Here is a 144,179-nt window from a genome sequence, read left to right as displayed (position 1 = left end):
CTAATTCTGGGCTCCCCCACCCCAGGGAAAAGACCTTGTCCATCTCCATCCATGAGGACTGGATCAACACTGATGTTTTTTACAAACCCATCAACTCCCACTGCTACCTGGATTACACCTCTTCCCACCCCACCTCCTGCAAAAATGCTATCCTGTATTCCCAAATCCTCCACCTCCACTGCATCTGCTCACAGGAAGACCAGTTCCACCACAGAACACACCAGTTGGCCTCTTTCTTTAAAGGCCGAAATTTCCCTTCCCATCCATGTCCCACACCTCTGCCCTCAAACCCCACCCCTCCAACTGCAACAAGGACAGAACCCTTCTGGTCCTCACCTTCCACCCCACCTACCTCCGTATAAACCGCATTATCCGCCGATATTTCCGCCATCTACAAACAGACCCCACCACCAGGGATATATTTCCCTCCCACCCCTATCCACGTTCCACAAAGACCGTTTCCCTCTGTGACTACCTGGTCAGGTCCATGCCCCCCTACGACTCACACTCCCCTCCCAGCACCTTCCCCTGCCACTGCAGGAATTGTAAAATCTGCGCCCACACCACCTCCCTTACCTCCATCCAAGGTCCCAAAGGAGCCTTCCACATCAGTCAAGGTTTCACCTGCACTTCCACACATGTCATTTATTGTATCTTTTGCTCCTGATGCAGTTTCCTCTAATTGGGGAGACTGGACACCTTCTCACAGAGCGCTTTAGAGAAATTCCCTGGGATATCTGCACCAATCAACCCCACCGCCCATGGCTGAACATTTCAACTCCCCCTCCCACTCTGCCGAGGACATGCAGGTCCTGGGCCTCCTCCATTGCCACTTCCTCACCACCTGACGCCTGGAGGAAGAATGCCTCATCTTCTATCTTGGAACACTTCAACACCAGGGCATCAACGTGGACTTCATCAGTTTCCTCATTTCCCCCTCCCCCTCACCTTACCCCACTTCCAACCTTCCAGTTCAGCACCATCCTCATGACCTGTCCCATGTGTCCATCTTCCTTCCCACCAATCTGCTCCACCCTCCCGTCTGACCTATCATCTTTATCCCCATCTCCATCTACCTATTACACTCTTAGCTACCTTCTCCCAGCCCCACCTCCACTACCAGCCTCATTCCTGATGAAGGGCTCCGGCCCGAAACGTAGATATTCCTGCTCCTCGGATGCTGCCTGACTTGCTGTGCTTTTCTAGCACCACAATCTCAACTCTGATCTCCAGCATCCGCAGATCTCACTGTCTCCATTGTCTCCTTGTCCATTTACCCTATCTATGCCCCTCATGATTTTATAAACCTCGAAGAGGTCACCCCTCAGCCTCCGACGCTCTACGTAATACAGTCCTATCCCATTCAATCTCTCCCTATAGCTCAAATCCTCCAACCCTGGCAACATCCTTGTAAATCTTTTCTGAACCCTTTCACGTTTCACAATGTCCTTCTGATTTGGGGGAGATCAGAATTGCACGCAGTATTCTAAAAGTGGCCTAACCAACGTCCTGTACAGCCGCAACATGACCTCCCAACTCCTGTACACAATACTCTGACCAATAAAGGAAAGCAGACCAAATGCCTTCTTCACTATCCTATCTACCTGCGACTCTACCTTCAAGGAGCTATGAACCTGCACTTCCTTTTGGGAAGGAATATGCCATCCTTACCTGGTCTGGACTATGTGAGACCAGACCCACAGCAACGTGGTTGACTCTTAACTGCCCTCTGGGGTAACTAGAGATGGGAAATGAATGCTGGTCCAACCAGCAACACCTTCAACCTGCAAATGGATAAAGAGAAAAGAAATGCTTATGTGGCTCAGTCATCCATCCAAACACTATTATCTTCCCATCGTAGTATTGATTTATACCTTCAGTGAATCCAGACTGCTTGCCTCCTGTTGTGGCCAAGAGTGCATTTCTTGTGATGATCATTTGTAGTGAAGAGGTTTCCTTACAGCTGTGTTCCGTCTGCTTTGTATTGGTTTCCTGCTGTGACTTGAAGTGCAGGACCTGCATTTCCCATCCCATTAACTAATCTAAATTAAAACCTTGTGTGCACATGAACAATCTGCCTCCCCACTTGACTTCTTAAGGCCAGAATTTATGTCAACATTTTGCACACATTATCAACTCCGACAATTATATTGATTGTTTTCTTCTGTGGAAACGCAGCCCTATGATGTTGCAGTTTGCAAACCCCCACCCCCACCACCATCCCCACTCTTCCCACATTCCTATAAATTGTTTAAAAGTTTTCAGAACACGAAAATGTAGGCCATTCAGCCCCCGAAGCCTGCTCTGATATCCAATACCATCATGGCTGGTCATCAATGCTTGATCTCTGCATGACCAACATAGCCCTTTAAGTCATTTGCCAATTTCTGTATGCCATTACACATACTCAATGACTGAGTATAACAGAGTATAATGTCATGCATAATTCTATTAAAAAGTAGTGACTTTCAGGATTTGGATAGGAAGCTGGTAGAATGGTTTAGATCAACAGTTGGAATGAGACAAGGATGTGGCCAGGGCTGGAAACAGAAATGAATGGTGCGCTGTAAATTGATTCTGACTTGGCAAAAATGGATGCTTTTAAAAACTACTTTTTTCTTTCTTCAGTAATAAATTTCTAATGTCCAAAAGAACAATTTAATAAAAGAGAGACCTATTAGAAAAGAACATTCCATTTACCAATTCCGTTGTCTTTGGTGTCTTTTAACATTTTCAACATTTTAAAGTTTATGCGCACCTACAAATTCCTGAGCAAAGACTTGGTCTTTGTCCAGAACTGCAGCTTTGACTTGAATATACTTGATCTGGGCCGCGGTCTTCATGACCAAAGCTGGAAGCAATACCTCAGGTCTGGTCTTGAAAGTAACTTCAAAGGAAACATTATTCCATTGCACCCAAGCAGTCAATTCAAATAAATGCAAAACATACAGCTCAAAGGGTTGAATTCATCCCAATTTTAATGAAATTCTCAATCTGTCACTTAGTAATTGATTTATTACCGTCACGTGTACTGAAGTACAGTGAAAAGTCATGTCTTAAGTGCTTTACAGGCAAATCATACTGTACAAGTGCATCAGGGTAACAAGAACAGAGGGCTGGATACAAATGTTACAGTTGCTGAGAAGGTGCAGAAAGGGATCTTTAAAAACACTAATTGACACTAGTTTGCAATAAAATTTTAGCTTCAAATAGAATTAGTACTGCTACATTCAGAAAATTCAGTTTGTAGGATAAAGATTAAGATTTATGGAAAAGGAATTGGAGGGCAGCTCCAGAGCTGATCTGATGTCCATCTACTTTTGGTCCAGGGTATAGTCATCAACAAAAATAAAGCACTGCAGATGCTGGAAATCTGAAACAAAAACTGAAGCTACTAGAGAAACTCAGCAGGTCTGGCAGCAGCCGTGGAGAGAGAAATGTTTTGGATCCAGTGACCCTTCCTGTTGGTGTTACAACCCAATTAGATGGAATCAATGGTCGTTGAGTGAGAAACTGATGCTGAAGACTTGGAAAAAGAGCACTTTAGACTTTGTAAGGGAGTAAAATAATTCATTTTCCAAAATCAAATCAAGGTCAGTCCTTCACTCTCTAACATTGAATGAATAGTCAAGAAACTCCTTAGCTTTCTAAAAACCAATTTCCCAATTTGTAACAAAAGCAAAAAGTGCTGGAGAAACTCAGCAGGTTTGGCAGCATCTGTGGAGAGAAACAGAGTTAACATTGAGTCTAGTATGACTCTTCATCAAAACTCTTTTGAAGAACTCTTTCAGCCCTGAAGAACAGTCATTTCAGAAATTGTTTCTCTCTCCACAGATGCTGACAGGCCTGCTGAGTTTCTTCAGCACTTTTGGTTTTTATTTCCGATCTCCAACATCTGCAGTATTTTTCTTTCATTAGCAGTTTGTACACCCGATTCAGTGAATAAGATGGAAGGGGCTGACAATGAGCTTTCCCCTACTTTTGCATTTGAATCTTTTGGTTCATACAGGACAAAGGTTCTTGTGGCACCGTGATAGTGTCCAACCCTCTAAGCCAGGAGGACCTGAGTGCAAATCTCACCTGCTTCAGAGGTGTGTCATGACATCTCTGGGCAGATTGATTTAAAACCTCTAGAAGAGTTGCTTTGTTCATCGCTACAACCACCACAGGGAAAACTAGGGCATGTCTCTTTGGAGTTTCTACCCACATTGTAAAGCTGCCAACCAACCCACTAAGAAAATAATAATTTTTGAAATCAAGGAGTACATTGTAAGTTGCAGACAGCATCTTAATCCGACAACAATCCACTCTTTCTCACAGTCATTAATGTCTGCCAGAGACACTGCCCACTTCAGAGACCAAGCAGCCCCGAAAGATACCATTGAAAACAAAAGCGAAAGAATAAACAAAATCAGAGAAGTGAATGAAAAACAGGTGGCATAGAAAGTGGACACAAACAAATTGATTAACCGTTTTGATGCTGGTAGCACCACCTGCCAGGGAGAGCTGTCATGCAAAGCCACTCTTACCCATCGTATGCCAGCCTCACAATCTGATGGAGCTCATCTGCAAGTGCTCTGTGTTGTCCGTCATCCAGCTCTGCCCAGGGCGACCCCTCCTTTCGCTGCCCTCCACTTTGCCCTGGAGGTGAAACCTCCGCGGTTTCTCAGCTCTGATCGAATGGCTGAATTACTGACAGTCACTTTTTCAGAAGAGTTCCTTTGGCATTTACGATACCAAGAGCCTCTTCACTTGTCTTATGGCCCTTAAATGCAGGTTTTTTTTAGCGTACGTCCTTGAATCCATGTTCCAAAGCACTCGGCTTTCTTCCACAGAGCTTCACTTTTTGATCTGGATTCTGAGGCAGACAGGAAAGTGGATAAAATGTGACATGGAGGGGTGGTTTTTTTCTCATTATAGCTTGAGTCATCTTGCTGCTAACACAGAGTTACTTCTGGCTGCCCCTATCCTCCTCCTAACTCCTGCGTCCCATCTGCAATCTCCCGTTAGCCTTTTTCCTGAAGAGACAAGCTACCTACTTGGTGTCTGTGTGACACCACCTGCTTCAATCTTCACTCACGCCTCATCTCATATATTCCTTCTAACTTCCATGGTCATGTCTTTCTGCTGTTCATATTCAATTCCTTATTGAAGCTTTTACTTTATCCACCGTTCTTTCTGAGGCCACTTCTGATTCTGTAAGTCATGCTGTGTCGTCAGTGTGATGTAAGATTGGGTTGCTCTTGCCTTTAATTGTTACCATTGGACCAACAGCCAATTTTCTGAATGTTTGCATACAGGCAGAACAGTTCTGGCTAATATTTAGTCACTAAAACATATCAAAGGAGATCAGCAGAGGGTCATGCGGCATGGAGAATGTTCATCCTCAAATAATTCTTCTCTCCCCAAAGGTTCAGTTCTGAGGATTGGAGGTTGAGTATTTTGCATATCAGAATCATAAACAGATTAGCAGAATTCTGTTCTCATTAGAGACAGAGCAAATATTCTGAGACATTAACGCGTCTTGCCCTGATGGATCAAAGAGTTAAATATCCTGAGACTAGCAGGATGATATGGTGCCACTAAAGTTAACTTTCTCATTTTAGGATGTGCTTTAGCCTTTACCTGAACATTTAAACTTTCAGAATGATATTTGAGCATTGAGTACAGGAGTTGGGAGGTCGTGTTGCGGCTGTACGGGACATTGGTTAGGCCACTTTTGGAATATTGCATGCAATTCTGGTCTTCCTCCTATCAGAAGGATGTTGTGAAACTTGAAAAGGTTCAGAAAAGATTTACAAGGATGTTGCCAGGGTTGGAGGGTTTGAGCTACAGGGAGAGGCTGAACAGGCTGGGGCTGCTTTCTCTGAGGCGTCGGAGACTGAGGTGTGACCTTATAGAATTTATAAAATCATGACAAGATAAATAGAAAACTTCTTTCTCCTGGGATTGGGGAGCGCAGAACTAGAAGGCATAGGTTTAGGGTGAGAGAGGAAAGATTTAAAAGGGATCTAAGGGACAACTTATTTCATTTAGAGGATGGGGCATGAAAGAATGAGCTGCCAGAGGAAGTGGTGGAGTCTGGCACAATTACAGCATTTAAAAGGCATCTGGATGGGTGTATGACTAGGAGGGTTTAGAGGGATGTGGGCCAAGTGCTGGCAAATGGGACTAGATTAGGTTAAAGTATCTGGTCAGCATGGACGAGTTGGACTGAAAGATCTGTTTCCGTGCTGTACATCTCTGACTCTGTCACTTGGGTTTAAGAAACATAAAATAAGTTTAGTCTGATTATTTTTATCCTTCATCATCTTAATCTAAAGTTATAAAAGTTCAAAATCCTGGATTTACTCAGCATCAAAGATGAATCGACCAGAAATGCTAACTAGTTTTCCTTCTCCACAAGTTCTGCAGTTTCTCTGCAGTCCAGCTACCTTTTCTGCTTTTATTTCAGATTTCCATTTTCTGTAATACTTTGCGTTTGTACATCATGGTGAAATCTTGTTCAGAACACTAGAGATGGCACATAAAATGAAAAAAAATTGCGCTCATCTATTTGAAGGAGTGGCTGTTCACACTTACCTTCCGATGATAAATACTGACACTGTGAAGATTTTTAAAAATTGAAAACAATTCTACATCAAAGATTTCTTTCTCTTTACCTATATATTTCCAGTTCTTTTTTCACTTTTAAACGGGTTGTAGGTTTCTTTCTCATTCTTTCTTTCAATATATTTCTGAGAGTTTACTCCTCCAACACATGCTCCTGTGCACAAGCGAAAACAACCTTTACTTTACACACACTTTCCAAAAACCTGAACTGCAGAGATTACTCTTTAAAGGTATTGTGAAAGGTACACTGTGCAAGAGTAATAGAAAAGCACCATATCCATTGGTGATTACTCGGTTTGTTTTTGAAGTAGATTCACTGAGCTGCTACATTCAGTCCAATTTATTGGAATCACAACTTAGAAAACACTTTTTTTAAAAGATTAGATTACTTACAGTGTGGAAACAAGTCCACACTGACCCGCCGAAGCACAATCCACCCAGACCCATTTCCCTAGCACTACAGGCAATTTAGCATGGCCAATTCACTTATCCTGCATATTCTTGGATTGTGGGAGGAAACCAGAGCACCCGGAGGAAACCCACACAGACACGGGGAGAACGTGCAAACTCCACACAGACAGTTGCCTGAGGAGGGAATTGAACCTGGGTCTCTGGCACTGTGAGGCAGCAGTGCTAACCACTGTGCCACCGTGCCACCCACTTGCAAGAATGAAGCTGTTGATGCAGCGATTACTTGAGATGCAGTAAAGGCATCAGTGGGAACACATAAACCTTCAATCAAATCACCAAATCACAACCCTTCACTACCCGAGCTGGCCAAATCTGTGGGTCCTGTCTTAGACTTAATCAGACGTCTCAGAACTGATCAAACTGGAGTGGAGACTTATTTTCCTTGAGTGTCTGTGTGGAAATGATCCTCAACAGAGAGAGAGAGACAGAAAAAAATGTAGTGGTTTTGTTTCCAGCTGTGGCAAGTACCTAGAATTGAGTTTTCTTTCAAAAATAAATCTCCATCTCTGCTGGGTCATCAAGTCACTTTACAAACATTTATTGAAAACTAAATACTCGTCTGGGGGAATACCGAGAACAAACTCAATTCTTTGTGGCTATTGGAGCCTGCCTGTGTTTCCTCTGATTAAATTGAGGGGATGTGGAATCTCCAACTGCAGCATTTTGTTCCTCTCTCTGAAATCTTTGCATACATTACAAAACAATATTTCTCTTTCTTCCAGTCTGTCGAGAGGGTAGAATTTGCATCTGAAAAGTTGATATTGTTGCCAGTGCTGTACCAATGTTATTCTGCAAATTGACCTGGAGACACCAGCTTTGGAATTTACAGAATTAAAAATTACAACACCAGGTTATAACCAAGAGATTTATTTGGAAGCACTAGCTTTTGGAGCACTGCTCTTTCATCAGGTGATTGTGAAGAATAAGATTGTAAGACACATAATTTATAGCAAAAATTTACAGTGTGGATGTAACTGAAATTATATATTGAAAAATAACCCGGATTGTTTGTTAAGTCTCTCATCTTTTAAAATGACCATGTTGGTTTCAGTTCCTTCATATGCAAATTGCAAAATCTTTTTTAAAAATTACATTCTCAAGTGCACTTTAACAATTGGTGTCATATCGGCCCAGATAAGATATTGAAGGTGTTAACTCCCTGTGAGGCTGTCTGTGCCTTTCACAGACACTCATAACCACCCTCCCCCCACCCCACCAAACACACACACACACACACACAGACACACACACACACACACACACACACGTGCACGCATACACATATATGTTTGTGGGGTGAATTTGTACTTGCAGAATTAAATTTTACTTTGCTCTAAAACTGCATGAATCCATGTAAGATTCTTTTTTAGATAAGAATCAGTCTGACCATGATGGCACAGACAGCCTCATTGGGAGCTAACAGCTTCAGTACCTTGCCTGGGCTGACATGACAGCAATTGTTAAAGTTTGTAGATGCCAGTGTTGGACTGGGGTGTACAAAGTTAAAAATCGCACAACACCAGGCTATAGTCCAACAGGTTTAATTGGAAGCACTAGCTTTCGGAGTGACGGTCCTTCATCAGGTGGTTGTAAGACTTCCAATTAAACCTGTTGGACTATAACCTGGTGCTGTAATTTTTAATTCTATAAATTATCATTCTCTCCTGGCAAATGTGTGACTGAATCTTGTTGAATTCCTTTTCTAAGTGAGGAAATATTTTTGTGCCCAGAGTGACTCTTCCGCTCTCCGCTGTGAGCCAGTGAAGGATGACAATATTATGTGGCGTAGTCAGAGGAGCACGTTGCCAATCTATGGACCAAAACACGGTAACATCCTCAGTTACAGGGAGTAACACAGAAACATAGGAAATAAGAGAATGAGGAGGCCATTCAGCCCTTCCAATATGATCATGGCTGATGTTCAACTCAATCCCCTGTTCCTGCTTCCTCCTCATACTTTTTCCAGTTTCCTCTGGGTGCCCCAGTTTCCTCCCACAGCCCAAAACTGTGCAGGTTAGGTGGGATTGACCGTGATAAATTGCCCACAGTGCCCAGGGATGTGTAGGTTAGGTGGATTAGCCATGGGGAATGTAGAGTTACAGAGATAGGTTAGGGGGTAAGTCTGGGTGGGATGCTCTTCAGACAGTCGGTGTAGATTTGTTGGGCTGAATGGCCTGTTTCCACACTGTAGGGATTCTATGATTCCATTCTTTGATACCTTTTCTCCTCTGAAGTACATCTAACTCCTTGTTGAAACATTCAATATTTTGGCCTCAACCATTTTTTGTGGCAGAGAATTCCACAGGAACCTGAGTGAAGACATTCCTCCCTGTCCTCCCAGTTCTAAATGGCCGACCCTGTATCCTTAAACTATCCGCCCTGGTTCCAGACTCCCCTATCATCAGGGATGTCCTTCCTACATTTACTCTGTCTGTTCCTGTTAGAATTTTATAGGTTTCTAGAAGATCCCCTCCTCGTTCTTCTGAACGACAGGAAATACAGTCCTAACTGATCCAGTTTCTCTTTCCATCAGCCCTGTCATCACCAGAGGAGTGTTATTGCCTTCGAATCAGAGGTTCGTGGTCCAAGACTCACTCCAGGGTTTTGGAGAATGAAAAGAGAAATGAGGCTGGCATTGTAATACAGCACTGAAAGAAAATGGCTCTGTCAGAGCTCCAGACCAGGGGTCTCTGGGCCGGAGCCCCATGTCTCCTCTCGTAGGGAAGGCCTGTTGAATTCAGAGCCATGCAGACACTGAACTGACCACCAGAGGGCCTTCTCCTGGGGCCGAGGGTCACAGAGGTACATGTCCCACCATTACTGAGAACCAGCAGAATGCTGGGAATTACCCTTGGGACCCCCACCCCTGCCCCCCCCCCCCCCCCCCCCCCCACCTCAGCAGTGGTGAGGTAAGATGAAGGCTTGACATAGGCACTATCTGGCAACAAGGGCCTCATCTGATTGTGGGGCTGGTGGGCCATCCATTGGTGTTGGGGGTGGTGTTCTCATTACAGACGTAGCCATCTGCCACCCTCCCACCTGACTAAATGACCTCTCACCCTCCCCCAAACCCCGCTAAGAGGAGAGTATAGGATCTCACTAATTGCCTTTTGGATGGGACATTAAAGTGGGGGCCTGTGTGCCCTTCCAGATGCATGTAAAGATCCCATTACATTGCTTTAATACATTGGAGGGGAGTTCTTCCCACTGTGCTGACCAATCAGGTCACAAAAGACTCAATATAAATGCATATATCGACGAGGGTGAGAGAAAAAAAGAGTGTGGACAGACAAAAAGAGAGAGAGAAAAAAAATGGAGAGAAACAGAGGAGAGATAAAGAGAAGAGAGAAAAGCTGAGGAGAGAGAGAAGGCAAGATGGAGAGAGGTAAATCAGGAGAGAAAGAGCAGAAAGGAAAGAGAGGAAAAAGTGAAAAAAGAGAAGAGAGAGACAGTAGGAGAGCTTTTTTCTGTGCGGAGTTCTGATTACAGTCTAGGCATTGTGAAAGGCTACAATCACTTGAGCAACCGCAGTTGAAGGGGATTTCAGAAGAAAAATAACATTCAGAGTTCCTGATTACAATCCAGTTATCCCCTCTACAATAAAAATATATCACACAACAGATTCAGACTGCATCACAATGCCTTCTGCCATCGATCTCACCAAGGATCTCACCAGTGACACTGGCTCCAGTGAGAGGCACCAGAAAACATCGAGATCCTTCAGGAACTGCAGCCTAGGAAGCTGCCAGCATCTGCTGTGAGCAGAGTGCCCTGAGTTCAACCATCAAATGTCACACAAAAGTAACCTCTTCTCTCCTCATTTTACATTTCACAAGATCTACAAAGGACCACGATTAACAATTTGCTAAAAGAACAGCTGATGCTTCACAAAGCAAAATATTGCAGCTGGTGGAAATCTGAAATCAAATCTGAAAGTGCTGGGGAGAGAAACAGTTAACTTTTTTAGTCCAGTATGGCTTCTTCAGAACTCAATGTTACCTCTGTTTCTCTCTCCAACAGGGATGCTGCCAAGACTTGCTGAGTTTCTCCAGCACTTCCTGTGTTTGTTTATGGGGCTTTGCAATGGCTACGGTTGTAATGGCAATATATCAACAGAAAGTTGAGTGGATATATTAACAAAGTTTAAGAGGCATTTAGACAGACACATGAACAGACGGGGAATAGAGGCACATAGACCACGTGCAGGCAGATGGGGTTAGTTGAGAATGGCATCTTGGTTAGCATAGACACTGGGTCGAAGACCCTGTTCGTGTGCTGTACTCATCTAGTACTCCTGCTAATCAAGGTACACATAGGTTAAACCATTCACAATGATGCTCAACATCAGTTCAAACTGAGTAGAGTGTGGTGCTGGAAAAGCACAGCAGGTCAGGCAACATCCGAGGAGCAGGAAAATCGATGTTTCAGGCAAAAGCCCTTCCTCAGGAAATCCTTCATCAGGGCTTTTGCCCGCAACATTGATTCTCCTGTTCCTCGGATGCTGCCAGACCTGCTGTGCTTTTCCAGCGCCACACTCTCCGACTCTGATCTCCAGCATCTGCAGTCCTCATTTTCTTCACCAGTTCAAACTGAGCTGAGAGACAGTCAGTCAGCAGTATCTGCCAGAGGTTAATTACCCTTGTGTAATGTATCAGCGTTGCAGATAAGCTCATGTGATTCCTTTAAAAACTGTTTATAGACAGACTTCAGCAGCAGTTGCCAATTAAAATGTCTGAGAACAACCAACAACAGCATTCTTACTGACTACATTGTCCTGTTTGTACAGTGAACATGTCAAGCACCAAGAAGGCTCATTCATCTCAAATACTCAGCGTAGCTGGAACCAAATCCTGTTTGGGTGTCTGGACTTGACACTGTAATTTTTTTTGTTCTAAGAAAGTTTTCAAATTTTAAAACAGACAGACATTCCAGAGAAAGTATGTTAGGAAGAGAAAGACAGTTACAACTTTATTAGTTTACCACATATGGTGAAACGGGAACTAAACTACTGACACAACAGGATTAATTTGGGATTTTGCTGCATAATGAATGCTTGAGACATTACGTTGCTTTGTTCACAAGCAATGAACCAGTTGGATTTTAATTCTGACTGCAGCTTCCTTTTCACAGGTAGCTACTCCTCTTCCCTCCCTGACATCACAACCTTCCCAGCATTAACTTGCTGGGTCAAACTTCACTGACGGGGATAGATTGGAGACATCGGAACAACTCTCCTCAGAGAACAAGCCAGAAACGAGATCTCAGTGAGGTCTTCAAAATCCTGAGACAAAAATTGAAATTGCTGGAAAAGCTCAGCAGGTCTGGCAGTGTGAAGACACCCTTCCTCAGAACTTGACCTGGAACATTAACTCTGATTTCTCTACACAAACCTGCTGAGTTTTTCCAGCAATTTTGATTTTTGTCTCTGATTTACAGCATCCGCAGTTCCCTCAGATTTCACTTGTGAGTGGCACGGTGGCACAGTGGTTAGCACCCGCTACCTCACAGCGCCAGAGACCCGGGTTCAATTCCCAACTCAGACGACTGACTGTGTGGAGTTTGCACATTCTCCCCGAGTCTGCGTGGGTTTCCTCTGGGTGCTCCAGTTTCCTCCCACGGTCCAAAGATGTGCGGGTTAGGTGAATTGGCCATGCTAAATTGCCCGTAGTGTTAGGTAAGGGGTAAATGTAGGGGTATGGATGGGTTGTGCTTCGGCGGGTCGGTGTGGACTTGTTGGGCCGAAGGGCCTGTTTCCACACTGTAAGTAATCTAATCTAAAAGATATGAGCGGGTTGGACAGAGCAGATGGAATCATAGAATCTCTACAGTGTGGAAGCAGGCCATTCAGCCCATTGAACCCCCATTGACGCTCCGAACAGCAACTGACCCAGACCATCTGCCCTAGCCTATAGCTAATCCACCTTACCTGCCCACGATGTGGAGGTGCTGGTGTTGGACTTGGGTGGACAAAGTCAGAAGTCACCAAACTCCAGGTTATAGTCTAACAGATGAAGTGACAAAGGAGCAGCGCTCCAAAAGCTTGTGATTTCAAATAAACCTGTTGGATTATAAGCTGGTGTCATGTACTGCTGATTTCATCTTTGAACTGTAGGAAGAGACCAGATCAAACCCGCGCAGACACGGGGAGAATGTGCAAACTTCCACTCAGACAGTCACCCAAGGCTGGAATCGAACGCAGGCCCCTGGCGCTGTGAGGCAGCAGTGCTAACCACCAAGCTACCATGCCACCCTGTTAGAATCTGTTCCCACCTGTCAAACGATGAAGGACAAGAGGGTATGAATTTATCTTGATCTGCAAAACAAGCAAGAGTGAAGTGAAACAAAAGCCTCTTCACTCAGCGAGTAGTTAAGGTAGTTAAGGTTAAGGTAGTTAAGGTAATGCACTGGCTGGAAATGAGGTGAAGGGCTGTTCAACGGAAGCATTCAAGAGGGGCATTGGATGATTAATTGGACAAAAATGGCAGGCAGTGGTATGGGGAATAGGCAGGGGATTGACAGTAGGTGATGGTGCTCATTTATCAAGCTGATACAGGCATGACAGGCTGAATGGCCTCCTTTTGCACTCTGGGCAATCAGGGACGGGCAATCGTTAGCAGACAGCGTCCTCATCTGTGAATGAATGTGAAAAGGCACTGTGGAGATCCTGTGGTAAGCACTTTGAGCTAAATGAATCAAACTCCAAACAAAGGCTTGCGTTGATCATCCAGCTGTTTGTAGTGGCTACAATAGTGACCGTTGTTTCACTCAGACTGGGGAGATGTTTTGCAGAATCAAGCCAGATTTAAAAAAAAACAAGCCTCAAAATCCAATTTAAGTTGCTGATTTCAGTGTCTACTTTAAAAGGTTCACCAAAAGTTCCACCAGATACAGTAGTTGGTAATGTAGGGAGAGGCTGAACAGGCTGGGGCTGTTTTCCCTGGAGCGTCAGAGGCTGAGGGGGTGACCTTATAGAGGTTTAAAAAATCATGAGGAATATGAATAGGATAAATAGACAAAGTCTTTTCCCCTGGGGTGGGGGAGTCCAGAACTAGAGGGCATAGATTTAGGGTGAGAGAGGAAAGATATAAAAGAGGCAACTTTTTCACATAGAGGGTGGGGCGTGTATGGAATGAGCTGCCAGGGGAAGTGGTGGAGGCTGGTATAATTGCAACGTTTAAAAGGCATCTGTATGGGTATATGAATAGGAAGGGTTTAGAGGGATATGGGCCAAGTGCTGGCAAATGGGATTAGATTAGGTTAGGGTATCTGGTTGGCATGGACGAGTTGGACTGAAGGGTCTGTTTCCATGCGGTACATCTCTATGATTGTATGACATTTAAAACCGAACATTGATTTCAGTTTAAAAACCAAAAGTACTGTGGATTCTGTAAATCAGGGACATAAACAGAAATTGCTGGAAAAGCTCAGCAGGTCTGGCAGTATCTGTAACAGAAATCAAAGTTACCGCTTCAGGTCAGGTGACCCTTCCTCAGAACCATTCCCATTTTTCCAGCAATCTCTGATTGAGTTCAGTTTTGCAACTGCAGTTAACACCAAAATAAAACAGCAAAGTCATCTCTGTCCTGTTTGACAAATAACCACTGAACAGTCATTTGCTCCAGATAGTTTCATCCTTCCAGCATGAAAATAACATGACCTTTACATGAAACTAAATTCAGGCAGTGTTTCCAAAATATAAAGAAAACAGGTCAGATTTCATCCACCATACAGATCTAATATGGAGCTTGGAAAGACATTCACAGCAGCTTGACTATATAAACAAGGGCATATACCCCATCAGCTCGAAACCTACCGACTAGCATTCATTATACACTTCAGAATTTTCCACATGCTTATTTCATCTCTTGTTGTAAATCCAAGGTCACAGCACCAGTAAAGCTAAAGGGCTGAGCAGATCCAGGAATAATAGCCAAATGACATGCAACTTCACCCTTAAACAATTAATAATGTATCTGAAGAATTGCATAAACATCAACCTATTGGGTAGAGAACGAATTACAAAGCAGATCAGCTGTGATTCCTCTCAAACTTACAAGATGAGAACTTACATTTTCAGCCTTAAGATTATCCTAAAGATGCACTTAGTCACAGAATCATGCAGTAGGGAAATAGGCTTTTTGATTCAACCTATCCATGCTGTCCAGATATCCTAAATTAATCTAGTCCCATATGCCGGCACCTGGCCCATATCCCTCTAAACCCTTCCTATTCATCTACCCATCCAGATGCCTTTTAAATGCAGTAATTGTACCAGCCTCCACCACTTCCTCTGGCAGCTCATTCCATACACACACCACCTTCTGTGTGAAAAAGTTGCCCCTTTCAGCTTAAACCTATGCCCTCTAGCTTTGGACTCAAAAAAGACCCTGGTTATTCAATCTATCCATGCCCATCATGATTTTATAAAACTCTATAAGGTCACCCCCCCATCCTCCAATCTATTCAGCCTCTCCCTATTGCTCAAACCCTCCAACCCTAGCAACAGCCTTGTAAATCGTTTCTGCATCCTTTCAAGTTTAACAACATCCTTCCTGTAGCAGAGCACAAAGTAAATCACTTACTTCAAAATAAAGTGGGAGCACAATTTAACTGTGATCCAGACAGCCACCTACAACCAATAGAGAATTATCCAAAAACCAACAACCTACATTTGTATAGCACATTGCATAAAGTATCTCGAGGCATATGGCAGGAGTGTTATCAAACACTGAGCCATACAGGGCAATATTAACACAGATAATCAAAGACTGAAGCGCCAAAGGGATAAACCTTAAGGGAACAAAATGAAGACAACAGACTGAGTGGTTTTGGGAGGGAATTTCCAAATGTAGGGCCTCAGCTAGACCAATGGGAGAGCAATTCGAATGGAGGGATGCTTCAAAATCCAGAATTGAACATAATCACATTTTCAAAATGTAAAGAGGAATTTATTCTTTAAAAGGACATCCAAGTTCTGTTCTCATAGAATCAGCACAAAAGGCATTCATTCTCTGGGGTGGGGAGTCTAAAACTATGACCTTTGCAGAGCCATTAAGACAGCCAAGGAACAATACTGAGCCAAACTAGAGACCCAGACAGACACCCGGCAATTATGGCAAGGACTGAATGACATCACAGGTTCTAAAAAGAGATAGTGCAAGATAGCAGACGATGACACATCTCTCCCAGATCAGCTCTACACCTTCTCTGCTCGCTTTGAGCAGAATTTCGGCGGAGAGGTAACACCTAGTCCAACTGGTCCTGACGAACCTATCCCAACAATCACTGCATCAGAGATCAGGTCAGTTTTCCTTCGCGTGAATCCAAGGAAAGTGATGGGACTAGATGGAGTACCAGGCCGTGCACTCAGAGCATGTGCAGATCAACTGACAGAGGTCTTCTCAGATATCTTCAACCTCTCCCTGTAGCAGGCCACTGACCCTGCCTGTTTCAAGAGGGCCAACATCATCCCTGTGCCTAACAAGGTTCATGCAGCATGTCTCAATTACTACCGCCCAGTGACCCTAACCTCGGTGGTCATGAAGTGCTTTGAAAGGCTGGTCACGGCATTAATCAACTCCACCCTCCCCACTACTCCTGACCCACTCCAATTTGCCTATCGAACCAACAGATCCATGTCAAATGCCAGATCACTTGTCCTTCACTCCTCCCTGGAACATCATGACACCAAGAACAGCTATGTTAGAATCCTACTCATTGCCTACAGTTCAGCTTTCAACATATTATCCTCTCAAGACTGATTACTAAACTTAGTGATCTCGGACTAAGCCCTACTCTCTACAACTGGATCCTCAGTTTCCTGACCCACAGGCCACAATCAGTGAAGGATTGGGGACAATATTTCATCCTCACTAACACTCAACACTGGAGCCCCCCAGGGGTGCGTACTCCACCCCCTACTGTACTCCCTGTATACCCATGACTGCGTCGCCAAATACCAGACTAATGCCATTTACAAGTTCGCTGATGACACCACCATCGTCGGTTGAATCTCAGATGGCAACGAAACAAACTACAGATGCGAAGTGGAAGACCTGGAAAAAATGGTGCACTGAGAACAACCACGCTCTCAATGCTGGCAAAACCAAGGAATTCATTATTAACTTTCCGCAGGATGCTACTCATGTCCCCCTACACATTAACAGCACACAGGTGGAACGAGTGGAGAGTGTCAAGCTCCTGGGAGTGGTCATCCACAACAAGCTTTCCTGGACTCTTCATGTGGACGCACTGGATACAAAGGCCTAATAATGTCTCTTCTTCCTCAGACAGCTGAGGAAATTGGGCACGACAGCAAATAGCCTCGCCAATTCTTATAGGTGCGCCATCGAGAACATTCTGTCTGGATGTATCACTAAAAGGCAACTGTACCATTCAAGACTAGAGACGGCTACAGAGAGTGATGAACTCAGCCTGGACAATCACAAAGAACAACCTCCCATCTATAGAATCCATCTACCATTCCTGCTGTCAAGGAAAGGCCGCCAGCATTCTCAAAGATCCATCCCACCCTGGCAATGCTTTTTTACAGTAAAAAATGAGGTCTGCAGATGCTGGAGATCACAACTGCAAATGTGTTGCTGGTCAAAGCACAGCAGGCCAGGCAGCATCTCAGGAATAGAGAATTCCTGATGAAGGGCTTATGCTCGAAACGTCAAATTCTCTATTCCTGAGATGCTGCCTGGCCTGCTGTGCTTTGACCAGCAACACATTTGCAGCAATGCTTTTTTACAACCTCGGCCATCGGGGAGAAGGTACAGAAGCCTGAACACACACACCAGCCAGTTTTGCAACAGTTTCTACCCTACTGTTGTTAGAATACTGAATGGACTCAAACTCTGAATATTCACCTGTACCTGTGTTTTTGTTGTTGCTGCCGTTTACCTATTATTTACTATCTATGCTACTTAACTCTGTGATCTGCCTGTATTGATCACAAGACAAAGCTTTTCACTGTGCCTCGGTACACATAACAATAAATTCATTTCAATTCAATTCATTCAGCTCTTTTTGGTCGTACCAGCTCTTTGGGAACTCTATCCAATCAGTTCCACTCTCCTGCTCTTTTCCTGTGACCCTGTGCTTGCTTTATTTTGGAAAGTTTCCACATAAAACAACTGACAGGTTTTGAGCAGATGGGTAGATTTCATAAAGGATAAGTTACACTCTGTTAACACAGCTCCATTCTGTTTGTTATATCTGCCAATTATACATTAGGTAGACAGAAGCAATTGTTCTTTAGCCTCCACTATCTCTAAAAATCTCCCTCACCACAGTCTCAGACGGTTCACAAAGTTGGCTGTCCCTGAAGTGAATTCTGAGCCAACTCCTCTCCAATAAGACTGCCTACCCACCTCAACAGTATTACTCATTTCCAGCCCTGTCCTCATCCACCTGCTGTCAAACTCATCGTCCATACTTTCACTACCTCAAGACTGATCGACTGAAATCCCAACACTCTTCTGTCTCACATCTGACTTAGAGTCATAGAGATGTACAGCACGGAAACAGACCCTTCGGTCCAACCTGTCCATGCCGACCAGATATCCTAACCCAGTCTAGTCCCACCTGCCACCACCCGGCCCATATTCCTCTAAACCCTTCCTATTCATATACCCATCCAGGTGCCTTTTAAATGCTACAATTGTACCAGCCTCCACCACATCCTCTGGCATCTCATTCCATACACATAGCCCTTAGGTCTCTTTTATATCTTTCTCCTCTCACCCGAAACCTATGCCTTCTAGTTCTGGACTCCTCGACCCCAGGGAAAAGACTTTGCCTATTTATCCTATCCATGCCCCTCATGATTTTATAAACTTCTATAAGATCACCCCCCAGCCTCTGATACTCCAGGGAAAACAGCCCCAGCCTGTTCAGCCTCTCTTTATAGCTCAAATCTTCCAACCCTGGCAACGGCCTTGTAAATCTTTTCTGAACCCTTTCAAGTTTCACAACATCTTTCTGATAGGAAGGAGATGGGAATTGCACGCAATATTCCAACAGTGGCCTAACCAATGTCCTGGGTAAAAGCAATGACTGCAGATACTAGAAGCCAGACTCTAGATTAGAGTGGTGCTGGAAAAGCACAGCAGTTCAGGTAGCATCCCAGGAGCGGGAAAATCGACGTTTCGGGCAAAAGCCCTTCATCTCTATTCCTGATGAAGGACTTTTGCCCGAACCGTTGATTTTCCTGCTCCTCGGATGCTGTCTGAACTGCTGTGCTTTTCTAACCAATGACCTGTATAGCCGCAACATGACCTCTGACTTCTACCATCCATTAAATGGAATTAATCAAGAACATTTTGCTGCCCTTATTCTAACTTTATGTACTCATTATCTGCACTCACTGGTCCACTGTTTCAAATTTAAAATTCTCACCCTCACATCTTAACTCTTCCCAAACTCTTTAAACTCCTCAAGCTCGACAACAATCCAAGAATTCTATCAGTATTACTCACTTGTGTATCGCCGCTCCCCCAGTTGGAAGCCAGGTCCTGAGATGTCCAGTGTTTTTTTATTATTCACACGTGTGATGTGTATGTCACTGGCTGGTCCAGCATTTATTGCCAGCTCCTGGTTGTCATTGAGAAGGTAGGGGTGAGTTACCCTTTTGAACCACTGCAGTTCCTGTGCTGTGGATAGACCTGCAATATTATTCGGGAGGGGATTCCAGGATTTAGACCCAGGAACACTGAAAGAACTGTGATATATTTCCAAATCAGGGTGATGAGCGACTTGAGGGAAACTTGCAGTGTTCCCATGTATCTGCTGCTCTTGTCCTTCTGCATGCAAGTGCTCGTGGGTTTGAAAGGTGCTGACTTAGGATTTTTGGCAACTTTCTACTGTGCATCTTGTAGATAGTACAATCTGCTATTATTGAACATCAGTGATGGAGGGAGTGGGTATTTGTGGATGTGGTGCCAATCAAGTGGATGCTTTTTCTCTGAGTGTCAAAACTGCACCCATCCAGATTAGTGGGGAGTATTCCATTACACTCCTGACTTGTGCCTGAAAGCTGTGGACAGGCTTTGGGGATTCAGGAGGTGAATTGCTCACTACAGTATTCCTAGCCTCTGACCTGCTCTTATAGCCACTATATTTATGGACCAAGTCCAGTTGTTTCTGGTTCATGGTAATCCCCAGGATGTTGATAGTGGAGGATTTGGTGATTGTCAAGGGTGGTGGTTAGATTGTCTCTTATTAGAAATAGTCATTAGCTTGACATGGTGTTACTTGCTAATTTTCAGCCCAAGCCTGGATACTGCCCAGATCTTGTTGCATCTGACTTGCTTCAGGATCTGAGGAGTCATGAATTTTAATGAATGTTATGCAATCATTGCCAATCTGACCTTATAATGGTGGGAAGGTCAGTGATGAAACGGCTGAAGATGGTTAGGTCTGGGATACTACTGTGAGGAAAAGGCTCATGGGATACCATGGTGGTGTCCCTATCTCTGCACCTAGAGACCCAGGTTCAAGTCCTACCTGCTCCAGGTTTGTAATAACATCTCTGAAATGGATGTTCAAAAATATTTACACTGAGAAACCACTGCAGAGATATCCAAGAGCTGAGATGACTGACTTCCAATAATCCAAACCATCTTCTATGTGGCAGGCCTCGATTCCCATTGATTCCAGCCTTGCTGGGGCTCCTTGATGTTGCATTTGGTCAAACATGGCCTGGATGTCCATGTTTGGAAGTCAACTCTTTTGTCTATGTTTGAACCAATGCTGTCATGAGGTCAGGAGCTGGGTTGCTCTGGTGGAACCCAAACAGAGTGTCAGTGAGTAGGCTATTGCTAAGCAGGTGCTGCTTGATAGCACTATTTATGATCAATTCCATTACCATCCCAATGATTGAGATTAGATTAATGGGGTGATATTGGCCAGTTGGATTTGTTCTTTATTTTCCCCCCTGTACAGGACAAACCTAGGCAATTTTCTACATTGTTGGGAAGATGCCAGAGTTGTAACTGTACTGGAACAAGATTACTTACAGTGTGGAAACAGGCCCTTCGGCCCAACAAAGCCCACACCAACCTGCCGAAGCGCAACCCACCCATACCCCTAGCACTACGGGCAATTTATCATGGTCAATTCACCTGATCCGCACATCTTTGGACTGTGGGAGGAAACGGAGCACCCGGAAGAAACCCACGCAGACACGGGGAGAACGTACAAACTCCACACAGTCGCCTGAGGCGGGAATTGAACCCATGTCTCTGGCGCTGTGAGGCAGCAGTGCTAACCACTGTGCCACCGTCAGCAAAGTCCTCAGTACTGTTGCTAGAATGTTGTCAGGGCCCATAGCCTTTGCAGTATTGAATGCCTTCAGTCATTCCATGTGAATAGATCATTCACTTGGCACTTCTGGCTGAAGATTGGTGTGAATGCTCCAGCCTTATCTTTTAGATAGATGGGCTGGGTTCTTCCATCAGCGAGCATAGGGATAGTTATGGAGCCTCCTTCATGGAGTTATTTGATAGCCCACCATCATTCATGATTGGATGTGACAGCACCACAGGGCTTAGCCCTGACCAACTGACTGTGGGTGAACCTAGCTCTATTCTGTTTGGCATGTAGTCTGTTCTGGTGTTCTACCAGGTTGACACCTCCTTTTTGGATGTGTCTGGTGCTGCTCCTGGCATACCCGCGTGCACTCTCCATCAAACCAGAGTTGATCCCTGGCTTGATGGCAATGATTAAGTGGGGGATATGCTCGGCCATGAGGTTTACAGATTACGCTGGAGTACAATTTTTTTTAGATTAGACTTACAGTGTGGAAACAGGCCCTTCGGCCCAACAAGTCCACACCGACCCGCCGAAGCGCAACCCACCCATACCCCTACATTTACCCCTTACCTAACACTATGGGCAATTTAGCATTCTGCTGCTGCTGGCCCACAGCACCTTATGGATGCTCAGTTGAGTTGTGAAATCTGTTCAGAGTCAGTCCCATTTAGCACGGTGATCATGTCATATAACGTGATAGAGAATACTCTCAATACAACTGGAGTCTTTCCTCTCCATGAGCACTGTATGGTAATCACTCTTACCAATACAGTCAGGGGCAGATATATTGGCAGGCCACAGCTTGGTATGGAAGAGGTCACATATGTTCTCTTGCTGAAAAATGTGTTGCTGGAAAAGCGCAGCAGGTCAGGCAGCATCCAAGGAGCAGGAGAATCGACATGTCAGGCATAAGCCCTTCTTCAGGAATGAGGAGAGTGTGGCAAGCAGGCTAAGATAAAAGGTAGGGAGGAGGGACTTGGGAGATGGGTGTTGGGAATGCAATAGGTGGAAGGAGGTTAAGGTGAGGGTGATAGGGCAGAGAGGTCAGGAAGAAGATTGAAGATCAAGAAGACAGTGCTGAGTCCGAGGGTTGGGACTGAGATAAGGTAGGGGGAGGGGAAATGAGAAAGCTGGAGAAATCTGCATTCATCCCTTGTGGTTGGAGAGTTACTAGGTGGAAAATGAGGCACTCTTCCTCTAGGCGTCATGTTGCCATGGTCTGGCAATGGAGGAGGCCAAGGACCTGCATGTCCTTGGCGGAGTGGGAGGGGGAATTAAAGTGTTCAGGCACGAGGTGGTTGGGTTGGTTGGTGCGGGTGTCCCAGAGGTGTTCTCTAAAACGTACTGCAAGTAGACGGCCTGTCCCCCTACTGTAGACGAGGCCACATTGGATGCAGTAAATGATGTGTGTGGAAGTGCAGGTGAATTTGTGATGGATATGGAAGGATCCCTTGGGGCCTTGGAGGGAAGTAAGAGGGGGGGGAGGTGTGGGCGCAAGTTTTGCATTTCTTGCGGTTGCAAGGGAAGGTGCCGGGAGTGGAGATTGGGTTGGTGGGGGGGGGGGTGGATCTGACGAGGGAGTCGCAGAAGGAGTGACCTTTCCAAAACGCTGATGGGGAGGGGAGGGGAGGGAAATATATCCTTGGTGGTGGGGTCTGTTTGGTTGAAGATTCTCGCCCACCCTCTGACGACCCCTTTTCCTGCCTCCAACACACCCCATCCACTTGGACACCCTGTGCTGGCCTCTTACCTGACCTCTATCTCTTCATAGGCAGCTGCCGCTGCAACATTAACTGCCTTAACCTGTACACTCCTCTCACCCACTCCAACCTCTCATCCTTGCAATGTGCAGCCCTCCACTCCAACCCAACCTCACTATCAAACCGGCAGACAAGGGAAGCGCGGTGGTAGTTTGGCGCACCGATCTTTACACTGCTGAGGCTAAACACCAACTTGCGGACACCTCCAACTACTGCCCCTTTGATCATGACCCCACCACCAAACCATCTCCCAGACCATCCATAACCTCAGGGGATCTCCCATCCACTACCTCCAACCTCACAGTCCCACAACCCCGCACTGCCTGTTTCTACCTCCTGCCCAAAGTCCACAAACCTGACTGCCCCAGCCGACCCATTGTCTCAGCCTGCTCCTGTCCCACCGAACTCATCTCTGCATACCTCGACACGGTCCTGTCCCCCTTAGTCCAAGAACTCCCCATGTACGTTCGGGACACCACCCACGCCCTCCACCTCCTCCATGATTTTCGCTTCCCTGGCACCCAACACCTTATCTTCACCATGGACATCCAGTCCCTGTATACCTCATTCCCCATCACGAAGGCCTCAAAGCTCTCTGCTCCTTCCTTTCCCGCCGACCCAACTAGTATCCTTCCGCTGACACCCTCCTTCGACTGATTGAACTGGTCCTCACTCTGAACAACATCTTTTTCCAATCCTCCCACTTCCTCCAAATCAAAAAAGAGTAGCCATGGGCACCCACATGGGCCCCAGCTATGCCTGCCTCTTCATCAGATATGTGGAACAGTCCGTCTTCCACAGCTACACTGACTCCATTCCCCTTTTCCTCCGCTACATCGATGACTGTAACAGCGCTACCTCGTGCTCCCACGAGGAGGTTGAACAATTCACCTACTTTACTAACACCTTCCACCCAGACCTCAGATTTACCTGGACCGTCTCAGACTCCTTCCTCCCCTCCCTAGACCTCTCCATTTCTATCTCAGGCACGGACATTTACTATAAACCGACCGACTCCCGCAGCTACCTAGACTACACCTCCTCCCACCCTGCCCCCTGTAAAAACGCCATCCCATATTCCCAATTCCTTCGCCTCCGCCGCATCTGCTCCCAGGAGGACCAATTCCAATACCGAACAACCCAGATGGCCTCCTTCTTCAAAGACCGCAATTTCTTCTCAGACATGGTCGATGATGCTCTCCACCGCATCTCCTCCACTTCCCGCTCCTCCGCCCTTGAACCCCGCCCCTCCAATCGCCACCAGGACAGCACCCCACTGGTCCTCACCTACCACCCCACCAACCTCCACATACATCGTATCATCCTTCATCATTTCCGCCACCTCCAAACAGACCTCACCACCAAAGATATATTTCCCTCCCCTATCAGCGTTCTGGAAAGACCACTCCGTCCGCGACTCGTCAGGTCCACACCCCCCCACCAACCCAATCTCCACTCCTGGCACCTTCCCCTGCAACCGCAAGAAATGCAAAACTTGTGCCCACACCTCCCCCCTCACTTCCCTGCAATGCCCCAAGGGACCCTTCCATATCCATTACAAATTCACCTGCACCTCCACACACATCATTTACTGCATCCGCTGCACCCAATGTGGCCTAATCTACAGTGGGGAGACAGGCCACCTATTTGCAGAACATTTCAGAGAACACCTCTGGGACACCCGCACCAACCAATCCAACCACCCCGTGGCTGAACACTTTAACTCCCCCTCCCACTCCGCCAAGGATATGCAACTCCTTGGCTGCCTCCATCGCCAGACCATGGCGACAGGACGCCTGGAGGAAGAGCGCCTCATCTTCCGCCTAGGAACCCTCCAACCACAAGGGATAAATGCAGATTTCTCCAGCTTCCTCATTTCCCCTCCCCTCCACCTTATCTCAGTCCCAATCCTCAGACTCAGCACTGCCTTCTTGACCTGCAATCTTCTTCCCCACCTCTCCGCCCCCACCCCCTCTCCTTAACCTCCTTCCACCTATCGCATTCCTAACACCCGTCTCCCAAGTCCCTCCTCCCTACCTTTTAACTTAGCCTGCTTGGCACACCTTCCTCATTCCTGAAGAAGGGCTTATACCTGAAACGTCAATGCTCCTGCTCCTTGGATGCCGCCTGACCTGCTGCGCTTTTCCAGCAACACATTTTTCAACTCTGATCTGCAGTCCTCACTTTCTCCATGTATGTTCCCTTGTTGGTTCCCTTGTCACAGATCAGTTTAGCAGGTTTGGTCTTTAGGACCTGACCAGTTTAATCATGAGTGCTACTACCAAGTCACTCTTGGTGGAAGACTTTAAAAATATGCAGAGTACACTTTGTCACCTTGCTACCTTCAGCATTTCCTTGAAGTGCTATTCAAGATGGAGGAGCACAGAGTTACCAGCCAAGGCTAGATACTATGTGGTAATCAGACTTTATGGTACCTGGAGTCAGTATTGAGGACTCATACCGCACCTTCCTCATGCCAACATGCCATGGTGCTGCAAGTTCTGCTGCTGTGACATGACATTGCCAGGGATGGTAATGGCAGTGTCTGGGACATTGCTTGTAAGGTAGGACTCCAGGAGTCTGACTGTGTCAGCTTGCTGCAGGACTGGTCGGGGAGACAGCTCTCCCAACAGATACCGACCCCTCGGCCTCAAGGCACTTTATAAATCTTCCTCCATGATCAAACACTTATCTGTTTGAGTATCTCCCTCTTTGGCTTTGTGTCAACTTATTTTGTTTAATATTGCATTCTTGCGATGTACTTTGTACCAATGTTCAGGGCAACACACACAATTGGTGGTTTAAGGCGTTTGATAAAATAAATATATCCAGTGACAGTGGGTCAAGTCATTGGGTACTCAAAATAGCTTGTGAAACTTAAATTTACAGTTCAATTGTGTCACCTCCAACAGAGCCACTGCTAAACACTAACCCAGCACAAGTTAATTTCCAAATTGAACATTCAAAAAAATTATTCAATTCCAGCAAATTGAATGGCAAAGCGAAGTGTCGTGTATACTATCTTAAATCAGCACTGGCATCGATTACAACAGCACGGAGGTTATGTTGGAGTTGTCCAAAAATAAAACAAACAGCTTACTTTAGGCTTCACTGGCCTCCTGTGTGTAATCTGGTCACCACAGCACACGAAGGAGGTGACTACACCGGAGGGGACACAGAGGAGTTGTACCAGAACATTGCCAAGATTAGTTAAGGAGAGAGGCTGGAGAGGATCAGGCTGTTTTCTTTGGAACAGTACTCAGAGGAAGGGGGTGGGGGAAGAGAGGGCAGGCCCTCAGTGATCGGATTGTGGGGCATTGACAGGGTGGATAAGAAACAACCGCTCTCCTTTCTTCAGTAACAACGAGGGAGCATATTTTGAAGCTGAAAAAGCACGAGGTTCAGAGGGAATTAGAGAAAGCATTTTTTCACTCAGAGAGCGGTGGGAATCTGGAATATACTGTGTCTCGAAAGGCAGTATATTCAATCTTTCTACAGAACAGTTACATAGGCAAGCTCTTGACCCATTGCCTTGAATGTTATGACAGTTCAAGTGCTGGAAAGTGGGATTAATGTAGACATGTCAGCACAGATTCAACTCAGTGAAGGGGCCTCTGTTGTATGGCTCTGTTAAATCAACTGGTTAGGATAGCTATATGCACACAATACAAATGCTGTCCGGGCATTCAGAAGACACCAAGTCCTGCAATTAACTCACCTTACTCTTCAACATCAGGTTTGATAAATTGGAAACTTTTCACACAAGGGATTTTGTGTGCGTACATAAATAGTAACATTTGAATAAACCAAGTCGCGCTTGTATTTTGAATGTAATCCTGGCACCCTTACAAGCAGAGTAAGGGTAGCCTTTAGCATAAGGTACATCGCAGGAGGTGAAACTACAGCAGATGAAGACCAACCATCTCAGATTTCTGCTGAATTCTCCTTTTAACCTCCATGTGTGTTAGAACTGGCCTGATCATGATATCACCTGAAGACGATGAAGTCTGTCAACAATATGGAAGATGTTTGACTGGGGTTTTGCTGGGTGACCGAGGAAATGCTGATAAACGTCTCCCCAGCCAGAGTCCTGGGCCATGTGCAAACCAGTACATTTTCAGAGGTAGAAGAATTACTAAAGGGACAATAGCAACTTAGAAAATGATCCTTTGGTGAATGCTGAACTCGAGCACAATTTTCCATATGAGGGAGCCATCTCCCGACCGATGTTCTGGTCATATTGCTTAATGGAAAATTAAGAATAGGGGCTAGTTTCCCCCCCAGGGGAGATAGCCATTCACAATCTTAATATTTGCATTGGCTTTGTCTCTCCAATATCTGAAGAGACATCAAACTAAGAACGGCTGGAAACTGCCCGAAATTCAGATGGTAGAAAAAACTTCCTGCAAAGGAAGCTCTTAATCTATTCTAACCATCAGGGCTAATGTTAACAGTTAGTCATCAAAATGCTGCTCACCATCACAGACAAAACATTAGAGTTCTGTCCCAAGGTCATTCATTAAAAACTCATTACACCATTGATCTGAATTGAGGAATGGAAGAGCTGATCTCCATGAGGCAAGACAAGGGAGGCTGCTCTCAAGATCAAGGCATTAGGAACCCCAACAAAACTGAACAGAAATTGTTGGGGAAAACTCTGCTAGTTGGAGGCATTTTTGGCTCAAAAAAGGATGATGATTGTAGTTGTAGGTTAATCATCTCCACAAAAGGACAGTCCAGGAGCTCTTCAGAGTAATGTCCTTTGCTGAAATATCTTCAAATGCTTCTATGATCTTTCTCACAAACTATCCCCCCCCAACCAGAAGAGTCCTGCTGAGATGTTTGCTGATGATTGCACACTCTCCAGTACCCCACACGACCTCTCAAACACTAGCGCAGTCAGTCAATGTTTGCATGCAGTAAGAACTGGACAAAATTTTTGGCTTGGACTAATAACTGGCTATGAATATCCACACTCCACAGTAACCATTTCAAAAAAAAGAGGAACTAAAAAAACTCTCTCCTCTTGGTCTTCACTAACATTGCCAACAATCAAATCCTCCACCACCATGTTGATTAACCACTGACCAAAACCTTAAACTGGACTAGCCATGTAAATGTGGAGACAAGAATTGGGAATTTTATGACAAAATTTCCATCTTCTGACTTTCCAAAGCACATTCCTTGCAGATGGTGCACACGTCAGGAGTGTGACAGAATATTCTCCATTTACCCAATAGAGCACTGCTCAAAACACCAGGTCAAAAAGGAGAAAACTGCTCACCATCCCATGAACCAGCGTAAACATTTCCTTCATGCCTTTTCTTCACTCACCCCATCCATCAGCACCTCAAGGTAGAAGCTGCTACCATTTTTGCACTGCAGCAACTCACCAAGACTCCTTCAACAGCTCCTTCCAAATCTGTGCCCTCTACTACCTGGAAGATTGAAGAGGAAGTCGTCTGGAAAGATTGATGTGCCATTACCCCTCCAAACTACATCATCCTAAGTCAGAATTACATCACTGCTCTCCACTACCAGAGTCAAAATTGTGGAAGCCCCAGCCAAACGGTGGCATGTGCACCAGATCAAGGTGACTGCTCACTATCACGGGCCCATGGCTAATCAGAACGGACACTAATTGCTGGCCAAGTCAGCAATGCTCACTCTCCAGGATTGAAGAACCAAAAGAAAGCCAGTCCAGCTTCCCGGTCAGGGAAATAAATGGAATGTCTCTGGGATATCGTGGAAGAGTATACGCACAGTGTGTATGGTGGCAGAACAATAAAAATAAAGACGTGTTAGCAATGTTGGATATTTAACCATCAGACCAATTATTCATAGGGTACCAATTTTAGGAGTGAGAAAGGTGGTCTTACAACAGGTTTATTACCAGAAACCCACCAGCTACAACACCCTCTTCCCCCATTTACTCAGTGCAGTTATGATCCTGCCAATTAAAACTGGAGAACAGACTCACTTTTTACTTTAAAAGAAAAGCAAGCACCTTTAAAAAGCAATCTACCAGACATTTATAAAGAGTACCACAAAATTTATTTCACTTAGTAGACTTTATTAGGCTGTTGTATACAATATCTACAGCATAGTGGATAAAGAGTTAATGGACTGTGATGATAGAATATTCTAGAAGACAGTGAATAGATTTGGATTCTTCAGACTAGTTTTAAGCAACTTCTCTTTTCGAAAACAGACGATGAGCATCTTGATGATGGAAATCAAGAACAGATGCATTCCTTCAGTTTGTGTATGTTGCAAAGAGAACTTTGGAAAGGCAGCCACAGAATGTTGTAATAAATTAAAACAAACTTTATAACAACTAAATTGGTGTAAACCAACTTCCCCTCCCACCTCCTATTACAAACAGGATATCCCAGGAGTTAGAAAAGGATTGCAATCATTGAGCACTCCCAAGTAACAGCAGGATTCTCTTATTGGGCAATTACCAGGGTTTAAGGAGCAATACGTTCAATTGGTATAAAGTTGTTTTTCTTTTCCCCATTGTTTGAGGAGATTCCCTTTCAGATTTAAATCAAAGAGCTCCAAGTTCACCCAGCAATTACTGCTGCAGCCAATGTTCTGAAACTCTTGGCTTCGTGGCCTAAGACACAGCTCCTTTCAAAAAAACCTTCATTCGAAGAGGAAACAAGAGAAGGAGAACTCCTCACAAAAGCATCTGATGGCAGCTTCTTTCGTGCACAGGAGGAGAAGAAGATTTCTGATGGAAGATGACCGTCCTTCAAGTTCCCTGGAACAGATGAGTCAAATAATGAAAGACCTTCACTGAGGCCTTCCCCTTTTGACTGTTTACAATTAAAACAAAAAGGGTGAAGTTAACATGTACAAGTAACATTTGGTGCAAGTTGAAACAGTTTATATGGAATTCTAACAAGGAATCGGAGCATGAAAATTGAATACATAACACATCCAAATCAAGACACGCCAGACCCTAACTATTCAATAATGGAGCTTTAAACCAACAAAAACAAACAGGACTAAAGTCAAACCTGTCACAGTACATAAGGTGTGTTCTCACATTGACGAATATCAGGCTGGTCAGCTTCTTTGATCTTGACATGCTGAGTGTTAACTGTAGACATCACTTGAAGTCTTCAGTTCAAAATTTGCCCTTTAAAAGCAATCCCTACCTAGGGCTGTAGACCTCCGAAAAGCATTAGAAAGTTAAAAGACTTAAGGCTTTATAAAAAGGGATCCCTCAGGAGCTTTCAATAAACATATTCTTTACACAGATCATCCAAACAGGATAAGTTTTAAATCACCTTAGTTTTCTCAAATTAATACCCCAGAGTTTAGCAGATTAGAAAAAGGTATCTCTACAGACTTACATCAGTAGTGCCTTTACAGGAAATTTAGGTATTTGGAAGATAGCAAGTGAGCAACCATGTGCACTAGTCAACAGACTAGACTGTTATGGGTATAGAAAAAGGCACAGCAAGTACAGGACAACTAGCAGGGAAAGTTGCACACTTTGACAGTGTTCTGTTAATACTCTATTGCACACATCTGTCAGAGTCCAACTAAAATTATCACAACCAGGAAAAGTAAACAAAACCCAAACTGAAAAGTTACATTTTATTTCAAGATAGCTTTAAAACAACCATTCCATTCACATATTGCACATTGAAACCAATAGATGCTGCATCACATTAGGACATGCTAGGTGAAGTCCTCAAAACTAAGTTACTTATACAGTTACTTTTGAAGTCATGATAGGAGTTTTCTACCAGACCTGCTAGTAAGAGTCTGTATTCCTTTACCAAAAACAAAAAAAAAGTGTTTGGCTTGAGAGAGACAGCCATCCTTTCATTCACAATGAAGGCATCGTTGTGCATTTTAGTCACCGAAGAGAGAGCACAAGTCAATTAAAAAACCTCAATGAGACTGGACCAACAAAAGTGAAGGTGAGGTTATTTTTAAAAACAAGTTTGGTTTAGTTTTCTACTAGAAAAAAAACCATGGAGGCAAGAAAGTCATCGTTGATAACGAAACTCCTTTGGATCTTTCCAGGGCTGAACTGGAAATCACATTAGATCTTCAAAATATTCCCAGTACTCAAATCACGATGCAAATTTTATCAATCCCTGCTTTCCTCCATTCCTGATCTTGTTTCCCACCTAAGGCCATCATAGCAGCTATTAAAGATTATATTGCATGCTCAGCACTATTTGCAAATGGAAGTAGCAAGATGTTGCAAAAATAAAAATAGGGAACAGGAGGGAAAAAAAAATGGAATTTCTAAAAAAAAAGAAAATTGCCTTTGAAATCAAACAAGCAAGTTCCCAAATCAGAGGAGTTAGATATGTATTTTGATTGCAGAAAGGATTAATGGAAATATCTGTATTGATGTACACTTAAAATATTCACATCCCCAATATGTAAGAACTCCATACTGTAAAAAATAAATCGAATGTTTGTGGAGCTGCTGAGCTTTGGGGAAAAATGATCAGAGTTTGAAAATAATGCCCACCACACAGTGGATGAAGGTTAAGCTGAAATAACTGCCCGTGTACAGTGTCTGTTAGGGTTCAAGTCCATTGTTTCGTCCATCACTGGTACAGAAGGTAATTCTTCAGGGAGGCTGGTAGTGGTAGCGAGTGGATTTCATGTAAGCGATCCTTGCCTAAAGCAACCCGTACTGAACGCCGACAGAGATCCATCAATGGCAGTGGTTCAGCTGAAAAGGAAAAGTCAAGAAACATCAGCTGTTTGTAAACAGTAAAGATCATAAAATTCTAAAAGGAAGTCTTAACAAGGAAAGGCAGGAACATCTGAAAACAGATGTTCAAAACAAAGATCCCAAAGTTGAACCCTCTCACCTAACAGTAGTGTATTTTCAAATTTCTCACCAATCACTCAATGCTGATATAGAACCAATCCATTAAAACATCAAATTTCAGCAACCTTTCAAACAAAGTATTGATTGCAGAACACTTTAAAGTGTATTTCAGTCAAAAATACAAAAAAATTGAATGACCATATGAAATATGAATGCAAGTGATTTAACCAGTTTCTTCACTCGACCAGCTTTCACAGTCAACCATAGAGCTGCACTGACACAATATTTGTATACAATAGCTTAGCTCATGGGATTAGACAGAGGTTTCAATTTAGTCTGCTATTTTGTTTTCCCTTCTCACTGTTTCACCGGTGATTAGCTGGAACAATACCTGGATAACTCCAGGACATTGCATGTCTGTCTAACAGTCATCACCATCTTAATTAAGCCAATTATTCCGGGCATTTTGCAACACATGGAGCCAACGTCACATTAGTCACCCTCGACATGCTGCATGAATGGTCTTGTTACAGGAAAAGCAATGCTGTTGAAATGTGACTTTCTTCAGATTACAGTTAAGTCCTATTATTAGTGACAGCTCTTGATAAAAGGAACTAAAACAAAAACGGAGCATTTAGTGATTTTTTTTAAAAAATAGGGTTCACTCAAATCTGTTGGAAGCAGCTTCCTGCAATGTCCAAGTTAGACAGTGTGTTGCTATTAAAATGAATGCCAAGCATCAGAGATGGGTTTAGTTAAGGCAATAATGGTTTCTGCATGTTAGACAAGTTTTTATTTATACAATAAAGTTCAAACATTTCTCAAAAATTAAAAACAGTGGAACTGCTTCACGAAGAACTGGGAAAATATCTTTTCCCCGAGAAGCAGAGATCATGGATATACTAAGGAATATCATTTATATAAAACAATCTGGATGTGACCATAGGAGGTACAGTTAGTACGTTTGCAGATGACACCCAAATTGGAGGTGTAGTGGACAACGAAGAGGGTTACCTCCAATTACAACAGAAATTTTGATCAAATGGGCCAAAGGGCTGGGAGATGGCAGATGGAGCTTAATTTTGGGAAAGCAAATCTTGGCAGGACTTATAAACTTAATGGCAAGGTCCTGGGGTGTGTTGCTGAACAACAAGACCTTGCAGCGCAGGTTCTTAGCTCCGTGAAAGTGGAGTCACAGGTAGATAGGATAGTGAAGGTGGTGTCTGGTATGCATTTCCTTTAGGAGTCAGAGTATTGGGAACAGTAGTTGGGAGGTCATGTTGTGGCTGTACAGGACATTGGTCAGGCCACTTTTGGAATATTGTGTGCATTCTGCTCTCCTTCCTATCGGAAGGATGTTGTGAAACTGGAAAGGGTTCGGAAAAGATTTACAAGGATGTTGCCAGGGTTAGAGGATTTGAGCTACAGGGAGAGGTTGAACAGGCTGGGGCTGTTTTCCCTGGAGCGTCGAGGGTGAGGGGTGACTTTACAGAGGTTTATAAAATCATGAGGAATTTGGAAATGGTAAGTAACTAAGGTGTTTTCCATGGGGTGGGGGAAACCAGAACTAGAGGGCATAGGTTTAGGGTGAGTGGGGAAAGATATAAAAGGGATCTAAGGAGCATCTTTTTTCACGCAGAGGGTGGTACGTGTATGGAATGGGCTGCCAGAGGAAGTGGTGGAGGCTGGTACAATTGCAACATTCAAAAAAAGTATCTGGAGGAGTATACAGATAGGAAGAGTTTGGGGGGGATACGGGTGCTGTCAAAAAGGGACTAGATTAGGTTAGGATATCTGGATGGCATGGACAAGTTGTACTGAAGGCTCTCTGTTTCTGTGCTGTACATCTCTAGGACTCTATGGTAACCTTAGTCTGTGCAGGAATGCAGCCTACACTGTTGTGTCACTCAGTACCAGGAATCAGCCATTTAACCAACTTTCAGCAGTGTAGAAGCCAAACTTAAAACAAAGTAGTTTAGGCAACCCAAGGTCAGAGTTATGCTCAGTCCTTTGGTACTTTGAATGTGATATTTGTTTTGTTATAAAACGGTCAAGAATTGGGTGGGGATGGGGCAGACAGAGGCAGACAGACCTGTCTCCATGTGGAGCTGACCCCATGTGTTCAGCTCAAATCAGGCAGTAAGAACAGGGAATAAACCTAGAACCATTCCAATACTAAAAGCCAGAGATTTCCCATCTGCAAATAAAGTTGAGTTTTGGCTTGATAAATCATTTGCTTTCCCATATGAATATTTCTCTACAATAGAATTTTGGATAAAGTTAAAGTTTAGTTCTTGCTGACATTTTTAGATTTGCACACTAATTTTGAAGTGTTCTAAATTTCAACAGTTGCTGAATATTAGAAAAGATAAAAGTGGTTTTCTGCTGCTTCAATAACCATCTCATTTAAAGAATACAAGCACTACTCAGTGGAATCAGTATCGCAGTGGTGCACCTCAGCAGCTTGCTGACTCAGTCAAGAGCGAGATAACCAGAGGTGCTATGATAGACATAACCAATACAGTCCGTGAATGTCTTCACCAGGGGAATGCAGAATCTGATTCAGTCAACCGCGAGGTTCTATTTATCCGTCTGAAGCTTTTGAAAGTACACTGGTGCAACATGGTCTGCAGAGTTCAGGCCAAATACTAATAGAATTTAGAAAGAAAACATTAGCCTAAAAAAAAACAAAAAAAGAGGGTCATTACTGCCATTTAAAATGCCAAAAGGTGGTGTAGTCCTGTGGTGGCATACCAGGTTAGGTCATGGAATCCTTACAGAGCAGAGACCATTCAGCCCACCGAGTCCTCACTGAGCAAGATGCTGCAGAGACAGCACCAGTTTGGCACCAAACAGATCCTCCCACCTCAGTTCCACACCTCGTTATTGGGAGGAAAAAAAATGAGCACAAATGGTCTTAAAGACATTTCCATTGACTTTTTATTTAATTAAAAAAAAAGTGCAAAATTTAGCGTGTGAAACACAAAAAAAAAGGGCCTTAAGCAAACTTGAGCAACCTGACCAGCAGCTGCTGTACAATTCTAATCTTCCTGATCAGCTGTGGAAACTTGATGCTAACCCACATGACCCAGGGACTGGATGACTGTTTCGAAAGTGCAGTCTGCTATCATACACACAAACAGCTTAAACTACCTGACAAACACCAGATGACTGCTCTACTTACCCCACTGAAGTTTTTCATAAGTACATCTGTACAACATGTTCTTAGGCCAAAAACATGCAAGTAGAACTTTGCAAACTCAGCCTAAAAAATGAGCATTGACTGCGGATTCTCTGAATATACTGTATGCCAGTTGTGCTTTCATTGCTGGTTAAAAAAAAATGCTACTGCTGCCCTCAAAAAAGAGATTAACTTACTGGATTTGCAGATCCCATCATGCACCTCCCTAAAGAAATGGGCTGGTCGGTGGCTGCTTAAATTTGGTCATTCTTCTGACAAATATATGGGACACTGCCAAAGAAAAGCAAACTGACCTCTCCAGACAAATGCTGAACTGAAAGTCCAACAGTCAAACCCATTGATGAAAAGTTCTGTCAGTACACATGCACAGTCTCCAGGACATCTGCTGACTGTACTCATGCCATATACAGAGACACTCGAAAATAAATGAGCACTCCGCTAACTGCAACTCAATCTGCAGCAAATGTGATGAAGTGATTAGATGTAACTTGACTCAGGTAGTTAAGTCTTCAGAAATCCAATGTTTGAAATGCACTTGATCAACTCCTCCCAGCATGCTGCAGTTTATTTAAAAACACAAATTACACCCGAAACATTAGAAAAGGTAAAAGCAATGACTGCAGATGCTGGAAACCAGATTCTGGATCAGTGGTGCTGGAAGAGCACAGCAGTTCAGGCAGCATCCGAGCAGCGAGATTTCGCTGTGCTCTTCCAGCACCACTGATCCAGATCCTGAAACATTAGAGAGCTGATCCTCTTCAATGAAAAAGGGTCATTAAAGAAACAGATGACTTCTTGCTCTGTATTTAAAAATAGAATTCTCATGGGATATGGGCACTGCTGCTCAGGCCTTGCCTCTTGCCCATCACTAATTGCCTGTGAACAGAGTGATATGTTGGGCCTTTTGAGGGTAGTTAAGACTGGATACCATTGCTATGGATCTGGAGTCACATGGAGATCAGACCAGGTATTGACAGCTCACTCTTTCCAAAAAAAGTAAATTTATGAACCAAATGTAGTTTCACACAATTGATGATTGGTTAGCACTGCTGTTTCACTGTGCCAGGGACCTGGGCTGGAATCCAGCCTCAGGCAAAACGTCTGCATGAAATTTGCACATTTTCCCCGTGTCTGCATGGATTCCCTCTGGGTGCTCCGGTTTCTTCCCATAATCGATAGATGTGCAGGTTAGATGAATTGGCCATTATAGATTGCCCATAATTAGATTACTCAGTGTGGAAACAGGCCCTTCGGCCCAACAAGTCCACACCGACCCGACGAAGCGCAACCCACCCATACCCCTACATATACCCCTTACCTAACACTACGGGCAATTTAGCATGGCCAATTCAATGTCCAGGGGTGTGTAGGTTAGGTGCATTAGTCGGGGTAATTACTCTTCAGAGGGTCAGTGCGGACTTGTTGGGCTGAAGGGCCTATTTCCACACTGTGGGGATTCTATGAAGTATTCGGTGATGCTTTGGGAAGACTAAACCATTATCCTAGGCCTGTTGAATGACCAGTCCAGTGACACTATGATATCTTAGCCTGAACTGTGATTGGGGAAAGTATCGGGGAGTCAATACCAATGAATCAAAGCCCTACACTTTTGGCCTTTTCATAAATGCAAACACAAAGCCCTTCAGCCCATCCTTCAGAATCCTATAATTTGTCCCAAAATGATGAGCTAATGATAGGTGTAAAGTAAAAACAATAAGCCAGAAAAAGCAAACTCAAAAGTTCAAGCCAGGTAAGACCTCCAGGCTGTTAAACAAAAGCCATGGTAAAGTCCGTCAAAAAGATTTTTTTTGAAAGTGACACCAGGAAATCTAAGAGGGTAGTCAGCCAACTGGGATGAAGAAGAACAGACAAAGTTGCAATTAATTTAATATCCTAACTCCTTACCGATAATCACAACTCTTTAAGAAAAAAAAAATCAGACAATTTCATAAGGCAAATCCTTGTGCCAAACTGGTTCGAAAAAGTTGTGCCCTGGCAACTTCCTCTTCCAGGTCATACAGGGACATAAACAGAAGAAACGTGGAGGGATCAATGACTGGGGGAAAGTGAGGACTGCAGATACTGAGATCAGATAGGGAGAGAGTGGTGCTGGAAAAGCACAGCAGGTCAGGCAGTATCCGAGGAGCAGGAGAATCGATCCTACCGGATGAAGGGCTTATACCCAAAACGTTGATTCTTCTGCTCCTCGGATGCTGCCTGACCACAAATGACGAGGGGGCATGGATTTAAAAAGGTAGAGGCAGGAGGTTGAGGAGATGAAAAGGGAAAAAAAACGTTAAAACAACAACTTTTCACCAACAGCCTAGGGGGAATATCTGAAATCTACTGCCTATAGGGCCAGCAGGAAGCAGAAAACATTTAAGCAGAATTGGGCATACACTTGTGATACCAAAACAAACAAAGCTACAGGCCAAGTGTTGGGATAAAATAGCTGGATAGTTGGTTTTGACTAGTGCTGACAAAACTGAAAAGGTGTTGCTGGAAAAGCGCAGGTCAGGCAGCATCCAAAGAGCAGGAGAATCGACGTTTCGGGCATGAGCCCTTCTTCAGCCCTCCTGAAGGGCTTATGCCTGAAATGTCGACTCTCCTGCTCCTTGGATGCTGCCTGACCTGCTGCGCTTTTCCAGCAACACATTTTCAGCTCTGATCTCCAGCATCTGCAGTCCTCACTTTCTCTTAGTGCTGAAAGAAAGAAAATGGGCTGAATGGCCTTTTTCTCAACAGTATATCCTCAGACAGATTTCCACAGAGCCATCTTCATTTCTCCATTGGATACAGCCACTTCAGACAGGAACTGGAGACTTTTCCTGATCATAGAACACATTACATGCTCTATGGGGATTCAACAAAGCCAGTCAACCCACAGAACATCCAAGAGGTTAACTTCAGGAGCAAGCAGAACACCTTGTCATCCACTCCCAATGAATGAAGTGTTTCTGTCACTATCAGGTTGTGTGCATTCAAACCCTGCACTAAAGTTTTGAATAACATAGGAGGTTTGCAAGAGTAAGTATAGATTTTATTTTAGTCTTTAAAATCAAGAGTTGCTGATGCTGGGAAACTGAAGCACGTGAGGAAAGCACTAGCAAAACTCAGCAGGTCTGGCAGAAAGAGCCACAGAGTTAAATATTGGGCAAGCCCAGTGATCCTTTGTCAGATCAATAACCACGAGCTGGGTCGGCCAAATAAAATGCTACTGCGAGAGCAGATCAGAAGTTAGGAAACCTGCAAGGAGCAACTCACCACTTGACTCTACTTTTTGTCATTTACATAAATAATTTGGATGTAAGCATAAGAGGTACAGTTAGTAAGTTGGAAGATGACACCAAAATTGGAGGTGTAGCGGACAGCAAAGAGGGTTACCTCAGATTACAACAGGATCTGGACCAGATGGTCCAATGGGCTGAGAAGTGGCATATAAATGCGAGGTGCTGCATTTTGGGAAAGCAAATCAGATCAGGACTTGTACACTTAATGGTAAGGTCCTAGGGAGTGTTGCTGAACAAAGAGACCTTGGAGTGCAGGTTCGTAGCTCCTTGAAAGTGGAGTCGCAGGTAGATAGGATAGTGAAGGCGGAGTTTGGTATGCTTTCCTTTATTGGTCAGAGTATTGAGAACAGGAGTTGAGGTCATATCCTGTACAGCCACAACATCAGTTAGGCCACTGTTGGAATATTGTGTACAATTCTGGACTCCCTCCTATCGGAAAGATGATGTGAAACTGGAAAGGATTCAGAATAGATTTACAAGGATGTTGCTAAGGTTGGAGGATTTGAGCTACAGGGAGAGGCTGAACAGGCTGGGGCTGTTTTCCCTGGAGCGTCGGAGGCTGAGGGGTGATCTCATGGAGGTTTACAAAATTATGAGGGGCATGGGTAGGATAAATAAGCAAAGTCTTTTCCTTGGGGTTGGGGAGTCCAGACTAGAGGGCATAGGTTTAGGGTGAGATGGGAAAGATATAAAAGAGACCAATGGGGCAACTTTTTAAAACGCAGAGGGTGGTACGTGTATGGAATGAGCTGCCAGAGGAAGTGAGGGAGGCCGGTACAATTGCAACATTTAAGAGGCATTTGGATGGGTATATGAATAGGAAGGGTTTGGAGGGATATGGGCCGGGTGCTGGCAGGTGGGACTAGATGGAGTTAGGATATCTGGTTGGCATGGATGGGTTGGAGTGTGATGGAGTACTCCCATTTTCACCTGGATTAAGTACAGTGCCAACTACTCTACATGACAAAGAACCTCACTTGACTAGCATCCCATCTAAAAAATGATTGAACATTCTCTCCCTCTACCATCAATACAAGGGCAGCACAGTGGCTCAGCAGGTAGCACTGCTGCCTCCTAGTGCCAGGGACCCAGGTTCAGGTCATCCCAGAGGCAACTATGTGGAGTTTGTACATTTTCCCAAAGTATGTGTGTTTCCTCCAGATGCTCTAGTTCCCTCCCACAGTTCCAAAATGTGCAGGGGAATTGGCTGTGCTAAATTACCCACATTCCCCATGAGCCATGAGAAATGCAGGATTATAGGGATTGGAGGTGTGGGTGGGATGCTCTCAGAGCATTGCTGTGGACGGGAGGGGCCTGATAACCACACTGTAGGGATTCTGTAATTCGGAGTGTAATAGCAACACATCCCAAAAAGATATGCGACAAGACCTCACCAAGTTCTGAAGAACCTGCAAGCAAGCAACCCAGAAGAACAAGGGCAACAGGTAGATGGGAATACCACTATGAAGTCCCCCTGCAATGCACACACCAACCTGACATGGAAACATCACCATTCCTTCATGGTTACTGGGTCAAAATCAGAACTACCTCCCTCATGGCATGAAGTGTACTACAACAGCTGAGGGTGGCACAGTGACTCAGTGGTTAGCACTGCTGCTTCACAGCACCAGGGACCCAGGTTTAATTCCAGCCCTGGGTGACTGGCTGAGGAGTTTGCACATTTTCCCAGTGTCTGTGAGGGTTTCCTGCAGGTGCTCCGGTTTCCTCCCACCTGTCCAAAAGATGTGCAGATTAGGGTGAATTGGCCATGCTAAATTGCCGATAGCGTTCAGGGATGTGTAGGTTAGATGCATTAGTCAGGGAAAATATAGAGTAATAGGATAGGGAATGGGTCTGGGTGGGATGCTCTTCAGAGGGTCAATGTGGACTTGCTGGGCTGAAGGGCCTGTTTCACATTGTAGGGGGTCTGAGCTCAACTCTACCCTCTCCAGGGCAACTAGCAATGGGCAATAAATGCAGGGCCCAGTTTGGAATATCCATATCCCACAAAATGAAGAGTAAAACCACAAAGGGTGTTTCTGGCTCTGCTGGAAAGGGAGTTGCAGTTCTCTCCTGTGCAAAAACATGAACATCTTAGAAAAGAACAACTTTATGAAAGCAGGTTTTATTTCATCAGGAGATAAAAACCACGCAGCTCTACACAACTGCAGACTGCTACAAAATCCCATGAATATTTGTTACAAACCTGCAGTGCTATCGTTAATCCTTCAATATTGCTATCAGTACACCATCACCTCCCAAGTTTGCCTCTCAAGGTTATTGATCCAGACAATGTTCTTTGGACATGGTTCAAATCCTGCCATGGCTGATGGTGCAGTCCGATTCAAGTCTGGAGTCTAATGGATGACCATGACAACTGTCGATTGGAAGAGGAGGAGAAACAACCCATGTGACTTAAATGTGTTTTGGGGGAGAAAACTGCCATCTTTATCTAGTCTGGTCTAGATGTGACCCCAGACCCCCACAATGTGGTTGTCTGATGTGCTCTCCAAGGGACTTAAGGATGGGCAATAGAAGCCAGTGCAGCCAGCAGCACTTACACCCACGAATGTAGTAACATTCTGCAAATTGATCTTGTCCATAACAGATACTGTGCAAATTCCTATTGAGATCCATACAGAGCATTCAGGAAATGTACCAAATCAAGTACAAGAAAGTCCAGAGTTTCCAACTGTATTTGTAGTGCTCAGTTGCCAAGTTTCTAGCTGTGGAGTAGCCAACCCGGTGATTTGAAAAGGGCAAATCATTGTATTGGTCCCTCATGCGTGAGCAGATCACGTCAATAAATGCCAAATGAGATCATGTTGCACTTTCAGGAATGACTCTGCATTGCTGCACACAATACCATTGCATAGCTTGTGAAATCTTGAAATTGCACATTATAAACAAAATCAGCCCCAAACACAACAGCTATACAAATGAATAACGTAAGAATCTATTGCTGCTTGAAGATCTTTTGGAGGACAATCGAAGAGAGAGACAGACAGCCAGCCAGCGAGAACGAATGACAGCAATTTTGACTTGCAATGAAGAAAACACTAGAGGCCATGTCCTCCGAGGAGCAGCTCACTCACTGACTGGACCAACCAATTTTCAAACAAGTCACTTGTGCTTTGACAATTTGTTGGGAACATCTTAAAAGCAGCTGTAAAAGATGATTAGATTAGATTCCTTACAGCGTGGAAACAGGCCCTGCGGCCCAACCAGTCCACACTGACCCTCTGAAGGGTAACCCACCCAGACTAAACTTCCCTCTGACTAATACACTTATCACGATGGGCAATTTAGCATGGCCAATTCACCGGACTAGCACATCTTTGATTTGTGGGAGGAAACTGGAGCGCCCGGAGGAAACCCAAGCAGACACAGGGAGAATGTCTGTGTGGAGTTTGCACACAGTTGCCTGAGGCTGGAATCGAACCTAGGACCCTGACACTGAGGCAGCAGTGCTAACCACTGAGCCACTGTGCCGCCCCAAATGCTGTCAAAATGTACATCTACAGTTAGATTCCACTGGACAACTGGCTTATGCAATACCATGATGTGAAATGGGGAACTGCAGTCAGTCAGTTATTCCTCCCAATGAAACAAATTAATCCCACAGGAGTTTGACCAGAACGTGGTGTAAATCTACCCATTTTAAGTTAGACAGCATTACAAAAAAAAAAAATTAGTTTCCATTGCAACTGATTTCGGAGACAGGCTAATGAGCCTTGAAAGGGAACAAGGAGCAAAGTTCTTCAAAATGGTTATCCACAGATGTCTTTGCAGCACAAACCAGGGTGACTTGACATCGCCACAGCATTCATACCAGCCCAGGCAACACACTATTGTATCTTGTTATGTGTATAGACAGCCACCAACGTGGTAACCCATAGCCAGCTGGATAAACCCACACACAGACTCATCTTTGGAAGACTGCTAACTAGGTGTACCAGAAGAATTGAAACGGATAATTAAATGAGTGTTTCTTTCCTCCTCATACCCAGGAGACTAGTATCTCTAACCGATAACAGTGAAACCAAATGCTACCACAGAGGGAAAAAAAACATACTTCCACAACAAACTGGAGTTTAACAAATGCAGAGAGAGAGGTCATGACAGGAGATTTCACCCCCCCCCCCCCCCCAACCTCCCTTTATTTACTCCAATCAAATCAGATTTAAAACCACCTACACAGAACAGTTCTTGTAAAGCAATGAATTCACAAGCTCCAACATAATGCAGGCTTTTGATGAAACCACCCACAAATACTGTCAAGAAAAACATCTGAGTTTTGGGAAGTTCGGAATAATTTGCAAAAGCTTGAGTCTAGACAGTGGGCTAGTCCTTACATCTTCCAGAAAAACATTTGATAGTAAATAGCAGTAACGCCTCAAAACAATTGTGTTTGGTGGTTTGGATGTTGCAGCTAACGAAACAGAATTTTGAACAACTTGCCAGAATTAGCTCATCTCTCCACCCCAAGTTCTTCTCCGCCACCCTGCGCACCACTGCCCCCACCCCCACCCGCTTTCTATCGTCTGCACACTAGAATTAGTGTTGATCTTTTGAGCCATATAATCTTCATTAAAAATTGAATCACTGCCAGTAATATAGGGAGAGTCAACCATAATCAAAATGAAAAGCTGCCACTATAGCAGTCTGGAAGGGATTCTGGTACTGGTACTGCTCAGCCTTTAAAATAATAGGCAAGATGATTGAAATGATCAGAATTCATTTTTTAGGACCAGACAGTCATTAAATTCCAACAGCAAATTTTGGGAATGGCACTTCTGCACTACGCTTGCATTTATTTTTTTGGCCAGTTCCATTACCTTGTTTGTTCTGCTTAAGTGCATCACTCCATTTTCTCAACCCGATTTCCATTTGCCACTGATCAGTCCATCGGATCAGCCACCCCACACCTTCCTGTTGGCTATCCTAAATCAGTATTTACCACCCCACCAATTTTTGTATCACCCACCAACTTGCTGATCAACCCTTCTAAATTCAAGTCTGAAATCACTTGTATAAACCCCCAACATACATCCCTGCAGAACTCCAATGGGCATTGATGTCTGATCAGAAAAATACCCTTCAAAACCATCACCTTCTGCTTTTTGTGGCTCAGCCAATTCTGCATCCAAGTAGCCAAATTTCTCTTGTTAACGTTGGAGAAGTTGAAACTTCATGACTTTCAAACTTCTGAAAATTTGCCTACATATTGACTATTTCTCTTGCACTGTTAGGTATGCTCCTAGCACTCTGATCGCTCTTTTTTGGTTTTCACGTTCTACCATATAGTTTTATTTGAGGAGATTTCCAAAACGTCATTGCTCCTTACTGCTGTAATGGATTTCTGATCAATACTGCAACAATCCCTCCTCTTTTACCTTCTTCCTGTTTCACCTGAAGATCCTGTATCCTGGAATACTGAGCTACTAATCCTGCCTCTCTCTAACATGTTTCAGTGACAGCAATAATATAATAGCTCCATGCTTCAGTGTGCCCTCAATTTATTGCCTTGTCAGATTCCCCAGCATTAAAATAAATACTACCCAACCTTGACAAACTCCCTTGAGCCTTAAAATATAGGCTATAACTTCTAATGTCTTCTTGATTCACTGGTACAATGAAAGCTAACTCCTGAAAACAAGCAGGAAATATAGAACTGTTCTCTGCATAACCCATTCATGGCTAAAAAGCCATAGAAAGCAGGTCTCGAGTCCGATTCTAACAGGTAAACTACACAGTATTGACAAATACAGATGACAACCAGATTCCAGCTCTCTATTTCCCAACATTAAAAAAGGGACGGTTAATACTAACATTAACCTTGAGATTTGAGCAATTAAAAAAGTTTGAACAGTCAACAGTTGTATATTTCCTGCTTGTTTTCAAGAGTTAGCTTTCATTGCACAAGTGAGCCAAGATGATATGAGAAGTTATAGACTACATTTAAGGCACAAGGTTGGATGGCATTTATTTTATTTTAATGCTGGGGATCTGACAAGGCAATGTATTGAGGGCATGCAGAAGCATGGAGCTATGATGTCATTGCTGTCACGGAAACACCAATTCAGTTTATTCAGGCTGACCTGTTGGTGCTGTACAGATTTATTTATACAAGACTTACACAACCAGTGTGCTCAGTTTTTGTGTTTCATTCACGAGTAACACCCCCCCTCCCCCTCCCAATCCAGAGTCCTTGTGTTGCAACTTCCTGCAGTTTTTTTCCTCCCATTTTAATGACAAATGTTCTTTTGTTCTCCCTTCCAAAAGGTGAAGCTTCCTGGTGGATGAGGCTAATCGACAGGACAAGTAGGAAACTGTTTAACCTACATGACCTGCAGTCCAGAATCAAGACCATCTCAGCCTTTGGCCACCATGCAATACAACATCGATGCCCCCTCTGTGTACAAGCAAGTGGTAAAGCTCCAAACTGACCAGCAATACATTCATAAAAACAAACAAGTGAATGGGCCTTGGGTTAACATTCATAAGACAAAAAGTCCTCTACCAGCCAGCTCACACCACACCACCCCAGACCCAGACATCGACTGGGTTACATGGATCAATTTCAATATGTTGGGACCCTCCTCTCAGCCACAGTAGGCTGAGGTACAAGATTGACATTGTTCTTCCAAATGCTGAGACAGCAACTGGAGCCAGAGCAACAAGACTTTGAACTCAACACCAAAGCTCATGGGCTACAAGACCGCAGTGTTATTGGGCCTCCTGCCCAGGTTGGAGACATAGACAATGTGCAACAGCCACCTGAAAGCCCCTCAAGTCTCCCCAGGAACGCCTCCACAAAAATCATGCAAATTCCCTGGCAGGATACACAGCCCAATACCAGTGTCCTCTCAGATCAACACCCCCAGCAGAGACAACAATGAGTATTGGATGGGGATAGTACGTAGGGAACATTACTTTCAGTTTAAGATGAACAGCACTTTGTTTAACCCTTTGTTGTCCATGTCCTGGGAGTGAGAGATGGGGAAAGCATCAAGGGAACTTTCATTTACTTTTAGTTTAAAAGAGAGTAAAAAGGAATGCCCAATGCCGGACAAAACTTCCAAAACAAGTTGCCTGCCTCAAACTTAGTCACGGCAATGGTTACCAGGACAGCAGAGGACATACTTCCAGAATGCTCTCAAAAAGATTTCCTGAGAGATGCAATATCCACATTGAGCTGGAGATTCCCACAAGTCAAAAGGCAAAAATGAAAGAAATACATACCAAAAAAAAACAGATCCACAATGTTTGGAACTTATCTGGGCCCAGTGGAGGTGAAGGGACAAACTATGGAGGGACAGTACAGAGCCCTTTACCACTGTGTGGACACCACCCAGCCAGCTTACATGAGACAGTGCCTGTGGACCCATTAGCCCACTCAGGAGCCACACAACTGTAGGAAGAAAAGGAACCCTCAGTTTGGGGGCAATGCCCAAAGGAGGAGCTGGTTGAAGAGTGAATGGAGGTAAAGAAAATAACAACTCTTCCTTCTTTCTGGTGAGGTATGGTATCAAGACGTGAAGGAATCAACAGAGACACCCTTTAGGGACTCGAAGCTGAAAAGGCCAAAAGCAAATTCAAGATATCAGTAACTGACTGCTGGATGAGCCACTAACCTTTGGGAGTGTTTTTTTGTTAAAAAGTTGCAAAGTAACCAAATAGCACAAAGACACATGCTTAAAAGCATATGTACTGGGGTATTTATACAAGGGAATTCAGAAAATTAACATCTTATTTCAGGGACATTGTTCTTTCTAGGAGTTTGGGACTTGGCTTCCAGGTCTGAACAGTCATACCAACCTCGAAGTGTTAGTAAGGAGCTGACTCACACTTCAGGCTCACTGCCTTTATTCCCAATGAAGGGCTTTTGCCCGAAACGTTGATTTTGCAGCATCTTGGATGTTGCCTGAACTGCTGTGCTCTTTCCAGCACCACTAATCCAGAATCTGGTATTATCACTAGACTATTCAACAAGACCCAGGTTTGAAACCCAAGGCAGATGGTGGAGTCTGAATTCAAAAATCTGGAGTCCAATGGCAGTGAAACCATTCTGGATTGTCATTTAAAAAACGACACACTGGTTCTTTAATATCTATGAAGAACAGAAACCGCCATCCTTAGCGGATCTGACCAACATGCAGCTCCAGACCAATAGTAATATGGTTGGCTCCTAACTGCCCTCAGGGTAGCGAAAAGATGAACATTATAAAAGGCTGGTGGAGCCACAAAAACTCCTCTTCTGAATAGGGATTTTAAAAACTCTACAGATGTTGCCAGACCTGCTGAGTTTCTTCAGTGTTGTGTATTCCCAGCACCCACAATGCTCTGCATTTATTGTAAGTCAGTTGTCTGTCCTGTACTACAGCAGTAACTATACAAAGCAATGCAGCAAGAGATCTAGGGATCACAGAAACCGTTATTTAGATGCAAACCTCTTTTCCTACTCATCCTGCTCCATCACTAGGTATCTGATCACCAACTGTATCCACCAAACCATCGCTGGACGTTCACCCAATTCTATTTAACATGAATCATGAAACAAACAGTCTGCACATGAGAGTCTGACTATTCACCTCATTAAGTAACATGTACCAAACTGGGATGGTTGATGACATGTGCAGTGCTCATCAAATAGCATCCCAGCATATAACATTAAACCACATTCAGGAGCAAATTAAAAGCTACCTCTAAGGATTGCAAACCAGTGATTAAACAGTACTCAAAGTCCAGATGCTGCTTTTAGATATTATATCAGCAGCTAGATCCTATATTCACTGCCCTCCCGCCACGTCCCCACCTTATCCCAATATCAGAGTGAGTCAATGCCCAGCTGCCAGGAAGCAGTGGAGACCTACTCCCAAACCCCTTCCAGAGTCATTCAAGCCGGCATCATTAACAAACAAAAAGGTGGGAGTACTGTCTCCTTCCTGGCTGGCCAAGTCAAGGTCAGCAACAGAGATCAGGTATCCTCCCACAACACAACCCAACTGCACATGCCAAGGAATGCAAGCTGGGAGAAAAATCTAAACAGCTACCAATCGACTGAGGATTCTATTTTTAAACTAAAACAAAATGTTGTCAAAACAGCTAGAGATTGGTGTTCCCATTCAGTGCACCATCCGTTTGTGGGCATTTTGCATTCAGTGTGAAAATTTCAGGGAATCAAGCACTGAACCAAATGAATTAAGTTTGCTTTCAGTTTCAATAAGGAGTCTACAGACCGAATGCCAAGACTGCATCAGGCAGATATACAGTTGTGCTCAGGGTTTAGTGATAGAGATATTCCTGGGCAACAGATAAAAATCAGTAGTTAAAATAGGTGTAGTCATTGTTGATACAAATTTGCTGAACTAAACGAATTGTCAATTTCTTGGTAAAGTTAATTAAGTGTTCAAAAGCTTTCTTGGGAAGATAGATATCTCAATCTAATCAGTGCAAACCTTAAACAATTTCAGATCCATGGGAGAAAATACATGTGACATTATCAACAGGACAAAGCCAGTCATCTGATGGAATGCTTTCCGTTATTGCCAACAGCATCTCCATCTAAAAACACACTCCCTTCAAGACACCACACTCTGGTTGCAGAGAATCCCATTTACAAGGTTTCCAAATGTTTGCCCATTTTAAATCAATGGTTGTCGAAGTCAGTTTTAAAAAAACGTAATTGAAGTCTAATTCTCTCCAACTTCCATGTGAACCCATGATGTGGAGATGCCAGTGTTGGACTGGGGTGGACAAAGTCAGAAGTCACATGACACCAGTTTTATTTAAATTCACAAGCTATTGGAGCACTGCTTGTTCATCAGGAGTGCTGGATGCTTAATGACTTCACCTGACAAACTGAGCAAAAACCTTGCTATTTTAAATAAACTTGACGTTGCGTGACTTCTGACCATATGAACCCAAAAAAAAAGGTACAGCATTGCTGCAAATTCAGTTGCAGCAAGCCGGAGCTTGGATTCAAACATCAATTGTTACCTGAAGTATACGGTTGACTTGATTAAAAACAGCAGCAGCCAACACTAACACCGCTATTTGTTATGGCAAAAGGTTTAACCACACAAAACTGTTTTGCGATTTGGACGGTGTTGGATTCTTGTGCACGGCCTCAAATCTCTCCAGCTGGCCAGTCACCAGTGTTCGATAGTGTTTCAAAAGCAGGTTCATTATACAGTAAGACCTTAAGAAATAGGAACAGGATTAAGCTGCTTGGCCCTTTGAGCCTGCTTGGCCATTCAACACGATCATGGCTGATCAACTGTCCCCCGATTCCCCAACTGATGAAGAATCTATCTCAGCCTCAAAATATTCACAATGGCCCTGCCCCAGCAACTGTGGCAAGGAGCTCCAAAGACTCAAACATCAGAAAAAATTCCTTCTCATCTGTCCTCAATTCGTACACCTTCATTCTGAGGCTATACCCTCTGGTTCAAGATTCTCCAATTTGGGGAGAAATCCTCTCACCATTTACAGAGCCTATATATTTCAGCGACATCATCCCTCATTCTTCCAAACTTCAGTGAGCAGAGCTCCAACCTGTTTAGCCTTGGTTAATAAGGTCATCCCTCCATCCTAGTGAACCCTCTCTGAACTGCCTCTACTTTCCTTAAGGAAGCAGAGCAACACTGCCCCCAGTACCCCAGATGTGGTCTCACAAATATGGTGTACAGCTTCTGTAAGACTTCCCTCCCCATATTCCAAACCCATTGAAACAAGGGTCAACATTTCACTAACCTTGCTGACTACCTACTGCACTGTTCTAGCTTTGTGTTTCATGCATGAGTATCACCAAGTCCCTTTGTATTGTAACTTTCCTCCAGTTAAATGCTGCTCCTTTTGCTTTCCTTTCCAAAATGAACAACTTCATTTCTACATTTTATGCCATTTATCAACATTTAACCTATCAGTTTGTATCCCCCTCACAACTTGCCTTCCCACCTATTGAGACATCGGCAGATTTAATTACAGGACACTTACTTCCTCCCTTTTGAGGAACCTGGTGAAAGGTCTTCCAGAAGTCCAAATACAAACAGGTAGGCAAATGAAAAAAAGAGAGTCACTTGGTGCAATCACATTCTACTTATGCACAATTTAAAACTTGCACCCTTCTAGCCCAGAGGTAGCAGCACTACCACTATCACACAAGAGCACCTCTGCCTCAAATGATTCCTGAAATGGTGATACATTAACAAGAAATGGTCATACATTAACATGGTTTTGGATCAATGAAAGACAACTACTCATCCAGCATTTAAAACCTTTTCATCGGCTTGTGGTCAGGCCACTCCAGCCAGCCATTAAAGCAAACATCAACAAAAAGGACATGGAATAGCAAAATGCACATGATTCTTCGTGGGTAAAACTATGGAGTACCAATCCTGGAATAAAAGCCAAACACTACTTTTCTTTTTAAAAATAAAAGGAAAAATGGACAAATTAGAAAGTAGCTTAGAGTAAGCAAAAAACTTAAATAACAGTACTAGGTAATTAAACTAGGTACATTTAAAATAATTCCAAAAGGGAAAAACAGCCATATTCCTGACATATTCAGTCTACAAGCTGTTCACTGACCACTCTTGAAAGATCAAAATTGCACATTTCAGCATCAACATTTTGAAGTGATGGGGCCGGTGTTGGAATGGGGTGGACAAGGTCAGAGGTCACATGCCACCAGGTTATAGTCCAACAGGTTTATTTGGAAACCATTGTCAGGTGGTAAAGTGGGGTGGGGGGGCAAGCCCTTTATAAAAGGACTTTTCAAGTCCTTTTTAAAGGAAGGACTAAAAAGGAACTGTGAAGGAAGTCAATGAAGACAGACAGCCTACAGTAAAGTCTTCAGCTCTATCATCATTACAAAACGTTGCCCAAGACACAGATTTACCAATGTCTGCGGTTTAAGAGCCAAAAAAAAAAATACATTCCCAGCCGTTATACATTTAAATCAGAGTAGGAATTTTATCCACAACTCTGCAGATGTGGAGAGTTAACTGGAATTTCAAACACAAAAAGGGAGGTTTGGCAAAAAAAAACAACATTTCCCCTGTTTTGGGGAAGGATTAATCACAACATAACACAAGGAAAATTTGGGGAAACCCAAGATCATATATTCTACGGCTTTCTCTTCCCTCACTGCCTCCTCTGCCAAAACATTGAGCAATTCTCAAACTGGTCGAGCAGTGTGTGGCTGCTTGTCTAGTAGATTGTAAAACAACTCTGGCTTTCTTCCAGTCTTGTAGTCCCACAGCTTGCTCCAATTTAGATAGAAAACTTTTTTTGGAAAAACTGTCCTTTAATAGTCCCTAATGGATGAAAGCAAAAAAGGAAAAAATATGCCAAATAATATCTGCAAAGTGTAGGCATTGGATATTTTGATCATTCAATATGAGCCAACTTTCTACATTTTATTACATAAAAGACAATGAAAAAGACAGACATTTGTAAAAAAAAGTTTTTTTTAAAAACTAAAAGGAGACTGATAGCATAACACTATTGATTTAAAAACCCCACTGTATTTAGCGTCATTAAACAAGTGTAAAATGTTTGGAAGCCCAAGAGTACATTCTATTTAAGCAACATGGTAGGTCAGAGGCCAACTGTTCCCACAGACAAGGAAGGAAGGCGGTCATTTTAAAATCTGAGTCTCAACATGCTTCCGACATGTACGGGATGAGACAGAGACAGGGAGAGACACAAGGACTTTAAAGGGAAATATGGAGAGGCGGAGAGAGAGAGAGAGAGGGGGGGCTCAGACTAAAAATCATTAAATTTACTTTCCCCTCTTCCCAAACAGTATTTTTTGAGAACGACTTATTTTATGTTTTCAGCATCTGCAGTACTTAGTTAGGAGAATGCTACAATTCAGGTGGTTTCTGATTAATACCAAAATTAGAAGCATTCCCACAGAGATAAATACCCAGTCCCTGTTCAAGGGAATGCAGAGGAATCTAAGTAGGCACTTTGACACTGTGGGGGGAGAGAGGTGGGAGGTGATGGACTGCTCACAGTAACTTCAAAGCATGAGACGGACAAAAGATTAAAACGCATTTTAAGCTGGCTCCTACTTAGAGTTTAATTGAACTGAAGTCAGAGAGAAATTAGAGAAAATATCTTTGTGGAAGTTAAAGTCAACTCTGGACGTTCTTTCTGCACTAAGTTCTGGATTCATCCACAGCAGTCCAGTGTCTGATAACAGCTCAAGGATTAGGAGGCTAGATGACATTCTTTTTGAGGAGTTTTACCAAGCCTTTTAAAAAACAAACAAAAAAAAAAGGTTGCAAAGCAACAACCTGCATTCACACAACACCTTTGATTTTTTTTAAAATTGTGCCAAAAAGGTTTTAAAAGGGACATGGAGAGACAGATACAGACTTACAGTAAAGTCCTGAGCTTGAGGACTTGATAGCATTACCACTGGTGAAAAAATGAGGGACATGCAACATAAAAAAAGATCAAAACGAGGGGAGCGTGGGAGGTTGAGAAGCTCGAGATAGGGGTGAAGGTAAGATAACAAGCAAACATTGTGAAAGAGCAGGAGAGAGAGTGGATCCTAACAAAGAGGAATTTCAAGTGGAGGATGGAGATTGCTCTGCAAGCTAAAATGAAAAAGTCAGCAGGCACTGGAGTGAGGGGTAAATGTAAAGGCTAGAAAGTTGATTCTGGGTTAGTTTCTCTGATTAAAGGTGGTAGGAGCACAGCATTGGTAGATATTTGCAGACATAAATAAAAGTGATTTCAAACAGCCAGTCCATCTTACAGGTTGGTTTAAGCCTCAGGTATGTTGCTGAATTCTAGGGAAGCAGCTTCTTATGTCTGTCCTTTCTACAAGATGTTTAATCAAAACAAACATTTTTCAGATGAAAAGATTAAAGCATCAGCTCTCTCATTCTATACAATCCACGAATGCTTCTGACATTTAAGTTTTGGTCTCAAATTTGCAGCAGCTATGGTATTTGGCTTTTATACATACAATCACCACCAGCCTCATGCGCGGTTACTTCAGAGTTACTGAGGACTCACTGTTGCACAAAGAATCAAATCAAGAACATGCCAACACCCAATAGTGGAAAAACAAGTAGGAAGATAAAAGAACTCCAGAAGTTCACCTATGCAACAAAACTGAACCTCCCAAATATCAAGTCTTTTTCTCTAATGTATATGATAGCAAATTCTTTTTGTAATGCTTCGCATTGACAGCTCTCTAGAAAAAGAACTTAACACACACTTTTGACTTAAGGGGGAAATGTCTCAACAGCATGGGTGTGACCCTCTTGAGAATGACTGATCAGTGAACATTAAAATAAAAAAAAGCTTGTTCAGCAGATTTGTGAAGCAGTTTTTAAGACAACAGTGGAACAATCAAGTTAAACCAGCTCTGTATTCACTCATGTGGTAAACATACAGCTAAATATGGTTTCAGCAGCAATATTGGCCATTATTTTACAGAATTTTCACAAACTCCAGTTTTATTTGTTGTAAAACACTTTTCAAAGCTGGCCACCAAGAATGAATTTTTTGGCATATCTAGAAACACAAGAGGTAAAACAAATACCTCTTGCTTACAACCATTTCTACAGATAGGGATTTCTACAGGCAGGTCCCTAGCTGGGCCAATAAATATTTCTCGGCCCTAGCTCCTGAGGGGGCCAGGATGGCCTCACTGTATTAAGTCACCAAACTATTAATCCCGAGATCCAGGTAATGTTAGAGAGACTTAGGTCCAAATCCCACCATGGCAGTTGGAAGTACTGGAATTCAATAAAAATTTGGAATTGTGTCTAACATTGACCATGGAGCCATTGGCAAATGGTCAGAAAAAAAAACCCCAGCCATCCTTACTTGGTCTAACACGTGACTCTAGGCCTACAGTGAACTCTTCACAGCCCTCCGAACAATTAATGCTGGCCTGGCCAGCAACACCCCCATCCCATGAACAAATTTTAAAAACCTGCCTGTCCCAAGAGACTCTAGCTCAAGGGGGTGAAAGGAGTGGCTGACCCGGGGACTCTTGGACTCTAGGGTGCACTGGAAACATTTTTTTTAAAAGAAAAGATAGAAACCTACCAATTTGGCCATGTTAAAAATGCACCTTCACAACCAAACAGCCCTGGAGTGGCACTTTATGGCAGACCTTCAGGTTCAGAGGCAGGGTGCCTACCCACTAAGGCCTTTCACCAAAATTTCAATCATTGGCAGTGTTAAGTTTGCAGGTGCAGGAAGAATCTGATCAGCATTTTGACTGCACATGCCATGTGGCAGCAAGCCCAATAATAAATGTCAACTTGCTAATGGTCAAAAGCTCTCATCACCAAAAGAACAGAGGGGGAATATTCAGTGTTAAGTAAACTTTAGATTAAAAAAAGAGAAACTTGGTTACTTACGGTCCAGTCCATTAATGTAGCGCATTCGGATCTCACAGTGACCCCAAACAGCACTTACAACTGGATAAAGTTTTTTCCCTTTAAGTCCTCTACATGCAATGCCCAGATAATGTCCATCCACAATATAGCTTAGCGTTCCTTCGTCCATGTCCAAAACCACCAGGAATACATCTGGTACTATAAAGGTTTCATGGGGCTCCAAGAAAGCTGGATAAGTCTGGCTTGGTTGATTCTTGCCGTCAAAATAAAGTTTGTTTCGCCCGAGGTCCCAGCCCCAGGATTCACAGTTACTACCAACAAGTGCTGTGTAACCTACAGAGTGCAAAGGAGCATCTATTGTTGCGACACCAACCACTGCATGTGTTCCCCGTTGTCTCATTGCCCAAGTAATTTCCCAGACATGTAGTCCTCTGGTATATCCCACTTTGCCCCTAATGGCATCAGTACTCTGAGCTACTGGATGGCGATGAAATATTAATTTGTCATCTTCTTTCACAAACACATTTAGTGATCGATCGTCGTTGTTCCAAGAGTGCAATAGCTGGACCTCACAGGAAGCAGATGGCATGTCCAGGAGCATGTCCAGACGAGCAGGTTTGCAATAGTCAAGCCCTTGCTGCGCATGACGTAGAGACCTGTAAGAGGGGTCTCTCACATCCACAGTCTTAAGTCCAACAGTAACTCGCTGGCCCATACTTGAACGTCCAGGATAATACGTAAACAACCCAATCTCCCCCCCCACCCCTCCTCAATGCGGTCTTCCAAATTTGCTTGTCCCAATGTGTTCAGATTGGGAAATGCCACCAGGTGACGACAGAAGGTTTAGCTGTATTTTCTGAAACACAAGAACAATTATTCAAAAGAAACAGGTCAAATAAACCAATTGTATTCAGCTTCACAGAATTAGTCTTCAAAAATTAACAACAATAGGAAACAAAATACAGAACTGGGGGATTATAATAAATCAAATGGAGGCTCTTTTCTTTCAGCTTGACAGGTCACCAAATAGGTCTTTAAGAAGGGGCTTTAGAGTGAACCAACACACATTTTGTTCCTACTGGTAATGTCAATGGTCTAATAGCTCAAAACATTCATCTGGAGTTTTTTTGAGGGAAAAAAAAATCCCAGTTCAAATTCCACCACAGTAGTTTCTGAAATTTGAGTGCAGGTAATAAACCTGGAACCAAAAGCTAATTTCATAGTCTCAATGGCAGCGGCTATCAGATTCCTTTTAAAAATCCAACTGGATCATTACCACTCTTTAGGATGAGAAATCTGCCATCCTTACTTGGTCTGGCCTCCATGCATATGTTGGATCTTTAACTACCCTCTGAAACCGACCTTTCGCAAAGTAAGTCCATTCAAAAAGTGATTAGAGATGGGCAACAAATGCTAGCCTTGCCTGTGATGCCCAGGTACTGTGGTAGAATAAAAGAGAAACACCCAAATTTAAAAAAAAGTCTAAACAGGGGAGTGTCAGTCATAAATCCAATAAGGAATTTATGGCAAATCCCCCTCCAGCTGTCACTTTTGCTAGCCAAGGGTATGGAGGGAAACAAAGTGGAGAGAAAGGGTGAGTGGAACTGGAGTACAGAATCACTGGTGATCTTATTCAATGGCAAGGTCAGGCTGAATGGGTAACATAGTAATGGGAATGGGCCATCAGGTTAGAATATAGAACTTTGTACCACATGGGTTGTTGAGGAAATAAGCCAAGTGCAAAAGGGAGAATGGAATCAGAAGAATTTGTTGAGATCTAGGTTCAAATCCCAACTGCTCCAGATGTGCAGGGTATATGACACACTTAAATGAAGTGTATCCAGCATGAACCTACCAGAGGCATCTTTATCAAACTGCAGGTAGAAGAGCAGGAGAGATGGGATAACTGTGCCCCTGAGGTCTCTACTCTGGACCAGGAGATGGTGACTGAGGTGGACACTGATACCAAGGAGATACTGATGCTGCTGGACTTTGAAGGCTTTTTCAAGCTGCAGGTCACCCAACCTTCAGTAGGAACAGCCTTCCAGACTCCAAGAATCTAAAATTTATTTATAAACATGATTCTAAACTAAATATCTAAACAGTAATTGTTTAAAAAAAAAATCTACATAGAATGGAAAAAACAGTTCTGTATGCAGGGGAAACTCCATAGACCAGTGCTAAATAACCAGCCAGCCAGTCTTGGTCTCTTGTCATGGTCACACAGATAGTGCCTTAAAATGATCTACTGTTCAGCCCGATCCAGATGAAGGAGACGGAGGTAGAGCAGATAGAGCTGATCAAGGAGGGTGTTGGATACCAGTAATGGGTGCCCAAAATAGAAAGATCAACGTCCCACAGCATACACCCAATTCAGTTTAAAAAAAAAGACAAAAATACAAAATTACTTTTAGGTCTTCAGTGACATACGATATATAAATTACACTACTCCCACACACTAAGTAAAAAGCAGAAGACCAAAATGACTAGTCCCATTTTCTCAGTAGGCTAAAAAAAATGCTCACGCAGTGCTCCACATTCCAATCAAAAGGAATAGACAGGTTACCACTCCCTACTGAAAACAGTTTCTCAAAGTCACCAAGAATTCATTTTGATTTGCATAAAATGGATTCAAGAATTTCGAACCAACTATTTTGGAAAAGCAGTAGCTAGCTCTGCTGCCTCACAAGTACCAGGGAGGTGGGTTCGATTCTAACCTCAGGCAACTGTGTGGAGTCTGCAGGTTCTCCTCGTGTCTGTGGGAGTTTCCTCCAAGTGCTCCAAGGATGTGCAGGTTAGGTGAATGGACCATGGAAAATACAGGGTTACAGAGATAGGGTAGAGTAGCGGGTCGGAGTAGGATGCTCTTTGGGAGGGTCAGTATGGTCTCAATGGGCCGAATGCCTGCTTCCACACTGTAGAGACTATTTTTGCCTGTTGATTTGATGCCTCCTGACAAAAAGCAGTGAATCTATCCAAGACTCTGTCATAATGCTTCTACCCAGTACATTGCAATGTTTTATTACATTAGAGGTGTTGTTATATTAATAAGTTGAAAAGGTGGTCAATGAATTTTACTTTGAAATCCAACAACTGAACACAATGGCATTCTTGCTCATCTGCCTCCACCACTTTGTAGGCAGTTCCTTCAAGAGACACCCCACCCCTCCCCCCCCCAAGGTACACTGACCACTTTCGACAAAAAAAGCCAAACAACTTCGATTCTATGGCAACAGAAAAGAACTGTTGCCCCAGGCTGCTCAGAACATGCCTAATAGCACCATTACAGTCTTTTGTTCCCAATTACCTTCAGATGCAGAAATAGAGTTACTGCTGTTGTTTTTTGAGAAGGAAAGAGGAAGGTGGAACACATTAAGGGGTGAGGTGGTACACAGTTCTACTCTTGCCTCAAGATACTATTAAAAAAAGTCTGGGTGGTGTCATTGAATTAAGCGAAATTAAACCTTGTACCTATATTTGAGTGGCTAAAATATTAATAATTATGGTTTGGACTTATTATTACAGAGCCCTCAGTTGGGTGGAGGGATAGCTAAAGATAAAGAAAACTATGATCATGCTTGTTCCTACAAATTCGGAAACATCAGCTTGGAGCATATAGATAACCCCAAAATCATGGAGGGATAGATGCTTTATTCCCCTGGCATCAGGTCATGGCAAACACAAAGGGGGAGGGGGGCACGGGAAGAAAAGGATTAAATCCAAAAGTAGTTATGTTGAATTATGCTTGTGGTTTATGTTTAGTGGAGGGATTAAATTTGCTTGATGGATCCTTCTCCCCTTTGGCCAAAGACACCCTTCAAGGAGGGTCCATTTGACCAGTCAAGCTGCCTTGCTCGATTTCCCTCCCTCACTGTTTCCAGCTGCTGTTGTTAGGTGTCCCACTGTAAGAGGAGTGGCAATAGATGAAAGTTTATGCTAAACTGCAGTAGCGTATGAAGTCAAATTCAATTGTTACTAGCTGCAGCAGCAGGAGATGGGCTTCAAGGTGATGGGAACTAGCTGACATTTTCATCAAGAGCAGAGGTCACAAAATAGTGCACAGGACAGCATTTACTAAGTGGGAATGACTATAAAGCGACACATTGGGGGCGGCACGGTGGCACAGTGGTTAGCACTGCTGCCTCACAGCGCCTGTAGACCCGAGTTCAATTCCCGACTCAGGCGACTGTCTGTGTGGAGTTTGCACGTTCTCCCCGTGTCTGCGTGGGTTTCCTCCGGGTGCTCCGGTTTCCTCCCACAGTCCAAAGATGTGCGGGTCAGGTGAATTGGCCAAGCTAAATTGCCCGTAGTGTTAGGTAAGGGGTAAATGTAGGGGTATGGGTGGGTTGCGCTTCAGCGGGTCGGTGTGGACTTGTTGGGCCGAAGGGCCTGTTTCCACACTAAGTCTAAGTCTAATTTTATGAAAAAGGAAGTGTCAAGAATGAGTCACTCCCACTCAGGTAGGACTAAAAAGAGAAAAAAAAAGGTTGGTAGCACCCAATATTAACAACACTCAAAGAATTCAACAACATTAATTTAACACCATTATAAGATTCCAGTCCTGCTAAGGTTATTGCCACAGTCAACAATTCATCGTTGAATTAAGGAATAAGGTGATGCAATCTCTTCCTCAACTCCCCCTCTGCAGTTAGACTTCAGCTTCATGTGACCTCAGGAAGGACATACTGGCACTGGAACGTGTCCAGCGGAGATTCACACGGATGACCCCTGGAATGGTAGGTCTAACATATGAGGAACGGCTGAGGATCCTGGGATTGTATTCATTGGAGTTTAGAAGATTAAGGGGAAACTTAATAGAAACGTACAAGATAATACATGGCTTGGAAAGGGTGGACGCTAGGAAATTGTTTCCATTAGGCGAGGAGACTAGGACCCGTGGACACAGCCTTAGAATTGGAGGGGGTCAATTCAGAACAGAAATGCGGAGACATTTCTTCAGCCAGAGAGTGGTGGGCCTGTGGAATTCATTGCCACGGAGTGCAGTGGAGGCCGGGACGCTAAATGTCTTCAAGGCAGAGATTGATAGATTCTTGTTGTCTCGAGGAATTTAGGGCTACGGGGAGAACGCTTGTAAGTGGAGTTGAAATGCCCATCAGCCATGATTGAATGGTGGAGTGGACTCGATGGGCTGAATGGCCTTACTTCCACTCCTATGTCTTATGGTCTTATGGACACATTTCCAAGTTAAAGTCCTATCTGCTCCAGGTCTGTAAGGACATCTCTGAACACACAATAGAAAATAGCTCCCCTTACCACCTCCAAAGCTGAAAGTGGGAAGATATTTTCTAGTGGGACTACTGCTGAACTGGTATAACATGGGCTTGGTTCAATGACATAACAAGTGATAGTAGTATCATATTTATGCCAGGTTTCTGTTCTGCTTCCACCCAATTGCTGATTAAAGTCTTGGTCAGATTTGGGAAAATTTTAAATTACATTACTTTTGCTTTCAGGGATACAAATGGGCTGTACATTTTAAAATGAGAACAGGTCGGTGGTCAAAAATGTGAAAAATAAACTTCTCTCCACAGATGTGGCCAGATCTGCTCATTTACTTTGGTACATTAAGTTCTCAGGTAGCAATTCGAAGCCTAAAATAGCATTTAATGACAAAACCAACTCACTCAAAAGGGAATATTAAAGCAACAATCCAAAACTTCATGGTAGCAAATAACAAGAACCAAAAAAGATTTTCCATTTATTCCCAAGTGGGGCTATGTTGTTTAGACCTCCTACAAAAACACACTTCTTCAAAACGCAGTTCTGTACATACCTCACATTGCTTTTATTCTTGCAGGATAACCTTCAGGGTTGGAGTACATTCTTCCAGGAGTCTGCAAAAGAGCGCGCACTAGGTGAGAAAACTAAATTGTTGGTCACAAACCATTTAGTGATCACAATCTAGGTAACATTAGACAAAATGCCATGAAATTATTACAGACAGACAGCAAAAATATTTAGTCCATAATTAGTTACTTATCCAGAAGAGTTTCAACCATTTTCAAAATTAAAAAAATTAAAACATTGAAGATGCACTCAGGAGGTAGATTTGGGCAGTTGTCCAATGTTGTTAAATAGGTTCAAAATTAAAATAGCAATTCAGACCAAAAGATGTCAAGATGATTAGCTTCAGAGAGAGACAATTACAGACATGGCAGCAAGGAGACTGGCTCCTCCTGTCTGTCTGTGTCAGGAGAAGTATTCCTTGCAGGGGAGCATCTGCCAGTTTGATTTTTAACCAAAAATGCATGACTGTGCAAATACACCAGGTTATACAAATTCCACTTAAAACACCAATACTTCACAGCCACACCCATCCATGAAATGACTGATCTCGCAGCGTTGAGAAGGTTCTTAAACTAAAAAAAAGTCAAAAAGGAAAACATGCAACACTAGCAGAAACTTAAATCACTAATTAAATACTTAAATTGGTTACAGGCCTAGGGGGCTGGTTTGTTCATTTTTTTTCCCCCAAATAGTGAACATCCTGGGGAGGTAATATTTTTGACAGATACTGAAAAGATCGACTTCTGGCATTTACTGTCAAATTGTGGAGTAGTCTTTGTTGGAATGTTGTACAGACAAGCAATTCAAGTTTTAACAGATCAAATACATTGATCACACATAGATACACACTTCATTTCTCATTCATAACTATACAACAAATCCAGAACAATCTCACAAATCAGTGTCTACCATTACAAAATTCCAAGTGGATTAAATTACTTGATTTCTAATCTAAAGCGTTGTAATAATTTATGCGTGCATCTGCCACAAGCAAGTATGAAGGTAAAGACCACGTTGGCCTTTTGCAATTAAAAAGGATCTGGGATGCAAACAAAAACAAAAGGTCAGCTCTTATGATGCAGCAGTGCCCTCACCTCTGAGCCAGGAGGTCAGGGTCCAAGTCTGAGTCAGATGCACAGCACAGAAACAGATCCTTCAGTCCAACTCATCCATGCTGACCAGATATCCTAACCTAATCTAGTCCCATTTGCCAGCACTTGGCCCATATCCCTCTAAACCCTTCCTATTCATATACCCATCAAGATGCCTTTTAAATGTTGTAATTTTATCAGCCTCCACCACTTCCTCTGACAGCTCATTCCATACATGACACCAGTCTGAAGTTGCCCCTCACATCCCTTTTAAATCTTTCCCCTCTGATCCTAAACTTATGCCCTCCAGTTCTGGACTCCCCACCCTGGAGAAAAGACCTTGTCTATTTATTCTATCCACGCCCCTCACCATTGTATAAACCTCTAGAAGGTCACCAGTCAGCCTCTGACGCTCCAGGGAAAACAGTCCCAGAGGCAAGTCGTAACATTCTCTGAACAAACTGACTGAAAACAGAACAAAAGGAAGAATTGACGAAACTGCTTAGTGTCTTGAGACAGAGTTGGTTGTCCCATTCATCTTCAGTCAAAGCAAACATTAAGAGGCACAGTAGTTTTACCTTCCTGTATTCAGGGAGGGATAAGGGCGGGGGGGGGGGGGGGGGGGGGGGGGGGGCAGAGACAGAGAATGATTGCCCATCTGCACAGGGACATGGGTTCCTGGTAGTCTTTGAGAACACAGTTTCTCAAGTGGACCTTATAGTCATTTTACAGGGAGGAACGTCCAGATAAGACAACATACATATTAACTGGGGTGACTGTTACAATCAACAAGTAAATCAGTGGCAGAGACCAAACCCTTTACTGTTATACAATGAATGTTTTAACCTTGTTAACTGGATTCATACAGGTCAATACTGCCCACCCCCCCCACTGACCGTGAACTGACCTTGCATACTGAATGCTTCTAATATTGTTAAATGGTTGCACATAAATGATTGCTTTTCCACCTTGTTAACCCATCTCCCTTGCCTCCAACACCCCATTGTTAACTGCAAGTTCTTATCTGATCTGAGTCATGCTCAGGTGAATCTCTTGTTTCACAAAATTCAAAATGTAACTCTTTCCTTGCCTGCCATACCAGATACACCAATAACCAAGTCTACACCAATAACCGTGAGCATTACGTGCTCCATATCCAAAAGGACGGACATAGCTGACTGGTAGGAATCAAAGATTCATTGGATTGGTCCCTAGGATTAGAGGGCTGTCCAATGAACACAGCCTAAGCAATTTGAGCCTTTTTTTTTTAAAAAGGTGAGAGGATCACTGCACAAGAGGTGGCCAGTTTTGCTCATGGTAATGCTGCTGCTGAAATCCACCAAGTCCCACTCATTCAAACATTCCCTGAGGCCATGCAAATTTGCTTCAGATAATTATCAGCTTCTCTTGACTGAATTCATCTTCCTCATACTCCTGGGCAGGAGCCTGGAATAATGAGAAATATTGCTTCGAAATATTTGGGACTCCAAATTAGACACAAGGGGGGTCAGTTTTAGGATTTGAGAGAGAAAAAAAAAAGAGTTGAGCATTTAGGACAGGAGAAATTTCTTCACTTGGAATGGGTGGTGCATCTTCTCTACCCTAGAGGATGGAGGATTATCCATCTTAAATATATTCAAAGCTAAAAGACGGGGTTTCACGGTAATGAGAGATGCCAGAGATGAATGGGTAAGCAAAGTTGAGGCAGCTGCTCAGCCAGGATTGTCCTAAATAAATCTAGCATTTAAATGTTAAAAAAAGTGTCCAGAACAAAACACTCAAGTTCAATTAAACTACAAAAAAAAGTACTCAAACTCACTTCAACCACAACATTTACAATAGCTTATCATCACTGACTTTCTTCCCCATGTAAAAAGAACATATTTAAATATCAAATTATCAAACAAATTAAAAATCATTGGATGTGCATGGTTATTGGGAAAGGGCAGAAGTCACAGTGCTGTTTTTCAAATAGCAAGTGTAGACAGGGTCACCCATAGCTCCTGTTCTGGCACCGTGAACAAATCACCACAACAATCACAATCTAAAACGGATAACCAGAATTTAGAAACAATTTAGGGAAGGAGGACAGAAGGAATCCAGAATGAGTAGATACAGGAAAAAAAAAGGTTAGATTAGATTAGATTACTTACAGTGTGGAAACAGGCCCTTCGGCCCAACAAGTCCACACCGACCCGCCAAAGCACAACCCACCCATACCCCTACATTTACCCCTTACCTAACTACGGGCAATTTAACACGGCCAATTCACCTGACCCGCACATCTTTGGACTGTGGGAGGAAACCGGAGCACCTGGAGGAAACCCACGCAGACACGGGGAGAACGTGCAAACTCCACACAGTCAGTCGCCTGAGTCGGGAATTGAACCCGGGTCTCAGGCGCTGTGAGGCAGCAGTGCTAACCACTGTGCCACCGTCGAGGTGTTTTGTAATTTTGCCTCAAAAAAGTCACTAACTATCAAAATGCACAGATTTCACTCTCCAGCGCGAGTGCTTGACCATTTCTCCAAGTTGAACTGGTATGTAACGGCACTGCTACACGCAACAGCTTAAAAGGCAGGAGATGATTGAATTCTGTAAAACATCACACACTAGTGGCATTGTTGGGGCATCTAGAACCAGGGCACAGCATTTCATTTATAAAAAAGGACATCACTACTTACGTCCAAGATAAAAATAAATTTTACTCAGAGCATGGTGAATCTTTGGAATCCTCCAGTCCAAAGCTCAGTCTGAGTAGGTTTATTGTAGACTTTGGCACATTTTTTTGTTTACCAAGAGTATAGAAGGATAACGTGAGAGATGTGTAGGTCACAGGCATTGAAGACATCTTAAAATGATGGAGCAGACGGGAACAGAAGTAGGCTGTCCAATTTCATACAAATGACGACAGATGTTGGGATTCAACTGCACTTTCCTGCCTGCTGTTTATTTTAGTGTACCAATCATGTAGCAAGGGTTGGTAAAACAATATGGATTTTTTTTCTGTGAAAACTAGATACAGACAAGGAGAATGGAGAGGCTACATAAAACACATTTAACCTATGGACAGAGTACTCCAGCATCTACACAGTACACAGGCTTAAATATCACATCCTGCCTAGTGGTGGATGGGATGGGTAGTAGTTTAAGTTACATCCCTTAGAAAGTTGAATTTACATGAAATCTGCCCACCCCTAGATCCTTAAATTCCCTGGAAGGCCAGTCATCTGCCTACCATAGCCTTGAATACATTCAACATTTGCAAGGTTTGTAGCTCAGGTGGAGGTTTAGGGTGTAAGTAGTGTATAGGGTGTACACCCTATACATTCAACAATGAAGCACTCTCATCCTTCTGGGAGTAGAGTATTGGGATCCCTTGAAGTGAAAACATCTCACCTCATCTTTATGCCAAATGATCAGCTCCTTATCCAGAGACTGTGCTCCCCTGTTCTCATCCGTCACTCAGCATCTACTTGTCGCCAAGCCCCTTCAGAATCTAGGGAGATTCTGTGCAGGGAGTTTTTCCAAGGATGGTTGCACCAAAGTCTTGTAATACTGTGGCTAGGCCACGTTATTCATGTACTCCAATCCTTTCCAATAGATACCAACATACAACTTATTGGCATAATTGCTTGCTGTCCTTCCATCGGGTATGCTTCTATAAAAGGAATACAACTCTGAACATCTGTATTTAGAAGTAGTTTGAAGAAAATCCTGCTTTTCTATTCTAGAAATCGAGGGGAAATTCACATATTGCATCATATCATACTCCAGCTCCACACAATACCAGCTCTACACTTGTCTGCAGCCTTGGGGTCTCCTGTTCAGTGCAGTATGGCTCCAGTCGGAAATCAAAATTCCACACTCAGTACATAAGTCAAGATCATTCAGAAGTCAGATTTAATGGTTTGCCCAGGTCGAAGTCAGTGTGCAAGCTTCAGGGAAGAACATATTTCCTTCTTGCTACAGGTTCCATAGTAATTACGCAGCTATACTGAGAATGTCAACACAAACAATTCTTAATACAACAGGGAAATAAAAACAGAACTGCGGATGTTGAAACTCTGTAGCAAATACAAAACGTGCTGGAGAAATTCAGCAGAACTGGGAGCATCAGTAGAGTGAAGCAGCACTAACATTTAGAGCTCAGAAACCTTTGTCTGAGCATCTCTCCCAACTCCTACCCTATCCCCGTCACCCTGCATTTCCCCTGGCCAACCCACTACAACCTGCCCATCTCTGGGCTGAACCACATGTCGTGCTAGCAGAGATGGTGACTGCAGTGGGAGCTCTCATCCCAGTGGGAACAGAAGTCAAGTAGGATGTTTATTGAAATGAAGTAACTGTCGCTAGTCTCGGTTCTGAAGGGGAATCATACTGGATCTGAAACAGCAACTGTTTCTCTTTCCAGAGAGACTTCCAGACCTGCTAGGTTTCATCCACATTTCATTAACCTTGCTTTCTGCCATAATCTCATCCTGCTGAAGCAGTCAGGATGCACGAGATGTCTTGGGATGCAAATACACAAGTGTCCAATCACAATTTCTGCTGAACCAAGAGTAGTTATTTTACAACTAAATTTCAGAGCAACAGCTAATCAGGGTTCAGGAATGACAAACTCACACGTAGGAATTCAGTCTGGCTTAGTGTACACAACAATTCAGTAAAAAGAAAAACCGGTTTGGGGAAATGCTCCCAAGGATTGGCGTTATAACGAGAGGGTGGATACGCAGGACTGTTTTCACCTGAGCAGAGGAGGTTAAGGGGTGACCATAAGAGGCTTATAAAATCAGAGGGATATACATAGCATTAAATGGTCAATGTCTTTACCCCCCCCCCCCCCCAAGGTGGGGGATTTCAAGACAAGGAGACAAATTTTCAAAAGCTGAGGAGAAAAATTTTTTCAAAATGACATGGGGGCAATTTTGTTTTTCAACAACAGTGGTTAATTTGTGGAATGAAGTTCCAGAGGAAGTGGTGGATGCAGGTACAATTACAACATTTGAAAGACATTTAGGCAAGTACATGAGTAGGAAAGGTTTGGAAGGATGTGGGCCAAACAAATATGGGCCAAAGGATAGGTGATCATGGTCAGCATGGATTGGTTGGACTGAAGGCTCAGTTTCCCTGCTGGATGAGAATGACTGAAATGGGCTCCTGAGAGGCAGTGTCAACATCCCTGTATCTGAAGAGACTGAAAACCCAGGTTCAAGTTCCACCTCCACCAAAGCTGGTGTCATAACGTCTGACCAAGTCAGTTCAAAATATCTGTACAGAACAGAGTTTCATCGCTCAGACCGATGAGCATGCCCAGCCAACTTGGGATGAAACCTGGCCCCCAAATTAAACAAATCTCTGGAAGGAGAAACGACCAAGGCGCTTGCAGAACAAGATTTCTTTGAGATTAATGTAATTCATTTCCATGCACAATACGGGCTGCTAGCAGGATTTCCTACTCACGACCAAGTTCACACTGATGGCAGGGATGCAACACCAGTGATGTTAGTGTGTGAAAAATAAACTGCATTTATATAGCAACTTTGCCCACCTGCAAGAATGAGAGTACTTAAAACACCAATAATTGAGTCACAACTATCATTGCATTTCTTTAGATTTATGCCTTTTTTTCTAAAAGATTAAATGGCAGGTGTTTAGCAGCAATCAAAGCACTTCATTCAGCGCAAGTTCATTTTAGCAAACTTAAAATGCGTGTGGATAATTTTTATTGCAGCTGATATCCAGATAATTAACATTCATTTTCAGTTACACTAAACTGCAGAGAATTCAAAACATTGGATTGCAAACTACTGCAAACTTAAACAAAAAAATGTGGTTTATGTAATATATCTTTATTCAGATTTGAGAGAGTGTATGTCACCATAGAGTCCCATTTCACAGGAAGAGAATGTGAAAAACTCATGGGAGGAGAGTGTCACCAAAAAAGCAGCAGTTTCTAAAATCAAAACCCTGATTCAACCAACTAAGAGTTTTTGAAAAATTAGGAGAAATAATGTTGCCAGAGTTTAAAAGGCAGCTTTTTAATCATCTTGGCATTTAGAAAAAAGTGTAGCTGTTGGACGCGACTCCTGCAAAATAGATTATGACATTAACAAGGGATTTTCCACTTCTTTACTAAAGTGTGTTCGATAGTATTAAACTAGGGCAGCATGATCTTATTATATGAAAAAGGAGAGGAAAAAAAAAGAGAAGTGGAGAAACAAAAGGCATCTATTCAAATGACATCTTAGATTTAAGATTCCATTGAAATCAGAATTATTTCTGAGTGGCAGTCTTACGACTAAAGGGAAAGATACTAGTCGTCAATTTGCACAGAGGAAAGCTTTTCAAAGGCAGTTTTAGCAGTGCTCTGTTCAAGCAATAAATGCAAGTCAGAACAAGTGCCTCCCTTACATTGGGTCTTTTACATTGTACAGTTCAAATCAGATGAAACTGCCTTAAAAAAAAGGGCAGTCATCCATCAACATTCCCAGGACTAACCAATGACTAACAAACGGAGCTAGAATAGCTATACAAATATTAAAACTACGACAGCAGATCAGAGGTTAATTACTTTGAAATAACCCACTTTTAGATTTCTGAAAACCAGTCCATCATCAAAAGGGACAAGTCAGGAATAGGATGGAATACAGTCACATTCAGATTGCAGTAACTTGCGATCCAATTGTGACTGGATGATTTCAACTCCAATAATCAAAAGCAACTTGGCATCTTCTAGGGTGAAGAAACTGGCTGGTCTGATGACTGATGCTACCTCCACTCCTTCCAATACCATTGTACAAAAGGTACGCATTACAGAAATTCACAGAGACTCCATAGACAGCACCTTCACAAACTACAACCACCATCTAGAAGGACAAGGGCAGCAGTTACATGGGAACAGCACCACCTACAAGCCATTCATCATCCCAGCTCAGAACAAAAGCCACCACTGCTTCCGGGTCAGTCAAAATCCTCACACCCCTTCCACAAAAGCATTGTGGATGCACCAACACAAAATGGACTGCAATGTGGTTCAAGAGAATAGTTCACCATTAGCTTAAAGGGCGACTAGAGGAGGATGCCCAAAACGTGGTCTCAACTGAAAAAGGCGAGCAGCCCTGACCACATGCTTGTGGGAAGGCTACATACAGCAAGTCAGCAATATTTCTGTTTTCAAGTCCCATAGCAAGACTTGAACTCACAAATTGCCAACTTCAGGAGATATGAAATGCTACCACAAAATGAAACAGACGCCAACTGGTATCAAGGAAACTGCATACCAATCAGAGGCGCACAGGCAGGAACAGGATGGAGGGAACAAGGTAAGAAATAGGGACACACAAGAGGAACACATTAACAAATTGCATTTCTTGATTCACTTGAATGGGGTTGCTATCTGATGAATACAGAGAAGTGTCAGCTTATTTTAAAGTTGCCATATCCATCCCCTTGCAGCAGAGGGAAAAAAAAGGGGTGTAGGGGCACAGAAATGGGTCTGGGATAAGCCATCAGCACGGGTGGTCAAGGGTAGGCTGCAAATTGAACAAGAATGAATCAAATTCCAGCCAACATTAAAACATTTTTTTAAAAATACGTTTTGCTAGGATCCGACAATTACCACAAGTTAGAACAAGTTGTCATTAGTACCTGGGAACAGGTTAGGATTGGCGGCACTGGTGGGCAACAAGTGGATGCAAGGATGACAGATGCTCCAATTTGGAGTAACCTGCTTTGTTTTATGCATTTGCAAAGAATCTCAGACAAACAACAGCGGTTTGTCAGATCAGGCTCCAGTCTAGAAACTGAAGTAGGCAGATTGATTGTTGCTGATCAGGTCTGGCATCAAGATCAGTCTCATTGGTTACCTTTAGTTTAAAATAAAAAGGCAGGGAAGTTCATTTGTAGCAAAAGGCATCTAGACATCTTTCTACAAAGAAAAAAAAGGGAGGAAAAAAGGACAGAATAGAAGGAAAGGAGAGCGCTCCCAAAAGTTAGATGAATGACCTGTATTCTGGTGATGGTCATGCAGTCATTCAAAAGCTTTCAACATCAGTAAATGGACAAGAATCACAAGCACAGCAGAGGTTGTCTGCAGCACAGTTAGGATATCTCTGCTATGAAACACGTGGTTAAAAACAGCAATACTCCACAAAGTGGCATCACTTCACATTCCTAATTTAAACACTGGGGTTTTCCATTTTTGCCTGGAAAACAAAGTAATGAAGCATGACTGCGCTTAGATAATCAATTGGGTAAAGTTGGGCTTATTGAAAATGTGAATCCACTCACTCCCACAGGTCAGTTAATCTGGGGAGCAATAAACAGGGATGGGAAGCTTAGATGAATTCAGAACTTTGAAAGCACCATACTTAAGAAAAATTACCAGTGGGGAAAAGGTGAAAGTAAGTCAGGGGAGTCATCGCATTAAGTTTATTTTTAGTGTTGATTCAATGACAAAAATGTGAATTCTGTTGATTTCATGAAAGAATGCACATTTGGCAGGTCATTCAAAGCTTATGACTGCAAAACAAGGGAGCTATTATGGACTTTATTAGGGAGTTGGAAGCAGTATATTGAAGAGCTAGTTCACAGTTCATGTTAATCAGGAATGTTTAGCTTTGGGATTATTTGTGAAAGCAATTTAAAAAGGTGCTGGGCTTCAGCGATTGCCACAAAATCCAAACAGCTCAACAAGTCTACACACTTGTAGAAATCAACTCCGAATAGAAGGAAAGATTCTATTGGGCGGCACGGTGGCACAGTGGTTAGCACTGCTGCCTCACAGAGCCAGGGACCCGGGTTCAATTCCCGCCTCAGGTGACTGTGTGGAGTTTGCACGTTCTCCCCGTGTCTGCGTGGGTTTCCTCCGGGTGCTCCGGTTTCCTCCCACAGTCCAAAGATGTGCGGGTCAGGTGAATTGGCCATGCTAAATTGCCCATAGTGTTAGGTAAGGGGTATATGTAGGGATGAGTGGGTTGCGCTTCGGCGGGTCGGTGTGGACTTGTTGGGCCGAAGGGCCTGTTTCCACACTAAGTAATCTAATCTAATCATAATAGCAGGTGGTCTTTAGCCCAAGTGACCTCTGGACTGATTATTGCAATGAGTGCAGAGAGATAGATTTTTTAATTTTGACTTGCAAGTTGAGCAAAAGTAGTTTAAAAGTATTCAGTAAACTTAAAAAAAAGGAAGGTCCGAAAGTCGATCTACTTCATCAGACGAAGTAACTAAGTGGTTTGGAGGACAGCTGAGAAAATGGTCATGGAGGAATGAGTGGAACAAAGGAAGGCTGCAGTGTCAATTAATTTGGATATTACAAGGTGCAGGGTTTAGTTGTCATTTGAACCTTGTGCAGTCTGCAGCCCAGGGAGGTTAACCAAAATAAAAATGACAGGTAGACAGATCTGCACTGTACACAGAGTAAAACATTAACTTCACCACTGACCACTTGGGAGGGTTGCGAGGAGCTACATAACTTACTTAATCTTATTTTAGAAATGAAAGGACAGCATCTCATTTCAACACTCGCTTGTCAGTGCAGTGTCAACCCAAGTCACCCCCTTGGCAATAATGGAATCAGGCTTGCCTTAGTCAACAATGTGGGTCAATGCATGCCAGAGTCATATGCCATAAAGTAGAAGCAGGCACCCCTAGGAATACGTCTCAAATTCACACGTTCCAAAAGCTACTGGAAAATGGAATACCATTTCAGTTGCACAATTAAACCAGGCACAGCATGCCTTGGATTTGAAGAACTGCTTAAAATGCAACACAGATGGAGGATGAGCTAACAGCCAAAACTTCTGTATTTAAAAAGTGTGGGTAACAGCTATAAAACCCATTTGTAAGGTGGGTCTCATTGCTGCATTACTGACAGCTTGGCTGGTGTGCACAAGTTGCCCAATAAAGGTGATAGCTACCAAAAACCTGATCAGCTATTCACAGGCCTGCACAAAAGACAGTCAACAATCAGAACCACCAAACAGAAAAAAAAATGATCTTTTTTTAAAAAAAAAGAGATGCAGAACGGCCTGGAAGGCTGGCAGATCCAACTTTTTACCGTTAATGCCAGAGAACCTGAGCAGGCAGCAATCGGCAAAATTCAAAAGCAAAAAAGGTAGTCGAGGGCAAGTCTCCTCTGCTTTACCAAACACGTTGGGTCACAAATGTTTTTAAAAGCTCGCCTTATTGCTCAAATTTGCTATTTAAAAAAAAAAGGTCAAGCCACCTATTAGTATCATTTAAAACAAAATGTTTTACTGTCCATCCCCAATTGCCTAGAATGCATTGCTGCATGTCTGGAGTCACATTTTATGTCAGACCAGGTAAGAGTGACAAGATTTCATTTGTTTTAAAAAAGTATTAAAAAATAACCTCAGCTGGTTCATTAGTGTCAGCGAGTGGTTACAGGTTAATAGCTTTTCAATCCCATATTGTTATTGGATTCAAATCTTTATCACCTATTGCTGTGGGATGAGAGTCAGTTGATGTTCAGGATTGCTACAGTACCTCCCCATTGAATTTGACCTGTAGACACTGTACACTTCAATACTGCAGAGTTTGGGGAAAGCCTGGAATGTTATAGATGCCACACAAAACATTGGTTTCCATGTAACCATTTGAAATTGCACTCCCTTTTATCAGAAAAAGGTAAACAGTAGAGACTTTGCTGAAACAAACTCAGGCCATTTAACAATGCTAAACAAAATCCAAACACAACATTAAAGACCTGATACAACCAGCAAGCTACCCAAATTGGATCAAGAGGCTTTGCGTTTCAAAATGGTTGATGTTTAACCAGGTGTAAATTTCATATTTCCACGCATCTGTAATATTCTTACTGAGAAGTCAAAAAGTTAATATCCCAAGTAATCTTATTAGGACCAGATTACTGCAGATGCTGGAGTCTGTACGGAAAACAAAGAAATGTGAAGGTCGGAGTGGGTCAGACAGCATCCATGGACAGACGGCAAGCTAACGTTGCTTGTCCAGAGGACTCTTCATCTAGACTTACAGCATTAGCTTGTTCGGTTTCCATGGACACTACCAGACCCATTGCAATTTCCGGCATTTCTTGTTTTCAGTCTCATCAGGACTCCTCAGTTCAACACACACACTAAACTCAACAGTCAGTTCTCAATGAACGCTGGACAAGTCTCAGAACTCTGAATATCACCAGCGCTCCAAAAAAAAATTACTTTTTTTCCCATTAGCAATCTCACACTAGTTTTCAAAACAATTACTTAAAATATAGTTGGACTGTCATACAGTTCAAACAAAAATTTGAAAAGTCACAGGAACCAACTGCTGTGTAAATCTACTTCATTGAAATAAGATGCCAAATAAAACAAATATTTTTTAAAAAAGGTGATTGTGTGCACCCAGTGGTGAGGCTTTTATATCTTGCACACACAGGTTGGGAGACATAGGCCTACCGTGGAAATGCAAATACAGATTGCAAATCAGTTCTATTTAAACAGAATAACTTCCCAGAGGATTGTAGATTTAAAAAAAAGTGTATAGTCTTGCCCAATTCATATAGTTGCCTGCTCTTATAACTATAAAACAAAAAATTGTTAAGATTATGCTCTGGGTGTCAGATTACAAGTCATCTATGCCAATCGGTTACTAAAGATTAGATTAAAGTTTTGCCAGTTGACATGTAAAATGTTGCACAGAATCTGTTAGTGTTGCACAATCATCAATAGCAGCAATATTTAATGTGCTAATTACGCAGTCTGTTGCCAATTTGAACAAATAGGGCACCAGCTGACAGCTGTTGGGCTAAATTTTTGTACAACTTGCAGTGCATATAAATTAGGTAGGTACTTGTAAATGTTTGCATCTTACATAATACTCCATGGTCTGAGGATTTTCCTTTTTGATCACACCTATGATTAGTTGGCATTAGGACACTTCATCATTAACATGCAAATTGAGGTGTGTGCACACACGCAAGTGGAACCAACTTTGAGTAGCGGGGAAGGATGGAGAGACGCAGACATAGATTAAAAACAAACATTTTTCAGTGCAAACTAACATTTTAAGCTAAAATAGGAGAATTCTTAATTCAATTGAAGCAACAATTTAAACTCTTGGAGAAACATTTTATAAAGTTATCGTTAACCAGCAAGACCCCACATCTCATATCCTGAAGTGTCCCAAGAATCACAGATCTGTGCCAGCGCTGCAGATGGCTGCCATTCAGCCTCTACGGTTTGGCCTGGCTCTCTGAAGGAGCAATTCGACCGAGACTGTCAAGCTCCATAAGAATTTTGTTTGAAGAAAAGGTCCTACTCAAACAGTGAAAGATCTAACTAGTACCTTATACAAGTTCAGCACAGCATTTATGCTCCTGTATGTTGCCACCTCTATTACTCAAGGGAACATACAGTATTAAGAATTTTAAAAGCAGTCCAGTCTGGTTTATGCACTATGTCTCTCTGCTCCTTCAGGGTTAGGCCTTTTTCTACTATCCCTCCTCGTTCTAAAAAGGTTTCGTGGTGCAGTTAAAGGGGAGGAGCAGCATCCAGGAAGTACAGCGACTTGCTCTCATGAAAACGCAGAAGCCAGACCAAAAACAGTGCAGTGTGTGCGCTGCTACACCAAACAGCCCACCCTCACCTTCTGTCCCAGGTGTAACAGAGTCTGTGGCAGCTGTATGGACTGATGCAGCTACCTATGGGCAGAGCGTGGGAGAGAATAATCTTCATCTGGGAGGGACTGCTGATGAATGAATGTATGCCACCACTTGTTATTGTCCTGGTGCAGTTTTGCACCATGCTCCTCAGTTTAGTGTTCCCAAAGTTCTGGATCTTTCCCAAGGTGCTAATTGCCCCCAGTATATCAAAATTAGATCATAGATGACATATTGACTTCAGGAGTCACAAAACTGAACCCTGGGGAAATTCTACTACAAGAAACTTTCCGTCACACTTCTCTAGAGTATAATAATTGTTATAGCTTTTTACTCTGGTTTGTATCCATGGTGCTACCACTCGTTTATAGCAGGGGATTCTCATTCAGTTGTGTGGCATTGTAGTAAGTCCCTTTTATAAAGCCTATCCACATCACATCAGCAGTATTAACTCTGACTTCTTCAGAAGAAAAGGCGAGGGCTTCAGATGCTGGAGATCAAAGTCAAAGTCAAAAGGTGTGACTGCATTCTGGATGAAGAGCTTATGCTCGAAACATAGACTCTCCTGCTCCTCGGATGCTGCCTGACCAGCTGCGCTTTTCCAGCGCAGCACCTTTGGACCCTCTTCAAAAAAAAAGTCCAGCAAGTTAGGTGAACAATTTTCCTCAAATACACTGACTCGAATTGTCTTTATTACAAATTAGCTGTTAATTCTATCCTAAATAACTGTTTAAAGATTTCTGGGTGTAGAATTCTTAGGAATGTCAGAGTCTAATGGGGTGAGTGGCCCCTTTCTGCCGTGGAGGGATTCTAGAACAAAGCTCTAGCTGATTAACCAACTCTAACCACTATAACCATTTGATTGTGTTGCCAAAACTATTATCGTGCTAACGGTGTATTTTGAGTGATTCAGTAATTCCAAAAAAAAATCTTACTAATCCATGTTAAACTTGCAGCTGGTGTTGAATGGATGAAATGAGAGAAGCCTTTCAGCAAGCTTCCGAAGAGAAGATTGGCAGTTTGTGCCTCTTATCTCTGTAGGTTCGAATTCAAATGAAACATTAAAATTTTTTTACTTAAAGTGGACCGATGGGTGGGAGGGGACACGACAAGGACGAGAAGACGGCGACAGAAAGAGAAACAGTTTGCGGTTGCTGTTTCTGAATTTCCAGGAAAGACCTAACCACCCCATATCAAAAGCTACAGTGGAAGGACGAGGGTGAAAAATAACCGGTCAAGCAGAAAACACTTCTCTAATTTCTAACATTTGAGACGCACACTTGACTGTTTAAGAAGGGTGGTAAGGACAAGCCAGGGAACTATAGACCAGTGAACCTGACCTCGGTGGTGGCTAGTTGTTGGAGGGAACCCTGAGGGACAGGATGTACATGTATTTGGAAAGGCAAGGACTAATTAGGGAGAGCCAACATGACCGTGCGTGGGAAACCATGCCTCACACACTTGAGAGTTTTTGAAGTAACAAAAAAGAGATTGATGAGGGCAGAGCGGTAGATGCGATCTATATGGACTCCAGTCAGGCGTATGACAAGGCTTCCCATGGGAGACTGATTAGCAAGGTTAGATCTCATTGAATACAGGGAGAACTAGCCATTTGGATATAGAACTGTCTTAAAAGTTAGAAGTAAAAGGGTAGTGGTGGTGGTGTGTTTTTCAGACTGGAGGCCTGTGACCAGTGGAGTGCCACAAGGATCAGTGCTGGGTCTGCTACTTTTTGTCACTTATATCAATGATTTGGATGTGAGCATAAGAGGTACAGTTAGTAAGTTTGCAGATGACACCAAAATTGGAGGTGTAGTGGACCACGAAGAGGGTTACCTCAGATTACAACAGGATCTGGACCAGATGGGCTAATGGGCTGAGAAGTAGCAGATGGAGTTTAATTCAGATAAATGCAAGTTGCTGCATTTTGGGAAAGCAAATCTTAGCAGGACTTGTATACTTAAATGGTAAGGTCCTAGGGAGTGTTGCTGAACAAAGAGACCTTGGAGTGCAGGTTCATAGCTCCATGAAAGTGGAGTCGCAGGTAGATAGGATAGTGAAGGCAGCGTTTGGTATGCTTTCTTTTATTGGTCAGAGTATTGAGTACAGGAGTCGGGAGGTTATGTTGCGGCTGTACAGGACATTGGTTGGGCCATTGTTGGAATATTGCGTAAAATTTTGGTCTCCTTCCTATCGGAAAGATGTTGTGAAACTTGAAAAGGGTTCAGAAAAGATTTAAAGGATGTTGCTAGGGTTGGAGGATTTGAGCTACAGTACAGCAAGGTTCTGTACCCAATTTGGTGCCTAAGAGTTAAATTTCTAGTTCTTGACCTTTGAATCAATAGGAGAACTGACCATTCTAGTTCTTGCTTTCCTGGGTCTCCTTGGAGAGGTCTGTAAGATTTATACAACAGATAAAAGCATTAGCTGTCATTGATCTGTCTAAAACAGCCTAAAACCCACTTGAACTTCTTTCCTGATAACAGGTTGCTGGGGAGGATTGGACTTAACTGACATTTCCTGAAATCTGGGAAGTTCCCTATTAAGTTACATAGCTATTGCGAGTCAGACAAGACCCAATCAATCTTGCTGGACATCGAGGCTTCAAGTAAAATGCCCACTTATTAACCTTTCATTTTCAGACAAGAGGAAAATCATTACGGATCACTGTAAAAACCCAATTAAAGCTTGGAATATAATGCGGCAAAATGAGGGCAACTCACATAAAACATCCCCCTATGCTCCGATAGTGGAGCATGGGGATTTCAACTGGGGCTGACAGATGCCACTTTCAAACTCTGGAGATCCAGGGGTATGTCATGTTTAGGGGATCTGTTTAAAGAAGGGGTCCTGTTGTCTTTTGAACAGCTGCATCAGAAATTCAGATTACCTAATGGAGACCTCCTTCGATACTTTCAAATTCGAGATTACATACAGAAGAAGACTACATTATTAGATAGTCTTTATAAATCAGATAGAGAATGTAGAGTACTACAGCTAATGGGGCGGGGTATCTTCCATCAGTACTATTTATCATTTATTACATGATGAAGTATCGGGAGATATGGACAATCTGCTTAAAACATGGGATCAGGATTTGGGACTAGAAATCTCTACAGAAACGTGGAATGACATTTGGGAAGACGCCAGAAGAATCACCATCTGTAACAGAACTCAGGCTATCCAGCTGAAGATACTTCATAGGGCCCATATAACAGCAGATTGTTTGGCAAAATTTAAGGCAGGAGCATCCCCAATGTGTCCCAAATGTAAAATAGAGGTGGGCACTCTTGTACATTATCTACGGATCTTATGAGAGGTCCATAGACATTGGACTAAAGTAACAAGTGCTCTGACAGAAACTTTAATTTCCGTTCCTAAAGTGGACTCTATCTCTCCTTTTGGGCTTTTCGAACTTACCCTCCCTGGATATGCACAGGAAGAGATTATTTTCTATTCTCTCTTTCTGTGAAAAGGAAAAATATTTTGGTAAACTGGGTGGCTGAGGGCCCCCTGGACTTTCAAATTGGCACACAGATTAATTATGGAATGTATTCACCTTGACTTCCTTACAAATATGGTGCATCGAAAGGCCATAAAAATATGACAGCCCTTCTTTAAATACAGATATTTCGGCTATCCTAACAAGGGCTTTTATTTGAGATTGGGAACCTGGCTGGTCCGAGACCCCTTGGGAGAGAAATCCCGCACGAATACAGGTTTTGTTACATTTGACGTTAACACATTCCGAGCATGTATCTCACTACCCAATTTGTGTTATCCATTTTTTTTTCCCTTTCTCTTATTTGAGAAATGCAAGAGACTTAGTTATACACTCTGGTTAGTTGTAGGTTAGATTAGTAGTTAGTTGAGTTTTGTTTTTTCTCTCTCTCGGTAGTTTTCTTTTGTTAAATTTTGGTTATTATTTACTTAAGATTTAATTGTATATCAAATGTTTGTACTAGAGTTATCTTTTATTTTTGTAAAAAAAGTTAAATTTCCAATAAAAATATCTATTAAAAAAGGCCTTTTTGCAGAAAATCCGACTATAGTTGGGTCCTCTCCTGTTAAAAGTCTAGCATGAAATATTTGCTTCTCTAGACAGCTTACAGATCATTGCGGTGAACATTTGTTCTAGTGATAACATTCTGCTGTGGAAGAGAATCTGCTGAGCTGCAGTGAAATAAAAAAAATACCTATAACATTGGAAAAATCTACAATTTGACCCCAAACTAGTTGGGCGGCACGGTGGCACAGTGATTAGCACTGCTGCCCCACAGCGCCAGGGACCTGGGTTCAATTCCCGCCTCAGGCGACTGACTGTGTGGAGTTTGCACGTTCTCCCCGTGTCTGCGTGGGTTTCCTCCGGGTGCTCCGGTTTCCTCCCACAGTCACAAAGATGTGTGGGTCAGGTGAATTGGCCATGCTAAATTGCCCGTAGTGTTAGGTAAGGGGTATATGTAGGGGTATGGGTGGGTTGCGCTTCGGCGGGTCGGTGTGGACTTGTTGGGCCGAAGGGCCTGTTTCCACACTGTAAGTAATCTAATCTAATCTAATGTATTCTACTTTCAGTAAACTGAACCAGAAGATGGCTTAAGATGTCAAGGCTTGGCTTTGCTCAGTCTCCAGTCTGTTGTATTTTTACCTGCTAACGTAGTCTCCTCGACAATGGAGACTACTCAATGACAGTTAACCCAGGTAATTGCTACAACTGTCTCACCGTGAAAGGTGCCGAGGTAATCGATTAACCTCATTCTCCAGGTGACCACGTGGAGCAGGGAAATAAAGTGGAGAATACAAGCAGCTTAGGGAGCATTTGTGGTGTAGTGGCAACACATCCATCTCAGCCAGGAGGCATGCATTCAGGTCCTACCTGCTCCAGGGGGATGTTACAACTTATCATTTGATTTATTATTATTCAAATGTACCGGGATTCAATGGAAAGTATTGTTGTGTGCTATTCAGACAAGTCATAAGTATAACAGGGTACTAGAACAAAAGGCAGAGCATAGTCTGAATAGGTCAACTAGAAAATATCTACAGCTAATCTTAGATATGCAGGAGTTCGGATTCTTCAAAATGTCTGTTCAAAAAAGCGAACAATGCAACTGGTGAATGGTTTTTGGACGAAGAATCCTATTTCGAGAAAAAAGCACAGAAATCCTCACTACCAGGAAATACTAGAACACATTCACCGTACAAAAGGAATTGGATGTTTTTGTTGCAGGATCCCACCCTTAGCAGGGGCTGGGGAGTGGCAAATCTTTCCTGAGATACCAGAGCCACATGGACCCCTCTCACTCACATCAAATGTGAACGCTCATCTGTAAACATTAAGCAGTGTGTGGTGGAAGGTCCTCATGGTTTGAAATCTTCAGTTGACACAATGTGCAAACAATTACATCATTTCCTAGAACTGTCCAGTCTACATATTGGGGTGGGGGGAGGGAGGGGGAAGAGAAGAAGCATCTTACTGGGATTGGGATGCTGCACAATTGAGAAAATGCTTTCCTCTTCAGGTCTGTTGTTTCCATGCTGTACTGTTCTATAACTGACTGTATGACTTCATTTCCTGTCACCTTGACAGATCTGACAATCTACAAACGGTGCATCAACACCCAACGCAAGCTGACCATTCAACAAGATTGGTGTCTTGACCCTGTCAATTGGTCTGAGAAATCAATTCTAATTAAGAGGCAAAAAAATTTACTATTTTGAAGAGTTATGAACCTCTACCAGTATGTGTGCAGAAATTTCCTTGTTTAACCCTCAAGTTGCCTAGCTGCACTTTTTAAGGCTACATTCCATCATACCACATTCCCCGACTAGTAGAAGTACTTTTGCATGCTATTTTATAGCACATAGGAAAGTGTCTGTGCTTGCTGGAACTCAGTCATCTCAGCTCCAGGATATCTCTGCAGGATTCCTCAGGCTAGTGCCCTAGTCCCAACCATCTTCAGCTGATTCAGTGACCTATCAGAAGTGGAGATGTTTGCCAAAGATTGCACAACGTTCAGCACCATTCATGACTCCTCACATACTGAAGCAGTCATGTTTAAAACGCAACAAGATTTGGACAATATCCAAGCTTGGGCTGATAAGCAACATTTGTTCCACACCAATGCTAGGTAATACGATCTCCAATAAAAGGAGTCTAACCACCATCCCTTGACAACGGGATTACCATCACTTAATCCCTCACTAATCAGCATCTTTGGGGTTAACATTGTCTTTGTCGAGTTGAGTTTCTGGTCAAAGACAAAGACAACGTCTATAAGAGGAGGTCAGCGCCTAGGAACGCAGTGGAAAGTAACTCGCCTCCCGACTCCCCAAAGCCTGCCCCACATCTACAGATATGCAACAGAATACTTCCTACTTGCTTGCATTGGTGTAGCTCAACACCATCCTTGACAAAAGCACTCTGCTTGATCTGGCAACACATCCATTCACTCCACCACCACTACCAGATAGCAGTACTGTGTATTGCATACAAGATGAACTGCAGAAATTCACCTAAAGATCCTTAAATCAGCCACATTCACCTAGAAAAAACAGCAGTGAATACACCATCAGCTGCAAGTTTCCCTCGAGCCACTCACCAAATATAATCGCCGTTCCTTCAATGTCACTGGGTCAAAAATCCAAAAGTCCCTCCCTAAAGGTCTATCTACAACACGGACTGCAGTGGTTCAAGAGGGCATTATTGCCAATCCCAGTTACCCTTGAGAAGATAAATACCAGACACGACCTTCATCAGGAACGTGGAAGGGGAATGGGGCTGAAAGTTAACAACCTCCCCTATTTGGGAAGGTGGATGCAGGTGGGGTTCCAAAGTATTTAAAGTGTACATTTGTAGCATCATTGCTGGTTAATGCACCTTACTTCAGATTCACATCGAAATAAATCAAAAACATCAAAAAACTTTGTTGGCCCTCCAAATGAAGAAATAGCCACTGAGCAAATCTGGTTATTTTGGTTTCTGGTTCACGACCAAATCCAGGATTACAAAAAGAAGGAATATAGAGATGGGGAAAGCTACAAGAAAAATGGTGGTTTGACATAAACAGAACAGACATTACAGTGCAGGGAGAAGAGACAACAAGTCACTCCTGGAACAGGATCAAACTTCAAGATGTTATACCATTACTTTCAGACATTTCAATTTGTTTAGATGATCATTTTGCAAATGTTTATTTATCAGAAACCATCAATAACAAAAATGTGACAATGAAGACTGGAGCAGAACATTTTACAGCACAAGCTTAGAAATAAAACAGTTTAAGCCCTGATACATAGATGACACTTTCCTGTATTCAGTATTTCCATACATTAGAAACAAAACTTTAACCTATTAGACTGGGGTCAGCACCAGAGAAACAAAGGTGTAGAAATCTTTATATATTAGCTCAAGTCAACCATTCTTTTTTTTAAAAAAAAACAGAACCTCTGACCCTCCTGTTCTTTACTGCCTGACATTCCTATTCCACCCCCCTCCCCCTTAGCACCACACTCCCGCCTAACTGCGGTAGTGCTTTTTTTCCCCCAGCACCCACGTTGTGTGTGCAGGAGAGAGAGAGAAACACAAGGTGCACGAATTTCTATTCGGTTTCCACCACCAGGAAGGAAGGAAACACCCAAGTGGCCAGTGACAAGCAGTGCCCTTCACATCAAAGGGCAATGCTGTGTGATCAAACAGTGAAGGGGAGGGCAGGGATTAAATCAAAATAGAGTTGGAGGGGGAAATAATGCACTCCACTCCCTGCGGCGCCCACCTCTCCCTGAACAACTCCAGGGTGTTGGTGGACACCTCGTTCTCCTTCTCCAGAGACACCCAGGCTCTAGCGTAACTGCAGAAGAGGGACAGGCGGTCGGCCCTAACAACCCCCTCCACAGCCCACTGCCTGGACCTGTTTGTTTATGGCCGGTTTGGCCAGGCCCAGGAGCAGACCCATGAGGGTATCTTCAGACCTGCCCTAAGTCAACCATTCTATTCAATGTGAAATCTATTTGCTGTCATGCCAACACCTAAGATTACTATTAAAAAATCAATTTGACGAATCATTCACAACTTCAAAGCTCTCCTACTCTTGCAGCTGGAAAGACCAAGTAGCTATTCTTCGTCACTTTTAATTAGGGATTACACAAAAAAAGTTATTAAAAACCAACAAAATAATGGAGGGATTGCCAAACTTTTTGGAAAATAAATAAACCTGACATTCATTACAAGTGTTATTTATTCAACTACTCACCTGAAAAGGTATTTTGCAGGTGAGTGGGTTATCAAAAAGAATGAGATGAACAGATGGAGATTCAGCCAGCAACAAGCAGCTGATTGGTTTGTTGCCAGTATGTGATCGGCTCCCAGGTAACCGCACAGCTTGGGCCGTGAACAGGAGAAACAGAAGCCATCAGGATCTCCACAAGAACAGGAGCAGCCTCTCCTCTCTGCAATGAGCAAGAGCTCCTTAAGCTGAAGGGAAAAAGGTTTCCTTCAGCAGTTGCTGTAAGCTATGAAGTTTATAAAAACTTTAAAATCTGACTACTTAAAGCATGAACCAAGAACCTTATGCAAACAAGGGGAAGCATCAAGAAAAGAAAGACTGAGAAGCAGTGTTCAGTCAAGAATCAGCTCAGCAAATCCTGTCAATTGGGTCAGTCTTCTCCTTCATCCACACCTTATATCTCCTTCTCTGTCCCCCCCCCAAAAAGGAGGGCATTTAAGAGGGTGGGTATTTTTAACAAACAGTGCTATCTGCCAGTGGTGCATAGTTGTTTAGCTGTTGCTGGAATCTATTGTGTTATAATAAATAGGGAATTTTGCCAAGTACAGATCGCTACCTGGGTTGACTAAGCAAGGACTAAATTGGGGGATTCTGCATATTCAAAGTTTTTCCAACTTTAAAAAGATGACTGTAGAAAGTGGAATTTCATTTCCAACACATTACCCCAGTGAGGCACAAGACAGGGGTTAAGCAGAATTTGGCAACATCATTTGAGTAACAGAACACATTGCAAATTGCAGAGTACTTATACAGATGTTCTTAGATTTCACAATGAGAATGACAGCTTTACTTCAGGACAATTCCCACAGTGAAAACACAGAGGTCAACGTGAGGACAGGATACAAGAGTGTTTTTTTTTAAAAAAGCTGTGGAACACTTTCACACAGGCATAGATGACCCAATAGACAATGTAACCGATATACCAAGTTTATTCTTTAATACAAATTTCAGATGCATTTAGAAAAGGATCTTAAATTAATAGTTCATGCAGATTTGGTTTTACAGCAAGATAAGATCTATTATCCCTTCCAGTACAGCAGTTATATTGTTGTTACCTTATCATGAAGGTTAGGCAATAGGTGCAGGAGTAGGCCATTCTGCCCTTTGAGCCTGCACCACCATTCAATATGATCATGGCTGATCATCCTTAAATCAATATCCTGTTCCTGCCTTCTCTCCACAACCCTTGATTCCACAATCCTTGAGAGCTCTATCCAACTCTTTCTTAAATGAATCCAGAAAGCAGGAATCAAGTTGAAAATGAACCATATAGTCATGCAAACACATCGCAAGTTTAAAAGCTTTGCATTTATGTTTTTTTGCCATCTCTGGTATCTCAAAGCTCAAGAAATATTATTTTGTTAAAAAAATTAGTCATTGTAACATACGGCAAAACAAAAAAACATAGGATGCGACCAGTATTACCTAGAGTTTTTGTGAAAATACACCTATCCACCAGGAAACTGGGGATAAGCATCAAAACTGAAACAATGGGACGTTTAAACACCCATTCTGCTAGTCAAGGAGGCTGGTGTGGTTTCAAACTAACATCACAAAAAAAAAATAGCACTGCCAGCAGTGCATCATTCCATCAGTACCACATCCCAGTGTCAGTCTAGATTTGGGGCATAGGTTGTGGCGTAGCGATTAACAGCACCAGGAACCTGGGATCGATTCCACCCTCTGGGGACTGTGCAAACTCCACATTCTCCATGTCTGCATGGGCTTCCTCCCACAGTCCAAAAGATGTGCAGGTTAGGATGGATTGGCCATGTTAAAATTGCCCATTATGTCCAGAGATGTGCAGAGTAGGTGGATACACCATGGGAAATGCAGGGTTACAGGGATAGGGTAGATCGGAGGGTCTGAGTGGGATCCACTTCAGAAGGGTCTGTGTGGACTTGATGGGCCAGAAGGGTCTGCTTCCACACTGCAAGAATTCCTTAAAATTTGTTGGCGGGTGGGGAGGAAAGAGAGAGAAGGGGGGGGGGGGGGGTGGGGGAAGAGGGAAGTTCAGGAGTGGAGGTGGTGATGCTTAGGGGTGAAATAGGTGAGAAAAGATGGAGAAGAAACCAAATGAGTGAGTGAGTGAGTGAGTGAGTGAGTGAGTGAGTGAGTGAGTGAGTCAGTCAGTCATGGGCATCAACTGTAATTCTGACATGCAACTCACTTTAATAAAAAGTGCAGCTTGGCAACATTCAAAAGAAAAACAAAGTTCCAGCCTGACATTTGGAAGCAAGGAAACAACTCAAGTAAACAGATACAAAATCCAAAAATATGTTCATAGTGCAGATGTTGGAAATCTGAAATAAAAACAAAAAAAAAATTCGTGAGGCAATATCCAAGGTGGGGCACAGGCAGACACACAAGATCTACACCCTGACAAAATTAGATTACTTAGTGTGGAAACAGGCCCTTCGGCCCAACAAGTCCACACCGACCCGCCGAAGCGCAACCCACCCATACCCCAACACTTACCCCTTCACCTAACACTACGGGCAATTCACCTAAGCTGCACATTTTAGGAATGTGGGAGGAAACCGGAGCACCCGGAGGAAACCCACGCAGACACAGGGAGAATGTGCAAACTCCACACAGTCAGTTGCCCGAGGCGGGAAATGAACCCGGGTCCCTGGCGCTGAGGCAGTAGTGCTAACCGCTGTGCCACTGTGCTGCCCACGAAACAAAAACCCTGAAAACAAAAAAAAACCCCGAATAGAAAAAAGAAAGGAGTGTAGATGAGGGAAGAAATATTCCAAACAAAAACAGTTGTGTTTCACCCCAACTAACTAGGAGTTGCACAATGCCATTATTACAACAATTAGTCCGTGACATTTTGAAATCAGCTATAATACTGCACCTGAACTTCCAATTATCAGTGTCAAAGGGAAAAAAAAAGAAATCTGGCTCTGGAGATTCCCTGCCTAGACAGAGATTGGAAATTCCCTTCTGTTTTTAAAAAAAGGGTTAAAAAAATTTCCACTAGCAACTGGGATGTTGGCAAATAAAAACCATAACAAATAATATGCACAAAAAGGATTATTTAAGCAAAAAGAACTTGCCAAAAGCCTCCCAAACACAAAGAAAAAAAAAAGACCTTCTAGCAAGTAATTTAAAGAACTTGAACTTGTGTTTTAAGAGTATGGTCTAAAAAAAACTCCTGGATTGTCATGTTATTACACCGCATCTTCTCAAGTCCAGAATGCTTATGGCCAAGTCACTTCTAGATTATAGAATCATGTTAGAATGCCAAGCCACATATTTGAACTAGAAAATGCAGCAGATAAATATTTACCTGTAGCAAAAACAAAACAGTAATAAATATTAAAAACAGTAAGAAAAAATTTCACCCAAACAGTGCCTCCCATTCCTGAAACGGAGATACGGTTTAAATGAATTCATAAAATGAGCCCAAGGTATGTAGTGATGTAACTGTGACCTCAGCAGTTGCCACGAGATAGGAGTCTTCCAAAAGGAATTCAGCTCAGCGTGCGAACTACTGCTTTATATAGTTACTGGGAACAAACAAACAAATAAGTATTGTCCAAAAGAAACCAGAGTGATCTGGTCTGAGTTTGTATGAAGAACCCCCTAATTATGATGCAATACTGGAACAGGTGCTGCAAGTTGCTTGGGTCTACTTGAAATAACATTTCAGAAGGTTTCCCCAAAAGAAAAGCTGAATGTTGGGCAACAGTGGCTAGCATTGCTGCTTCACAGCATCAGGGACCTGGGTTCGATTCTACCCTTAGACAACTGTCTGTGTGGACCCACATCTGCATGGATTTCCTCCTTTGGTCCAAAGATGTGCAGGGTCAGATGGACTGGCCACGAGAAATGGGGGAAGTGGGGTTATGGGAATAGGATAGGAGATTGGGTTTGGGTGGCATGCTCTAAAAAAAAAAGAGGGGATTGATTATGGACTTGATGGGCTACAAATGGCCTGTTTTGACACTGTAGGAATTCTATGAATTGGACAGGATGCAATATGGTGTACCTAAGCACTGGATTACAATAGAAACATGTGCAAATAGGTTTGTGTAAACTTTCACCATTTTTGGAAAAGTCAAAAATCTGTAACTTTGTATTTTGGCTCTTCAAAATTTCAACTGAAATCAGGAGGAGAAACACTGAAGTCAAGAGAAAATTGAAACCATGTACTTTTCAAAATACATCAAGTACAAAAAGGACATGGTGTAAGGAGAGTTTTAAAATTTTGGGTAGTTAACAGATTTAGTGATATTCTTTAAATTCTCACAAGAACCACAAGATGTATACATTATAATCACACATCCTTCTGGGAGATGCCAACAGTTAAAGAAGTGTGCAGACTGTGCAATACCAAAGTAGCCAACGACAAAGAGATTCTCAGTATCTACTTTGGTGAAGACATTCTGCATATCATGATGATCAATCCTAACTAAATACCATGGACTATCAGGTGCACAAGTCTCTTGTCAGGCAGATCTCTCAGGAATCAGGCAGTGTCATCATCTCTGGAGGAGGAGTGTACAACATTGTCACATTACGACCCGACTCCAGATATTTTCTCTGCTACTCCAACTTCCCCCCCCCCCCCCTCCGAACTAGTGACATTTGAAGAATGGCTTTCAAGTGCCCATTAAAAATTACTCAACATCAAGATGCATTTAAAAAAAATTGTCATGAAGTTTGAATGCTGCTACAGGGGGCAGTGTCCAATAAAAGGACAGAGTGGGTTTCACTCCAATTCCCAAACAAATTTACAGGTCAGTGCAGAGTCACACTAAGCTGCGGCAAGTTATCACCCGTTTGTGGAATCACAATGCATCCACACCAACCCGACATTCCAATCTGACCTAGTCCCATTTGCCAGTATTTGGGTAAAATAAAATCCTCATCTGCCCTCTCAGAATTGAGCAGGCACTTCACAGAAAAACAGATTAGTTTATCTTCTTAATCTGTTTGCAAAAAAAAAAGACGAGTCATTACCACATCTTTTGAGAGTTTGCTATCTGAAGATTGGCTCTCACTATTCTACACATTAGAGACTAGAGTGAAGTTTGATGTTTAAAAGTGCAGTGCACTTCACCGGGAGCATTTTAAAGAAAAAAAGCCAGGAACACAGCTCGTCTAGTAGGTGTCTTCTGTAGACCCATTGAGCACTTTGAGACAGAGAATATTTCAGAGTATCTTCTGTGGGAAGCACATTCTGTATTAAGCCAAGCAATTAGCACCTTATACTTAACTAGTCCATGCCAAAACTACCAGGTAAAAATCACTAGAACGGCACTAGTCTGCCAAAACCAGTCAAACTAGGAAAGTTGAGAAAGAGACACTGTCACAAACAACAAGATTTTGATGCAAGGCCATGGTTGATTGCACAACTCTGGTAAAGGACTATATTAGAAAGATTTCAAAAAGGATTACCCAAGAAATCACTGGCAGCCAAGTTAATATACTGCAACCTCTTCAGTCCAGAAAAGGTTGGGGCCAAATCACTTCCAGATTATGTAACATTAAATTGCCAAATCACCCCGTGTAAACTAGAAAAATGGCGAAGAAAAATATTTACCTCAAATCACAAAACACTCAAAACATTACAGCAGTAATAAAAACAATTTCATTTATTTCCTTGATATCTTCCATGTTCACTGAGATATACTTTTTAAAAAGACCTAAAAATTAGCCCAAGGTATGTTGTGATGCAACTGCAGCCTCAGTAGTTATGTGAAAAAGCACGACCAGGAAGAGTACAACTCGACAGACAGACACTTATGGCTGCACTGGATGGGTGTTATTTATGGAAATCCTGAATCAGCTCCGAGGAGACTGATAGGGAATTCAAACTGTGGCCTTTCATACAAAAATGGTTTAAAAATCTCCAAAAAAAAAGGGTTGTTATTTGCACATTAAATTATTTACATTGCAAACTTTGACAATTATTATTCAAACCCAAAATACAAGATCATGCTCTTCGTTCTACTGGTTTCACTAGGATGGGATGCATATAGGAGTTCTTTCCATTGCAATAATCTGTCATCTTCAATATCAAAGTCTTCACTTTGATGATAAAACAAAAGCACACATACTGCATGACTCGGAGTGCAAGTCAACAAACTGCAGTTTATGTAAACTGCATTCCTCCAAATACTTTGCTGATTGCATCTTTGGGGGGGGGGGGGGGGGGGGGGGGGGGGGGGGGGGGGTGGAAAATCACCTTGAGCAACTGAAGGTCACACAGCTGGCACAAGGGCAGATCAGAGCTCTGACGCTGACTTGTATCGACTATTTCAACAAAAAAACTCATTTAATTCATCTTTACAGTTTGAAAACAACAAAAGGCCTTTTGAAGGTCTGCAAAATAAGCCAGACATTGGTATACAATTCTTGCCCGATAGGCAATTAGTCTGATCATTTTACGCATACTTAAATTTTAATTGATGTTTTGAGTTAAGTTTGTCATGTGACCATGTATCATTTACAAGGAAGCTATTATAGCACTGATGCTAATTAGAGCATTTTGTGATAGATAGTGTTAGTGTTAATTACATTCCAGAAGCGAATGCCAAGACATCAATGAGGCAGAAGAAAAAAAAGTTTCAGGAATTTATATCCCAAAACAGAAAATAAGCCAGTCTGACTGGCCAAGCTGCCACTGAGAAATCAGACAGTTACAGCACATAAAACTGACTCTCCAAAAGCAACACTCCACTCAGTGACATGAAGGAAGGATCAAATAAAGCACATTCTGGGTTACAATGGGAGTAGACCACCAACTGCTAATCTGATGAGGAGTGGCTATTTGTTTGCCAATTCCAGACTAGTACTCAGCTGAAAATTACTGCATTGTTTTTGAAAATCCTCTTAAATCTGCTGTCATTGCTTTGGACAGTATCCTTCCCCCAACCTATCACTTAACTAGAAGATTGCCAGAAATTTGTCATAATTCTTTACATTCATGAAAGAAGTGAAATTTCACTGAACTGACCAATCAGCATCTATAAAAGTCATTTTGCAACACGAACAGTTCTTCTGATGAGTCACCATTTGCAGGTTCAATGCGGATAGGAATAATCTAAAACTTGGCATGTAATTATTGGTGGTCAGACAGCACTGTCCAATAGACATTGGATAACTATACTCACCGGAGAAATACTTGGGAATTTTCTCCAATTCAAAGATTCGACAATTAAAAAGATATAGGATCCAATTTGCGGCAAATTGGAAATCCAGATAGGAGGCAACCCCAGGTTCTGTTCCCAGATCTGTTAGCTAGTTAATTTGTCCCAAATTGGCAAAACAGAAAGTGAGACGTTACCAACTACAGGAAAACCTAGTTCGAGTTTTATTTTAAAGAACTAGAACAACTGGTGGAACTTCATGACCACCGAAGTTAGGGCCACTGGGCGGTAGTTATTGAGACATGATGCTTCAGCCTTCTTTAGGCACAGGGATGATGATGTTGGCCCTCTTGAAACAGGCAGGGACAGTGGCCAGCTGCAGGGAGAGGTTGAAGATGTCGGAGAAGACCTCTGCCAGTTTTTGTGCACATGCCTCGAGTGCACAGCCTGGTATTCAGTCTGGTCCAATAAGATTTCCTTGGATTCACGAAGGAACTGATTTGACCACGGGTGCAGTGACTGTTGGGATAGGTTCATCAGGACCTAACAAAATAGGCTTTAACCTCTCCTCCGAAATGCTGTTCAAAGTGAGCATTGAAGGCAATGAGAAGATCTGGGAGGAACGTGTCATCGCCTGCTATCTTGCGTTGTCTCTTTTTTAAAATCTGAGAGATCATTCAGTCCTTGCCATAGTCACTGGGTGTCTGACTGGGTCTCTAGTTGGATCAATATTGGTCCTTGGCTGTCTTAATGGCTCTGCCAAGGTCATACTTGGATTCCTTATATTTGAGTGGGTCTCCTGATCTGAAGGCCTCACATCTGGTTTTTAGCAGGTTCTCGATGTCCTGATTCATTCAAGATTTCTTGTTGGGGAACACCCGGATTGCCTCCTTCGATATGCAGTCCTCCACAGACTTGCTGATAAAAGTCTGCGACGGTTGAAGCGTACTTGTCCAAGGTACCTGCAGCCTGTTTGAACACGGCCCAATCAGCCAATACCAGACAGCACTGGAGTGGATCCTCTGCCTCCTCTGACCAGCACTGGACCTGTATCCGCGAGGGGTTCTCCTGCTTGAGCTTTTGTCTGTGAGCCGGGAGAAGAAGCATGGCATTGTGGTCGGAGTTCCTGAAAGGAGGGTGGGGATGGAGCGGTAGGCATCTTTCACAATGGGTGTCGCAGTGATCTAAAATGATCGAGCCCCTGGGAGGGGCAGGTAATGTTCTGGTGGTACTTGGACAACACTTTCCTTAGATAGGTGACTTCAATCAAGCCAGTTACAATAAACAGGGCCTCAGGGTATTCCATCTCCAGGATGTTAGTGGAGTACAGCACATCCAGAGCGCCCTCAACCTTTGCTTGTGATGATTTGTACACAACAGTTAGTTTAGCAGCGGTAACTTCTCATGGTAGTTAGAAAGGGCAGCATTTGATGGTGAGGACTTCAAGGTTTAGGGGGCAGTGGCTGCCCAGGGTTGCAATGTCCGCACACAACAAGTTGTTGATTGAAAAGCAAATCCCTCCACCCTTTGGTTTTACCTGAAGACACTGTACAGTCCATATGATGCATAGAAAACATATGTAAGAATCCTACTCATTGAAGACTGAACTGTAGTCAACACTACTATCCCCTCGAGACTGGATTACTAAAACCTTAGTGATTTTGGACTAAGCCCCACTCTCTGCAACTGGATCCTCAGTTTCCTGACCCACAGACTACAGTGAAGACTGTGGACAATATTTCATCCTCATTAATAGTAGAACCCCCCCCCCCCCAGGGGTATGTACCCAGCCCTCTACTATATTCTAAGGCCATTTATACGTTCAATGATGAGACACACACAGTCCATCTACCAGGCCTGCTGTCAAGGAAAGGCCGCCAGCATTCTCAATCCACTCTCCATCCCACCCTGGCAATGTTTTTCTACAAACAATACTGATTGGACTCAAGCTCTTAACATTCACCTATACCTGGGTTTTTTGTTTTTGACACTGTTTATCTATTATTTAAATATCTATGCTACCTAACTCTGATCTGCCTGTATTGCTCACAGAACAAAGCTTTTCACTGTGCCTCAGTACATGGGACAATAAATTCGATTCAACCATTGTCCTCAAAATTAGGGACTCCCCTCTATGGTTAATTTCATTTACTAGGGTCCACTGTTTCATTGGGCTTGTGATGCAGTGGCAGTGTCCCTACCTCTGCAGCAGGTGATTGGAGAACCTAGGCATTCTGACTCAGAAGTAAGTAAGAACATCTCAGCTAGTAAATTGAACAAACTGAAGCAGTACATTTATTTTTAATGTTTTACGACACATTATTTCAATGCTATTTGAAGAGTTGGATGTGTAGATAAAAAAGGTCTGTGGGCTTGTTAGTAAAATAATACACAAATTTCAGAGTGCAAGTTTTTCTAAACTGAACACCTTTCTTGGGGACCATATGGTTAAAGAAAATAAAGCTAAAATATATTTAGTGTTGTGCAGGGAGAAACTAGAAGTTTTGTAAACCTGATTTTAAAAAAAAAATACAATATCTTAAGTAAGGCTAGCCAACATTTATTTGGCAATAAAAGTGTCAAACAAAACTCAGATGTTAAAATGTTTAAATGATTAGCTTTAGAGGGAAAAACCCACCACTGTGGCCTGCCAGTTCGTATCCAAGGATCCAAAAGGGAAAAAAAGACAAGATACTGAAAATAGAAATAAATTAATGTGATAAAGGCATGTGTTTCTCCCTCCCATCCCATACCCCATGGCTCTGCAATATTAAAATGTATAACTTTGTTAAATATCATTTGGAGACTTTGGACTCTGAACCAGTGACATGTGGGTTTTGGGTCAGTGTACAAGGTTTAAATGATTGATTTGTCAGCATTTCTGGAGCCATGATTTTATATAAATTAGTATGCCAGTCCAGAGGATGGTACTCTGATTGGTTAGCATTGAAGGAGGGGGAGTCTTACTTACAGACAGAGAAACATTGAGGAATGTGTATTAGCTTACATTTGTTTAGAGTCAGAATTTCTCTTTTCCCCCCGAGAGGAAAACCCATAACTTGGAAAAATTTGTTTATAGTTGGTGTTTGATGCATGAAACATTTCTTCTAGAAAAGATTCAGTTAGTGAACAGAGGGAGGAAAAGGAATAGGTTAACTCCGTGCAAGAGCTTTGGTTCTGAAGTTCCAAACCATAAGTGTTTAGTTAGTTAGAATCATGAAGGGTTAGCTTTCTAGCTTCAAAAGCTCAGTTGTGTGAATAGTCAAAAGATTTCCATTTAAGTCACACCTATAGATATGATCAAACATGCTGGTGCTCACTGAACACTAATACATTGGGATAGATGGGATTGCATTTCTTTGTGAACTTAAACTACATCAGATAAAAATCTTTCAGATTGTGCTTATCTTCATTTCTAATGCAATAAACAACCAGAACCACAGCAGCGCATGCTTGTTCACCGAAACAGCAGCAACTTAACAAACATTTGGCTTCATAAATCATTTCAGCCAGAGATCAGACTTGTCTAGTGATAACAACATCAGCAGGGATCATAACAATAAGCAAACACAAAAAGTAACAAAAAACAAGAAAAAAAAGTGTTATAGTATACAACACAAGATTGTAGAGAATGGAATTATTTAACACTGCAACATTTTTGGGGCAAAGTATTCCTCAGAGCAACAAATATTTCTCCACAATCCTGGCCAGGTTTGAAGAGTTACTTGACTATCAGTTCAAGAAGTTCAAGCTAATAACCATAGCAAGTCAATAAATTGGAGAATACAAGAACAGGTCTCAGTCATGGTGACATTTTGTAACAACCCATGTCTTTAGGAAGAGACATTTGCCAAATTAGCCCAGACTGACCGATGTGGGACATGGCTCACTCTTCACTGCCCTCAATGCTCCAGCCACTCAACTCAAAAAAGGAGAATTACGTTGTGGTAACATATACTGGTCTTGGTTAATGAGGTTTATTCCATAAAGAATGAGAAACAGAGCAGGATGCAATTTGAAAAGATTTGTAACTCATGTTGAGGTTCAGATTGTGGAATAATTAAAAAAAAAAGAGAACCGAAGTGATATTACTCACCTTAGCAAACCAAAGACAAATAGAAAATGGGACAGAACACCAGCTCTTCACAGGCTCACTGATGTTACGCATGGTGACAAAATGTCTGAAAACAAACCTTGCAGCTCAGCGAGAAAACTTACAACCTGAACCTACAGAGCTGGATAGCAAGTACAGTGAGTATGGGTTTGTGTACACTTTAGGAAGCATCTGATAAAGATACCACAGAAAAAGGGCTGATTAAAAAAAAACCGAAGAGAATGTCATCATATTCATACACAGGGTGCAAAGGAAGTCTCTCAGACGAAGGATGTGGTGAGTGGTGTGCCACAAGTATACGCGAGAGGCTTTACAAAAAGTAGCAACTACAGCTAAGTGAGAATTCCAATCCAAAAGATCAACACAATCCACCAATGCGGACTTTGATGCGATTCCAGAATACTGTGGCCCTATTGGAGACACATTGTTGAGAGATTAGATGATAAACCAAAGGCCTTGTATTCACCTCAAAAGGGTAGACAAAAGAAAGTCTCAGTCAAAGAATGGGTGCCCCATTAGTGTCACGATCAATGCTGTGGAAGGTTATAATAGTGGTCTCCTTCTGTCGAGAACTGTCCCTCACTGTCAATGCTAGCCCTCTGAAGGAACAATTCAACTTGTGCCACTCCCCTGCCTTTTGATTTGAAATTCATTTCAGGCAATTATCCAATTCCTAAGGAAAGCCTTAGTTGAACCCACTTCCACCAGACAAAAAAAAAAAGGTCAAGATATGCAAGCACTACAAATCCTCAAACCACTATTGCTTCCTCTGGAGTAACAGTGGGTGGTTCTCAACCCTTCCACCCAGGGGATCAGAGAATCTCATCCCACCTCTGGTCAAGGCCTCACATGATTGGTGCCAAAATAGAGGAAGTACAGCCCCTGCTTATCCAATCTAAATTTCTCTTCAGCACAGCCAATCTGTTCTGCACACTAATGCTTCCACATCCTCCCCAATCTGCAGAACAGAACTATGCAATATTCCAGGTGAGAACAAATGAAAGGTTTTTTTTGCAGGATTATGAATTCCTTGGTTGAGAGACAGACAGATGCTAGGACAGGTTAGTATGATACCCACTCAGGAAAAGTGGGACTTGACCCTGAGACATTCTGGCCCAGAGTTAGATAAACTATCACATTAACCCCTACATTAATTATTACCTCAGCCTGCCCAGTCACAATTCCTAGTTGTGTATACAGGAATCTCTATTCCTGCACCCACTAGAATAATTTCACTTTTAAAAACTCTCATTCTAGAGTATCTCTCAATGATGCAGTGGCAGAGCCCCCCTACTGCGCCAAGTGGCCTGTTTTCAAGTCCCACCTGTACAAGGACATCACTGAACAGGTCGATCTTTTGAAGAGATCATTGAAAAATTCTTCCCAAAAATGAATCACATCTCTGCAATAATATTTTATCTGTCATTTCTTGATCATTCCATCAGTTCATGTTAATGCCTTATCATCAAGTTCTGTATTATCTTCCTCAACATACGGATCATCCACAAATTTTGAAACGTTTTGTCTGCACACTGTAGCAGAGGCCATTACTGGCCAGTATGAGGTCTCCTCTTGAAGGGCACATTTCTAATGTTAGTTTTGCTTTTGTGCAGTCAGAAGCTTGGATGCCTCACTTGATGATCTTCCTGTACTGCTTGCAAAACAAAGCTTTTCACTGTACTTAGGTAGATGGGACCACAATAAATCAAATCAAAAGTTGTGTGCTATGATAGCACCCTTACCTCCGTGCCAGAAGTTCCACGTTAGACTCCCACTGCCTCAAATATCAATTCTGACCAGGTTTTAACTTTCTTAAAAAGTATCTACAGGTCTCTTCTCGAAACCCCTTTAGAAACTGGTGGTGTTGACGTGTTAGAGTTGAAGTTTAATTATGCTAAAATTTCCTGTCGAATTACTGTTCCTAAAACAAAATCAAAATAACTCAGTTAGAACTAAAAGAGGAAATACCATGTTCATAGCAACCCACAACATACAGACCAAAACAAAAATCTACACCTACATTTTATCTGCCATGACCCAGTCCAAACAGATTGGTGAATACGTGTGACTATGCATTTTAGTTTTATACCACCCCAATTACTTAACAGTTGCCAGTCAAGTTTAGCTACTTTTGCAATCACTTGCAAATTTGATTGTTCAAAAGAAGGTTGAATTCTGAACAATGTTGATTCCATGAATTGCACATGGACTGCAACGTGGTCTGCAGAAATAGCAACAGAAATTGAAGTTGAATTAGGTGCAGCTACAAATTTTTCAGCATAATTAAAACCTGTCACCTATACTCAAAAGCGTTCTCAAAATTCACAACGTGATCTTGGTCTTGGACTTCAGAATTTGGTGTGAAGATGTAATTTCGATTGGGTGGGGAGGGTGACGCAAAGGAATGGGATTAAACCTGGAAATAGATATAGTTACTGGTCTTGAACAGAGTTTGAAGTCACACAGCATCAGGTTATATAGTCCCTTTGACACCTTGCTTTCAAGCAAGCTGTTGGGACTATAACCTGGTGTCAGTTGACTACTGACCGTCCACTCCAATCCACCACTGGCACCTCTATATCATATCATATCATGTCTTAGAGATAATAGATGGTGCAAACCAGAACATCTCCCATGCCAACAGAACTAAAAATAATTAGATCAAACTTCAGAATAAGAATGATAAATGGTAAAACTCAATAAAACGGGTGGTGGCGACCTGCATAGTCTGTCCTCAGTATGCTGATCAGCAAACCAAATAAATATTTCAGTTAACTCAAAATTTTTCAATATTTACATGTATGAATGCAGAGCAGCCACAGCACAAAAATTCACGAGGATGCAAAACAAGTTTTTCCACTGTGGGTAATTAATGATACAATGACACAGAGTCCTATGATCCACTGCTCTAGCTGGAGATCTTGCTTTTTTAAAAAAAAAGTTACTTATAACTAATACTATTGCTATAAAGACTTGAAATAGTTAACTTCAGAACACTTAAAAAGAAAGTGAACTCTTAAAATAAAGCTTACACATGACAAAAAACAACAATTCCTGGAACATACTGGAGTCGGAATTCCATCACAAGGCATGACAACTTGGGCAGCTTTCCACAACCCTCTACTCAAAAAAAAACTTCAGGAATTTTGTAGGAGCTAAATATTAAATTTAAAATTCCATAATCCATGGGAAAAAAAAAAGTTTACTATCACTTGGAGGCAAGAACAGGTCATCTTAACACCAGGGCCACACCACTGCTCCCAATCCAGAAATAAAAAAAGGATATCATCCATGAAATGTTTTGTTCCAGTTACTGCCGAACCTCAACCATGAAATAAGCCAAAGTTCAAATTCAGAATAAAAGTGCACCAAATATTTTAAGTTGGCTAACCCACTCAGAACATCTCGCTTGCATAATGCAATGTGGATTGACAAAGGGTAGTGTCGCACGTACAACATCTCATGAGAGAGACAGACTGAACACAAAGTTCATTTCCAAGCTTCAACTGGGGTCGAAGTGATCAAAACACGTGCTCCCCAAAAGGCTGCTGAAGATAATCTGTGGAAGCGAAGGAACATGAAACCTGGGCATCAAATTAATAACACAAAGTTAGAACCCAAGTCAAGCCATGTTAGAAGAACTATATAAAACATAAAATGTTCCATGAAAAAGGTGGTGTCAAAATAAGACTTGATATTAAACCTGGACAAGAGGTTTGTTTAAAGGTGGAGATGGTGTATGGTCATGTGACTCATGGTCTGGCATGCATCACTAAACAGTCAGTGGGGCTGCAGTTTGCCAACCACTTCCTTTACTTGCCAGTAGCTGTTCAGTTTCTTGAGCTCAGTACTATATGAAGCTTCCCCATCCACAGACAGGAGTTGCTGCATGTCCTTCATCACATTAGGCATCCTGCAATCCTAGAACAATCTCACTCACCGACCATATAGAATCATAGATATGTAAAGCATTGAAACAGACCCTTTGGTCCAACCCATCATGCCGACCAGATATCCCAACCCAATCTAGTCCCACCTGCCAGCACCCGGCCCATTTCCCTCCAAACCCTTCCTATTCATATACCCATCCAAATGCCTCTTAAATGTTGCAATTGTACCGGCCTCCACCATATCCTCTGGCAGCTCATTCCATATATGTACCACCCTTTGTGTGAAAAAGTTGCCCCTTAGGTCTCTTTTATATCTTCCCCCTCTCACCATAAACCTCTAGTTCTGTACTTGCCGACCCCAGAGAAAAGGCTTTGCCTATTTATCCTATCCATGCCCCTCAAAATTTTGTAAACCTCTAAAGGTCACCCCTCAGCCTCCAACACTCCAGGGAAAACAGCCCCAGCCTGTTCAGCCTCTCCATGTAGCTCAAATCCTCCAACCCTGGCAACATTCTTGTAAATCTTTCATGTTTCACAACATCTTTCCAATAGGAAGGAGACCAGAATTGCAATATTCCAACAGTGGCCTAACCAATGTCCTGTACAGCCGCAACATGACCTCCCAACTCCTGTACTCAATACTCTGACCAATAAAAGGAAAGCATACCAAATGCCTTCTTCACTATCCTATCTACCTGCAACTCCACTTTCAAGGAGCTATGAACCTGCACGCCATGGTCTCTTTGTTCAGCAACACTTCCTCGGACCTTATCATTAAGTGTTTAAGCCCTGCTAAGATTTGCTTTCCCAAAATGCAGCACCACACATTTATCAGAATTAAACTCCATCTGTCACTTCTCATCCCATTGGCCCATCTGGTCCAGATCCTGTTGTAATCTGAAGTAACCCTCTTCGCTGTCCACTACACCTCCAATTTTGGCGTCATCTGTAAACTTAATAACTACCGGTTATGCTCACATCCAAGTCATTTATGTAAATGACAAAAAGTAGAGGGCCCAGCACCAATCCTATTATCAATAGTCACAGGTGAGGTGCTGGAAGACTGGAGGTTGGCAAATGAGACGCCACTGTTTAAGAAGGGTGGTAAAGATAAGCTAGGGAACTAAAAATCAGTGAGCCTGACTTCGGTGGTGGACAAGTTGTTGGAGGGAATCCGGAGGGACAGGATATATGTGCCTGATTGTTCAGCCCTTTGTTCCATTACCTTTAATGGTGTGGAAATGTTAAAGAAACTCGCAGTCTGAAGTGAAAGGTACCGCAGGTAACAATTACAGAAAGGAGACTGGATTAATGTTTACTGATTCACAATCTGATTGTAGATGGTCAGAGGGGTTTTAAAAAAAATGTTGAAAGAGAACAAAAGCTTCAATCAAAATCAATATTAAAAATGATAAAGGCAGGTTTGAAAGTGGGCAACGTGGCAGATGGAAGTTGATGTGGGAGCACTTGGCTATTCACTTCAGTAATAGCAAGCAAACTAAAACAAAAAGACACACAAGCGATGTTCAGACGGACTTAGGTATGCTTGTTAAAGAGACAAAAACCACATTTGCATGTACTCACTTGGGAAAGCAAATAGCAATACAGCCTTGAGGGCCATATCAGGAATACTGTTTGTAATTTTGATCTTCATCGTTTTAGAAAAAAGAAAAGAAAAGATACATTTTCCTTGGAGACCACAGTGAAAGGTTCACAAAAACTGGCGCTTGGGATCAAAGAGTTGGCACATGATTGAGAAGCTGAAAATGTGTTGCTGGTTAAAGCACAGCAGGTTAGGCAGCATCCAAGGAATAGGAAATTCGACGTTTCGGGCATAAGCCCTTCATCAGGAATGAGGAGAGTGTTGAGAACCCAATTAAGCTGGCTCTTCAAAAAAAAAATTAGGGTTTAGAAGAGTGAGATGTTCTCCTCAGAATGTCTCCAAGGTAAACAAGAGGAGGAGTGTTCCCTCCTGCAGAATCTGGAGCATGTGGTCAGCCATTCAAGACTGGGATGAAGACATTTCTTCAGTCGGGGCACAGAGTTTTCTAGACGCCACACCAGACTATTCCAGAAGGCCCAACATGGGGAATGCTCAAGGTTGGCCCAGAACATGGGATCTCGGAGTACAAAGCGAAATGGTGTATGCAGGGTCACATTAAAAGAGAAAATCAGCCTGGGCTCGAGAGAGTTGCAGCACAGGTTTGGAGGTGCCACGAGATATACACCTGCACCTAATTATCAACACCACTTAAAAATGGGGCACTTGCATTTTCCATCCCCCACCTCCCTCCCAAGGGACTTCATACACATTTTAAAAACACTAGACCTAACCACATGTTCAGAAAAAAAAACTACAAACCAATCTTTAGTGGTGGTCGATTTTAAAAATCAGTGCTCTTGTTCAATTACTGTCAAGCTTCCAATATTAGTCCTGAGCTGGTACAGACATGCATCGCCTTGATCTCTGCTGTGGTGAGAGATCAGGCTTGAAGTTCTGGTTTGTTGCTTTGCCCCACCCGCTTGTAAAACTCAGAGAACAAAAGGCAGGGATGTGGAAAACTATGCACCCAGGAGATCGCCACTCAAACCAGAGCATAAATTAGAAAGATTCCATTACTTGATCGCCATTACTTTGATTAGTTGCTAATTGAAAATGTCAGATGTACAGCATGGAAACAGACCCTTCGGGCCAACTTGTCCATGCCGACCAGATATCCCAACCCAATCTAGTCCCATTGGCCAGCATCTGGCCCACATCCCTTCATAACCTTCCTATTCATATACACGTCAAGAGGAAATAAAGCTGGATCTTAAATTTTCATTCTTGATATCACTTAATAAAAAGCAGCTTTTATTAACATCTACACTATTTAATAAAAGTGAAAACACAGCACATAGTGTGGAGGGAGAATAAAAATGCTGGATGTTTCAGTTAGCAATTATTCAGAATGGGAACAAAAAAATGTTACTTAAAAAGAAGTGTGCAACAGGTTTCAAATAATTGGGCCAGAAAGAGAAAGGACAGAAGAGGAAAATCTGGGATAACATGGAAAGCAGGAAGGATGATGGAGATGGTTAAAGAGAGAAAACAAAAGGAGTGGTCCACACAAGGAACATTCCGAACACCTGTCTGAAAAAAAGTGGGAGCTGTGAACTCTGACCCTGAAAAAGTTTAAGATAAAATAAGGTGAAGGTACAAAGCCATGCTGGAACGGTGCAAGTAACCGATTGTGGGAAAAAAAAAGGGAAAAAAATGTCAAAGTGGGAGCAAGCTAGGAAAATTACAAGGATAAAAAAAAGGTAAGAAGTTTTCACTCCATGTGTGTGGCCCCAAATGAACAACAAGTGTCTGCAAAGCAATCCCTTGTTCCAATAGTGAGTCACAAGCAGAAAATTGAAAGCTGGAAGTTAAAAGCTAAATAGTTGTTTCTTGTGGGTGGGGTGTAAGAGTCAATCCTGGATAGTGTAGATAGAGGAGGGTGAAGATTGGACTGTAGTGTTGTGTACAGATTTAAATGTAGCAGAAAACGGAGAGGAGCTTAGCAGGAGTACCACAAATGAGAGGTCAAGGGGTCCCTATCAAACTCTGGGTGAAGGAAGGGTAAAGGGACATGGACACATGCAAAACTGTTGCTGAATGGTGATATTGTCCAAAAACCAGAAATAAAAAAGACAAAACGGGGGAGAATACGATTTTTTAAAAAAAATTGCGAGGCATCAAGCTAGGATCAGGAAAATCAGCTTATGGTAATGGTTAACAGTGACAAATGGAGGCCAGAGAAAAGCCAAGGACTAAAAAGCTATCATCTGAACATAACAGGTAAGGAGTCATCCATTTCAGAAGCAAGAAATAAAAACCATTTGTACAAACAAATCAGAAAATGGGAGTTGAGAATTTTTTCCACATCAAAAAAAAAAGGAGGTGGGAACTAAATAGGTCCAAGAAGGAACACTTCAACATTTGGAAGTAGTAAAGGGTGGGGGGGGGGGGGGGGGGGGTGGAGTTCTGTTGCAGCAAATACTAGAGTGTGTTCAGGGGGGCAGTATGTGGGGATGGATTAAAGGCCAATGCAAAATAAAAAAAGGCTAAAACAGACGTTGTGCATGCAGTGTACCTGAAAAAGGAAGCTAATAGAAATTAGTCAAACTGGCTAGGTCTGCCTTTCTTGTGGGAAATATGGAAAGTTTGATGTTCCAGTTCCATACAGGTCTCCTCCCTCACTTATTTTTCTGGTATATTGTTCATAACCATAACCCAGTCATGAAGGGTCACTGGACTATAAACATCAACTCTACTTCACCTACACAGGTGCTGCCAGACCCAGCCGAGTTTCTCCAGCAGTCTGCACTTTCTGGTCAGACCCAGTTGGTGCAAAACAAAATCTTGGCAACTTTGCTGCACATTTCCCCATTTCCTGACAAAATGTCCTGGACTAAAAGCTGGAACTGTTTCTCTGCACAGATGCAGAGTATTTCCAATGTTTTCTGTCTGCATTTCTAATTTCCAACTTTTGGGATATTTTGCCTCAATTATTCGATAGACTTCGACTGATTCACTCAGTTGACTCAAGCATAAAACCTTATTAGCCTTCCTCCTCACTCATGTCCATGAATGAGTCAGAGGAAGACAATATTGGTCACACCTCAAAAATCAAAACAAAAAAAAGGTTTATTACAACACTAACCAATACCAAATAGAACATTTTGAATTTAGAAAGGAGAATAAAAACAGATACTTTAAATAAATGTGTTCCTGGACACTGGTTACTCAACTCACTTCTGAGACACTGAGCATAAAAACGAAGAACAAGACCACCCATGATGGCACTGAAAATTCTTTACAATTCAATTCAAGCAAACATACCACTAACCACAACTACTTCTGCTTCACCTTGCCAACTTCCTTCTCCACTCCAAATCATCATTCTCTTAAAAAAAGAATTCTTTAGGGTGTTCTGCTCAGAGGGGAAAAAACAAAAAGTTTGTCACAAGGCAACCCACGCATGCAGTTAAACCACACCCAAAAGAATTGAGATTACAAAATCAGCTTAATCCAACTTCTGAAATGAAAAGCTTCACTTTGACAGTATGTCACTGCACAGGAGAGGGGAAGAGAATAAGACAGACAGACAGACAGACAGACAGACAGACAGACAGACAGACAGACAGACAGACAGACAGACAATCTCCAGCATCTCATCCACGTCACCAATCTTCACACCATGATTGGTCGTTGCTGTGCAGGATTTAAACTTACAGGGAGTCAGAGACTCCCAAAACTGGGTCAGCATGCAAGTCACTGCTTCAAACAAGACAAACTTCAAATCAGTGAAGGTTTCACATTCCTCTGAAAGGAAACTGGCATCTCAAATCTGATATGCAGACGTCCAGACTTCCTCAGTGAAACCCACAAGTAGAGATCAAACGCCACAACTGCACAGCTGGCAGTCAGTCCCATGCAGATTCTTGTACGGTTGACTACTCAATTAACTTACTGCCCATCCCAAGTTATTTTTGTAGCAGGTTCTGCATTAAACCTGTTGAGCCACTCCAGGGCATGAAAAAGCTAATCATGGGTTAAGGCAGGTGACAGTCTAAAGATCAGCAAGCAAGAAGTCTTTAACAAGAAAGACATTTTTACAGTGGAGGTGTTTTACAACTTGCAGTACATCCAAGATTTAAGCTATCAAATTCTATCTTGTGTCTCACTACCGACTCAAATTGGGGATGCACTGAAATGAAAATATGGAATTAAAATCCCTTAAATTGGAAAATTCATGAATTGGTAGATTCTCAAAGACTTAAAATTAATAAGTATGAAAGGCAATATTGTTTAGATTTGATTTATTGTAGTATAGTGAAAAGCTTTGTTTCGCAAGCAGAACAGGCAACTACAGGCCAGTAGCTCACCATCTGTCATTGGAAAAATGTTAAGAGTCTTATTACAAAAAAAAAGGATACAATAGACTAGTTAGGAACACATGAACTTCAAATCAAGCTGAGCAAGATGGAATTCATGAAATGAAAATTATGCCGGATAGGTTTACTAGTTTTATGATTAGCACCAGGATAGATAAAAGGAAATTTAAAAGAATCAGTAAATGTTTTGATTTTGAAAATGAAATTGATTTTAAAAAGTGGCACAGAGCTGTTTAATCAGAAAGAAAAAGCTAGTGTCAGAGGGGTAGTGTTTTTTTTAAATAAAGCAAGCACAGATAAATGGACTGGCTAATGAACAAAGAACAAAGTTGAGGAAGAGATTGATTGCATTTTCAGAATAGCAATCTGTAATGGAGGAGTTTCACAATACAGGGACAGAGTTATTTTTATAATTCACTTCACTCATGTGAGTTACATTAATGTGAAGATGACTAAGGGAAAGGCAAGTACATGTCTGTATCTTGCTGCAGACCATCATACATGTTAAAAACAAAAAAAAAATGGACAAAAACTCGTTATTGGGTGGAATTATCAGAGGGAGATTATACACTTTGGCAGGAAGACGACAGAGCTGATGATGATTAAAACATCAGAAGCTGATGTACCCAGATCGCTAAAAGCTGGTATGGGGTTCAGTGGGGAGGTCATATGGCACGCTTTCCTTTTGAATTAAATGAAATGGGGTATTTAACATATTAATGCAACTACGAAATCCTGCTGAAACTATACAAGGCACTAGGTCAGATGAGCATGAATGGTTTTCAGCTCCTTATCTAAAAAAAATATAAATCATTGGAGGAAGCCCAGGAGGTGGACGAATTAATCCTGGATATGGAGGAATTGTCTTTAACGAGGAGAAGTGGAGAAGGGTGCACCTGTACTTATTGAAGTTTAGAATATGGGGCAACAATTCTTGAAAGCAAACACAATCACCTGCAAGGGGAAAATAATTCTCACCTACCCAGTCAAACCCTCAATAGGATTAGAAGGCATAATCTCAGAAAGGCAGTTAAAGATAGGAAGAGCAGTTTCTGCTGAGGGGAGATAATCTGCAAAAATTCTTTACTGCAGAAAGCTATCAAAGCTTTGAAAAATCAGTAAGAGAAGAGAATCAGGGATTAGTATGGATAAGGAGTTGAGAATTCAGATCAGCCATGATCTCACTGAAACATAGTGGAATAGACTCAAAGAGCTAAGTGGTTTACTTCAGGTCTTATGCTGAAGTCGATTGGAAAGCGTGGATACGTCCATAAACCTATTCCTTTGGCTGATGGTAACGTGGTACTTCATTTGTCCCACCAGGTCACACTTAGTTCCAAGTCCTTCGAAGCTTTACAATGGTCATGCTGAAATCTCCGAGCTCTCCAGTGATTGATCCCTGCCCCTGTATTCACTGCTGCAACTATCCACTTCCTGGGGATTCCAAACCAGAAAAAGAATTTTGGCAAAATAAACGAATATGGAACATGGAGGTGTTGCTGGCAAGATTACCCCATTTACATAAAATAATGTAATCCACATAGCAAAAGTACTCCCACAAATGTGGTTTTGAATAAGTGACAAAAGGAACAGAATACCATTTGACTCAGTGATGCTGCCGTGCACTGCTACCCTGGTTATTCCTGGTGAAGATACCAGTTTCTGGAGGGTTGCAGCAACACATCTTGTAGAGGACACAGCTGAGAGGAGTCACCCAAGATACTAAAATTTTAGAAGACTGACTGAACACATCTTGGACTGTGTAAGGAACATTGTCTGCAGCAATAAATGTTGCGTCTTTTCCTAAGAACACAAGCTGCTTGACTGGAGAGAGTCTATAATACGAGAGGTCAAAGCTGGAGTTGGAAAACAGGTGTAAAATTCTGACAAAGATACAGGTGACTCAAGTAATTTTTTTTTAAAAAGGGGGTCTGAAATTTACTGCCACTATCTCTAGATTTAAACAAAAATCAGCCAGCCATATTTGATACAGTTTGCACGTTCGCCCTGTGTCTGTGTGGGTTTCCTCCCACAATCCAAAAGATGAGCGGGTAAGGTGAATTGGCCATGCTAAATTGCCTGTAGTGTTAGGTAAGGGGTAAATGTAGTGGTATGAGTGGGTTGCGCTTCGGCAGGTCGGTGTGGACTTGTTGGGCCGAAGGGCCTGTTTCCACACTAACTAATCTAAATCCTAGTGCCAGTTACTCATGCAAAAGGTGACTTTAGGCAGTGAGAAAAATTTTCCCCGTTTCTGATTGACTGCTACTCAGCCAAAATGCACTCAAGATAACATTTTGCAGGCTATTTTTCACAGATCTTGGTAGGTTATTTTTTTCCTAAAGGTAACTGCTTGTTGTTGTTTAAAGACGTGCAGCTTAACCTTTGCTTGAAGACATTTTGATTATAAGATTAGTTCTTCCCTGGTGACTTAAGGAACCTGACAGTTTTAAATAACTGGCCTGCCCAAAATGAATCAGCAAGATCAGTGCACATTTTAAAATTCCAGTCTTGTGGAATCTAGCAAGATGGGAATCAGTCCACTCCCTTTAACCCCAGTCTATATCCACAGAAGTCATGGTGGGAGATGCTGATCAAACAAGTTGCTCTGGCTCAAAGGAAAATGGACTTTTGCCAGAAACGTCAATTTTTCCTGCTCCTCGGATACCGCCCAACCTGTTGTGCTTTTCCTTCAATCAGGACGGTGTCAATTCTCACACGTACACTGATGGCAACCTCCTCAAAGCATTCCACTGCTTCCTTCCTTTCACGGTTTGTGGCTCAGCCAAGGATGGAGATCAGACTTCTCAGCAAGGCTGAAGACATCTTCATGGTCCACACAAGAAATTTCATAATCATGACCTCAACCTCTATCCCAGACACTGTCTCAACCCAAGGCAGATCATTTCTAACCAAGAAATTCAATCCAACTCCACATTAGCTCCACCACAAAAAGACTACAGCACTAAAGAAAAAATAATATCAGAGACACAAGTGGTCACTGGCTTGGTCAGCATTTGTTCCCCTACCCAACTGCCTTTGAATAGAGAGTCATTTACTAGATCATTGCAGAGCACAGTTAGAGTCAGGTGTTATGGGTCACCATTCATTCTGGTGACCAGGCATTATTTCCTCCATAATAATAAAAAAAAGGATATGACTGAAATTAGATCGGTACTTACCTGGTCAACATTCAGTTAGATTTTAAATTGCAAAATTTCATTTTTAATGTCATCACCTGCTGCAGGACTCTTAGCCTGACCAGTCATCTTAGTCACAGGACTAGTATTCCAGAGTCCTAGATTATACAAGCCCAGTGACATTACCACTGCACTTCAGTCAATAAAATGAATTGTTACATCAGTCACCCAGCTTTCCATCAAATTCATGAAACTCAAACCTCAGCGGCCTACATCCCACTTTACACGATCATCTTGGGAACCTACCCTCCAGAGATGCGCTTTACAAAAGGAAAGTTATTTCTCAAGCCCTTTATTCTCCTCCCTCAAGGTGTTTCTTCAAAAAAGTCACTGCACTTTTTTTTTATTTCCAGTCCAGTCGATAAAGTGTTTAGGAATTGCAAAATGAGTGATCATAAAACAAATCAAGGTCTTTGATGGCTTTTGCTCAAAGTTTCTTAACTGGACTGGTCCATGGGCAGTTAGCATCATAAGGACAAGTTTGTTTGCATCATTGACTAAAGGACAGGCATGTTCTGGTAACAAGATCAGAAAGAATATTGGTCCAACCATCTTCAGCTACCTTCCTTCCATTCTAAAGGATGCAGGAGGTTGTTGAACAGATGCTGATGAACCCATGAAACTGCAGCAGATATTTCCCCTCCCAACTCCAAACCTTTTTGCCCACCATTTACAAAAAAAAAAGGTCAAGTGTGAAGGACTACTCCCTACTTACATGGATGGGTGCAGCTCTAAAACATAACCTAACACCATCCAGAATAAAAACATCTACACCACCATTTACAAGGTACATTGCAGAAATTCACCAAGGTTCCTTTGCTTCATCTTCCAAACTTACAACTATTACTGTCTGGAAAGGAAAAGGAAGGTGACAGCAGATACATGGGAACACCAATGTCCGCAAGCCAGTTACCATCCTGACTTGGAATGATAGGCATTCCTTGTATAAGTACCTGAATTCAGAGCAGCGAGAGGGATGATGAGAAGAGAATGGCTTGCAACAGTCTCCAGTAGCAACAGATCACCTTCAAAATTTAAAGGCAGTTAGGGGTGGATTGAAAAAAAAAGTTGGAATAATAGTTTCTGGAAAAGAAAAACAGCTCATCAAAAGTGGGCAGAGTTGGTAGAGAAAATGGTTTAAAAGCTCACACATCTTGAAACGGCCATGAGTAAAATCCGAAAGACTAAGAATAATATACAAACAGATGCTAAGTGTTACCTTCAGACTCTGCTACACATCAATATTTTGCTTCAAAAACACAACCGTGTTGGGAGTGTACGTGTACAAATACACAAGTTCTGAGAAAGCTTAACTGTTACATAGCCACCCACCACTAAACAAAAACCTATCTGGAGAATGTTGTGAGACTTGAAAGTTCAGAAAAAGATTTAAGGACGTTGCCAGCGTTAGAGGATTTGATCTATAGGGAGAGGCCGAATAGGCTAGGGCTGTTTTCACTGGAGCGAAGGTTGAGGGGTGACCTTAAGAGGTTTATAAAATCATGAGGGGCATGGATAGGATAAATAGACAACATCTTTGCCCTGTGTTGGGGGGAGTCCAGAACTAAAGGGCATAGGGTAAGAGAGAGGAAGATATAAAAGAGACCTAAGGGGCAAATTTTTCACACTGGATGGTACAAGTATGGAATAAGCTGCCAGTGGAAGTGGAGGAGGCTGGTACAATTACAGCTATTAAAAGGCATTTGAATAGGTACATGAACAGGAAGGGTCTGGAGGAATATGGGCCGGGTGCTGGCAGTGGGCCGAGATTAGGTTTGGATATCTGGTCCAACTCATCCATGCCAATCAAAAGGGTCTGCTTCTGTGCTGTACATCTTGATGACTCAAAGCGTGCAAAACCAAAATCTTCATTTTCCTTTTATCAGCTGCATACAACATGCACATTCATTTTCACGTTAAAAGCACCGCATTTGCTGTGCTGATGGCACACCCAAACACCAGCAATATGGGTGTTGGTGTTTCAGATCTCCCGTTTCCCCTGAGGTGGTTTGAAAAAGACAAAACCTACATAGAAATCCAAGGGTTTCAAGCTAATTGCCCACATACTAGTCAGTGAATTGGTTCTAATTGGTGGTATATTAACAACCCCATAGAAAAAGGTGACTCCAACCATATAAGTAGGGAGATTTTCCAAAGTTGAAAACCAGACTATGAATTTCAGGCTACTCACGTTAAAATCTGTCTGTCCATCCATCAAGTTGTCTGGGGACCTTTCTGCACTGACAGCAGCTTGTACTACATGCCAGAGATAAAGCAGTTTCCAAGAAAACTAAATTTCTAAATTAGACCTATCCTATACAAAGTGTTATGGACTTAACCTTTGAGATGGGCCTTTAGGAAATTGATTTTCTGCTACTGAAGCCACTGTTTCAATGCTAACAGTTTCCCATTTCTTTATCTAGGTCTCATGACTTCCAAAAGGCTGAACCCAAGCACTTTTAAAAGATAAGATAGGTTGGGGGTGTCAACACTGCTCCAGCCAACAGTACTGATGATCCAACTCTGACTTCTGCCTTACTAAAAACAAAAAATAAGTCACCAACATATTGTATTTGTACTCTCTGCACATAAAAACCATGGATCAGAAGAAGTTACATTCAACATTAATCCTCCAGAAACCTTTGAAGAGATTCATGAAAACTGAATAAACTGTCTACAATTCTTGAACGAGCTGGCTAGGAAACCACTCTCTCACAAAAAGAAATTAGAAACTAAACCAGTGTTGGACTCCATCCAAGAGTTAAACCTTTTAAAATAAATCAAGCGGCTGCTAGTCAAAATTCCTATCTACTCCAATTGGAGTATGTTTGCAAGCATATCAATATTAAGTATTTCTCCCTTTACCAATAGACCCCAGAGAGAATAACCCATTTACTGGTTTAAGTATTGCCATGGTGTTAAAGTACAGAGCGACAGTGGCTCAGTGGTCACCACTGCTACCTCACAGAGCTAGAGATCCAGGGGGTTTGATTCCTGTGTGGAGTTCTCCCTGTATCTGCGCAGGTTTCCTCTGGGTGCTCTGGTTTCCTCTCAGAGTCCAAAAAGATGTGCACATTTGACTGATTGGATTAGATTCTCCACAGTGTGGAAACAGGCCCTTTGGCCCAACAAGTCCGCACCGCCCCTCCGAACAGAAACCCACCCAAACCCATTCCCCTACCTTACATTTACCCCCGACTAACACACCTAATACTGTGGGCAATTTAACATGACCAATTCACCTGACCTGCACATCTTTGGATTGTGGGAGGAAACTGGAGCACCCGGAGGAAACCCACGCAGACACAGGGAGAACATGCAAACTCCACACAGACAGGCAGGAATTGAACCCAGGACCATGGTACTGTGAGACAGTAGTGCTAACCACTGAGCCGCTGTGCTGCCTTAAAACTGTCCATAGTGTTCAGGCTAGGTGGGTTAGCCATGGGAAATGCAGGGTGACAGGGATGGGATGGGATGCTTGAAGGGTCAGTGCAGACTTGAGCTGAATGGCCTGCTTCCATGACAACTTTTTCTGAAAGTCTGGGCCCATTAAGCAGAGACTGGAGAAAACAAAAAAAGGTCAGCCAGTTTATCGATATGTGGATTTGAAAGAAACAGGTTCAGATTTGTTTTAAAGCTAAAAGTCAGCACAACACCATTTGGAGCATGTTATTAAGTCATTCTATCTGGAGTTATTATCTTTTAAAAATTCCATCCATAATGTTAAAAATTCACATCAATTAGATTAAAATAGATTATCACAGAACCTTCGAAAGTTTTGGATTACAAGTTAGGTTTTAAAAAAAAACTTGTGCTGTTAATTCTAGGGCAACTAATCTGATCCAGGTCATGTTTTACCCTTTTACCACACCGATCCTTCATTAATTTCTACAGCAGATGAGCAGAGAAACATCAGCACAAACCTCCCCCTCAACACCACATGCCTAAGTAGAGTGATCCTACTTTGATCCTACTTCCCTTTAGCACCAAACTCCACATCTCAAAACATAAATGATACACCACTGAATTTAAAGTTAGGCAGAAAAAAGGGGAAAAAAAAAAGTCAGAACACAAAAGCACTTTTTAATAATGTGTGTAAACACACATTCATTGTGACACTTAAGATATCGTTTTGACAACATTGCCCAGAGTTTCACTACAACCAGGAGTTTTCAAAAACAGAATACTTTAGACAGAAATCTAAAATTAAAAATATGAACCACAGGTCAAGCAATGGGTGATGCGAAAGACAGTTTGTATGTCAGGTTCATGGCCCTCCGTCAGAACAGATCAGCATTGAAATTGGAGCAGTTATTGAGCGAGTGAGTGAAAGATGGGGGTGGGGGAGGGAGGAGAAGAAGAAGAGAAATGAAACAGGTCTGCGATGGAGACACAGGTGGGGACAGCAGGAGAAAAGATTATCTAGAAATAAACTGCAGGGTACAGAAGGCCAAAAAGAATGTTCACAGTTTAAAAAAAAACAAAATGAACAAAAAGACGAAGTGTAGATGAAAATAAAACAAAAAAGTTTGAACCCCATCTGAACAAAGTGAAGGGAAACAGAACCCAGGAAGACAATTCTACCCTCGGCTTCCATTTGAATTCAGAGTGGAGCACAGCAGAATTGGAACCAGAAGTGGACCATACGGCTTCGAATTCACTAATGTCCTTAAAAAGGGAAGAATGCGCCATCCTTACTAGTCAGCCCTACATGTGATTCCAAACCTAGAACAAGTGCAATTGACTCTTAGAAACAGACCCTTCGGTCCAACCAGTCCATGCCGACCACATATCTCAACCCAACCTAGTCCCACCTGCCAGCACCTGGCCCATATCCCTCCAAACCCTTCCTATTCATATACCCATCCAAATGCCTCTTAAATGTTGCAATTCTACCAGCCTCCACCACTTCCTCTGGCAGCACATTGCATACATGTACCACCCTCTGCATAATAAAAAAAGTTGTCACTTAGCTCTCTTTTATATCTTTCCACTCTCACCCTAAACCTAAGCCCTCTAGTTCTGGACTCATCGACCCCAGGAAAAAGACTGCCTATTTATCCTATCCATGCCCCTCATGATTTTGTAAACCTCTATAGGGTCACCCCTCAGCCTCGGACACTCCAGGGAAAACAGCCCCAGCCTGTTCAGCCTCTCCCCATAGCTCAAATCCTCCAACCCTGGCAACATCCTCGTAAATCTTTTCTGAACCCTTTCACAACATCTTGATTCTACTGGCCTTTGGGCAATAAAACACTGGATTAACCAGCAACACCCTCGTCTTGAGGAGGTCTGGATTAAAATTACACAGCAGTTAAGGCAAATTCTAGCTTTTTTTAAAAAAAAAAGAGTTCCTCGTTAAAATGCCTCAAATCTATGGACTGTAAAAAAAATTAAAATGAGATACACAGTTTAACTTGTTGTATGAAACAAAAAAAGAATCAAAAACCAATCACTGAACTAGTCAGTTGTCAAATGATGGGCATTAAGTGGACTTTATTCTTGGTGATTCAACCAACCAAAATGGTTATGATTATACAACCATTCCCAAATGGTTTTCTAAAAAAAACACATGAAACCTTTGAGAGGAATGCTAATTCATCCCCATACCACTATTTCCAAAATCTGTGACGGCAAGTTATGCAAAGTGCTTTACACAATTTTCAGTAAAGTGGATTAAAACAGAGGGAAATTAAGAAGGAGTGGGAGCTAACTCTTGTGAAAGATAGGCAGACAGATGTACCAACTCACTCATGTTAAGTTGCACAATTGAGACATACAGGAAAGTGACAAGTCTTTATTCTGAAATGTAATGATCAAGCAATGAAAACCATTCTAAAAATTAACCTACCAGGTTCAATTTCATCACTTTCAGTACAGGCATGAAAGCTGACCCACTCATTGCTCGGTTTGTAAAAGGCCAGTATGTCAGATAGATTAATGGCTAAAATCGCTGTTTTATTGTTTTGATATTACAGATGATCAAAACTAGAGTTTGTAGCCAGCTTATAGTTCTACTTCAAAAACAGATGAAGATAGCCAGAAATGCATTTTTTTTCCCCAAAAGGCAGTCAGTCAAAAAAAGCAGAGTCAGATGAGGAAATTGCATCAGCCAATATTGAAGAAATATTCATTTCCTTCTGTCTGATGACTCACAGCCAAGTACACGGTGCACGGTAAAGTCAGCTGTACTATTCAGGCACACCACATGCCTTCAGTAGTGTTACAACATTTTTTTTAAGAAAAAAAAGGTTCCTACTTCTGGTGGTCACTGACTCCTGTTGGCAACGTCTGGCATGCAGGCCACCTGAAAGCAGGTTTACCTGGAGAAATGAAGCAAAAAGGAGGAAAACATGCCAAGAACCAGCATATCTTCTGAAGTGGCAATTCCAACACACAGAGGTGGTTTCAGACCTGAATGCAGATTGGGCTGCACAAATATTCCTTTTTTAAACGAAGTAACATTTATTTCGTGAACAGTTTCAAATTTGATTTGAGATATTTCAATGTATCTAACAAAACTGTCAAAAGCCATTAAAATTTCAATTTTTTTTAGCTTTAAGAGCAAGTGGTATCAATCATTTTAGTGACTATTCGTTGATTAAAAAACCCTTCTCCATAGCAGTGCTTGAGGGTACAACACCAAATTCACTGAACCAGCAGTTCACTGCAAGATAGGCAATAAACACTGACCCAGCTAGTGACCACTAGATCTTACCAAACAGTAGCATTAAAAAAGCACCATTTTTCAGATCAATATTGACAAGCAAGACTGCTGAAAAGGATCATGAAAATTTTTGAAACAGTTTAAACATGCCAACAAACTCAAGAGTCATGCTTTCTTCAAACTTAATTCGTGGTTCAAGTAGGGACAACTCGACTTGTTTTTTAAAAAAAGCTTCATACACAAGAATTAAGAATAGGAAACAAACAGAATTCTTGCAAAAATAATGTGGCAAATTCTTATCTTAAACCTGTCTGCTCCAGGAGGATGTGGTTACTCATTTAAAGTTGTGTTTCTGATCACCACACATGTAGAAAGCACATTTGCTCCAAAAGGTAGTCAAGTTACACCCCCCCAACCAGCATCTTTTGATCAGTCTCCAACAAATTTAGGGAAGTAACATGAAATGGATTTGTTTTAGCTGTGGGACTTTCCTATCTTTGTGGTAGGGATTTAATAATGCCTGGTTTAAAGCATCACATCATAGTTCTGCATATTTAATGGCAGTGTATTTGTTCTCATCAGTGGATATGGTTATCTTTAATGAACAGCTGCACTAGGAAAGTACACGCCACAGAATTTTAAAGGCTGATTTGTTAAGAAACTAGGACCCTCAGCATGCTACTGAAAATAGAAGCTGCAGAAGGGGTGGTACAGTGGTTAGCACTGCTGCGTCACAGTGCCAGGAACCCAGGTTCGATTCTAGCCTTGGGCAACTGTGTTGAGTTTGCACATTCTCCCATTGCAAATTTCTTCCAGGTTCTCTGGTTTCCTCCCACATCGTCCAAAAGGGTGAACTGGCCATGCGAAAAATTGCCCGTTGTGGTTCTGTTCACCAAGCTAGGAATGTGTTGCAGACGTTTCGTCCCCTATCTAGGTGACATCCTCAGTGCTTGGGAGCCTCCTGTGAAGCGCTTCTGTGATGTTTCCTCCGGCATTTATACAGATTTGTAAATGCCGGAGGAAACATCACCAGAAGCGCTTCACAGGAGGCTCCCAAGCACTGAGGATGTAACCTAGACAGGGGATGAAATGTCTGCAACACAAATTCCTAGCTCGGTGAACTGAACAACGAGCACCCGAGCTACAAATCTTCTCTCAAACATTGCCCATTGTGTTAGTTGCATTGGTCAGAGGGGAATGGGTCTGGGTGGACTTGTTGGGCCGAAGGGCCTGTTTCCACACTGTAGGGAATCTAAAATCAAGTTGTTGCCATTCATTCATATTAAAACTAGAACCATTTCAGCAGTTTTAATTTTTTGAAAGCTCCCTATGATCAAAAGGAGTTGGATGAAGTACTCACTCATTTACTACAACAGGGCACACAAGCCATCCAGAAATAAATATGGGTGCACAGGAACCTAGACAAAAAAAAATATTCAGAGGCCCCAGCTATTATTCAGGCGTATGGGTTCAAGTGTTGCAGCAGCTGGGGAGGAACTTTAAACATTCAATTCATACAATTTAACAGCAGTGGTGGTTCAATAATTGTGGAGATTGATAATCTTTTAGAGTTCCCTCCCCCATTTGATTTGTTCTGGAAAAGCATATAGAATGTCAAATCACTCCCCCTACCCTTGATGGAATTAGTCTCACCCCCGACACATTATTAGTCAGAAACTAGGCTCGGTCTTAGTTAAGTAATACACAGATTTCTGCTCAATGACTAGTCACATTACAGCCATGATACGTGGTCTCAGGAGGAAACAGGCTTTAATTAAACTCCTTTAGTTACATTTAAAACAATATTCAAACACACGTTAGCTCCTTCTGGAGGAGTTCTCTTGATGGGGTGGACCTTACCTTGGGATGTCAGTTACCTTTCTCAGGTACCTGAAAAAGGTATCAGGCTTGAAAGAAAGATAGTACTTTACCACATTACCCCAGTCTGGGCCTCACCCTTCTCCACATCCCTAGGAATGCTGACAATATCTTCCCAATTGTTCACTCAACGTAATGGACCACATGCCAAAGAGATGGGGAGCAATAGTGAGGCAATTAATAAGTTATCCTAAACATTTCTGTAACAGTTCACAAACACTACTTTTCAATTAGTTCAGGCCAGGCTGTCCTCACCAGCTAAAGGGGAGTAGAATTGAATCCTATATTTTACAGGATTGACTATAGCACCTTTCAAAGAAAGGGTACTGCTTCCGTTTTCCAAAGGAAAGACAAACATTAGTTTTTTATACAGGCCAGAATACATAAATCCATGACATGGCTCACAAAATTTAACATGCCATTTTAACAGCATCAACACATTTCAATCTCACACAGCACCATGTCCCATTCTGTTGGGAAGATGAATCTCTTGCACATTTTAACAGTTATCAGGAACTACTAAAAACCGCTCCTTGCATTAGCACATTTCTGCAGGAGTCAAAATCATACCTTTCGCCTGTCCCAAGCTGATGCCCAATTCAATGCCTTTCTTCCTCCAGTTAGCCTTAAACCATTAATACCAGCTTTCAACAGCATTGGCCACCGAAATTATTTTTACTATGCTTTGTAAGATCAATCACAGAAGGTCAGTGCCTTTAAAAATCAAGTATCTGACTTATCCAATATAGATTCTCAACCTACACTAAAACAGCACCGATAAACAACCAACCAAACCTTGCAAGACCGAAGACGGAGAAATGAGCTGGTAAACACACACAGGAGGAGAACAGCCAAAACATTTTAAAGATGTCATCCATGTGCTATAAACTATGCACCACCACATGCCAGATTCCCAGAAGGCCTGTGGTTAAGGAAGCTTCTGAAGACAATACTCTCACCACCCATTCAGCCAATCTCTGATCAGTCTCAAGGCACCAAATCAATGACTCAACAGCAGCATGACCTCCTTGGCTCAAGCCCTGTTACTCCAGCTCTGTAACACTGCTCCTTTCCTGTTCCAGACTGTAAGCTATGATCAGACTTGCTACTTTTTGCACTCCACAAAAATTAGCTTCTGCCTTTTCATGTTCTGTTCACATGAAGTGTTCTGGGAATGCTGACAGGGCTCAAATCTGCGACACACACCCTACAGAGAGAGCGAGAGCGAGAGAGCGCGAGAAAACCTTGGTCCCACAACGTGCATGAAACAACTTGTAGCCATTTATCATACCGCTACATTCACAGAGATCAATGAAAAAAGTATAGTCAGTGAACCTTTCAGACAGGCTGCCTGTATTGGGCACGACTTGGAGGGACAGCACTTTGTAATTGCAACCCTCAAGAGGGAGTGGCCGGGGAAAACATTGAGGAATTTGGTGGATAATCTCTGCTGGCAGATCTGCCATTGTAAAGCTTGTAAAATTTTAAACCCTCTATGACCCTTGCTGGCAGAGTGGAATCAGATGACATTTCCATGATTTACATATCATTGCAATAAATCCACATTACAGCACAGTTCAATTGATATAGAATACGGTCATCATTGAGTATGGGTGGGAACACAGAAGAACATCTGGTCCACTGAAATTTTGCCAATGCAGAAAGTCCCAGGTAAGATACATTTTCTGAGAAGCACAATCAATAAACTAGATCAAGATTAATACACATGACAACCGACATTTATTCAATGCTGGAATGAAAAATACGTTTTTAATATTAATTCAGGAAAACTAAATTTTATAAAAATAATTCCCTTTTGGCAAAAGGAATATTTACTGCTGTACTCAAACAGCTAAGGAGATTCACATCAACTGCATGAGTAATACCATAAACCATTATACTGGAGTCCTGTGGAGTCAATTACATTCACATAATTGCCCAATAGCTTTACACAGTCAAGGAAGACAGACACCCTTGCAAAACTACACCCTAGTAATGTACTGATGCAGGAGTACATTACTAGTTCTAAACAGAAACCACATTTCATGAGAAAGTGCCTTCCTCAGACCCTGCTTCACCAGTATGTGATCAAATATGATGCTAGTCATTTGCTGGCATCTAAACCACAGATTTCATGATGTATGCTTTTAACTGAAGGGAACGAAACCAAAAATTTCAATAGCTTGCTTGCACAGAGACACCCCACTTGATCTGACCTTTAAGCTAGCATTGTATTAATGATGGCTGTCAAGTTGATTGCACAGACTTGTCACTCAGGCGTGGAATTGATACACCAATTCATTTACAATGGTTACGCAAGCGACCAGCTCACCCAGTCTTGTCAGGGGCGTTTTTAAATTATAAAAGCTGCCAACTCCCAGCATAAAATTGCCAATGCTAATTAGAATTCCAGCTGCTTTGTTAGCATTGCAGCCTCACAGCACCAGGGATCTGGGTTCAACTCCAGCCTCAGGTGACTGTGCAAACTCAACACATTCATTCATTCTCCCAGTGTCTGTGTGGGTTTCCTCCGGGTGCTCTGGTTTTCTCCCACAGTCCAAAGATGTGCAGGTCAGGATGGATTGGCCACCGGAAATTGCCTACCGTTAGGTGTATTAGTCAGGGGTAAAATATATAAAAAAGGTAGGGGAATGGGTCTGGGTAAACTTGCCGGGTTGAAGGAGTGTTTCCATACTGTAGGGACTTTAATCTAAATCTCCTTTTACCTTCACTCTAGTGTCCCTTAAGTTTTCAGTATTCATGCAGGTGAACATAGAAATCTGCAACACTAAAGTTTTACCAACCATCCTGTTGAAGGGTCATTTTCAATGCTATTCCAGATGGGCTCTATTATTATTTAGCCTCTCCCACAAATAAATTATTTCCCATCTTTGAACTTAGACACTAAGTGATGTGTAAGAGGTTAAGCAGCTTAAACTTTCACATAGATGGTGTACACATGGTTACTATGCTGGAGTTTAAATACTGAAACTTCAGATGCGTGACAGACACAATGCTTGAAAATTGTTATTTTGTTTCCATAGTAATAAAGTTACTTGCCTCATCCAAATATTCAGGCATAACATTTTGGAGTAAAGCCTCTAGACAGCACAGATGTTTGAATGCACTGTGAAAAGACATTTGCCTTGCTTCCAACAGCAACCCAATTCTCAGGTGATAGCGCTCCATATGAACATGGTTACAGTATACTTGGAGATGCCCACTCAGAAAAATTCCTCATGCTCCCAAAAGGCAGCAACTTGAAGCTGTCAGCACCAAGAGCAGGGAATTCACAGCTGCATCACTCTGATCTAACCAGCCACTGCCTCAACTGACCTGGTCACCTGCACGTTTAAATTACCAAACGTGCACCAGAATATATGATGTGATCCACAGGCTGGCTTTCATTTGAACCTGTTCTGTACAACTAGTTGGTGCCAAGTAAAACAAAAAAAGTTTCCAGCAACTTTAGTTTAAATATAACCTGGAGAAAAATGCTGGAAGGCCAGAATGGCTTTTAAAAAGCATATTGATGATTTGCAGTCATTTCTTCCAAACTCCCCCTCCAAAAAATACTTTCTCCGATTCATGCAAAGTGTGTGTCATTTGGTGGTCCATCCCTTGTTGCCTTGGGCAGAGTGGATGATGGGGAGCAGCCTTATTGACCCACCACAGTCCATCTGATGTCAGTGCTGTTAGGGACAGAGGAAGAGTTCAGTATTCCCATCCAGCAACACTGAAAAGGACAGGAATATATTTCCAAGTCAGGATGGTAGGTGATTAAGGGAACTCACAGTTGATGGTGGCGTCCCTTCACAATGTTTTCCTCAGTGGCAGCACACAGTACATTAAATGCATTTCAGATAAAATGTAATACTCAAATACATTACTTTTTCCTCATTCAAAATTGTTACAGTATAAAATGGATCCAGAAATACTGAAAAAGAAAATAAACTTTATACCTAAAAAAGAGGGGAAGGCTGATTTCTGGACTTTTCCCCCATTTCTCCTCAGCTCCAAGTACATGCCACATATATTCAATTGAAAGTGACCTGCCATTTTGCATCCTGTTCCTCCCTTCCAGCAGACTACTCCACATGCTTTCTCTACTCTGTGCTATCCAAGAATTTTTGGTGGGTTTTTTTGTAGTACAAGCAGTACAGCTACCGAGCACTGGCCGTGGACAGAGTGCCAATCAAACAGCTGCTTTGTCCCAGATGGTGTCAAGCTTCTGGAGTGTTGTTGGAGCTGCACCCATCCAGGCAAGTGGTATGCATTCCATCACACTCTTGACGTGAGCTTTGAAAATGGTGGTCAGACGGCATATTCCTAGCCTGAGTATTCTTATAGCTGTTTATATGACGAGTCCAGTTGCGTTTCAGGTCAATGATAACCCCCAGGATGTTGACAGTGGGGGGGTGGAATTTCAGTGATGGTAACACCATTGAATGTCAAGAGGTAGTGGTTGGATCGCCTCTTACTGGAGATGGTCATAGCCTGACATTTGTCAGCCCAATCCTGGGATATTGTTCAAAATGCAACAAGATCTGCACATGGACTGCTTCGGTATATGAGGATTTGCAAACTGTGCTGAACATTGTGCAGCACTTTTGACTTTAGCATTTGGGATTTCCCCCAAGGTCATACAGGCTGGGTATATGGAACAGGCAAAGTTACAGCAGCATGTGCCAATTCCAAAAGAGGAGGATTGGGGTTACACTCAATATTAGGTAAATATGTACACACCAACACCTCCAATCAGTAACCAAGGAAGTAAAAGCAATTAGTCAGATATACAGCACAGAAACAGACCCTTCCGTCCAACTCCATGCCGACTAGATATCCCAACCTAATCTCATCCTATTTGCCAGGACTTGGCTCATAGTCCTCTAAACCCTTTCTAGTCATATACACATCCAGATGCCTTTAAAACTGTTGTAATTGTACCATCCTCCACCACTTCCTCTGGCAGCACATTCCATACATGCACCACCTTGTGTGCAAGAGTTGCCCTTTTAGGTCCCTTTTATATCTGTCTTTCTCCTCTCACCCTAAACCTATGCCCCCTAGATCTGGACTTCCCCAGTCAAGGGAATAGACTTAGCTATTCACCCTATCCATGACCTTCATGATTATAAGAGGTGGTTTAAGGTCACCCCTCAGTTTCTAACACTCCAGGGAAAACAGCCCCAGCTTATTCAGCCTCTCCCTATAGCTCAAACCCTCCAACCCTGGCAAAGGGAGCAAATCAAAACAGTCAGTCAAGGCAGGCAGGAACAAAGCAGGGAACGAGGTAGGACTGGTGAATTAAACTGCATTTACCTCAATGCAAGAGTCCTAACAGGGAAGGCAGATGAACTCAGGGCATGGTTAGGAACATGGGACTGGGATATCATAGCAATTACAGAAACATGGCTCAGGGATGGATAGGACTGGCAGCTTAATGTTCCAGGATACAAATACTGTAGGAAGGATAGAAAGAGGGGCAGGAGGAGGGGGAAGTGATATTTTATAAGCAATAATATTATTGCTGTACAGAGGGAAGATATTCCTGGGAATACATCCAGGGAAGCTATTTAGGTGAAATTGAGAAATAAGAAAGGGATGACTATCTTACTGCATTATATTATATATCCTTAATAGTCAGCAGGAAATGGAGATGGGGATTTCGGTTATCTGGAAGAATAATAGGGTGTTTATGGTGGGGGATTTTAACTTTCCAAAACAGACTGGGACTGCCATTGTTTTAGAGGGTTTAGATGGAGAGGAATTTGTTAAGTGTATACAAGAACATTTGATTCAGTATGTGGATGTACCTACTCGAGAAGGTGCAAACCATGACTTACTCTTGGAAAATAAGACAGGGCAGGTGACTGAGGTGTCAGTGGGGGAGCACTTTGGAGCCAGTGACGATAATTCTGTTAGATTTAAAATATAGTGATGGAAAGGATAGACCAGATCTAAAAGTTGAAGTTCTAAACTGGAGGAAAGCTAATTTTGATGGTATTAGGAAAGAACTTTCAAAAGCTGATTTGAGGTCAAATGTTTGCAGGTAAAGGGAGAGCTGGAAAATGGGAAGCCTTCACAAAAGGAGCTAACAGGAGCCCAGAGAAAGTATATTCCTGTTCAGGTGAAAGGAAAGGCTGGTAGATGTAGGGAATGCTGGATGACTAAAGAAATTGAGGGTTTGGTTAAGAAAACGAAGGAAGCATACGTCAGGTATAGACAGGAGAGATCAGCTGAATCCTGAGAAGAGTATAAAGGCAGTAGGAGTATACTGAAGAGGGAAATCAGGAAAGCACAAAGGGGACATCAGATAGCTTGGACAAATAGAGTTAAGGATAATCCAAAAGGGTTTTTACAAACACATTAAGGACAAAAGAATCTCTAGGGGAGGAAGAGGGCCCCTTGAGGATCAGCAAGGCAGCCTGTGTGGAGACACAAGAGAGGAGTATTTTGCATCCATGTTTACTGAGGAGAAGACACGGAAAACAGAGTGTGGGGAAATAGTGTCAGAGTCGTAGAATCAGAGGTGTACAGCACAGAAACAGATCCTTTGTTCCAACGTATCAATGCCGACCAGATATCCCAACCCAATCTAGTGTCTCCTGCCAGCACCTGGCCCATATACCTCCAAACATTTCCTATTCATATGCCTTTTAGATTTAGATACCCATTCAGATGCCTTTTAAAATGTTGCAATTTTACTAGCCTCCACCACATCCTCTGGCTGCTCAGTCCATACATGTACCACCCTCTGTGAAAAAAGTGCCCCTTAGATTGCTTTTATATCTTTCCCCTCTCACCCTAAACCTATGTTCTCTAGTTCTGGACTCCGACCCCAGGGAAAAGATTTTGTCCATTTATCCTATCCATACCCCTCATGATTTTATAAACCTCTAAGTTGCTGACATGTTGAAAAATGCCCACATTACAGAGGAGGTGGTGCTAGATGTCTTGAAATGCATAAAAGATGGATAAACCCCCAGGACTTGATCAGGTGTACCCTGAACTCTGTGGGAAACTAGGGAAGAGATTGCTGGAACCCCTGAGATATCTATACCATTGATAGTCACAGGTGAGGTGCCAGAAGACTGAAGGTTGGCTAAAGTGGTGCTGCTGTTTAAGCAAAAAAAAAGGTGGTAAGGAAGAGCCAGGCAACTATAGACCAGTGAGCTTGACGTTGGTGGTGGGCAAATTGTTGGAGGGAATCTTGAGGGACAAGATTTACATTTATTTTGAAATGAAAGGACTGATTAGGGATGGTTAACATGGCTTTGTGCATGGGAATGATCATAACTCATTTAAGTTATCATTTGTCCAAACACCAATACTGCGCACGAGCAATAAGGTCACATTCCCAACAATAGCAACCACTCATTTTTTATTCACTAACCCAATGCAGCAGACTGCATTTCCAGACACACAATTACTCACTTCAGGGCAAGTGCCAAACTCCATATTTGATAAGGAGGAAAAAAAAAGTGTTTATCTATATTTCAAATAATTCCAATCAAATACATTAGAATAATATCAATTAGCTCAGTGCATTGTTTACATGTGGCCTAACAGAAACTGCTACACATTAAAATAGGGCCAACAGTAATTGATATATTACAGAACAGCTTCCCCGAGTTGGATTGGCATCCCAAGGCAACTGAACAGCTCAGATTTGAGACAATGTTAGTCAAGGAGCTCCCACTGAGTTATAACAGCATGCTCCCTCTAACATGATCCCCCCCTCCCATCACTTTCCCCACTTCCTACTGAGAGGGGTCACTATTTGTAAAACCTGGAGATGGCATAACTCTTTAAAAAAAAATTTAGGAAGCAGTATGTTAGAGGTTAAAAAGCCACAATTTAAAGATGTGGCATTAATTTTAAAAAACCCATCAGTTCCCAGGCTTTGAACTTAGGCATGATAACCCATGAGTCTTATGGATCAGTGTAATGTCCCTTGGTAACCCCACCCCCTCCACGAGATGCAATGTATGTAGACCATGCAAATCTTCATTTCTGCACATGATTTGTATCTTCTGCCAGAACTAAAAGATGAAGCAACAACTGGAGTGGCGATTTCTGCCATGGATTATTGTCATTTACCCAATTTCTGATACTAAAACAGGTCAAGAGATCCAGTGCTGCAAGGAAGCAAGGAATCCTGAACATTTGCAAAGGGACAAGTCTAATGTTTACAGTTTCCTCCAAATCCCCTGTCTGTTTCACTGCACGACAAAAATCGGCACATCCTCTTCAAACCAAACTGTTCCAGCCGCCAAGTAAGTTTCAGATATAGAAAAGAAAGTCCACCTCAGGCAGATGTTTCCGACTGGTGTCCAACTTTGAAGCCAATTTTTGCAATTCACTGTCAAAAGAAGTGACTGCGCCTGGTTTCAGCTGGCACGGTCTTCAATTTCCAAAGCAGTTTGGCCCCAAAGAGCTAATGTCACTAAATAGACAATTCTCACATTTTAAAAGATACAAGGACAAGAAGCTAACGATTCGCTCACAGGAAGGAATCCAAATGCTGTATATAAAATGAGGATTCGCATGACCTACATACATCATATCTCGTGATTTTAGACAGTGGGAAGGCAGAGGTTCAGTGGTTACATCACTGGAATAGTAATTCAGAACATCAGACTATTTGTTCTGGGGACAAGGGCTTGAATCCTGCCATAAACGGATAGTGAAATTCAAAAATCAATACCTGCCATTAGGTAAGCTCTCTGCTCCAAACAGGTAACCGCTGTTAGTTGTAGCGAAACCCCATCAGGAAAACTAGCATCCCTTAAGAAGTCTGCCATCTTAGCTGCTCTGATCTATGTAAACCTTGAGAGCCACAACAATGTGGTTGGCTCAACCACCCACTGGGCAATTGATGACCAGCAACCCTACATCCTACGAACAAAAATCAAGGTCTTAAAAAAAAAAGTCATGCACAGACAGAACGAAGAATTCTGAATCCTCCATATTTAAAAACAGAAGGAAGGTGTCAATATTCCTTGGTGTTGGAGGTTCACTTATACACAAGTTTCATACCCTGTAATGCTTCCCCCCCACCCACCACCACCACACCTCCAAACTAAGCTGACAAGTACAGTAGCAGACAAGGGCACAGCAGCTGGAGTTTCAACATCAAGCTGGAACTGAAAAGCTACATTTGGTGATGGTGACCATGAAACTGTCATGGATCATTAGATTAGATTAGACTTACAGTGTGGAAACAGGCCCTTCGGCCCAACAAGTCCACGCCGACCCGCCGAAGCGCAACCCACCCATACCCCTACATTTACCCCTTACCTAACACTACGGGCAATTTAGCTTGGCCAATTCACCTGGCCCGCACATCTTTGTGACTGTGGGAGGAAACCGGAGCACCCGGAGGAAACCCACGCAGACACGGGGAGAACGTGCAAACTCCACACAGTCAGTCGCCTGAGTCGGGAATTGAACCCGGGTCTACAGGCGCTGTGAGGCAGCAGTGCTAACCACTGTGCCACCGTGCCGCCCACCATCATCTTAAAAGGCAACTGGTATTTCAGGGAAGGAAATCTGCCAGCCTTAGCTGACCAGGATCACGTGAGCCCCAACCCAAAGGAAGGTTGGGAACTCAGCTGCCCGCAAATGAATTGGGAAGCCACTCAGTTAGTGTTTGTTGCCCATCCCCTGACCTATCAGTGGCACCTACATCCCATGGACAAAAAAAAGGAGTGCCTGCAAATGACCATACTGCATGAAAAAAAATCCCAACAGCCTAAAATCAGAAACTTCCTGTAGGAACTTTTGAGCTTCCAAGGAATGCATCGTGTAAAAAAAAGTGTGACATTCCTGCTGGTTAACACAGCAGTTTAAGAATTGCTGCAATTCTGGCATTATCAAACTACATCATACTGCAGCTGTAACAATGAAGATTTACCATCCAATTAAACTATCGTACCAGCATTGGGGATTTGCAATCTTGTGAAACATGCTATTTAAAAAAAAGGTGATCTGTGAAGTACTAGAACAAATGCAACAAGTTGTGTTTCAATGTAACAAATTATTCCCTCTTGTGCATGTCGTGCAAGTTGCTTAGCAATGTTATAAACTAAGCAAGCCAGTGCCAATGATTCAAGCATGACAAATCTGTTGTTAATAAAAAGCAAGCACAATAGATCTGTAATGTCAATGCCAGCATCGCATGCATTCATTCACTCAAGAGCTAATCCAACACAACGTTGGCAAGCAGCATTTTTAACACAACCAGCCATCCTAAATATGCCTGAAAGCAACAACATAGCTCACTCATCCTCAACACATTTGACTCCTGCAGAGTTAAGCAATCTAAAAAGATTCACACAGAACATGTACTTGAGCCAAATCAATTGTTTAGATAGCGCAGACTGAAATATTTTTGCATCCCTGAACATTCATCAACAGAGTAAGAACTATCAACTCTTAAAGGCCTTCCCACATTCTTTTCGCTCTCCCCATGGTCCTCGGCAGTTGTACTATTTTTAGAAGCGCTTAAGGAGATCCAAGCTCTGGAATATTTGCCAAAAATACAGATCAACTGCATAGCAAAGAAAAAAAATAAAATACACACGCCTCAGATGCTGCAGGGAGATAGACTTACATGTTTAGAAGATAAAACAGCTGCAAAAACAATACAACTGCAGCAAAGGACGATTTCAGCGGAGAGATGTGGCTACACGTCAAATGGGGCAAGAGTTGGGGAGGTACCCAATTTGAAGGAGTTAGACGGATAGGCAAGACCTGACGGTAGTCTCACAGCCAAACGGGCACCAGAAACCATTGCAAAACAAGACAGAGACAGTTTCGAAAGAAAAAGTGCTTCCCCACTGGGCGGGCAGGCGGTTGCCAGGTGACTAAAATAAACCACCACAGAACTCTCTCACACAGACATACAACAAAAAAAAACAAGCCTCGATGCATTTGCTCAGCTCCCCCATAAAAAGCAAGAGGACAACCCGGCTCCGATATTCCGGGTCACAAGTTCAGCTATCTTTACACTGAAGTTGGCTAGCGTTCACATTCAAACATTTAAACAGAAGAGAAACTGAATACAAGTCTAATGGAAGACTACGAAAATAAACTGAGGGAACTGAACGCCTCCACAGTTGAAAATCTATTACAGAAATAAAAAAAAACACGCTCACCACCATCAAAAGAATATTTTCAAACAGCATTTTCAAGAGAATTATTATTGCTCCTGAGAAGGGAGCGCTCCGGAGCTGAACATTTTGTATCCACTGACGCCGCGACTGAAAGGTTACAATGTTGCAGCCTGAAGAGATACATTACCAGAAATGGTTACCTCGGCAGATGTGCAACTTCCTCAAGTTCTTCCCCGGTTTATACTTCACTCTCACTCAAAGTATCCCTTTCGGTAGCAAAGCCCCCAATGGTAACTAACAATTATGGCGGCAAACTATTACCCTCTCGCTCTCTCTCTCTCTCCCGCAGTGTCTCTCTCTCCAGCTTTTATCCGCCTTCATCTAACTCCGCCAGGCAGCGCCTCCCAGCCAGAGTACCCCTACCGTACCACCCCGAGTACAACACCCTCCTCAATCCCTACCGTAATACACCTAACTCCGCCAGGCAGCGCCTCCCAGCCAGAGTACCCCTACCGTACCACCCCGAGTACAACACCCTCCTCAATCCCTACCGTAATACACCTAACTCCGCCAGGCAGCGCCTCCCAGCCAGAGTACCCCTACCGTACCACCCTGAGTACAACACCCCCCTCAATCCCTACCGTAATACATCTAACTCCGCCAGGCAACGCCACCAAGCCAGAGTACCCCTACCGTACCACCCCAAATACAACACCCCCTCAATCTCTACCGTAATACATCTAACTCCGCCAGGCAACGCCACCAAGCCAGAGTACCCCTACCGTACCACCCCAAGTATAACACCCCACTCAATCCCTACCGTAATACATCTAACACTGCCAGGCAGCACTCTCAACTAGAGTACCCTACCATACCACTCTGAGTACAACATCCCCCTCAATCCCCACCATAATACTTCTAACTCTGTTAGACAGTTGATGAACAGTGAGAATAACACCCAATCAAACTCTATATAATACACCATATAAAACACGGAATTCAAATCCTTCTAAAGAGAAATACCCCATCAATGCCGACACTAATTCACAGGGCATAACATCCACAGGCCACAATGTAATACACACCACACAATCCATATTACAGTATACCAAACCTAACACCCAACTAAATCTCTTCCATAATACACTGAGCAGTACACCCTCCACAATTCATACTGTAACAGACTAAGAATAATTCCCACCACAGTCTATGTCGCAATGCACTGTGCTGGCACCAACTCCATCTCTACTTTAATATCACAAACACATCCCCAATCCCTACCATACTGTACTGAGCACAGCACTCCACACAATCCATACTGTATTATACCCAGCACAACACCCCCTCGATAACATACTGAGCACAATATTCTTCCTCAATCCCTAATAATACTCCAAGAACCAGTTCCTACTGTGAAGCACTGAGAATAACACATTCTTAAAATTCTTCCGTAATACAATGTGAATAACCCTCCTTCATCCATAGTGCAACACAAAAGCAGAACAGCCCACTCATCCTGACTGTAATGTGAGTTGGTGGGAAGCGAGATTTGGGCTGATGTGGGAATCAGGAAATGGAATGGAAAGAGAGAGAGAGAGAGAGAGAGAGAGGAACAGAAGTTATAGGGATAGTGGTTGGGAGAGAAAGAGGGGAGGCAGCAAGGTAAGGAGGAAGGATGGCTGAAAGGTACAAGACTGCAAAATTGAAGAAACAGTTAAACCTGTCAACAAAGGAATGCTTGGCTAACTAGGAGCCAAGAAAACCTGAAATCACTAAGGTACGAATTCCTTACAAATGAATGTGGAATCTCTGACCTAAGCATACAAACCTGCAGGGGTTTCTATGTGTGAGGGAATATATAACAGATTCTATTTTGTGAAGAACACCATATAAAATGTTACATTTAAATCTGGAGATCATCCTCTATGATGCATTGAAAAAGATAATAATGGCCTGGTTAAAATCATTCAGCTATGTGTTCTTGTGATGGAAATATAGGCCCAGTCTATGCAAGGTGTTTCTAGGGTAATAGATTTATGTGTGTAGAAGCCTGTCAGTTTTTTTGAAAAAAAGAAACACGAAACATGGTTTTAATCTGACTGTGGCCGTCATTAGGATCCAATTAGTATCAAGTTGATCTCATTTTTTTTTATTCATTCACGGCATTACTGGCTAGGTCAGCATTTATTACCCATTTCCATTTTCCCAGAGGCAAGAGTCATCCACATTGCTGTCAACCAGGAGTCACGTGTAGGCCAGACAAGGTAAGGACAGTAGTTGCCTTCCCTAAGGGACAACTGACAATGGTTTCATGATCATCATTAAAATTTTAATTCCAGACTTTTATTGATTTCAAATTTCCCCAACTGCCATAACAGATTCAAACCTGGGTCCCCAGAACATAACCCGGGTCTCTGGATTAATAATCTGGTCACAAACCATTGCTACAATGATCATGAAATGCCATTTAGTTCACCAATGTCCTGTAGGGGAAGGTAATCTGCCATCCTAATCTGCTCTGGCTGTTGTGAGACTGAAGACCCACAGAGAAATGAAGGATTCTTAGTCCATCCCAAGGATAAGTGATAGCCAGCAAATGCTGGCTGTAGGAGCAACGTGAAAGATGAAAAGGAGGAAGTGGATCATTTTCAGGCCAGCTAGTGGAGAATTTGATGAACTTGAAAGCAGGAGGTTCTTGATCATTAAACAGTTTGACACAGGGTTGTTGTAATCCCAATACTGACATAGGAATGATAGTCAATGTTGTTACTCACTGCTTCAGTCTGAGGGCAGACCAGCTTTGAGGAAAGGGAACCCTCTCTCTCTGTGTTACAATGGCCACCATTTTTAAGAAAGCTGGGGAACGAGTTAGAACAATAGAATCCCTGCAGTGTGGAAATAGGCCATTTGATCCAACAAGTTCACACCGATGCCCCAAACAATATCCCACCCAGACCTAGTTCCCTACCCTATTACTCTACATTTACCCCTGACTAATGCACCTGACACATCTCTGAACACTATGGGACAATTTAGCAGGGTCAATTCAACCAACCTGCACATCTTTGGACTGTGGGAGGAAACCGAAGCACCCGGAGGAAACCCATGTAGACACAGGGAGAATGTGCAATCTCCACACAGACAGTTGTCCAAGGCTGGAATCGAACCTGGGTCCCTGGTGCTATGAGGCAGCAGTGCTAACCACTGAGGCACCATACTGCCCCTAATGAAGGTGCTCAGCGTGGGCAAACATGGACTAAGCACAACAGAACAGTAAATACAAGTCTCCAATAATCAGGCAGATAAAATACTCCTTAGGTGCTTTAACCACAGCAGAATGGTGTTCAGATTCTTGTTCTTTAAACAGGTCGTAATTTCACACCAAGTGTCCATGTTATTCTGTTCTGGGCATCTGATTAGTATTACAACAAACACAGGGTCCTGCTTGGAATGTGACACTCCATCCACCTGTGCTACAGCCTGCCTATCAACCTCACTAAGGGCTAGCCAGCCCAGGCAAGGACAGCATTCACTAGCAAGCAAACTCCTACCAATAACTGAGAAAGCATCGTTGACCTGAACAACAAACTGTTTCTCTCCAGGGATGCTGCCTGACCTGCTGAGCTTTTCTGGCTTGTTCCAATCCGTCACGATTCAATTCTAAACATTGTTCATTTAGATTAAACAAACAATGATTAACATTTAACACACAGTCAGATTAGATTAGATTACTTACAGTGTGGAAACAGGCCCTTCAGCCCAATAAGTCCACACCAACCCTCCGAAGAGCAACCCACCCAGACGCATTCACCTACACCTAACACTACGGGTAACTTAGCATGGGCAATTCACCTAACCTGCACATTTTTAGACTGTGGGAGGAAACCAGAGCACCCGGAGGAAACCCACGCAGATACAGGGAGAATGTGCAAACTCCACACAAACAGTTGCCTGAGGCAGGAATTGAACCCGGGTCTCTGGCGCTGTGAGGCAGCAGTGCTAACCACTGTGCCACCGTGCTGTCAGCTTCAGACTTGTCCTTACTCCTTTCTTCAAAACAATTAAATATTAAAACCATTGCCCAGATATTTCTATTCTTCCTTCATTGGATTGCACAAACCTTGTTAAATCTTGCAGGAACATCAACTCCTCAATTTTTTTCTTATTTTTCCTCTGATATACAGTAAATTCCAGACTCAGTAATAATATACCCAGTTTTGTGCTGAGGTACCTTCATAGCTAGGTGCCATGTGTGGTGACATTGTACATTTTTCACTGTACTTCTGTATTTAAATAAATGTGACAATAAAGCTTAAATCAAAATCAACTCAGAACTGATTTGGGTTTGAACTAGATTAGAATCATAGAAGTATATAGTGTGGAAACAGGCCTTTCAGCCCAACGCCTCCCTGCCAACCCAGTTTCCTGAACTGATCTAGGAGAAAGTGAGAATTGCAGATGTTGGACACTCAGAGTTGAAAAGTGTGGCAGTGGAAAAGCAGAGCAGGTCAGACAGCAGCTGAGGAGCAGGAGAGTCAACCTTTTGGGCATAAGCCTTTCATTAGGAATTATCTAGACTCATTTGCCGGCACCTGGCCCATATCTCTCTAAACCCTTCCTACCCATATGCCCATCGAAATGCCTTTTAAATGCTGTAATTGTACCAGCCTCCACCACCTCCTCTGGCAGCTCATTCCAAACACACACCACCCGCTGTGTGAAAAAGTTACCCTCAGGTCGTTTTTAGATCTTTCCCCTCTCACCCTAAACCTCTAGTTCTGGGCTTCCCCACCCCAGGGAAAAGACTTTGGCTACTCACCCATCCATGCCCCTCATGATTTTATAAACCTCTGTAAGGTCACCACTCAGCTTTTAATGCTCCTGCAAAAATAGCCCCAGCCTATTCAGCCTCTCCCTGTAGCTCAAACACTCCAACCCTGGCAACATCCTTGTAAATCTTTTCAGAACACCCTTCCTAGAGCAGGGAGATCAGAGATGAACAGAGTTTTCCCAGAATTGTTCAAACCAATGTCCTGTACATCCATAACATGACCTGCCAACTCCTGTACTCAATGCACTGACTAATAAAGGAAAGCATACCAAACACTTTCTTCACTATCCTATCTACCTGTGACTCTGCTTGGACTATGAACTGTTGAGGCTGGGTCTTTTAAAGTATTTTTAATCGGTAAGGGAATCGAGGGGTACACGTTAAAGACAGAAAAGTGGAGTTGAGGATTATCAGATCAGCCACAATCTCATTGAATAGTAGAGCAGAATTGATGGGCTGCAATCTTTGCTCGACAACACTACCCAGGACCCTGCCATTAAATGTATAAGTCCTGGCCTGATTTGCCTTTCCAAAATGCAGCTCCTTACATTTATCTAAATTAAACTCCGTCTGCCAATCCTCGGCCCATTGGCCAATATAATCAAAATCCCATTGTAGCCTTCTTCACGGTCCATTGAACACAGATTGAAAACAGCATTGTTGCACATTTTCTCCCGTGTTTATTGTCCTGCTAAGTAAAAACTTATTTTTATAATTATCTACCTGCCCTGCAGCATCATATTTATATACTCATGGCAAAATGTTAAATAACAAGCAAACACAGTAACAGCTGTAAAAGTCACGGGAGGACATTTGCATGAATATTTTCATCTCAATTCCTGAAATGGAAGGAATGCTAATAATTATGTAAATATTTCTCTTTGCTGTTTCCTGGTTGTTACATTAGGTGTAGATATATATCATTTAACACGCTCTATGCAATGAAAGAGATGGGAGTGATGCTGTCTGGAATGAAAAGCACTCTCTACAAGCAGCTGTTTAATAAAGTCACACTGCTACCCCCTGGTCCAAGCGATTTCACAGCCGTTCAGCTTTCCATGTTGAGATTTTCCACTCACGCTGAAATCATAAACATGTTTATGAGTTTTGCTGCAGATCATGCACGGGAGAAATCCTCCCTTTGCAGAGCACAGGCTAGAAAACCTTAGATCATAAAATACATTTTCTGGTTACAATACTGTTCTGCTTTTTTTAACCGATGCAGAACGCACAGACCATGAGACATAGAAGCAGAAGTAGGCCAATCAGCCCATCAATTCTGCTCTACTATTCAATGAGATTGTGGCTGATCTGATAATCCTCAACTCCACTTTTCTGTCTTTAACGTGTACCCCTCGATTCCCTTACTGATTAAAAATACTTTAAAAGACCCAGCCTCAACAGTCCTTTGTGATAGAGAATTCCACAGATTCACTACCATCTGAGGAACAGAATTCCTCCTCAGCTCTGCCTTAAGTGAGTGACCCTTATTCTGAGATTACATCTCCTGGTGGTAGACTCTCCCATAAGGGGAAAGAACCCCATCAAGTCCCTATCTTGTACGTTTCAAAATGGTCACCATATTCTTCTCAATTCACATAACAGGCCCAATCTACTCAACCTCTCCCCATAAGACAGTCCCTCTCTACCTTATATCAGTGTAGTGAACCTTTTCTGGACTGATACTTATTGCCAGTCTACCTTTCCCTAGCTACAGGGCCCAAAACTGTTCACGGTATTCCTGCTGTGGTCAGGCCAATGCCTTGGATTGTTTTAGCAAAACCCACTGTACTTTTATACACCATTTCCCTTTGAAATAGAGCCCAACATTCCATTCACAGAGACGTACAGGCACTGTCACAGCACATGATGACCTCGATGCCTCATTAATACTTTAATCCAGGGCTTCCCAAAGTGAGGGTCAGGACACCAGTTGGAGTTGGAAGCTAAAGGCAGCAGTGACTGCCCCCTGGAGCTTGAACCAAGTTACTGCGGCCCTGCGCCCATTGTAACAGTCCCTCATTCAAATACTGAGTTACAAATCACACAATACCAAGTCATAGTCCGGCAGGTTTAATTGGAAGCACTAGCTTTCGGAGCACTGCTCTTTCATCACCTGATGAAGGAGTGGTGCTCCAAAAGCTAGTGCTTCCAATTAAACCTGTTGAACTATAACCTGGTGTTGTGTGATTTGTAACTTTGTACACCCTAGTCCAACACCAGCATCTCCAAGTCGTTCAAGTACTGAGAAGTCATGATAATTTTCAAACCTCAAAATGGGGTCAGACTGGGAAAAGGTTTGGGAGGAGTGTTCTAATGAAGCAGACTCTTTGGTTGAGCTCACAATCTCAGAATAGTATTGGGTGGAAGACCATAAAGAGTGATTGAGACAGACATTTGATATCATTTAATACTAAATCGTAGAATGACGCAGCACATTAAGGCCATCCAGACCATCAGGCCTTTACAGGACCTTGAAAGAGCTAACTAATTGGTCCCAAAAATTTTTCTCTTATGAGTATTTATCCAGTTCTCAATTGCAAATTATTATTGATCTACTTCCAGTAAGGTCACAGGCACAGAGCACTGGAACCAGACATTTGAACTTGGAAGCCCATTAACAGGTAGCTGTATGGAGAAGCAACAGGAAGATGGGACTAGATCAAACAGCTCATCATTGAATAGTGGGCATTGACATTGTCTGAATGGGTTACTTACACCTTGTAAGTTCTGTACAATACAAGGTTACTCACTAGGTTAAATTCAAAACCAGTTCCAATCATTAATTTTCCCTTGTGTTAATATAGCTGTAATTTAAAGAATTGTTTCATGGCCAGTAGCAACAGTATATCAACTTCATATTAGCAATTATTAAAACCAATGCAGTATTGACAGTTATGGATATCACAACAATGAAGTTAATGTTTTATCTGCAACCATCTTCTATGGGTGAGTTCTGTTGTGTTCAAGCATTACTTAATGAGGTTTTCAAATCATGATATTTGTTAAACCATAGTGTGTTTCATTTCTTAATGATTGATGCTCTTAGATGTATTAAGCAAATTTATATATCAATATTTTGTTTTTTATTTGGAGAGAACTCATTGGCAATGCTCATAGTGCAGGGTTGTGATGGTCTAGTGGTATTATCACTACACTAGGGACCCAGGTAATGACCTGGCATCAAATCCTGCTGTTTGAAGTCAATTAAAAAATGAATCTGGGATTAAGAGTCTAATGATAACTGCAAAACTGTTGACGATTCTTGAAAAAACCCACCTGGTTCACCAATGCCCTTCAGGGAATTAAACTGCCATCCTTACCCAGTCTGGCCTACATGTGACTCCAGACCCACAGTAATGTGGCTGACTCTCAACAACCCTCTGAGCAATTAGGGATGGGCAATTAATTCTAACCTGTCCTGTGTCATTTTCTTGGCCGTGAACATGCTATTACTTACTTATGACTTGGAGATGCCGTTGTTGGATTGTGAATTTTTTAAAAATCACAAATAAGGAATGCCCATTGATATATCTAGACTGGTTTAATGAGCCTATTCTTTCAAACTGTCACTTAATCTGCACTGCTCTTCAGCTTTCCTTTATCAGTGACATTAAAAACACTGAACTGACTTGGCAGTTCCCTTTTATTGGTTAACTATTCCTTAATTTTCAGATAATTTCATCTTTTTTGACGATGACAATGGTGCATATTCTCTGCTCATCCTCCTTTGACCTAAAGCATCAGCTTAATTTCTCTCTCCAAAGTTGCAACCTGTAATTTCCAATATTTCTCTTTTCTATTCAGTTTGCCAGCATCTATGGAATAATGATGTATCATTCTCCAAAGTGTATGAGTCGCTCAGATTTCAATTTTTGGAATCAGAAATGCTTCATGTTTTAAACCTGTATTCCCCCACATGTTTTATGTTTAATTTACTACAGTAATATTTAAATAAATATTGTTAAAAATCACACACCAGGTTATAGTCCAACAGGTTTATTTGGAAGCACACTAGCTTTCGGAGTGCCACTCCTTCATCACACCCACCTGATGAAGGAGCGATGCTCCGAAAGCTAGTGTGCTTCCAAATAAACCTGTTGGACTATAACCTGGTGTTGTGTGATTATTAACTTTGTACACCCCAGTCCAACAACGGCATCTCCAAGTCATAAGTAAATAATAGCATGTTCAAGGCCAAGAAAATTCAAGAAAATACATTCACCATTCACTTTGGTAAGTTGATGATCACAATTTCAGATATAGGGCAACAGTAATAATGCAAATGCTGCTCTTTGCTGTTTCTATCCTTGATTTCTATGAATATTTAATATGCTCAGTCCAACAAAAGGAGCTGGCTGTTGTACGGCCTTGACTCGTAAGCACTGTCTGGTCATGTTAACATATATGTGGGTACACTGCCACCTGCTGGTATAATTCACTACACCACTGGAATTACAGGTCACTCAGGAAGCCCAGTAACTGTTGTATCTTGTAATCCGGAAAAGGTTAGTCAGCTCAGTTGGCTGGCTAGTAATGCCAACAGTGTGAGTTCAATTCCTGCACTGATTGATGTGACCATGAAGGTCCCACCTCCTTGATGGTAACCCTCAGATTAAACCACAATCTCACTCTCGCTAGCACGATTTCACCATCTGCAGCTCTGAATAATGACGGGAAAGATTCTGATTTTCTATTATGCGATACCCTCTGCTCTTACCACCTGCCATTGGCATGGATCTAAAGGTTGCAGGTTCATACTCAACCTCTCTCGTCGTGTTATAATTACCGTTAACTCTCCTTCTCTCTGCACAGATGCTGCCAGACCTGCTCAGTTTCTCCAACATGGTCTGTGTTTGCTTAAGTTCCTGCATCTGGTACACTTTGCCTCTATGAATAAATCTGAAAGTGCTGGATAAACTCAACATCTGTGGAGTGAGCAACAGAGTTAATGTTATCTCTCTGGCAACACTGAATTAGCAGCTTCCACAGCTGTGATTGCTCCCTGGGATTGGGAGGGCAATATTAAGCCATGGTTCCTGACCCTCACTGTTGTGCTGTGGCTATTGCCAGAAAGTGAACCTTCAGTGCTTTGAGGGGAGAGTTGGAGTCAGCTCAGATGTAATTTCTTCCAAGCCGAGGGACCAGACGAAGGCAATCACCCTGCCTTCCCGATGCTGAACAGGGACCTGGCGAGAAAAATGAAACTTGTTCACATCTCCAATTCACAACCACCTGCATTTACGTAACACCTTTCACGTAGCGAAACATCTCAATGAGCATTATCAAATAATTTGCAGTTTTGTACCTTCATGCCTGCTTTCTGAAGGGGCGATGGTCTGAGGCTGCAAGGTGTCAATGACAGATGTCACCTCATTGTTGCTTTGGAGCTGATTGTGGCTTCCAGGATATGACAGCATTAGGAAATAAGCTTGACAGAATTAAAAGTCCCATCATGGGATGGGGGCAGCACGGTGGCTCAGTGTTTAGCACTGCAGCCTCACAGTGCCAGGGACCTGGGTTCGATTCCACCCTCAGGTGACTGTCTGTGGGGAGTTTGCACATTCTCCCCGTGTCTGCGTGGGTTTCCTTTGGGTGCTCCGGTTTCCTCCCACAGTCCGAAAATAAGCTGTTAGGTGAATGAGTCATGAGAAATTGCCCCACACAGTTTGGGCTAGGTGGGTTGGCAATGGGAAATGTAGGGCTACAGGGATAGGCCTGGTGGATTGGTCATGCTAAATTGTTGCATAGTGTCTGGAAATGCATGCATTAACCCAGGATTATAGGGATGGGTGGTCAGGGTGAGACGCTGTTTGGTGGATTGGTGTGGACTCAATAAACTAAAGATCCTGCTTCCACACTGTAGGGATTCTATGATCTCTGGGAAATCCAGGATTTGTTGCACATCCGGAACTTCCTCAAAAAGATAATGGTGAGTTGCTTCATGGGTAGTTCAGAGGTCAGTTTAAAAATACATTGGAAGGGAAACCATCAACTATAGAGTAGGTCAATATCATGAGCATGGCACAGTGTTTCATTGGCATCTACTATCTTCTATCCATCTTTATTGCAACTTCCATCCGAAGGCATTTAATCCATTCTGATGAAGATCATGAGGAAAATACTGGAATGGTGTTAGTCAAAAGAGATGGGAACATTGATACACCAGGTAGACCAGCAATAATGAAGTGTGTGATGGATGCTTGTAGTACAGAGAATGAGTATAATTTGGAATGATGGAAAAAGTAATGTTTGAGGAGGGAGAGGTGAAGGTATGGCAGTAATGTCATTGGGAGGTGTAATCCAAAGGTCTTGGCTAACATGGGCTCATATTCAACTAAGGCAGATGATGAAATTTCAAGTCACTAGAAGTCTGGACGAAACGAAAATTTTGAGCTTAATGGTGCCAATGTAACCAGCGATTGTTGTAAAAGTCCATCTGCTTCACTCATGCAGTGAAGGAGATCTGCCATCTTTACCCAGTCAGGCCTTCATGTGACCCCAGACCCACAGCCACATCATAGATTCGTAACTGCTCTCTGAGATGGCATAGCACGTCCTGGCAAGTGGGAAGTATTCCATCTCATTCCTGACCGGTTCTTTGTAAATGGTAGCAAACCTTTGGGGTCAGGAGGCAAATTACTCACCACAGAATGTGGCTGGCCCAGGTCAGTTTCTGGTCAATGGTAAGCCCCAGGATGTTGATAGTAGGGGATTCAGTGATGATGATGCCACTGAATGTCAGGGGGCAATGGTTCAATGTCTTTAGTTGGAGATAGTAATTGCCTGGCACTTGTCTGGCACAAATGTTACCCGTCTCTTGCTGGTTCAAACCTGGTAGAGTTCAAGTCTTGCTGCATATGGACACAGACTGCTAGAATATCTGAGAACGCATGAATAGAGTAACACCATTGTTATAGTACAGAAGGAGGTCAATTGGCCCATTGCATTCTGCATGGCCTCTTCAAATGAGCTCTTCATGACGTAGTGCTAAATTCCTGCTTTCTCTCTGTATTCTTGCATGATTTTTTAAAATCCAAGTAATCATTCAATGCCCTTTTGAATGTTTCCTTTAATAGTGCTGAACATTGTGTAATCATCACTGAACATCTTCACTTTTGACCTAATGATTAGAGGAAGGTCAATGATGAAGCAGCTGAAGATAGTTGATCCTAGAACACTCCCCTGAGGAACTCCAGCAAAGATGCCCCACGATAAAAGGTTACCCCTCAGCCCTTGGAGCGTCGGAGGCTGAGGCGTGACCTTATGGAGGTTTATAAAATCATTAGGGGCATGGACAGGGTGAATAGCAAAGGTCTTTTCCCCAGGGTAGAGGAGTCCAAAACGAGAGGCGCGAGGGGAAAGATTTAAAAGAGGCAATTGTTCACACAGAGGGTGGTGTGTGTATGGAATGAGCTGCCAGAGGAAGTGATGGAGGCTGGTACAATTACAGCACTTAAAAGGCATCTGGATGGGTACATCAATTGGAAGGGTTTAGAGGGATATGGGCCAAATGCTGGCAAATGGGACTAGATTAGTTTAGGATATCCGGTCGGTGTGGACGAGTTGGATCGAAGGGACTGGTTCCATGCTGTACAACTCTTTGACTGTTTAAGAAAGATGATTGATTTCCAACAAACATCTCCCTTTGTATTAGCTATGCCTCCTACAGATTGAGGTGTTTTCCCTACCCCACAATGCCCATTGACTCATGTTTTCCTCAGACTCCTTGATGCCACATTCAGTGAAATGCTGCCTTGATGTAGCTCCTGTCACCTCACCTCCAGCTCCTTTTCCACATTTTGACCAAGGCCATCATGAAGTCAGGAGCTGAGTGGCCTTTATGGAACCCAAACCAAGTCTCACTGTACAGGTTAATGTTGAGCAAGTGCTGCTGGAATATTTTTTCCACAGTAACACTGGCTGTGACCAGCTAGCTCTGGGTCAGTCCCCTGCACTGTCTTCTGGTTATATTTTATTTTCTCTTCTATTTTTTTTAAATAAACCTCCACACGACCACCAAACAGTGGTAGTGCTTATTTATCCTCTGCACTCATGTCGTGTGTTTGTAGGTGGAGGACACAGTGAAGAGACAACGAAAACTTTATTCATATTCCACACAAGGTAGAAACACCCGAGTGACCAGTGACAAGCAGTGCCCTTCTTAAAGTTTGATAGAGCTGTTCTTGAACACTTCCAAACCACTTTGGGGACAATTGAGTATAAATTGATGGGCAATAATTGGCTGGCTTGGATTTGTTCTGTTTTTAGTGAACAGGAATGGACAATTTTCCACATTCCGGGTAAATTTTGGCATTGAACTTTCCCAAATTTAATCACTTCACTGCTACCAACTGTGCCTAGGCGTACAGTTCAGAGATCCTCCTTAACCCTTCCTACCTCACTTTTCCCCTTTAAGACTCTCCTTAAAACCGATGACTTTGACAAAGTTTTTGATCATCTGATTTAAAATTTCCTTATGTAGATCAGTGTCTTTATTTTGTAATATATCTGTGAGGAGCCTTGAAAAAGGACACTGAAGAACTTCATTTTTAAAAATTGTGAAAAGTGAAATGAGATCCCAGAAACATTATTTTCATCTCAAACTCCACCTACAAAGTAAACATTCTTCAACAGTGATCATTTCTGACTGTAGATGAAATGTAAAGTATTAGCTTTAGATACGGAACATCGACATGCTGGTTTTTAAGAAGTTTCATTCAAGGGATGGAGGTGTTTCTTGCTGTCTCTAATTGCAGGAGGCAGTAGTGAGCTGCCTTCATGAACTATTGCAAGAGGCTAGGGACACCCACGATGTTCCTAGAGAGGAAATTCTAGGATGTGCACTCAGTGACAGTGAAGGAGTGGTGATTTGTTTTCACATCAGAATAGTGAGTGGTTTGGAAGGAAACTTGCAGGTGGTGGTGTTTCCACGCAACTGCTGCCCTTGGCTTTCGAGAGGCAGACACTGCGGGTATGGAGGGTGTTGTTGCAGGGTAGCTGCAGTTCATCTTGGTAGATGGTGCACATTGTGCATCATCAGTAGAGGGAGTGAATGTGGTAGGGAGGGGTGTAATGCCAATCAAGATGGCATTTTTGTCCTGGATGGTGACAGGTTTCTTGAGTGAATTTGTAGTTACACTCAATTCCCCTGGATATCAGGATTTCATTTTTTAGTGGAGATTAAATATATGGTTGTGGCCTCAATAATATGATCCTGACTTCTCAGATTTCATGCTGAGTGTAAAGGTGTGCATTGTTGGAATGAAGAGTCTCTCAGTAAAGTCCACCTCTATATTTGCACCAGGCTGATTTTCAAAGTCTTGGAGCAATGGAGTCAAAGAGAATCAAATACATTGTTGACATGACCATGGGCCCAATGACAGAAAGTGAAAACGCTGGCAATAGCTAAAAGGAAGTCCCCTTTCCCAGTGTTCACCACACTGACGTTAATGATGAAGAAATTCCCCTCACAAAGAAAAACAAACATACAAGTATTTGATCTGTAGAGATTTCAGATCCCCTTGTGGGCCATTATAGTACTTTGAATCCATGAATGGTGAGACCAGTCTCAGGTGAGTTTAACTAGTTAGTGGATCCCAGCTGCCAATTTCCTCAGGCTGACCACAAAGATATACTATTTGTCTCTCAGCAATTTTAAAATTTTCATCCTTGTTTTTAAATCCCTCCTTAGCACCAACTCTGTAATCTCCTCCAGTGCTACAACCCTCTGGGCAGTTTCTAACTAACCAGTTCAGAGATGTTATTGTTATTATACACCTCTGGAGCAGGTATCACTTTAACCCAGGCCTCCTGGCTTAGAGGTAGGGACACTCTCAAAAGACCCCTTCCTGCAAGCCCTTTGAGATATCGGCACTTACCTAATTCCAGCCACTTGAACATCTGATTTTAATTATACCTTCAGCTGTCTAGGCCTGAGGTTCCAAAATTCCCTCCCTCCCCCCTCTCCTACCCAGAGACACTTCCTCCTACAAAACCTATCACTTTGACCAAGTTTTTGGTCATTTGCATTCATACCATCTTATGTGGCTTGGCATCATATTTTGTTTGAAAATGCTCCTCTGAAGAGCCTTGGGACAGCTTATCAAATTAAAGGTGCTATATAAATGCAAGATAATGTTATTGTCTAGAAGAGCAAATAAGAGGAGCCAAATAAAATCCCTGCAGTGTGGAAACAGGCCATTTGGCTCATACTGAGCCTCCCACCCAATCTCTGTAACCCTGCATTTCCCATGGCACCTAGTCTACACATCCCTGGACACTATGGGCAATTTAGCCTAGCCAATCCACCCTAACCTGTACATCTTTGGACTGTGGGAGAAACTAGGCTAAACCCACACCAACACAGGGAGAATATCTGTGTGGAGTCTGCAGTTACCCAAGGCTGGAACTAAACTAGGTCCCTGAAGCTGCAAGGCAGCAGTGCGAACCACTGAGCCACCGTACTACACTAAACAGCAACAACTTGTACCCACACATTGTCAAATAAAACAATATCGAAACAAAGACCTTTAATTATTCACCCTGATGAGTTTGAACGGACTCACACATTGGGATGTTGTACAATTGCTGCAGTGCTCTGTAATGGAATTCAACACGCTCATTAAGACTTGAAAGCAACACTTCCCAAATCTTTCCCACTGTGATCCCATTTCGAGGTCTGGAAATTTTTGTGACCGTTCAATGAGGGACATGAGAGCAGGACAAGGTGAGGACCAGGTGGAGGGTGAGGGAGCAGGATGAGGTGAAGGGTGAGGGAGCAGGATGAGGTGGAGGGTGAGGAAGCAGGGTGAGGTGGAGGGTGAGGGAGCAGGGTGAGGTGGAGGGTGAGGGAGCAGGATGAGGGAGCAGGATGAGGTGGAGGGTGAGGAAGCAGGGTGAGGTGGAGGGTGAGGGAGCAGGGTGAGGGAGCAGGATGAGGTGGAGGGTGAGGGAGCAGGGTGAGGTGGAGGGTGAGGGAGCAGGATGAGGGAGCAGGATGAGGTGGAGGGTGAGGAAACAGGGTGAGGTGGAGGGTGAGGGAGCAGGGTGAGGGAGCAGGGTGAGGTGGAGGGTGAGGGAGCAGGATGAGGGAGCAGGATGAGGTGGAGGGTGAGGGAGCAGGGTGAGGTGGAGGGTGAGGGAGCAGGGTGAGGGAGCAGGATGAGGTGGAGGGTGAGGGAGCAGGGTGAGGTGGAGGGTGAGGGAGCACGATGAGGTGGAAGGTGAGGGAGCAGGATGAGGTGGAGGGTGAGGGAGCAAGATGAGGTGGAGGGTGAGGGAGCAAGATGAGGTGGAGGGTGAGGGAGCAGGATGAGGTGGAGGGTGAGGGAGCACGATGAGGTGGAGGGTGAGGGAGCACGATGAGGTGGAGGGTGTGGGAGCACGATGAGGTGGAGGGTGAGGGAGCACGATGAGGTGGAGGGTGTGGGAGCACGATGAGGTGGAGGGTGAGGGAGCAGGGTGAGGTGGAGGGTGAGGGAGCAGGATGAGGTGGAGGGTGAGGGAGCACGATGAGGTGGAGGGTGAGGAAGCAGGATGAGGTGGAGGGTGAGGGAGCACGATGAGGTGGAGGGTGAGAGAGCACGATGAGGTTGAGGGTGAGGGAGCACGATGAGGTGGAGAGTGTGGGAGCAGGATGATGTGGAAGGTGTGGGAGCACGATGAGGCAGAGAGCTGGTTAGAGTAGGATGGGGGAGTGCTGTTCTCTGTGAAAGCGAGAGTACAATTGCTATAGTTCAGTCAAATCTTGCATCCTGCCCACACCTTTGGGGGACCCCGTTTTAAAGCAAGGTTTGATGTTTGGAACACTCTTAAAAGAGTGAAACAAGGTTATTGTTGCTTCATGCGTAAAATAGAGGCAGAAGATGCTGAGAATGCACAGCAGGTCTGTGAAGAGCTGAACAAAGCAAGGCTGGGTTGAGATTTCAGGTAGATATCCTTCATTCTAATATACACTGAACAATGTACCAAATTGGCTGTTAAGTGTAGGAGCAAGAGCTCATGTCTTATTGGCATGTAGCACATGTTCCAATTCAGGTTGCTGTTAATAATTGGTCTCACTGACCCAATTCGTGAAGGTTATTATGAATGGGGTTGACAATGTTCTATTGAATCCTGTCTATAAATGGGCAGTCACGGAAAAAATCCTCCTCCCTTCAAAAGCAGACATACCTCACACACCAAATAAAAATGAACAGCATTAAAAATAAAACTGTTATTCAATCTTTAATCTGTTGTGATCGTTGGCAGAAACAATTGTACAAATTCTTAGTTAGTGCATAAACAAATCCATAGAGAAACTCTGAAAATACTTACAAGTACCCAAAGAAAAAAATTCATTTTCACAGATAATCATGTCTCAATGAAAAACCTTTGCTCAAAAACAGATCCACAAGAAGTTCCACATCATTTATAATATTTGTTTTTCATTGAGACAGTAAGTACAGTAGTTTTTGTACAAAATCTCTGAACAGAAAACACAGTGCCCAGTCATCCTAAAGTTGTTTGTAGGCACCAAATGCAAGAACCCATGACTTGTACAATCTATCTTTATGGGAGCTGAGTGGATTGCTGTTATGTTATTAGATTAGACTTACAGTGTGGAAACAGGCCCTTCGGCCCAACAAGTCCACACCGACCCGCCGAAGCGCAACCCACCCATACCCCTACATTTACCCCTTACCTAACACTACTGGCAATTTAGCATGGCCAATTCACCTGACCCGCACATCTTTGTGACTGTGGGAGGAAACCGGAGCACCCGGAGGAAACCCACGCAGACACGGGGAGAACGTGCAAACTCCACACAGTCAGTCGCCTGAGTCGGGAATTGAACCCGGGTCTACAGGCGCTGTGAGGCAGCAGTGCTAACCACTGTGCCACCGTGCCGCCCACACCTCTATGATCACCTCTATGAGCATGATTTCCTACATTTTACCCATTTAAAATGGCAGCTCCTTCAGGTTCTCTTCATCAAGAATGTCCTTCCGTCTCTGCAAGCACCATCAATAATGTTTGGCCACTAGAAAATGTCAAGGCAACGCTGTTAGATTCTTCATAGTCAGCACTTCTGCACTTGGTGCTGATGCATAGCAGTCTATCAACTGGAAATCACACAGTGAATGCAACATGTGCAATAATCTACAACCACAACAGCTGCTCCTTGGCACAGTTACGTTCATACACAAATTCTCAGAGATACACCATTCTGCTGCTGGACCAATCCTTAACAAAGACGTTACAGAGTTGATGGCGTTGCAAACTGAGTCCCTGCAAAACCCTATCCAATGGATTCTACAATGGCAGTGGCAGTAAAGACCAGGGACAATCAAGACCAAAGTATGATCTCCACCCGACATTTTGGGAATGGAGATAGGGAGGAACCTGTCCTTCTGGGTACATTGGAAGATGAAGCTAACTTGTTGTTGGAACTGCAAGTGATGGTTCCATCACAGCACTGAAGAGCTCAGAACCTTCCCTGTCATACTCCACAGCTCAGGACTGTGCACCCAACTGTTGAAGGTCATCACGTACACACACGTTGGGTTAGCACACAATTGATATGCAACAATGTGCACAAAAGCTGGAACTCTCAACTCCACCCACCCCCGCCCCCAGCCTCCTGTTGCTCCAACACATCACTCTTCCACACGTCTGCCAATTGAGAGAAGCCCACAGATGTCTGGATGGTAAATGAGCAGCACATTGCTCAGCCCATCTACTGCCCACCTTAAAGCCCCATATGAGCAGATCTTTCAGATCAAGCAATGAGAAACATGGAAAGTCAC

At 42.7% G+C, this 144,179-nt stretch overlaps 1 protein-coding gene across 9 annotated transcripts; it reads right to left on the bottom strand.

Moving 5' to 3' along the window:
* Positions 1-30,756: 30,756 nt before the first annotated feature.
* Positions 30,757-125,961, bottom strand: spsb1 (splA/ryanodine receptor domain and SOCS box containing 1). Of its 9 annotated transcripts, XM_060852208.1 has the most exons (6): positions 125,759-125,954; positions 94,624-94,802; positions 83,835-83,967; positions 59,641-59,701; positions 53,868-54,702; positions 30,757-31,872 (listed from the first exon to the last, which is right to left on the bottom strand). In XM_060852208.1, the coding sequence occupies exons 5-6, from the start codon at positions 54,559-54,561 to the stop codon at positions 31,745-31,747; spliced, it is 822 nt and encodes a 273-aa protein (XP_060708191.1). In that variant the 5' UTR covers positions 54,562-54,702; positions 59,641-59,701; positions 83,835-83,967; positions 94,624-94,802; positions 125,759-125,954; the 3' UTR covers positions 30,757-31,744. The 9 variants fall into 9 exon arrangements, with proteins under 9 accessions (XP_060708191.1, XP_060708194.1, XP_060708190.1 ...); XM_060852211.1 differs by lacking the exon at positions 83,835-83,967 and having other exon boundaries at positions 125,880-125,961; XM_060852207.1 differs by lacking the exon at positions 83,835-83,967 and having other exon boundaries at positions 125,746-125,954.
* Between the last annotated feature and the right edge of the window lie 18,218 nt (positions 125,962-144,179).

Source organism: Hemiscyllium ocellatum, chromosome 37, assembly GCF_020745735.1.
Source record: "Hemiscyllium ocellatum isolate sHemOce1 chromosome 37, sHemOce1.pat.X.cur, whole genome shotgun sequence".
NCBI lineage: Eukaryota > Metazoa > Chordata > Chondrichthyes > Orectolobiformes > Hemiscylliidae > Hemiscyllium > Hemiscyllium ocellatum.
This window is presented reverse-complemented; position numbering and strand designations above follow the sequence as displayed.

Bases quoted from the DNA above. Each gene is read 5' to 3' on its own strand.
- spsb1 (XM_060852211.1), bottom strand. From the start codon at position 54,561: ATGGGCCAGCGAGTTACTGTTGGACTTAAGACTGTGGATGTGAGAGAC. The intron at 31,873-53,867 runs GTAAGTAACCAA...TTTCCTTTTCAG, and splicing joins CTACATTAATGGACTGGACC to CTGAACCACTGCCATTGATG.